Below are 105,582 nucleotides of genomic sequence, written 5' to 3'. Positions count from 1 at the left end.
AGGCTCTGTGGTTTAGACCACAGCGCCACCTGCGTCCCTTTTGCTGTAAGACTTACTGCTGAGTAAATACACACAGGATTTAGGTTTGTAGTTTTGTCCTATATAGCAAATAGGAGGTTCTTCGTCTTCTTTTAAATGAAGGCTAAGACTCTAGGCCCTTCTGCTGGTGTTGCAAAACATGCCCCTTCAAATTCACTGCCCTGGGAAATTGCCCCATTTGCCCTCTCATAAATATATTTCTAGGGGACGCTGGTAGCGCTGTGGTCTAAACCACAGAGCCTAAGGCTTGCGAATCAGAAGGTTGGCGGTTCGAATCCCCACAATGGGGTGAGCTCCCATTGCTTGGTCCCCGCTCCTGCCAACCTAGCAGTTTGTTGTTGTTTTTTTAATCATATTTTTATTTGCTTTTTTCCAGGTATCGAATTCAAATATAACATCATCAATAGCACAACAAAAGCATTTTTACAGAAAGAAAAGAAAGAAGTTAGAAAAGAAAATATTCATCTTTCCAAAACATTTTTTCATCATCTACTGGACTTCCCCGCATCTTCCACCCCCTGCATTCATTACAATAAAATAACAGCAAATTATCCCCTTGTTTCATGCGTTTTTTGTACTTTCAATTATTTATACTTTAGGTTTAGAATATTTATTGTTACATTACTTTTTATATTTCCATCAATCCTAAAAAGATTTTACTCTAAACTTTAGTCTTTTCATAATTGTAACTTGATTTCCTTCATTTTCAAATTTATTTGCTAAAGCTGATTCTTCGAAAAAACTTAGCAAATTCTCAGCATTCATACAACTTATAATGTTTTTGTAAATAGTCCTTAAATTTCTTCCAGTCCTCTTCTATTGTTTCTTCACCCAGATCTCGGATTCTGCCAGTCATTTCAGCCAATTCCATGTAGTCCATCAGTTGCGTATGCCACTCTTCCAGCGTGGGTAACTCCTGTGATTTCCAGTGTTTGGCAATGAGAATCCTCGCTGCTGTAGTTGCATATAGAAAAAAGGTTCTATCCTTCTTTATCACTCTCTGGCCGACTATGCCCAGGAGGAAGGCCTCTGGTTTCTTGTGAAAGGTATATTTAAATACCTTTTTTAATTCGTTATAAATCATTTCCCAGAAGGCCTTCACCCTCGGGCATGTCCACCAGAGGTGAAAGAACGTTCCTTCAGCTTCCTTACATTTCCAACATTTATTATCAGACAAGTGGTATATCTTTGCAAGTTTGACTGGGGTCATGTACCACCTATATATCATTTTCATAATGTTTTCTTTTAAGGCACTACATGCCGTGAACTTTAAGCCGGTGGTCCATAACCTTTCCCAGTCTTCAGACATAATGTTGTGCCCAATGTCTTGAGCCCATTTTATCATGGCTGATTTAACTGTCTCATCCTGTGTGTTCCATTTAAGCAGCAAGTTATACATTCTAGAAAGCACTTTAGCCTTTGGTTCAAGTAATTCTGTCTCTAGTTTCGATTTCTCCACCTGGAAACCAACTTTTTTATCCTTTTTAAAAATCTCTTGAATTTGGGCATAATGTAACCAGTCTCGTACCTTGTCTTTTAGTTTGTCCAAACTCTGCAATCTCCAGTTATCTCCAATTTTTTCTATTATTTCGCAGTATTTTGCCCAGCCACCCTCCATATTAAGTCTTTTTGTGGCCTTTGCCTCTATTGGTGAAAGCCACCTCGGTGTTTTATTTTCGAGCAAATCCTTGTATTTAGTCCAGACAATAAATAAGGCTCTCCTGACAATATGGTTCTTAAACAATTTATGAACCTTTACCTTGTCGTACCACAGATATGCATGCCATCCAAAAGCATTGTTAAACCCTTCCAGATCTAGGACATCAGTGTTTTCTAATAAAAACCAATCTTTCAACCAGCAGAAAGATGCAGCTTCATAATATAACCTTAAGTCCGGCAGGGCAAATCCCCCTCTTTCTTTCGCATCTGTTAATATTTTAAATTTTATCCTAGGTTTTATGCCCTGCCAGACAAACTTCGAGATATCCTTCTGCCACTTTCCAAAACATTCCACTCTGTCCACAATCTGTAGGGTTTGAAACAGAAACAACATCCTTGGCAATACATTTATCTTTACAGCTGCTATTCTTCCCAACAAGGAAAGTTTTAGTCTTGACCAAATTTCTAAATCTTTTTTGACTCCTGTCCAGCATTTCTCATAATTGTCTTTAAATAAGTTCAAGTTTTTACCAGACAAATTGACCCCCAGGTATTTCACCTTTTTAACCACATTTAACTCCGTTTCTTTCTGAAACCCCTCTATTTCTGAAGGTGTCAAGTTTTTCCCCAAAACCTTAGTTTTTTGTTTGTTCAGCTTAAATCCCGCCACCCGACCAAACTCATTAATTAGTTCTAAAGCTCTTTTTGTACTAGATTCTGGCTCCTGTAATGTTAAAACCAAATCATCCGCAAAAGCTTTCAATTTATATTGTTTCGCTCCGACCTGTATTCCTTCCACCAACTGGTCCTTCCTAATCAAGTTGAGCAGGACCTTCAGGACTGAAATAAATAAAAGGGGGGATAAGGGGCACCCCTGTCGTGTCCCTTTTTCAATCTTAAACTCTTCTGTCACCACATTGTTCACCAACCTAGCAGTTTGAAAGCACGTCAAAGTGCAAGTAGATAAATAGGTACCGCTCCGGTGGAAAGGTAAACAGCATTTCCATGCGCTGCTCTGGTTCGCCAGAAGCGGCTTAGTCCTGCTGGCCACATGACCCGGAAGCTGTATGCCGGCTCCCTCGGCCAATAAAGCGAGATGAGCGCCGCAACCCCAGAGTCATCCGCGACTGGATCTAACGGTCAGGGGTCCCTTTACCTTTACCTTAAATATATTTCTGGATGTGCATCTAAGGCATGGGGGGGGAGCACTGAAACACCCCCATTGATCTCAGTGATTGAGCTGCAATATGTGATAGAAATATGTGTCTTCTCAATAGGGCCGGGCAAATCTTTCAACTTTGGTTTCTCATTTTCCCAGTCTTAATTAGGTTCAGTTTTCTTGCAGTTTTCTCTTTAAGTCACCAGTGAATTTCTCCTATTTCTCCATGCCATTTTCTCCATGCCTCTTTATGCACACTTTACGCTAGTATATGGAATATTGCAAAAAATTATTTGGCCGAAGAAACGCATTGCCAAATTCAGAGAAGCGCAAGTTTAGAAGAAGGGTGGCTGTGTTTTGGTTCACATATTGTTTTGGAAAGGCGAAACTGGAGGGGTTTGCCTTTTGGAATTGAATCTCTCCCCCCCCCGTACCTGTTATCTTTGGGGTCATGCCCCTCCTCTTTTTTGCCAAGATGTACTTTCTTGGGCTCCATGATCACTGCAGATGGTGACAGCAGCCACAAAATTAAAAAACTCCTGCTTCTTGGGAGAAAAGCAATGACAAACCTAGACAGCATCTTAAAAAGCAGAGACATTGTCACCTTGCCAACAAAGGTCTGTATAGTTAAAGCTATCGTTTTCCCAGTAGTGATGTATGAAAGTGAGAGCTGGACCATAAAGAAGGCTGATCCCCAAAGAATTGATGCTTTTGAATTATGGTGCTGGAGGAGACTCTTGAGAGTCCCATGGACTGCAAGAAGATCAAACCTATCCATTCTGAAGGAAATCAGCCCTGAGTGCTCACTGGAAGGACAGATCCTGAGGCTGAGACTCCAATACTTTGGCCACCTCATGAGAAGAGAAGACTCCCTGGAAAAGACCCTGATGTTGGGAAAGATGGAGGGCACAAGGAGAAGGGGACGACAGAGGACGAGGTGGTTGGACAGTGTTCTTGAAGCTACCAGCATGAGTTTGACCAAACTGCGGGAGGCAGTGGAAGACAGGAGTGCCTGGCATGCTCTGGTCCATGGGATCACGAAGAGTCGGACACGACTAAACGACTAAACAACAACAACAAGGTGTTACCCTATAAACCGTTGCTCATGCTACTTCTGCAGGGGCCGCTTGAAAAGCTGGCAACCCTTGCTGCGAGATCAAGCCTGAAAGTGTGCTTTACCTTGAGGTGCTGAGAAGGTGACCTTGAGCCTTCTAGACTCCCTAGCAGTAAAAGAAGATCTTTTCCCCATCCCTCTGAATTTCCACTAAAAGCCTTCTTTATTTGATCCAGACAGAGAGTGCACGCTGTCAGCTAACCCCTCTGTCATCACAAACAGCATTTTGAACAGATTCGGAGGGTTTCGTGCTCAGCTGCACAAGGCACGTTAGAAAAGCTCTCCCAAAGACAATTCACGCGGTAGGTTTAACCTTCCTAGAAGTCTCTTCCCTGCCTATCTTTTTAGCTCTGGTGACACCGATAAATGCATGAGGCTCCCTCGGGAGGCTTAGATGCCAAAGTCTCTCCTCCCTGGCTGCTTTTCGTCACTCCATCCATATCACTGAACCACAGCCCAACTGGGGAGCCGATTGTGTTCCACCATGACTCCTGTATTTTATACATTTTTAAAGAGCTGTAGCCTTAAATAAATGGCGGAGAAGGTCAGGGAGGTGCTGTGTCTGGCGAGCGAACATCATGGCTAGACAGCCAGTCTGGGCAAGAGGGCGCCCTGATTTAGAATCATGGAATCGTAGAGTTGGAAGGGACCTTGAGAGTCATCTAGTCCAACCCTCTGCAATAAAGGAATCCTGTCCACAGCCATCCCTGGGTGGGCTCAGCGCCCTTACGTGTGCCAGGACCTACCAAAGATGCTCTTCCATTTTTCATTGTTTTATTAAGCGTGTTTTTCTTCATGGAGAGCATGGGTTGCAGTGGGGTTAACCAGACACCCCCTGTTGCTGGGCAAGTTGGTTTGGTTGGCCCACTGTGTGATTGGACTCCTTGGGTTGCTGGGGAGAGTGTGATGTTGCTAATATAGATTGACAGCCTTGGTTGATATATATTCCCTGCTCGCAGCATTGACCACCCTCCCTTAATTTTAGGGAGTCTGTTGCGTTTGGCCTTGTTATGCCTGTCATGGGGTCGCTTGCTTTCGGGGCAGGGGCCTGGTAGGAATTTTGTCCATTTGGCTGGGGCCATTTGGTTTTTGCCTACTGCGTAGCAAATCATCACAACTTGTAAGGTTGCGGTTAGGCATTGGATTTTTTAGAAAAATGGGTTGGTGGAGGGGTATGGATTGGCTGTGCCTACCCCTACAATGTTGTTGCTGCAAGGGTATTCCATTAAAGGAATCTGGGGACTCACCATGCTTTTGTCCGCACCCCTGTAAAGGGGGATAGGGCCATGCAAGAGCCCCTGGAAGCATTTGGGGAGACGTAAGGGTCTGGCACCCAGTTCCATTTACTCCCCATAAAATGTTTTCCCTTACTGACTTTGCAGGATTGCAGATGTCAGTTCTGTCCCTGGGTGGGGACAGATAGTTGTAACCAATGCCTAAGCAACCACTCACTTTGTTTGTATTTTAATAAAGTTGTGGCCAAAATTATGCCAAAAACCTTAAACAAAAATTATGGTGTGAATTTATTTAGGGGTGGCTTGGGGACCTCGACACACAAATCAATCTATCAGCTGTGAAGCCAACCTCTCCTGAGCCCTTTTCATGCCTCTTTGGGTTCTGGCAGACAAGGGGGATGGGAGCTTGTCACAGCAGGAGGGGGAGACACCCATGGCTTCTGCCTGATCCTGGACTTCTCTGCCACAGACTCTCCCAGCTCACTAAGTCCTATTACGTCTTCAGTGGCCACTCTTGTCTCGCCATCATTCCCCAGGCTCTGAGCCTTCTTCCCTTGGGGGGGGGGGGTCCCCCAACTGCTTCCTCCCTCCCTCTGCATCCAACCAGTCCATGATGGGTAGGATGAGGAGTCCAAACTTTAAATGTGCTTCTTGCAGCCTGGGACCTGTACCAAAAGTCCAATGCACACCCGGGATCAGTGTGAGGATATTTGTTTACCATGAAGCAGCAGGAAAGTATGGGGCAGGTTCGGGGAGGAAATGTGTGTGTTTTTAATCTTTCTCATGGGGTTCACATAGGTATATATTTAGACAGACGCGAAGAGACACACACCTTCCTTCTGCGTCACTGGTGGGTGAGCGATTAGCAAACTCTTTGTTAATTCTAATTGCTTTCTTATCAAGCATTTGTACTGCTTATCTCCCAAACATCTTCATTTGAAGCTTATCTTACGCTGCATAGCAAGCCACTTACTAATTTGGTTCTTTGCTATACCAAGGAAAATGCCCACTGCCCATTGCTTGATGGCTTGGCATGTCCAGGGTATTAAAAGAACTCCCCCCCCCCCGGTGGATTTTATTTTATTCATATAACTTTTTCTATCCCTTGCCTTTCTCTGCTCTCATGGTCTGCTCAGGGTGAGGCTGGTTTGGGATTACCTCCTTCTGCTGTCCCAATTCACTTCCTTTGATGGTGCCAAGGGGAAGGAGAGGGTGGGATCATCTCAAGGGTACCCCCTCAGGTTTGTAGAAGCACAAAATATTGTTACAGTTGGGTGCCACCCATTCTCACTGCTGAGCAGTAGCAAGAGTCCATGGGGCTCCAGATACTCAGAATCTGTGTTCCTTTGGAGAACTGAGACACAACAGAGACTGTCATAGCTTTAAGAAATATGGCTTATTCACCCATTTACACCTTCAATCTGCACGGAGGGAGTCCATCTCTTACAACGTCCCCCACAGCAGTGCAGACAGCCTTCAGACAGCCTGCCCAAGATGGATCCCGGTCTTTTCACTCCCTCCTTCTTCCCAGAACACCTTGCTCAAAAATTCTCATTCAATTCAAACACACACCCCATCACCTTGGCAACATCTGTCTTCCCAGGCCAAAGGATCCCTCTCAGATGGTCCATTGACATACTTTGTCATGTTAACAGATTTGCTCTTCGCGAGGCCAGCCAGGCTGATTTGCATTAAGTCAGCCCAGGGATTCCTTGTCTGACGCAGCTCTGCAGTTTGTACTTTCATACATATCCCAATTAACCAAAATCCTACCATTTACAGTGGTACCTCGGGTTAAGTACTTAATTCGTTCCGGAGGTCTGTTCTTAACCTGAAACTGTTCTTAATCTGAGGTACCACTTTAGCTAATGGGCCCTCCCGCTGCCACTGCACGATTTCTGTTCTCATCCTGAAGCAAAGTTCTTAACCCGAGGTAATATTTCTGAGTTAGCAGAGTCTGTAACCTGAAGCGTCTGTAACCTGAAGCATATGTAACCCGAGGTACCACTGTACTTAATTCGTTCCGGAGGTCCGTTCTTAACCTGAAACTGTTCTTAACCTGAAGCACCACTTTAGCTAATGGGGCCTCCCGCTGCCGTCACACCGCCGGAGTACGATTTTGTTCTCATCCCGAAGCAAAGTTCTTAACCCAAGGTACTATTTCTGGGATAGCAGAGTCTGTAACCTGAAGCGTCTGTAACCTGAAGCATATGTAACCTGAAGTACCACTGTATTAATTTCTAGGGTTTAGGGGGTCCCCCAAAACCTATAACAATATATTTAAGAGGAGAAAAGCCTAAGGTGACTTAGGCCATCGTTTGATTTCCAGCACTGCAAATCATTCTTTCTTACATCCAGTATTGATACAAGCCTCCCTCCCCATTCCTCTTCTGAGTGCCAGCTTCCATTCGGCACTCTTCACTCCTGGCAAAGGTTTGTTCCCCCACCCCTTCGTTTTCTGAAGACTTTTAACTTCCTTGCTCTCGACTGCCTGCTTCACTTTGACTGGCAAGCCAGAAAAGCCCAGAAAGGTGTCAAAGCCTTGCAGAGAGCTGTCGCATGAGCTTCGAGAGCTCTTGAAGAGCAATTCAAAGCAATTGCCTCTGCTGGGCTCCACTGCTGCCCATCACCTGGAACGCAGCCTTGGAGGCAGGCAGGTGGCGGATAAAAATCAGACCGCTGGATTTCAACGGCAAGAATGTTCCTTCCAGAATTGCTTTGCCATCTAGGTTTGTTTTTTTTCCTAACTGCAGTTGCTGCCGATGAGCAGCTGAAACTCTTCATCGGTGGCACCTATCTGCTCCCTGTCTTCCAACATATGCTCCTCTTCTGTTGCACAACTAGAGGCAGGAAAATCTGGGAAATGGGATTGATACCTTGGTGGCTGGAACTGCCAGCGAATTCAGGCAAGAATGCCTTCCTTGAGCCTTGAGAAAGAGAAGAGAGCTGTCATTCTCAGATCTGAGACTGAATTTCTCTCCCCCCCTTCCTCCCCAAGGAACCTGGGGAAGCGAGCAGACATCCTGTTAAGAAACAACAGCAAAGCAAAGGTGTTGTAAAACAATTTGAATTGAAGGCTGTTAAAATTAAAAACATTTATAAAAGCAATTGCAATTAAAAACAGTGTTCCATCAATGATCTCAAGGATCTGTTCCTTTCAGACACTAAATAATAATAATAATAATAATAATAATAATAATAATAATAATAATAATAATAATAATAATAATATCAACATCATTATCTTTTATTCCCCTTCCTTCCCTCCCCCTCCCCTTTTTATGAAGATTACCCACTTTGGGATTCCACAGCTAATTCTCCCCTGGTCTTCTCGCTGGCCCAAATAGGACTAATTTAGCCAGCTAGCCCTGGTGATCATCTAATGTTTATTGGATGGATTTTCCCCCTAAATTGATTTTGAATTCTGAATTTATTGTTATTCACATTTTATACTGTATTTTATGCTGTTTTTGTTGCATCAGTTAAGTGTTTAAAATTTGTTGTTTTCTGAACCGGGAAGGGCAGGGTATAAATAAATTATTATTATTATTATTATTATTATTATTATTATTATTATTATTATTATTTCATTCTTTTTCCCCAGCCACTCTGGGCAGCTTCCAGCACATATAAAAGCATAATAAAAAGTCAAACTTTGAAAACTTCCTGATACAGGGCTGCCTTCAGATGTCTTCTAAAAGTCGTGTAGTTCTTTATCTCCTTGACATCTGATGGGGCGCCACTACCAAGAAGGCCGTCTGCCTGGTTCCCTGTAGCTTCACTTCTCACAGTGAGGGAACCGCCAGAAGGCCCTCGGAGCTGGATCTCAGTGTCGGGACTGAACAACTGGGGTGAAGACTCTGCTTCAGGTATATTGGCCTGGGCAGACAGAGACGTTTTCAAATTCCTCCTGAAAGTTAATAGTGTTGGGGACAGGTGCAACTCACTAGGGAGGGCATTATGGGAGAGAATCTTAGATGGCATTACCTCACTTCAAAATGTGGTCAGTCGGCCAAGCTATGCTTGGGGGCCCTTTTGCTCATTCTGCTGAACCAGGACCCTGGATGTCTGCCCTAAACTCCCAACTTGATGGCACCACTGGACATTCATGTAATGAGAACAAGGATGCAGGCTCCTGTGCCTTTGATAATGGACTGCAAAGCTGAAATTCAACCACAAAAGCTTTCCCCCAGCATAAAACATGCAGAGATTGAGAACGTTTTACCTGTTGAAATTCTGCTTTTCCCTCTGCCAAGGCAGCGGGAGCTCTGGCAGAGGGAAAAGCTTATGACTTTATTGAGAAACAAAAAAGGAGCGTATATATTCTTCCCACTGCTTTTTTGAAGCTCACAAGCTTATCTACGTAACTAGGAAGCTTATCTAACACACACAGGAATGTGTCACTGTCATCCAAAGGGAGGGAACCATCGCTCAATGACCAGCAGAAGGTCACAGGGAGAGACATGCGGAGGCCTAAGGTGGGTCAAAAGGAACGCAGGTGGTGCTGTGGTCTAAACCACAGAGCCTAGGGCTTCTGATTAGAAGGTTGGCAGTTTGAATCCCTGTGACGGGGTGAGTTCCCATTGCTCAGTCCCTGCTCCTGCCAATCTAGCAGTTCGAAAGCACGTCAAAGTGCAAGTAGATAAATAGGTACTGCTCTGGCGGGAAGGTAAACGGCGTTTCCATGCGCTGCTCTGGTTCGCCAGAAGCGGCTTAGTCATGCTGGCCACATGACCTGGAAGCTGTCTGCAGACAAACGCCAGCTCCCTCGGCCAATAAAGCGAGATGAGCGTGCAACCTCAGAGTCGTCCGCAACTGGACCTAACAGCCAGGGGTACCTTTACCTTTAAGGTGGGTCAAGGATAGGCCGCCCCATAGCATCACCCGCAAAATATGATAGAAAGGACAATGCAAGTAGAAATAAGACACTTTTACATTTGCATGCGGGGATGCGGGTGGCGCTGTAGGTTAAACCACAGAGCCTAGGACTTGCCGATCAGAAGGTTGGCGGTTTGAATCCCCGCAACGGGGTGAGCTCCCGTTGCTCAGTCTCTGCTCCTGCCAACCTAGCAGTTCGAAAGCATGTCAAAGTGCAAGTAGATAAATAGGTACCGCTCTGGCAGGAAGGTAAACGGCGTTTCCATGCGCTGCTCTGGTTTGCCAGAAGCGGTTAGTCATCCTGTCCACATGACCCGGCTCCCTCGGCCAATAAAACGAGATGAGCGCTGCAACCCCAGAGTCGTTCGCAACTGGACCTAATGGTCAGGGGTCCCTTTACCTTTACATTTGCATGCATAGGTAAGGCTGCCATGCAACGTTAACAATCTCACATTAAACAAGCAGCTTGCAATGAGCCTGTCTGCATGCAAAATACCTTTACATTTAAAGCACCTTATGCTTTCATGCTCTGCATCTATGTAAACTTTTAATGGACCACAGCCAGTGGCGTAGCGTGGGGGGTGCAGGGGGGTTAATGGACCACAGCCAGTGGCGTAGCATGGGGGTGCAACATCTGGGGGTTAGGATTAGGGGGCGCAAATCCAGGGGTTAGGGGGCGCAAATTACTTCCCTTGCCCTGGGTGCTGACAACCCACGCTACGCCACTGACCACAGCGACACAAAAGCACACACGGTTTCACCCGTACAAAATGGCCACACATTTCACCATGTTTCTCCAAGGCAAGGAGAAACTCTCCAACCATTTCGCAGGGGAAATTCTCACCTGTAGCAGTTTCTCTCCCCTCTGCCTCAGCCACTCCCTCCCTCCCTCCCTTTCTTTTTCAGCAACTGTGTTGGCTGCCTCACAGCCATTTTGCCTCCTCCACAATGACTTGGACACTCTCTGGGGGGTGGGGTGTTGCATGGTTGCTGCCATCCAAACAGAAGCGGATAATATTTGGGGGAAATTCTGTAAAGATGAGAAAAAGAAAATTTCTTTGGGGGAAATTCTGTAAAGTTGAGGAAAAGAAAAATCCAAGGGGTGGGATGGGGTGGGGATCCACTCTCTAGGATACATCGTTTTGCTCAATAGTTCTCTTTTGATTAAAAAGGAAGAGAAATGTAAATATGGGCATGGGCTGCTCTCTAGTGGTAGTCCAAAAGATTGCATACGGTGCAGCAGCTTGCGTTTCAAAGGACGTCATCTGGGGATCACATGACGCCATCCGCGTAAATATGGCATTGCAAGGGTATTAGCACAATATGGGTCGAGTGGGGAGGAGGTAAGAATCTTGCTACAGCGAGGATGACCCTAAAGGAGGCAGAAGATTGCATTTCCCATTTTTGGCTACAGGCTGTGTGCCCTTAGGTACTGGAGCAGGGAAGGGGTGTTAGATAGCTTAGAAATGAGTAAATGGTCTAAGCCAGGCATGGCCAAACTTGGCCCTCCAGATGTTTTGGGACTACAATTCCCATCATCCCTGCCCACCCGTCCTGCTAGCTAGGGATGATGGGAGTTGTAGTCCCAAAACATCTGGAGGGCCAAGTTTGGCTATGCCTGGTCTAAGCAAAGGCAGGGCACTCTTGTGGGGGTATAGCTTAGTCCAGGCTTCCTTAAACTCAGCCCTCCAGAAGTTTTGGGACTACAACTCCCATCATCCCTAGCTAGCAGGACCAGTGGTCAGGGATGATGGGAATTGTAGTCTCAAAACATCTGGAGGGCCAAGTTTGAGGAAGCCTGGCTTAGTATTAGGATTTGCAACTTTTCCAAAGTTAATATGGCTAATGTGGATGCCCCTTGCATTTAGTGTTATAGCCTTTGGCATCTTGCATTGTTACTAAAGGCATTAAATTCTGTATGCAACGGTAAGAGAAGGGGAGTGGATTTGGATTGTTTGTCCCAAATGATGTCAGAGACCCCCAAAGAAATGGCAGTCGCTGATAACAGGGGCACATCCAACCAGCTTTGGTCCGCTTTATCTGGCTAGAGATAGCCTGCCTACACTTTTCCACACTTTGGTAACTTCCAGGATGGGAACACTAGAAATTGTGGGCATCCAAGGAAGCCAATTCAGCACAGTCTCCCCAATGTTCAGCTCCAGTGGTTTTAGTATTATGAGAGATGGAGAGGGGGGGAAATATCACTTGGGGCTACCCTTAGTTTTCAGGCTTGGGTCCTGAAATCTATTAGTATTGTAAGAGGGAACACCACATGGATAGCTCAGTTAGTAGAGCAGGAGGCTCTTAATCTCAAGGTCGGGAGTTCAAGCCCCACGTTGGGCAAAAGATTCCTTCGTTGCAGGGAGTTGGACCCCCTCAGGGCCCTTCCAGCTCTACAATGACATGGTTCACAAGTCATCAGGGATGCACAGTAAAAAGGACAACTGGAGCCCAGTCCTCACCAGTCACCCCTACAATGGATATCACACACATACAGTGGTACCTTGGGTGAAGTACATAATTCGTTCTGGAGATCCGTTCTTAATCTGAAGCTGTTCTTAACCTGAAGCACCACTTTAGCTAATGGGGCCTCCCGCTGCTGCCGCGCCGCCGGAGCACGATTTCTGTTCTCATTCTGAAGCAAAGTTCTTAACCTGAAGCACTATTTCTGGGTTAGCGGAGTCTGTAACCTGAAGCGTATGTAACCCGAGGTACCACTGTGTGTGTGTGTGTGTGTGTGTGTATACACACACACACATACACACACACACACAGAGAGAGAGAGAGAGAGAGAGAGAGAGATAAATAGATATGATATGTACATTTCACTGATTTTACAATCATTTTGACATTTTAAAACTTGACTTCCTTCCCCCTCTTTCTGCGGTTCCTTAAATTTATTTTTAATATCTTCTGCATATCCAAATTAACTAAACTTACTAATTTATTTATCTTATTTAAATATATACTCTTATGTAGCTGCAGGTTATTACAATAATCCTGCCAGTGCTTTTATCTGTATATAATTTATCTGTAAATATTCAATAAACCATTTCCATTCTTTTATAAAAAGTTTGCTATCTTGATTTCTTATTCTTCCAGTAAGTTTCGCCATTTCTGCATATTCCGTAAGTTTTTGTATCCATTCTTCCTTTGCTGGGACTTCTTCTTCTTTCCATTTTTGGGCAAGTAACATTCTTGCCACTGTAGTCGCATACATGAATAAATTTCTATACAATTTAGGTAGTTCTATCCCTAAAATTCCCAAGATAAAGGCTTCTGGGTGTGTGTGTTTTTACAAATGTTATTCTAAACATCCTTTTCATTTCACTGTATATCATTTCCTAGGTCTGTTAGGAGACGCTGCAAACTGGGTGGACATTGAGTCAGATTACCGATTGTTGTTGTTTAGTCGTTTAGTCAGATGATGACAACACTTGTGTATTGGCACATACAATTTAGAGTGGATTTTCAAGCTCTTCCCCATCCTGTTGTTGTTGCTTAGTCATTTAGTCGTGTCTGACTCTTCGTGACCCCATGGACCAGAGCACACCAGGCACTCCTGTCTTCCACTGCCTGCCGCAGTTTGGTCAAACTCATGCTGGTAGCTTCAAGAACACCGTCCAACCATCTCGTCCTCTGTCATCCCCTTCTCCTTCTGCCTTCAATCTTTCCCAACATCAGGGTCTTTTCCAGGGAATCTTCTCTTCTCATGAGTTGGCCAAAGTATTGGAGTCTCAGCTTCAGGATCTGTCCTTCCAGTGAGCACTCAGGGCTGATTTCCTTCTGAATGGATAGGTTTGATCTTCTTGTAGTCCATGGGACTCTCAAGAGTCTCCTCTAGCACCATAATTCAAAAGCATCAATTCTTCGGCGATCAGCCTTCTTTATGGTCCAGCTCTCACTTCCATACATCACTACTGGGAAAACCATAGCTTTAACTATACGGACCTCTGTTTGCAAGATTACCGATACTTGTACCTAAAGGAAATAAAGGGCTGTATAGAATTATAAGCATCCCATGCCATGTATTTCTGGGATTTAAGACATCCCAGTGCCTCCCCCTGCCAAGAAAATGCAAGCTAAGAAGAAAGTGACAATAAAGCTAACTTTCCAGATGTGTGGGTGTTAATAAAAACACAGAGAGACTGCAATTCTCCCGGTGATCAGATGGCGGTTGCAAGAGAGACACTTTGGCTCTCCTTCGCAGGAGCACAGGCCTCATTTGCAAGTAAACGCTCCATGATTATGTATGCAAATAGGGCAATTTAAAACCCCGAGCTGGTGCAAACAAATCTATACAGCACCAAATAGCCGGGATCGGCTTGGCCTGCCATTGCCTGCACTTTTGCTTCTATTAACTTGAGCTTAAATTGAAATGTAGTTTCCCCCATATGTGTCATTTGGATTAGAAGTCTGAATAATTTGCTGAGAACACGGCGGTGCAAGGCTGGAATGCTAAAACTCCGCCGCAGACTGGAAATGTTTGGGCTCCGACGTGGTTAATAATCTAAACTGAAGGTTTGGAGAAAACAATCAGCGAGGCACGGACATGCTCGCTGCCAGCGGAATACAGCTCCAGTTTTTAATAGGACACCCGGTCAGGAGAAATATGTTTGCATCAAGGAGGCTGGATGTCTGGAGAGAGGCTGCCTGGCTGGACGTCTCCTGGGACTGCGCCATGGGTGCAGTTTGCCATGCCAAGGGGGAGTAGCCCCCTCTGCGGCTCTACATGCACACGGTCATGGGTTCAAATCTGTGGCATCTCCAGGTAGGACTGGGAAACACCTGTCTGAAAACCTGGAGAGCTGCTGCCAGCCAGTGTTTACAATAGATGGAGCAATGTTCCTCTGAGCTTTGCCTCCTTAAAAACCCTTCTTCTGAGAGTGGCTTTTGAAAGTAATGGACTACGCAGAAATGGCAAAGCTGACAGCGAAATTAAGAGATCAAAATGACGAACTTCTTATATAAGGAGGGCCTTTCATGGACTGTTTTTTTAAACACACACACACACCGTAGTCAAATGAAATCGCGGGCAGGACTATAGATAAGAGCAGCGGAAGACGATAAAATAACTGTAACTTTTCCTAATGGAAAAAGATATAATGCAGTAGAAAATGTTTGATTAAGAACACTGTGGAGGTGGGAAATTCATTTTATGAAACAACGTAACTGTGCAATATATGAAGATTATTGTGAAAATATTCAATAATAATAATTAAATTATACGGCAAAATCCCTGTTTCTGAAAGTGATCCTTCAAACTGAAATTATATCCTCCTCCTCACCATCCCTAGCCACTGCCCCAATGAAAACGGCACACAAATGCATATTTATTTTGGAAACTTCTGTTTGGCACAATTACATTAAAAAACATGTGTTAAAAAAATATTTTTAAAATTGGCCATTTCTCCCCGCCCTCCAACTGGGAAACGTGTTTCAAACTTTGGCTTTCACCAAAAAAAATAAAAAAATAAAATCATTATTGCACTAATCCAAGGAGAAAATATTTTTTTTAAAAAAGCAGGCACATGTGGACAGATAAAAAAAATACTTGCGATGCCTGCAATAGACCTCAGGTTTCTGGAATTTCTGAAGGGCAGGGAAGTCATATTTGAGAGGAAGGTACAACAGGACAGGATGCAAATTCACCCCAGCGAGCCCAGCCCAGTGCTATGGATGAGTAACATCAAGAGAACTAAAAGCACTCATGTGTGGATGAAAGCACACAAAAGCACACACACACACACACACACACACACACATACACACAAAATGGCTCGATGGATCCCCACATATGCATTAAAAGCACCCTAGTATGTACACAGACTCTGTGATCATGTTTATCTAACTTTGAGGTTCAGGCAGAAAAGATGGCTGAAGTTTACCTTACTAGCCCTGGCAAGTATTCCTTTTGTCACGTAAACTAGAGGTGACATGTCGCCGCAAGAACTAAGGAGTTGGCTGCTCTCGGCTTGTAAAACTATCTGAAAGGGAGAGGCTGGGTTTGCATGGTGCAGCTGAGTCATTTCAGACTCCGGACTACCCAGTCTCACAGCCCTTCCCTTCAGATGGCAGCGTATACTTTTTTGACCCCATCAAAATGTGTCCTGTCAGCTCTGTTTTATTTGCGGGTCCCTCCTACTCATTCTGAGTGGCTCCCTGGTCTGCTGGCCCCAAGTCCTGGCTGGTGGGGACACTGCTGGTCTTTCCCAGTGGCTTGGAATCTGCTACCTGCTCTCTGTTGTGGATGATGCCCATTACAGCAGGAGAGGAGGAACTCTTTCAGGCCAAGGGCCACATAGACCCACAGTTAACTTTCTGGGGGCCACATGTCTGGGGAAGTGTCTTAGGTACCCCAAAAAAGACCCTTCAGAATGATTGCACCACATTTGTTGTTTAGTCGTTTAGTCGTGTCCGACTCTTCGTGACCCCATGGACCAGAGCACACCAGGCACTCCTGTCTTCTACTGCCTCCTGAAGTTTAGTCAAACTCATGCTGGTAGCTTTGAGAACACTGTCCAACCATCTCATCCTCTGTCGTCCCCTTCTCCTTGTGCCCTCCATCTTTCTCAACATCAGGGTCTTTTCCAGGGAGTCTTCTCTTCTCATGAGGTGGCCAAAGTATTGGAGCCTAAGCTTCAGGATCTGTCCTTCCAGTGAGCACTCAGGGCTGATTTCCTTCAGAATGGACTCTCAAGAGACTCCTCCAGAACCATAATTCAAAAGCATCAATTCTTTGGCGATCAGCCTTCGTTATGGTCCAGCTCTCACTTCCAATCAATCTGATTTCGATGCTGCCCATCTGGTGATGTCCATGTGTAGAGTCGTCTCTTGTGTTGTTGGAAAAGAGTGTTTGTGATGACCAGCTTGTTCTCTTGACAGAACTCTATTAGCCTTTGCCCTGCTTCGTTTTGAACTCCAAGGCCAAACTTGCCAGTTGTTCCTTTTGTCTCTTGACCCCCTACTTTAGCATTCCAATCCCCTATCATGAGAAGAACATCCTTATTTGGTGTCATTTCCAGAAGGTGTTGTAAGTCTTCATAGAATTGGTCAATTTCAGTTTCTTCAGCATTGCACCACATAGGAGCAGTTAATTCTTTTTTAAAAATAAATAAATGACAGATTTGGGGTAGTCTCGAGGAACCACAAAGAGCCTCTTATGGGAGCTGAATGCTTCCTGCAGGCCCTGGAGTATCTACCCCTGCACTGAGTGCTAGACCCCCTTCAAACTTTACTTAGCATCTCCTGGCTTTGCAGCCTGGATGAAGCAGGACAGCAGTTAACTAGGCCTCCTCAATGTCAGGTCTGTACACTTATAGCTTTAGACATGTCGTTACCCGCTAAATTTAACCACTGATGCTTCACTGTTATCCACCTGTAACATTGCAATTCTCAAGCCATCCGCCGTGTCTATTCTCATAGAGATTTAAATGCACAAGCAGATGGGCAGGTTGAATCCAATTGATGAGCCGGTTAGTGCTATATTCAAGCATTTGGGCATGAAAAGGTGGCTATCAGAAGCCCTTGAATCTGTTCAGAATGGCTCCATAAAGAGCATCAAATGGTACGTAACGCAATGGAGTCGGACACAAACAGGGCTTTATTGCTGAGAGCGCGGCAAAGAATAGCAGAAGCGCAATCCGTTCTCCAAAATCTCCTCGTAAGTCCATTAGCCGATGAACACTGATGAAACTGGGGACTCAAACTCGAAGTAAACTAATAAAATAGGACCAGAGCCTTTTTCAGATGTGGCTTGACCTCCATGCACAGAGAATGCCCAAATACACCTGAGCATCTGCTCAGGTGGCACAGCATCAAAAGAGCATTGGCCAGTGGGAAGACCCATAGATCAGACCCCCAGAGGGTCCATGTAACCTGCCCAGGGGGTTCATGGGATATACCCATCAATGAGTCTGGGACATCCCATTTTGGGGGGCCTTGCTCTCACATGGAAAAACTACAAAAGTGGCACTGACAACATGAGCTGCCATACGTCCGAATTTTCCCAGAATACTGTGGTCCGCAGCAGTATCTGGGCAAAAATTTGTCAGATATCCGGGAAAATCCATGGTAGTTCATGCCAGCAGTGCCACTTTTGAAGTTTTTCCATCAAAATAGCTCAAAAACAACTTTTCTGTCCTTATTTTCACCGTTTGAAAAATGATAACTCTACCAGGTGCGCATGTTGTGCAAGATCATGGTGCCCCCAAACACACACTTTGGGGTGCTGTGCTGTCGCGCAGGTACATGACTCACATGTGAGTGCAGCCCAGAAACACACTCCCAGTTTTGCACTGGGACACGTTGGAGGGTTTGGTGGCACCATTCACATATCAAAAACTACCACAGATATGTCAACATTTTCAACAACAGGAGGTCCATGGCTTGGCTTTTGAAAAACTGCAGGCCCGCAATACTTAGCTAATTGGGAACCACTGCTGTAAAGATGTGCATGTTGATGTCATCATGCTCCTGCTCTCGCCTACTCATGCAAATGAAGCAAACACATACAGAGGACTAGTGTGGGTGATGTTCTATTGACACCAAGAAAATACAGTAGTACCTCGGGTTAAGTACTTAATTCGTTCCGGAGGTCCGTTCTTAACCTGAAACTGTTCTTAACCTGAAGCACCACTTTAGCTAATGGGACCTCCTGCTGCTGCTGGGCCGCCACGCAATTTCTGTTCTCATCCTGAGGTAAAGTTCTTAACCCAAGGTACTATTTCTGGGTTAGCGGAGTCTGTAACCTGAAGCGTCTGTAACCTGAAGCATATGTAACCCGAAGTACCACTGTAATCCCAGGCTGACATCATCTTGTGAAACATGACAACAACATAGCCCAAGGGTTATCATTCACACCCTTCCTCCCTCCCTCTTGGGAATCCCCACTTTAAACTGGACCTTAAATCTAAGGTCACATCCACACCATACATTCAGAGCACATGGCTTCCAGGAACCATAGTTAACCCTGAGAGAGCTACAGTTCCCAGGACTCATAACAAACTACAGTTCTCAGGATTGTTGGGAGGAAGCCATGGGTGGGTGTGACTTAAGTCTCTGGATCTAGACATAGAGATATTTGGCCAAAGTTGTGGTACCAGGAGGCAAATACAGTGATACCTCAGGTTAAGAACTGAATTTGTTCCGGAGGTCCGTTCTTAACCTGAGGTACCACTTTGGCTAATGGGGCCTCCCACTGCCGCACAATTTCTATTCTCATCCTGAAGCAAAGTTCTTAACCCGAGGTACTATTTCTGGGTTAGCAAAGTCTGTAACCTGAAGCATCTGTAACCCAAGGTACCACTGTATTGCTATTGGCCCAAGGACTAAAATGTAACTGCGGACCTAACTTATACGCATATTGGAGTTCTCGAGTTCAGTATGGGTTTCCAGTCCGCGTAACACAACAGAAGGATAAAACCATAGAAACCTACAGTGTTTGTAAGGAACAGGTCTGGGTATGTTTCAGCCCTGTAGGCTGTTCTCCCGGGGAACCAGTATGGGACAAAAGAATAAATATCCCAGGCTTTCAAACTTTGCTTGTTCTTGGAAAAACAATTTCCTGGAAGCGTTCACAACAAATAAAGAAATGCTGTTTGGTAATGCTGAGCTGCCTTTCAATGGATCCTTTGTGTATTTAGCATTCTCCTGTGGTTGCTACATTGGTGGGTGGAGGAGCTCCATGGGAGTAAGGTAAAGGGGAAGGGGAACAGACAGATGGGCGGGCACCTGCTATTGTCACAAGTAGCCTGCCCATGAGAAGGCACCAGGAGATGGCATCATCAGGTATCTGCCAAGGCCCTCCCACTCCACAGAGCCTCCTGACCCTGCAGCTGTTCCTCCTTGCTGTTCCTCCCTTCAAGGGAAAGTTTGCTGCTTTGCATGCAGAACGTCACAGGATCAATTCCCAGCATCTCCACGTAGGGCTGGGAGACACTCACCGTTCCCCTTTATGAGTTTGGTCAGGGCCAGGCATTCCTTTGTTGCAACAGGTTGACTACAGCAGGTTCACTCTACTAGTCAGCCTTGGCAATAAAGTTTTGTATTTCACCAGCAGAACATTTAATCGACAGGGAAGATCTTTAAAAACACTCATTCCATCCCCATGCCCTCCATGTTATGTACCGAAGTTCTCACCCTGGGCCAGCAGGGGGATACTGCAGATAGTTTTCACTCAGGTCCACATATGCAAATAAGGAATTGAAAGTGACATTCAGTGATTGGATAGTTACAGAAAGTTGTTACTGTTGCATTATAGTGGAGCTCTATATAAGCAGGCTGGCTGAACCCAGTTCTGTTCTGGCCTGAGAATAAACAAGAGCTGTTGAAGAATCGCTGTGTCGTCTGATATGCTCACCCACAACTTAACACTCCAAGTGTCCCTATTTTCCAGGGATAGTCCTGGAATTACGAAAGCTTCTGATTTGATCCTGGAATGTCCCTATTTCCCCCACCAGTGCTCCAGGAAGAGGATGAGCCAGTACTTGTCCAGAGCGGCGGTGGCGAGGGAGAATCCTGTCACCTCTCCATGGCCTCCAGCCTTGGGCAGCTCATAGTGGTTGCTGGAGAGTGGGCAAGGAGGAGGAGAGGCAGGGGCCGCCAAGGCCTCTGGGTGGGAAGAAAGGGGGAGCAGAGAGGAGTGCAAGGTGTCTTGATAGGAAATGCTGGGGGGGGGACACACACACACCAAAAAATGGGAGGTCAAAGAGGGTCAGTTGTGGGGAGAAGTGAGGAATGTCCCTATTTTCATCTGAGGTAAAAAGGTAAAGGTAAAGGACCCCTGGATGGTTAAGTACAGTCAAAGGTGACTATGGGTTTACGGCACTCATATCGCTTTCAGGCCAAGGGAGCCGGCGTTTGTCCACAGGCAGCTTTCCAGGTCATGTGGCCAGCATGACTATACTGCTTTTGGAGCAACGGGACACCGTAACAGAAGCCAGAGTGCACAGAAACGCCATTTACCTTCCCTACCTATTTATCTACTTGCACTGGTGTACTTTCAGAGCAACAGGAGCTCACCCCGTCACAGGGATTTGAACCACTGACCTTCTGATCAGCAAGCCCAAGAGGCTCTTTGGTTTGGACCACAGCGCCACCCGCTCCCATTTTTACCTCATCTGAGGACTGTTGTCCAGAGGAAATCCTTCTTCACACAGTGCCTACTTAAATACGGAAGCAGTGAAGTTCACCAACTCACTGTGCCTTTCAAAAAGATAAGACAAATTGGTGGAGAAGAGTAGCTAATGCTTCTGAATACCCATCTCTGGTAACCACAAAAGGAGAGAGTGCTGTTGTGCTCAGGGGGTTTCTCACTGGCATCTGGTTGCCTTGTGAGGACAATATGCTGGGCTAAAATGGGCCATTGGCCTGATCCAGCCAGCTTTTCTTACGTTTTTACAGGACAGACTTTGACACAGCGCTGCTTTAATTTAGCCTTGGGCTGGGTAGACCTTCAACCAGAAGACTCCAACTCTCCTCTGTAAATTAGGGCACACAAGCAGCCTCATTACTTACAGCAGGCTCACCTTTTAATCACATGAAATTTACTCTGACAGCTCGATGGCCACTCTGCGTACTGTGAAGAGCTGCAATTGTCCCAGTAAGCCCAGTCCACGCAAATCCTCTCTCTCTCTCTCTCTCTCTCTCTCTCTCTCTCTCTCTTGTAACAGAGAAAGGACAAAGCTTAAGACTTGTTCTTCTTTTCAAAAAGTTGGCAGGAGGGAGCGTGATTTCTCACAGGCCCACAACTATAAAGAGAATCACCAAGGGCGTCTTCACCTCTGAGGAAGATGGATGTGCGAGTGCCTGCCGCTCGCTTTCCGAGGGGCCTTAAGGCTAAAAATGACCAATGGGAGCTGCTCTGGTTCTTTTAACTAATCGACTGGAACCTTCTGAGCAATGGCAGTCATTAGGAACAGGAGTGCTGCGGCAGAGCGGCCCGAATGGCGAGGCTGTTGCTTTAACCGAAAGACGCCGTGACAGGAACGTCTCTCTGTTGAGGCTGCTGGGAAGGGCTGACCCCGTCAGATGCGTAAGGGCAGCATCGAACACAGCAGCGTGGATTTTCTGCAATACCCTGGCAGGCAGGAAACTGTTGGCGTTCAGGGCAGGGATGGGATGGGGAGCCCCGTTCACGTTCCCTCAGAGGCCATCTTCCAGGAGCCACATGCCGGCAACTGTTACTCTATCTCTCTCATGCATCTCTCTCTGTTCCCGGTCCTGGCAAGCGAAAGGGATTAGCACATCTTGAGAACACTTATCCAGCCAAAGGCACTTGAGGAGGGTGGAGAACCAGACCGTTGAGGTGTAGCTTGGGGATATGGGTGCGGCCTGGAAAAGGATGTTCCCTAGGAGGACTTCCAAAAGTCGGATAAAGAGGCCTGGAGCCAGAGGTTAAAAAGCATATGCTGGAAGTGTAAAGAAAAAGAAAGGACTTTTTACCATATGTAGTGGGAATGTAGAGAAATTTTTAAAAAATTGGGAAATGATATATAATCAGTTGAAGAAAATGTTTAAATTAACATTTGTAAAAAAAAAAAACATCCAGAAGCATTTTTGTTAGGAAAAGACCTGCCAAGGAAAAGAAAGAACTTATTTATGTATGCTACAACAGCAGCAAGAGTCTTGATTGCACAAGGATGGCAGAATGAGGAAATCCCAACGAAAGAACAGTGGCAAGAGAAATTGATGAACTATACAGAACTGGCGAAATTGACATGCAAACTACAAGACATGGACAACTGTGACTTCAAAGAAGAATGGGAACCTTTTACAAATTATCTAAAAAACCCAACCAAAATGAATTGGACTCCCTGGCAGGTTTTGAATAAACATACACAAATTTATTGAGGGACAACATAGAAGACAGATAATATAAGGATGTATACAGTTTTATAATATGCAGAATTTAACATTGGATGAGAAATCAGAGAAAGGAGCTGAGGGAAGTCGTAAGGGGAAGGGAGGTAGGGCTTGTTGGGGAGTTGGGAGGGGAAATGGGGGGGAATAAGGGAGACGATTTGTTTTGATAATTTGCAATAATAATAATAATAATAATAATAATAATAATAATAATAATAATAATAATAATTTTTATTTATATCCCGCCCTCCCCAGCCGAAGCTGGGCTCAGAGCAGCTAACATCAAATGTATAAGACATTAACATAAAATCAGACAATCATTTAAGATACATCCTCAAATCAGATCAGGATCAGAATAAAATCCAATCAGATGGCAACCCGCAGATTAGGGTTGGGGACCTTAAATGCTCACCTGGCCCAACTGTTTGTGCTGAACTTATATGGGCCTGTGAGAAAAATTGGGAAGCCACTTTCATGCAAGTTCTTATGAAAGGGGAGAGGGAGTCAGACTGAACCCCGACCAAAGGGGTTGTTGTGATTGTTAATTTAAAAAAAATTCAAAGGGGGGCGAAGCATAGAAAACTGTCTCATACCAAGTCGGACTACTGGTCCATTCAGCTCAGGCCATTGTCTATATAGGTTCAGTCCCCGGCAGATCTGGACAGTGCTGGGTCTGCCCCCAGTCTGAAATCCGGCATAGTTAAGGCCAGCTGGTGACACAAATACTGAGCTGGATGGACCAATAATCTGACTCACTGTTTAAAGTAGCTTCCTATCTTTCTGTGTACCTCTGTCCGCTGCCTCAGGTGTGCCCTTACCTGAGGCCCCCATCATAGATGGCCTTGGCTTCCCTTCAAACTTATTCAGACATGGCCCATTCCTGAGGCCCTGCTAGCAAGATGTCTTCCAGAAGGAGGGAACTCGTGTGGAGATTGATCGACAGGGCGGTCCTCAACTAAGTAGCTGTGCACCTGCAAGAATTAGCACTAGAGCAAGGGGACATTCCCCCCTGTATGCACCCCACACCATCCCCAAATCTGCTCTGTGAGCCCCCAGAATGGATTTAGGGGGTGCAGAAGGGGAGGAGAAGGGGAGAATATTCTGTTTTACCAAGGGAAATCCTTGCACTGTTGGAACCAGCAACTTAGCGGCAGGTTGAATACAACCCACAGAGGCCTTAATAATAGCTTGCTTATATAAAAGAGTTTGCTTTAATTTATTTTTTGGAGAATGTGCCTCTGCTTTCCTCATTCCTGCAATGCTACTCCTTTTTTTCTGGGCTGACTATATTGCTCACCTCTGACTTTTTGGCCCTTTGCTTCCTTAGTGTGACTGAGGGATGAGGTTTGCTAGGTATGCTAATGCCCTTGTTTCTTTTAACACAGTTACATGTGATTTAAAAACAACAACTACACACTAATTCTTCAGGCTAGGAATCTGAACATGACTCTGCTTTGAAAACATCCTTCGACTGAGGTGTACCGTACGTTAAATAAGTCTTCAAGACTTCTGGACAAATTATCACCTGAGCTCTTTCCCACAAGCTAACAGCAGAGGGCAGAAATGACCAATCTGCATGGGGGGAAATGAAACTTAGGTGCCTTTGTGCCTTTATACAAAGATAAGGTGTGGAACTGGGGAGAAAATAAGTCATTGGCCGGATTCAGCTGTGTTTAAATAGGATCAGATGTCTCTATTTAAATGATTATTAAAAGAAGATAATATACATTTCTGTCAACTAAAGGTTCATACGCCTTATGGGTGAGGTTTGCCTTTGAAAATACAATACAATAAAAAGAACAAGTTAGTCCATGTTAGAACCTTGGGTAAAGAAGAAAACAATGCCTTTCTTTAATAAATAAGAAACAATACAATAAAAAGAACAAGTTAGTCCTTGTTAGAACCTTGGGTAAAAAAAAAGAACAATTTCTTTCTTTAATAAATAGGAAACTAAGAAGTCTCCCCTCAACAATAAACGGGGACCATTCAGATGGTTTAACATATAACTGCAATTTTTTAAAGAAAGTAAAATAAAACAAACCCTTTTATAGAGGAGTATTTTTAAGAAGTGAAAGTTTGTTTCCTCAATCCTGTGAATAGTCTGAAAGCATTTAATGAAACGTTTAAAACAAAATATAAGCTAATGTAGTATTTTTTTCTTCTTCAGAGGTCCATGTTAATGTTTGATTTAAATAATTAGTTCCAAGAAAAATATAATTGTTACAGGTGAATTATTTAAAGTACAATTAATATCAGCTCAAGCTTCAGTTAAAAGACTTGGGATGAAATCAGATATAAATATTAACTTTGTTTCTTTCATATGATACAGTGGCTGATACATATTTTTTAAAAAGGAGAACTAATGGTGAGTTTCTTTCATCAATGTATACTCCAGCTGGCCTTCAGAACAGCAGGACTGAAATATCAGGTGGCCACAGAGAGCAGTAGAAGATTGGTGTCTTCTGAGAGAACAACTGGAAGAGGTGCAAATTACAGTGACATTTTTAATGAGCTGAGAGAGATGCGATGATACTGTTCCAAATTATCCCATTTGTAAACTGGCACGAGAGCTACAAAGAACTGTGCCTTGTGGGTGTCTTTTCTTAGAATCATAGAATCATAGAGTTGGAAGAGACCACAAGGGCCATCAAGTCCAACCCCCTGCCAAGCAGGAAACACCATCAGAGCACTCCTGACACATGGTTGTCAAGCCTCTGCTTAAAGACCTCCAAAGTAGGAGACTCCACCACACTCCTTGGCAGCAAATTCCACTGTCGAACAGCTCTTACTGTCAGGAAGTTCTTCCTAATGTTTAGGTGGAATCTTCTTTCTTGTAGTTTGGATCCATTGCTCCGTGTCCGCTTCTCTGGAGCAGCAGAAAACAACCTTTCTCCCTCCTCTATGTGACATCCTTTTATATATTTGAACATGGCTATCATATCACCCCTTAACCTCCTCTTCTCCAGGCTAAACATGCCCAGCTCCCTTAGCCGTTCCTCATAAGGCATCGTTTCCAGGCCTTTGACCATTTTGGTTGCCCTCCTCTGGACACGTTCCAGTTTGTCAGTGTCCTTCTTGAACTGTGGTGCCCAGAACTGGACACAGTACTCCAGGTGAGGTCTGACCAGAGCAGAATACAGCGGCACTATTACTTCCCTTGATCTAGATGCTATACTCCTATTGATGCAGTCCAGAATTGCATTGGCTTTTTTAGCTGGCGCGTCACACTGTTGGCTCATGTCAAGTTTGTGGTGGATGAGAGTGTGTGTTACAGGGCATGACCCTGGCAAGAGGCCGTCCAATTCAGAGAGGTGTGTGAGTGATTCATGAGCAACAGGAGTTGGATTCAGAGAAAAAATGCTAAGGGCTACATTGCCCTCTCAGTCACCTTCACTAAATCATTCACAGAGCTCCATTTGAACGCACTGACTCTATAAAATTGCCAGGATGGGAGAGATTCCAGCACTCTGGCATTTTAAAACTGGAGGGTTGCCCTGAACCTGCAGGTTTTAGTTGCTATACTTCACGTTGCTCCTTATATAACAATCTTCGGGAGTAGTGGGCAGATTCTTGTCTTCCTTCCTCTCTAGAACTTGTGGACATCCAGTGCCACCACATTTTGGAGGATTCAAGGCTGCTAAAATAAAGGACTTCTTTGCATAGCCAATAGTTAATCTGCCACGATGATCAAGGGTCTGGAAACTAAGCCGCATGAGGAATAGTTGAGGGAGTTGGGTATGTTTAGCCTGGGAAAGAGGATATATGAGACCCATCTTGAAATATCTCAAGAGCTGTCCCACGGAAGGTGGAGCAAGCTGGTTTTCTCCTGCTCTGGAGGGTAGGACTTGAACCAACGGGTTCAAGTTACAAGAATGGAGATTCCAGCTTAAACATCAGGAAGAACTTTCTGACACGAAGAGAATGGACTCCCTCGGGAAGTTATGGATTCTCCTTCCTTGGAGGTTTTTAAGCAGAGATTGGATGGCCACCTGTCACGGATGTTTTAGCTGAGATTCCTGCATTGCAGGGGGCTGGACTCGATGGCCATGGGGGTCAACTCTATGATTCTATGAAATTTGCTCCCACAAGATGCATCGATGGCCATCTACTTGGATGGCTTTAAAAGAGGATTAGACAGATTCATGGAGGGGAAGACTATCGGCGGCTGCTAGCTGTGTTGGCTATGCTCTGCCTCCATGGTTGGAAATAGCCAAGGGTCAGCAAGGTTTACTGGCCATGGATCACTCCCACGGAGATCATCCATGGGCCGGACTGGTACAGTATGACGTCAGAAATTGCATCTGCGCATGTCTGCGGCACCCGAAATTGCTTCTGCGCATGCCCAGACGCCAGAAACTGCGCCTGCACAGAAGTGTTTTTTGGCATCTGGACATGCGCAGAAGCAATTTCCAGTATCTGCGCATGTGCAGATGCGATTTCCGGCACCGCTCAGTGAGTCCCTGCACCGCACTGTGCCGGTTTAGCGCAGTGCGCGGGGGACTCACTGAGCAAGCGGCCCGATTCAGGGGCGGCTCGTGGGCCGGTAAAATGGTCTTCGTGGGCTGCATCCAGTCCATGGGCCGCACGTTGCCGACCCCTGTTATAAGATCACTAGATTGCTGTAGGCTGGTTTATATCCTGGAGCAACAAGGTCTCAGGATTTGGCGTTTTGCTTTTAAAAGAGTACCGCAAGCAAGAAACCACCAGTTGCATGTGACGCCTTTTAAGATTTCTGAACAGATAAACTTGCGGTGCATTTCATCTGCCAGTAACAACAACTTACATGCATAGAACAGAGAGGAGGAAATACGTCTTGACAGGCTCACATATCTAGCAAGCCATCGACTCATTAAATTTGACTAGAGTACTATTCCATGATGAGGGAAGGAAATGCCTAATGGGAGCAGTGTGTTTTTATTTGCAGCCATCGCAATACATTATACGCTGGCAATGAAGTAATGCCAGTCCACGTGCGCAGTCTTCTGCACATAAAGGACACGGCACATCTCTGTGTAGGGAAGCAACAGCAGAACATAAGCAACGTTGTCATAAAGTTCTCCAGCGTGCAAATTAAATCAAGCAGAAAAAGTTAATGGAAGGCAAAACATTTGGCAACGTTGGCAGAAGCTGCACTGAGAGCATCAGCAAGTGATCCCAGTGGTCAATCCAGAGGCAAGAGAGACACATGGAAGGCATTATGGCTTTAGCAATAGGATTTAACAGTCCACACGGGGTGTACGGGGAGGGGTAGTACCACCATGCTCCTTCTGGGGTAGTTTGTCCACCTTAGGTCCCCAGCCTGCACTCACCTCTCACCTGTGGTTCCTAGAAACTGTCAGCAACCGTCCCCTGGGAACAGCTTCGACTGACTGGCTAAACCAGGTGAGGGTAGCCAATGGGTCTCAAGCCCTCGTTGAGTTAGGGACTTCCCCTGCATGTGAACACAGGCTCCAGTGGATTGCACAGATGAGACCAATAGTGGATCCAACTGTCAAGGAGGCCTAGGACCCACGTACCTACGGGACCGCCTCTCCTGGTATGCCCCGCGGAGGACCTTAAGGTCCACAAATGACAACATTTTGGAGGTCCCAGGTCGCAAGGCGGTTAGACTGGTCTCAACTAGGGCCAGGGCCTTTTAAGTACTGGCCCCGACTTGGTGGAACGCTCTGTCACTAGGGCCCTGCGGGATTTGACATCTTTCCACAGGGCCTGCAAGACAGAGCTGTTCCACCAGGCCTTTGGTTTGGACTCAGTCTGACCCTTATATTTCCCTCCCATTATGGTCTTGATTTATTGGCTTCTTTTAATATGAGGCTACATTTTAAACTGCATTTTAATTTGTATTTTAAATTGGGGGTTTTTCCCCTCTTCCCTTTCCCCCTATTTTTACTGTGATTTTATTGGTGCTAGCCACCCTGAGCCTGGCTCTGGCCAGGGTGGGCGGGGTATAAATAAATTTTATTTATTTATTTATTTATTTATTTATTTACTTATTTTTATTTTATTTTGCACGTGTTGTAGAGGAACGTGAGGGGCAGATGGGACTCATTAAGCTGGGAAAGTTGCCCATCTAGGAGAAGGAAAACTGATCTTAAACCTCCACTGCCTTGTTGGGAATTTTCGGGAGAAGAAAAGGCTAAGGAGTAAGCCCTTCACAAATCCGGAGTAGAGTCCGTAAGATGGTTGGATGGCGCCTTGTACGCCTCCGGGCAACTCCTGCAGCCAAGCTGGTGCCAAAGATATTGCTCTACTTTCCTTTGGACCACGTCAGCCAAGAGAAGAGTCTTGTCATCTGGGCAGCCCAGGAGCTCCATGCACACTGGCCAGGATTGCACCCCGGGAAAGTCATTTCAGGGCTGCTAACACAGCAGACTTCACCCATTGAGGCACACTCCATTGTCTCTTGAGACAGATGCCTACAATGTTCCCGTAGGTGATGAAAGTTACCACTTTCACATCATCTCCTTCTGCTGCTCATTGCAGCCTTGCCAGTAAACTCATAATTGACTTTACTATAATGCGGAAGATTAAAAAACACTCTGGCTTCAATGTGGAAGTAGAAGGTAACTCCTAATCCAGCCCTGAACGGAGACTTATTTCAAAATAGCCCGGCCCTTTGTGCCCGGTGATGAACCTTTTGTTGCCCAGGGAAGAGCGAACTTGGGTGAGATGGAGACATTCCAGTGGTGGGTGAGGCCAGAGGTCAAAGTCTGAGCAGAGAGAGGTTTTCCTGGGGTTTTTGGTTTGTGCATTAGGCTTCCGGCAATATTAAAAAGTCAACTGTTAATATAACACTATCAGAACATAATGTTTTCAGGGAGCCTGCTGATACTTGCAGCACCAGCCCATCCCAGGGCTTTGAGGTCAAATTTATGGCATGGGTAAATAGCTTCCCGGAAAAACACGGAGACACTACATAGTACGGGCTTGGGCAAATTGCTTAATTGATGCTGGGCTTTTAATAAACAAACAAGGAAATGAAACCATCTGGTGATGGGCGGCTGGAGCAAGTTCCTTGGTTTGGGCCAGATGTTTACAGTTTGGTAGAATAAGCTCTAGAATCAGAAACGTAGCTCTGCTGGGTAAGGCTGATCTCATAGAATCAGAATTGTAGAGCTGAAGGGACCCTGAGGGTCATCTAGTCCAACCCCCTGCAATGCAGACATCTCAGCTAAGACATCCATGGCAGATGGCCATCCAACCTCTCCTTAAAAACTCCAATGCTCATAAAGGTGGAGGGTAACAAAAACAGGTTAGGTATAGTTGTCTCCAGTTTCCATTCCCAGCTTCTGATATGTGCAGCCCAATCTTTTTCTCTGAAGTAAAGCATAAGGAGGATTTTTTGCAAAAAATACCTTAGATCTTGTGGAGGTCTTACAATAGGTCATGGCAGGAACAATGTGGGCTAAAGTCTGGCTGCCTTGCCATCAAGTATGCAACCTCCTACAGCAGTCTTAGTCAACCTGGTGCCCACCCAATGTTTTGGACTACAACTCCCATCAGGCCTGTGCTGGCTTGGGCAGATGGGATTTGTAGTCCAAAACACCTGGCAGGCATCAGGTGGGCAAAGGCTGTTCTATAGTGCTCGTGAATGGGCTTCCGGGGTGGCGCCATCGGTAATGGCGGATTCCCTCTGACTAGGAGGGAACCGGCTCTGTGGAAATTGGGTCTTTACCGCTACGGCGCAGCGGGGACCCTTTAAAAATCACAGGCGGGTGAAGCCTGTGACCGTGGGACTCGGCGGGCACCGTTTGCGCCCCCCCAATTTGCAAAGGAGCCCGGCAACGGGCTCTGGAGCGTAGCGGGGAAGTGACGCGGTGCTGTGAGTCGTCTGCTTCTTCCGTGGAGCGAAGCCGCGTAGCTGTTACCGGAGAGCGCTGCCTTTTTCCTGGGACAATTTGGCTGTAAAACAACGATCCGTGAGTAGGCTAACTTCAGAATTAAAGAAACTTTACAAATTTTATGATTTATTTGGCACCGAAGCGGAGAGGTATAAACAGGAAGTCTGCCTCCCGTTCTTGTAAATGGAGTAAAGCAATGAACTTGAAAGCGGAAGCTTTAAAAGACGTTGGAGAAGGATAATAATTTTGAGCATCAAAACAGTGTCCCCCCCCTTTAAAATCAGGGGAGGAGGGGGGAGAAGATTGGAACGTTAGTTCCCTGCAAAATAGAGGAAGAGGAGCTAAAATCCACCGCTCAAAACCCTGGAATGGTTCCCAGTGACAGTAAAAAAGCTGTACTGAGAATTGCACTGCTTTTGAAAGTTCTTTTTGACAGTTAACTCTGCATCTGAGATACAACTAAGATACAATATTGCTGACAGGCTTCTTCTAGTCATAAAGTAACTGGATATAACTGAGATAGAAACTGTTGTCTTTTTGGTGAACTGGGGGGCGAAAGGGAGAAGTTAATTACTTTAAAGACATTTCTGATTGTTACTGTGTCTCCCTAGAGGAAGTTTGAAATTGTTACAATTGCAGCTGGGCTAAGGGGATTTTCCACTTCAAAACAACGTTGACTCTGAGCGTGAGATTGACCTTGGGCTGTATCTAGAGGGATATGGCAGATGGGAAAGAGAAGATAGATTTGTTACAAGCAATGAGGTCTGGCAAAGTACTTCGCACAGACGGCGGGCTGCAAAGAAGGGCTTCGACATCTGGCCCTTCTGGTTTACCAACAGCAACCTCATCGGCACAACCAAAACCCAAGGGTATGGCTGCTGACGATGCCCTGGCTCAGGCACTAGGAAAAATAAATGAATCTTTGGAAAGAATAAGTAAATAAGTAGCCGAGGCATCGGGCAAAATTGATCAAAATACCACAAGTATTAACAATTTGGGACAGAAAGTAAATACTAACACAGAAACTATCCAGAAATTATTGCAGGAATCCACTTCGACATGAAAGACAGCCGAGGAGGCTAAAGAAATTGCAACTGCTACAGCCACTGTCTTAGAAGAGAAGATACCACCGTTGCATAAACAACTTGAAGACCATAAGTCTATGATTGAGTTGAAGGAGAAACAGGGGAATTTAAGGGTTAGGGCCGTACCTGAAGTGGAGAAAGATAATTTGATTGAATTTCTCACACAGGAATTTGCAGACTTTTGGAACCCAGATTTGGGGAAGGATATGGCGCTGTGGGTTAAAGCCTCAGCGCCTAGGACTTGCCGATCGAAAGGTTGGCAGTTCGAATCCCCGCGGCGGGGTGCGCTCCCGTCGTTCGGTCCCAGCGCCTGCCAACCTAGCAGTTCGAAAGCACCCCCGGGGGCAAGTAGATAAATAGGTACCGCTTACCAGCGGGAAGGTAAACGGCGTTCCGTGTGCTGCGCTGGCTCGCCAGATGCAGCTTTGTCACGCTGGCCACGTGACCCGGAAGTGTCTCCGGACAGCGCTGGCCCCCGGCCAATAGATGTGAGATGGGCGCACAAACCCCAGAGTCTGTCAAGACTGGCCCGTTCGGGCAGGGGTACCTTTACCTTTACCTTTAATTTCAAGATAGTGAGAGCTTTTAGGCTTGGAAAAGGAGGGAGGGAGAATCACCCTCCGAACAAAAGAGGAGAGAGATAAAATCTTGAGTCTGCACTTCCAGAAGACTTTGGAAATACATCAGTCGAAAGTGGAAATATTCAAGGATATTCCGAAACATCTTTTGGACCTTAGGTCCAATTACAGAGATTTGGTCGACCTGTTGAGAAGCAACGGAATCATTTTTTGGTGGGAATTCCCCCAAGGCCTATCCTTCAGTTATAAACGGAAGAAGATAAAAATAAGATCAGAAGACGACAAAGATAAATTTTGGAGAGACCACGGAGAAGACCTGCAGAAGAAAGTTACGGGGGAGTTAAGAGCACTTGTAAGTGAAACTTTAGACATACCAGATTTACCTCTGGAAATAAAAGATCGCCTGAAGAAGGTGATACCACCGACAGAACAGGAACAGGCACTGGGTGCAGTTGGAGGAGAAGTAAAGTAACAACATCATGGCTCTGCAACTATTAAGCTGGAATTGTAATGGTTTGAACTCCCCTCAGAAAATGAGATCTGTGTTTCATTTATTTAAAAAGGAACAATTGGATTTGATTTGTTTACAAGAAACACATATAACAAGGTTACGCAGGAAACTACTGATTAATAAAAGACTTGGTCAGGAGTTCATTTCATCGGACAAGGTTAAAAAAAGAGGGGTTGTGATTTATGCAAAGGACAGATTATTACCGAAATTTATCTTTAAAGATGACCAAGGAAGATTTGTGGCAATCGAAATTCAAATACAAGGAGAAAAATTTTTGATAGTAGGAATTTATGCACCAAATGAGGGGAAATCTGATTTTTTAAAAAAGTTGCATGAGACCCTGATGGACTATTTGGATTATAACATGATTTTGATGGGAGACATGAATGGAGTGGTATCTACAAATATGGACAAGGCACAAAGACAGGTAGTCACTAAGGACGATAGACTACCGAAAACTTTCTTTGAGATGACAGACAACTTGGACTTAGTTGATATTTGGAGAACAAAGAACCCCATGGCTAAAGAAGGAACCTTCTTTTCTGAAGCCAATGTGACATGGACAAGAATTGACCAAATATGGGTAACTAGAGCAGTGTTTCCCAACCACTGTTCCGCGGCACACTAGTGTGCCGCGAGATGTTGCCTGGTGTGCCGTGGGAAAAATTAAAAAGATTTTTTTTTTTGGTAAAAGTCGAATTAGGTCCTAATCTATCCCTCGAGCGCCCCTTGTCCGTTATTGTGACGCATGAAGCGTGTTCCCGCCCACTCCCCGCCCTCCCTTGCTTCTCTCTCTCTCTGTGGCGCTCTCCGCTGCTTCCTGCTGGGCATGCGCAGCTCGCCTCGCGCTTCCGTTCCGGCCCCTCCTTCCCCCGACTACCCCGCCACTCCGTTCCTTTCTCTTTCTCGCGTGTCAGAGAGCGGCGGCGCGAGCGCGGCGGTTCCCTCAGGGCTGACGGAGGGCTCGAGGAGGAGGAGGCAGGACGTGGAGGCGGAGAAAGCGGCGGCGGCCACCCCCCACCTCCGGCTCCAGGCCCGTGTAGAAAGCTGAGGGGGAGAGATAGATAGAGGTGGGCGGCGGCGGCGACCACGACCAACCGCCACAGTAGTTGTAGTGGCGGCGACGGCGAGCAGGGACTCCCACTCTCTCTCCGTCGTGTCTCTCTCTCTCTCCTGGGCCCGTCCGTTGAGTCTCCTGCGCGCCTCGGCTACAAGATGAGCATCGAGATCCCGCCGGGTCTGACTGAGCTGCTGCAGGGCTACACGGTGGAGGTGCTGCGGCACCGGCCGCCGGACCTGCTGGCCTTCGCCGCCGAGTACTTCGCCAAGCCGCGCTCTCCTTCCTGCCTCGCTTTGCTGCCTCCTCCCCCCCACCCCCAAAGCTTGGAGGTTCCCCGGCGCCGACCCGCAGGTTTGACCCCCTTCTCACACCTGTTCGCGCTCCTTGCACGGAATGGGGCGGATGGGGAGGAACGGGGCTCGCCGCTGCCTCCGCTCGCCCTCCCCCCCTCCGCCGGCGGTCCCGCGATTCTTGGCTTTTTGGCGGTTGGAACAGAAGGAAGGCAAGGGGGGGATTGAAACTTACACTTTCGTGCGTCCCTCCCGGCGTGACGCTGCACGCTGACGTCACGGGGCTGTAATGGTGGTGTGCCTCGAGATTTTTTTCATGAAACAAGTGTGTCTTTGCCCAAAAAAGGTTGGGAAACACTGAACTAGAGGAATGGCACCAAAGACAAGAAAAGTGGAAATTTGCCCAAAAACCTGCTCCGACCATAATGCTGTTAAGATGGAAATGAAACTAATACCAACTGGATCCTTTAGATGGAGGATGAATGACACCTTATTCAGAGATGAAGATGTGCTTAAGAAGGCCCAAAAAACTTTGAGAGACTATTTTGAGATAAATATGTACACTAATGTGGAAAAAAGAATAATCTGGGACGCAAGTAAAGCAGTTATGAGAGGGTTCTTGAAACAACAGAATGCATTAAAGAAGAGAATTCAAAATGAGAAGAAGGATAAAATTTTGGAGAAAATAATGGAAGGTGAAAAAAAATTGAGAGCAAAACCAAAGTCTCAAGAGATTTTGAGAGAAATAAAGTTACATCAAGTGCAATATATGAAAATGATGGAGATAGAATGGAAAATTAAACAAATGAGACAAAAGACATTCGAGTCGGCTAATACATGTGGGAAATTGCTGGCTTGGCAAATGAAAAAAAGACAAAAATTAAACACAGTTACAAATTTAGAAGTGGAAGGAAGGAATATACAGAACCCAGTTGAGATTAGAAATTGTTTCCAGAGGTATTTTAAACAACTATATACACAAGGGCCACAGAAAGAAACTGATGTAGATCGATTTTTGAAAACGAATGGATTACAAAAAATCTCTCAAGAAAATAAATTAATGTTGAACTACAAAATAACTGAACAGGAGATAGAAGGTGCCATTCAGAATATGCAGTTGGGAAAATCTCCAGGACCGGATGGACTGACTTCTAGATATTACAGATCTTTAAAAGAATGGCTAGTACAACCTTTGAAAGAGGTCTGTAATGAAATAATGGAGGGGAAAAGGGCACCAGAGTCGTGGAAAGAAGCATATATCACACTTGTACCGAAAACAGAGACTGAAAAGACGCAGCTCAAGAACTACCGCCCCATATCACATATAATGAGGATTACAAAAATCTTTGCAGACATTTTGGCTAAAAGACTAAAAAGAGTGCTAGTGGAAGAGATACATAAAGACCAAGCAGGCTTTCTCCCAGGAAGACATCTATCTGACAATGTGAGAAACATAATTAATATTTTAGAAAAATTACAAGTGAACATAAACACTAAGGCAGTTTTGATTTTTGTGGACGCGGAGAAAGCCTTTGACAACATTTCTTGGATTTTTATGAAAAAAATTTTACAGTGTATGGGGGTAGGCCAAGGCTTTGAAAATGGTTTAAGTGCAATATATTCCGAACAAAAGGCAAAATTGATTGTAAATAATGTGGTGATGGAGGAAGTTAAGATTGAAAAAGGGACACGACAAGGTTGCCCAATCTCCCCATTGCTGTTTATATCGGTTCTGGAGGTTCTGCTGAATATGATAAGAAGGGACCAGTTGGTTAAAGGAATACAGGTCGGAGCCAAACAGTACAAATTGAGAGCATTTGCAGACGACTTAGTATTGACGTTACAGGAGCCAGAATCTAGTACTAAAAGAGTTTTAGAACTGATTCAAGAATTTGGTCAGGTTGCAGGGTTTAAATTGAATAAGTCAAAACCCAAAGTTTTAGAGAAAAATTTAACACCAACTGAGAGAGGGAGGTTTCAGAATGAGACAGGTTTAACAGTGGTTAAGAAAGTCAAATACTTGGGGATTAACATGACAGCAAAAAATGGGAATTTATTTAAAGATAATTATGAAAAATGCTGGGTTGAAGTGAAAAAAGATTTAGAAATTTGGTCAAATTTGAAGCTTTCACTGCTAGGCCGTATTGCTGCGATAAAAATGAATGTATTGCCTAGAATGTTGTTTTTGTTTCAAACATTGCAAATTGTGGACAAAATGGACTGTTTTAAGAAGTGGCAGAGAGATATTTCTAGATTTGTCTGGCAGGGCAAGAAGCCTAGAATAAAATTTAAAATACTAACAGATGCAAAGGAAAGAGGTGGATTTGCCCTGCCAGACTTGAAACTTTACTATGAATCAGCAGCTTTTTGCTGGTTGAAAGAATGGCTGCTTCTTGAAAACACAGACATTTTGGATTTAGAAGGTTTTAACAATGTATTTGGATGGCATGCATATTTATGGTATGATAAGGTCAAAGCGCATAAAGCATTTAAAAACCATATTGTCAGGAAAGCATTGTTTAATGTTTGGATAAGATACAAGGACTTACTGGAAAATAAAACCCCAAGGTGGCTGTCACCGATTGAAGCGAAAGCTCTGAAAAAGCTCAATATGGAGGTCAAATGGCCGAAATATTGGGAAATTTTGGAACAAGATGGAGATAGATTGAAATTGCAGAGTTTTGAAAAACTAAAAAACAAAGTGCGTGATTGGCTTCATTATTATCAGATAATGGAGGCATACAATTTGGACAAAAAAATCGGCTTCCAGGTGGAAAACTCAAAATTGGAAACAGAATTGTTAGAACCCAAAACTAAGACTTTGTCAAAAATGTATAACTTGCTGTTGAAATGGAATACTCAGGATGAAACGGTGAAATCTGCAATGATTAAATGGGCACAAGACATTGGACATAACATAATGATGGCTGACTGGGAACAGTTATGGACCACAGGTATGAAGTTTACGGCATGTAATGCCTTAAGAGAGAATATTATGAAAATGATACACAGGTGGTACATAACCCCCGTCAAGCTTGCAAAAATCTATCATTTGCCTGATAATAAATGTTGGAAATGTAAAGAAACTGAAGGTACATTCTTTCACCTTTGGTGGACGTGCCCAAGGATTAAGGCTTTCTGGGAAATGATATATAATGAACTGAAAAAGGTATTTAAATATACCTTCTTGAAGAAACCAGAGGCCTTTCTCCTGGGCATAGTCGGCCAACCGGTGTCAAAGAAGGACAGAATTTTCTTTATGAATGCTACAACAGCAGCAAGAATACTCATCGCAAAGTATTGGAAGACACAAGATTTACCCACTCTGGAAGAATGGCAGATGAAAGTGATGGACTACATGGAATTGGCGGAAATGACTGGTAGAATCCGAGACCAGGGAGAAGAGTCGGTGGAAGAAGATTGGAAGAAATTAAAAGACTATTTACAGAAGTATTGCAAAATTAATGAACTCCAGCAGCCAAGCTGGTGCCAAAGATATTGCTCTACTTTCCTTTGGACCACGTCAGCCAAGAGAAGAGTCTTGTCATCTGGGCAGCCCAGGAGCTCCATGCACACTGCCCAGGATTGCACCCCAGGAAAGTCATTTCAGGGCTGCTAACACAGCAGACCTCACCCCCCGAGGCACACTCCATTGTCTCTTGAGACAGATGCCTACAATGTTCCCATAGGTGATGAAAGTTACCACTCTTTCACATCATCTCCTTCTGCTGCTCATTGCAGCCTTGCCAGTAAACTCATCCTTGACTTTACTATAATGCGCAAGATTAAAAAACAGACTGGCTTCAATGAGGAAGTAGAAGGTAACTCCTAATCCAGCCCTGAACGGAGACTTATTTCAAAATAGCCTGCCTCTTTGTGCCGGGTGATGAACCTTTTCCTGCCCAGGGAAGAGTGAACTTGGGTGAGATGGCAACATTCCAGTGGTGGGTGAGGCCAGAGGTCAAAGTCTGAGCAGAGAGAGGTTTTCCTGGGGTTTTTGGTTTGTGCATTAGGCTTCCGGCAATATTAAAAAGTCAACTGTTAATATAACACTCTCAGAACATAATGTTTTCAGGGAGCCTGCTGATACTTGCAGCACCAGCCCATCCCAGGGCTTTGAGGTCAAATTTATGGCATGGGTAAATAGCTTCCCGGAAAAACACGGAGACACTACATAGTACGGGCTTGGGCAAATTGCTTAATTGATGCTGGGCTTTTAATAAACAAACAAGGAAATGAAACCATCTGGTGATGGGCAGCTGGAGCAAGTTCCTTAGTTTGGGCCAGATGTTTACAGCTATGATAAAATAAGCTCTAGAATCAGAAACGTAGCTCTGCTGGGTAAGGCTGATCTCATAGAATCAGAATTGTAGAGCTGAAGGGACCCTGAGGGTCATCTAGTCCAACCCCCTGCAATGCAGAAATCTCAGCTAAGACATCCATGGCAGATGGCCATCCAACCTCTCCTTAAAAACTCCAATGCTCATAAAGGTGCAGGGTAACAAAAACAGGTTAGGTATAGTTGTCTCCAGTTTCCATTTCCAGCTTCTGATATGTGCAGCCCAATCTTTTTCTCTGAAGTAAAGCATAAGGAGGATTTTTTGCAAAAAAAATACCTTAGATCTTGTGGAGGTCTTACAATAGGTCATGGCAGGGACAGTGTGGGCTAAAGTCTGGCTGCCTTGCCATCAAGCATACAATCTCCTACAGCAGTCTTGGTCAACCTGGTGCCCACCCAATGTTTTGGACTACAACTCCCATCAGGCCTGTGCTGGCTTGGGCAGATGGGATTTGTAGTCCAAAACACCTGGCAGGCATCAGGTGGGCAAAGGCTGTTCTATAGTGCTCGTGAATGGTTTGGGAACACCTGACGCTGTAGTGTCACTGAAGTTAAGGCCTGATCAATAACCTAGACTAAGGCTCCTGCTATATATTGTGCTCTAGGAGGCTTAGTTTTGTCAGAATCAAGTACACACCACCAGAGTTAACACTAAATACATTAATTCCTGTAAATAGGCCACCACAGAAACTAGAGGGCTGTGAAAATTTGTGTACCAGGCTTTTTAGAAACGTCTACCCATGTATTGTCTGATACCAAAGGGCTGCATTGGTTGCCAGGTGTGACACCCCCCCCCCCAGCTCTCCTACCCCATTAAGGTTGCTCATGGCATCAGCCGTGGAAAGGACCATCACTTAGCTTTGGAGACTCCAGCTGTCCTAGGTACCAATTTACACCTGCAAACCATCAATGGATGGACAGTTTAGAAATGCCAGATGACAATAACTGCGCCTTGCTACGGCTCCAAGCCAACAGTGCTGATTAGGAGCCAAATCTTTTGTCATTATGGAGCTCTCCACCACCCTGGTAGGTTCAAGGGGTGGCAGCCTGGGAGGGGGCATATGAGGTGGCAGCTCCTGGCTGTGGAGTTCCCTCCCTAGGGAGGCAGATCTGGCAAGCTGACTCTCTGTTTTTCATCATATGCTGAGGTTTATGACACCTCGGAGGTATACATTTTAGTCCCCACCCTATTATTCAGATTATAGATTGATTTAACTGATGCTGCATTTTTACGTTGCTGTAACCCCGCCCTATGGTGAAGAAAGGAAAGGAATGAATAATGCACATGTTCTCAAGTTGCTGTTGAGTGAGAGCTGGGGATTAAATTCAAGCAAAGTTCTACATCGCAACTGCAGGGAGGGTGAAGTGTGAGTGAAGTAAAGGAGCAGGGGCAGGCCATTTCAATCTCAGAAATAAGAAAACAGCTCAACATCTTCTGAAATACCAGAGACAATGAGGTTTTAATTAGGTGCTTTTCTTCATGCACAGTAACAGTCTTCTGGTACCATTCTTACTCCACACCCCTACCCCATAATATACTAACAGAGCAAATATAAAGATGGACCTGAAATAATAATTTAACTTGCTCACCCCACTGATAGAAGTTCACAGTATTATTCATCATTCATTCCCACCACGAGTCAGTGTATTTGACAAAGTATAGGATAAAGTGCATTACGGGTTGTTGTTTTTTGACACAGTCCTACGAAATCTCTCTAATGTACAATCATAATGGGTACAGCCCATTTTCTCATTATTCCAAAGTAGATGGTGCTTGCTGTTCAAGGATTCGACATAACTCCCAGAGACATTTGGCATTAGAGTTCGTCTTTCGTTTCAAACTGTGGTGCAACCTTTTCTTAGGAAAGGAGTTTCCAGGTGGCACTCTTACAAAGATGTATACTGAGTACACTCTGCACAACTCAAGTACTGTCATAAATCTAATTTTTGGTGTCATTGACGCAAGGGACTCCACCCTGTCACAGTAACTCCTGCTCGTCGTCTTCAGAACCGGAGGGCCCTTGTCGCACTTCTTCGTACCATTTGTTGGTGAGGGTTTTCATCTGTATGCGTCCGTGATGTAAGTCCTAAGGGAAAGGAACATTGCAACCGCTTAAGACAGCATTTCTATCTTTCCCTGTGTTGGAAGAACAGCCTGTGGCTGAGAAGTGCGAGTTTTGAACGTGTGGGTTCTGAACAAAGCAGGCACTGAATCTAAACCAATTATGAAAGATTTCTTTGCATGCTACAAAGTGTTGCTGTAGCTCATCCAACCCCACTGTGAAAAAGGGAGCGTAGTGGCAACATTCACACAGAATAACGAAACTTTGCAGGTGGAAGGAGTTTCCCTGCCAGGGTCTGTCTCAGCCTGGGGAATGCCCTTTCTCTCCTGAATCCCACACCTAGCTTCTCTCTCCAGGGAGGCCTGAACGGCACCAATGCTGTCACTGTTTCAGCACCAAGCAAATATAGGTTTGTTTGTTTTTGTTTGGTGCTGCCCAGATGCCTAAGAAACAATGATTGAATGTTTTTACACTAATAGTGTTTTTAATAAGTTGGGTGTGTGTTTTTACAGTATCACTATATATATTTCTTCTAAACTGCTTCAGGACATTGCTGTGCAAAGTGATTCCTAAGAATGTGCTGGATCAGGCCAATGGCTCATCTAGTTCAGCGTTACAGCTGCCAACCAGATGCCAGTGGAAAGCCTGCAAGGTGGACATGAGCACAACAGCACTCTGCCCACCTGCAATTCCCAGCAAATGGTATTCAGAGGCACAATGGCCGAACCCACCTCTTGTGTGAGCCGCCTAGTGAAGAAAGGATTCAAGTATTTAACATCGAGCCACATAAATCCTTTGAGGTCCTGGCGCTTTAAGTAGTGGGCTTCATACTCTTCCTCGGTGAGTTCGGACAAGTGTTCAGATTCAATGGTGTTACCCTGGAGAGATCAGAGAAGAGAAACGAAACATCAGAATCCCAAACCATTGTTTCCTCGGTCACTTCTTAGCCTTTCCCATTCACATACTTCACTGAAGCCAATCAATACTCCCGACAGAAAGCAGCAATATAAATAATAACGATCGTTTGGGTAATGAAATGCCAATTTCCAGCAGACCATTTCAAGAATGTGGGTTCAGAGGAGGCTAAAATTGCCATGGCATTCGTCAGTCCTGTTCTGATACTGCTGATGGTTATGGCTGTGCCAAACACATGGAGAAGGAAAGCGGCAAGCACATCTGCCTCCACACGATTGAGGGAATCCCCGGCCGTGTCATCCCCTGGACAGCCAATCAGCTGGCTCGGGGGCGTGGCCTGCCCTATTTAACACAGGCGGGCCGGGGGGCGAAACCCCCTGAGCCTGAGGTCCATGCACATGCCACTAAACTGTGGCTTAGCACAACATGTGAACTAGGCTTTTAAAGTGTCTTCGATGGGAGATAATGACGTTGGAGTCACCAGTGTTTTAAGGGCCGTGGGTGCATTCGGATTTTTGAGTGAGTGATGTGGGAGCTACCTGCTCTACCTGGTTCTCTCTCCCTGCCCAGGATCAGCTCCACGCTCCCCCCTGCACACAAGAGAAAGAAAGCATACGTGTGCATGCGTGTGTGAGCGCTCTTTCTCACACACTGCTCACTTTTCAACGGATCTGGGTGAAAGTCAGATCAGGTAGAATGAACCTGGGCCTTGAAAAGTACATGGAGATGAAAGAGAAGTGGGGAAAGGACCGGTCTTCCAAATTCCTGCTTCAGTTCTAGGTGCTTTTCAGGGGAGAACAAGGTAAGCATCCTCACCACTGCATGATCAAGTGGGGCCGTGAGCTGGAGTGGAAAGGTGAGTTCAGAGGCTTTAGGGGCACTAGAGGAAGACTTCAAGGGCATCTCACCCGTGGGAACCACACTGGCATGCCCTGTTTGACACAACACCTGGATATGGTGCAACAGACACGTCAGGCTTTATGGGAAGGTTCACGTGCAGTGTGGATCTGAATGCTCTTCCAGTACAACTCATTTTCTCAGTAAAGCACTGGCCTGTTCTGAACACTTTGCTACCTGCTCTGTACATTGCAGAACAACAGCTTGGGTACAGCCAACTGTTTCACAGTACTTCTGGTTTGGCAAGATAGTGGACGTAAGCAACCTTTACTCTTTGGGGAACTCTCTGCCTTTCTCTGAACAGAGCCGTGCATATCCCCATTTTGAACAGCTTGCCAGTGATTTACAGCTGCCGCTTAATGGCGGAGCGGAACACCACTGTCTCCCTGAGTGATGTGTGACTCACTATCTATGTGTTATTATCATCCACTTATATGTGCCTCAGTCCACCCAGTGCTATCATGACTGAATTTCAGCAGAAATGCTATTTCACTTAAAGGAAATAACTTGCCATTAAACTTCAAGTTGTGAGTGGTATTACAAACTGGAAAAGGGCTCTGTCAAGCCCAGGATTAAAGGGCAGAGATGTTCCATGCAGAACATTCAGGAGGCCATCAACTCCTTGGCCTGAAGGTCTGGCCTTTCCTTTAATTCACATACAGTGACAGAAGCGGTCAGAGAGTTTGGCGAAAGTGAAGGATCCGCCCCGCTTAAGCCTGGAAGGAAAAGGAGCTCACCATTTTTTCTGTCTTGCTGAGGTTAATGTCCTTCTTGTTCTTTCGCCGGGCTTTGGAGTCTTCAATGTCGATCAGTCTGATTAAGGGCATGGTCCCTCCTCCCAGTAACAAGATGGTGAACAGCACAATGATGATTGTCGTGGTGCCAATGAGCTGCCGCTTCTCTATCGGCTCCAAGCCCAAATGGAGGCTCAAGGCATATGGGATGGCCCCACGCAAGCCTAGATGAGCAGAGGGAAAATAAGGAATGCAATTTATTTACCAATAGGCAGGCTTCTTAAGCTACACAAACAATTTGGTTGTTTTACTTGTTGCTTTTAGATTGGGCACATCCCATACCCAGCACCCTGGTTTCATCTACTGCAGCCCACAGACTTTTGACAAGGCTGCATTTGTCATCCCTTGTTACCCTTCACCCTGTCTCTGTTGGGGAAAGGGTTGCAGCTCAGTGGTAACATGTTTTTTGCATGCAGGAGGCTTCGGGTTTAATCCCTGGCATCTCCAGACAGGCCTAGGAGGGACCCCTGGCTGAAGCCCCGAGGAGCTGCTGCGAGTCAGTGCAGACATAACTGATTTACATGGACCATTGGTATAGGACAGCTTGCTATGTTCCTAGTGTCTCCTTCACAAAATGTTGGACATTTGAGTTGCCTTATGCTGAGTAAGGTCACTGGAACATCCAGCCCAGTACTGCCTACTCTGACTGGCAGTAATGCTGCCTGGATGTCTCCACCTGGAGGTTTTTCCCCATCACCTCCTACCTGGCTCCACAGCATTCACACAGCAACCTCCTACCTGGCCATTCCACTGGAGATGCCTCAGCTGGAGAACTTCAGAATGCAAAACTTGTGCTTTGCTGCTGGCTGATGCCCCTCTTTTTACTGCAGGGCGGTTAAATTAGTAGCATACCAATAAAAAAATAAAAAAATGGAAACTGTAAACTGTAAACTCCTCAGGGCAGGGATCTGTCTTTTTGCTTGCATTGCTCCATAAACGTTGATCAGTAGTACAATATGAAGAAGTAACTAGGATTTTTTTTTTTTAAGTATCAAGTAAGCCAAAATACTTACCACTAAACCACATGATGAACATCATTTTTGGGGTGATCTTGTGATCGCGGAAGAAATTGAGCAGGTAGGAGAGGGGGAAAATATTGACAGCTCTGCCAAAAAGCACAAGCACCTGTCAAAAGACAAGCAAATTAGCCACTGGGCAAGGGGAAGCATTATTTCAGGCACATCAGAGCAGTCCAAATTGTAAGCGGCTAGTGAGGACGCTCCTCAGATCAGCTGATAATCAAGAGTCACAAATAAGTCATTGTACACCAGCTCTTCTGCCAGGGGTTAGTATCCAAGGAAGTGATTCCACCGGAAAAAGGATTTCTATTTTGCACAACTCCCCCTCCCTCTCCTGTCCCTGCGTATGCCCCGTGCCCTCCCCAAATCTGCTCAAAAGGGTCAGGGGGAAACACAGAACAGAATTAGGGGCTGTGCGGGAAGAGGAAGAATTGCATCCATGGAAATAAGAAGCTCACTGCCCCAATTAAAGGGATAATGAAAACTATTTCTTTAAAAAGGGGAGTGGGGCGTAGCTCATGATATAGGTTACAATAATGTGTGGGATGTATGTAAAACAATAGATGTATTTTTTTATTTCTCAGTTATACCCCATCAAAAGACAACCTTCCCATATTGTCCTAAAAGTAGGTATATATATTCTTGTGTGTGTGCACGCATACACACACACAAACTTATCTGTGGAACCCTTGGGAGGTGGTGGACTCTCCTTCCTTGGAGGTTTTTCAGCAGAGTTTGGAAGGCCATCTGTCATGGATGCTTTAGCTGAGATTCCTGCATTGCAGGGGGGTGGACTGGATGACCCCGGGGTCCCTTCCAACTCTACAATTTGAAGATCATTCATATGCTCCTCCTCCTGGCAATTCACTGTTCAACAGTGACAGAATAACACTCCCTGCTAGCAGCAGTCCCTGCTGTAGACTATTCTCTTTAGGCTGCCCACTGAAAGCAGGGAGAGGAATCCATCATTCTGTCACTCTTAACTATTTCTGACTATGAGATGGAGCAGGCAGCCAATAATCCCCACGTTTACTTGGAAATAAAGCAGCTCTAAATAAAAAGAGACACTTCCAAGGAAATATGCAAGGGAGCAGAGTGCATATTAAGTAATTGTGACTATATATTGTCAGAGCTTAGGCAAGAACTATGGGTTTCTTGCACAACCACTGCATAACAACATGTCGTGTTCTGAGATGTGTACCTTTTGTTTCGAAAGAGAAGCAAATGCCTAGCTCCCAAGGCCTCCAGAGAGCGAGATGGTCAGAGGCAGTACCTCTCCAGTAGCAAACATGGCGGGGGGGGGGCGTACGTGACAAAACAAGGTAGCCATCACTGCTTTGTCGTGCTTGCGAGCTTATTATGAAGGCACCCAGCAGGCCAATGCTGGAAACAGGATGCGGGACAGGACAAGTCACAATGTCTTGCCCTTGCTGGGTCCCTGGTTGCAGGGGATTTGTGCAAGGCAGGGATGTCTAAGGCCGCTCCAAGGTCCAATTCCAGGCAAGTTATTTGCTCCAATAAGGGCTCAGGGAAAAAGCAAACCAAGGGGCAGTGCAAGGTCCATGCCCCAGGAAGCGGAGGGTCAACGGAGGGCTCAGGAAAAAGGCAAACTGAGGGGCTGTTCAGGTAATGAGTGCATCAAGATCAGGGACAAGATATAGTGCTAGTAGCAATGTGCTGTTCAAGCTGCTCTCCCAGCCTCGTAGTGAGGCTCTTAACCCAGAGCCCCACACTGGTTCCTGCTGCAGCCTCTTAGAAGTTGGTAAAAGAGCAGTGGCGTGTGGTGAATTTTTTCATAGGGGAACAGTTAGGGCCAGAGGCATCAGCTTGTGAGGATAGAGGACAAAGCCCCATCCAAATCCTCCCCCCTCCCCGAAGAGTAAACTGCAGGTTTCTGTTAGTCTGCTAAATTCTATTCTGACAAATAGCAGTTCCATAAACTGAGGGGCCACCACAGAAAAGGCCTTCAGATTATGGGACTCCCCCTCCACAGAAGTGAGGGTGGCCTCGACCAAACAAACCTTTAAGCAGACTTCAAAAACCTGTTTGTTAATCTGATCTATTCACAGAGCTCTGTTAACTTAATAAGCACAGCCACTAAATGTCGATGGGATTTCATTAGGGTGGACATTTCTAAATTATAAGAAAATCCCACAACTCCAGAGTGTGATTGTTAATTTACTTAACTTTCTCATTCACCCTGCTCTTGAGACCTGCATTTCTGAACTTTTCACATATACCTAGATAAATATATTACAAAGAGAATATATGCCAAAATCACAGACCCTTGAGAACTTTGACCAAGATGGAACTTTTGAAAAGCTGTCTCAGGCTTTTGACATGGTGCCCCTAAGTGCAGTCACCAAGAATGCTTTGCCATTATTCCTATTTTGCAAAAGAGAAGCTTTTTAAAAAACAAACAAACACAATGGCTATTCAGTGGGTTCATAACTCATCAGAAAATGGAACCATTAAAATTTGTGGGTTCTTTGAAACAGCACCAAAGGAGCTCAACACAACACCTCTCTTAAAAAAAAGTATGAATGTTTATCCCTTAAGAAAGTACTTACTATGCACCAGATGACAAAGGACATTTCAAACTTGTGAGGGAAGCTAAATATTGATAGGCCTAGAAATGCAAAAACGCAAGTTTCTGAAAGAGAGAGAAAACAGAGACAAACAGTCAACCAGGCTGGATATTGCAAAACCACATGCATAGCCCTTTGATGCTGCAGTTTATTAGCACTGAATTACTGTGGCCTGAACGGTGTGGGGAATTCTTAAAAGGACCGCTTGATACGTATGCAGCTGCATAAATGAACAGGCAGCCGGAATAGTGTTGTAAAGAGAAATGGAAAGAAGCATTCATGACACCCTGATATTTTCTATTTTCTTCTTAAAGGCAGTAGAAGAGGAAACAGGGAGTAGGAGTTTCCTCTTCTGCTTCCTTTGCAGAAAGCTCTAAAATTGGGCTGTATCTCCTTTTATGTTCTAAGTTGGGGGAGCATATATTGAACTGGTGAACAAAAGCAACAGCAACCCACCCCACCTAATAATTAAAGACCTTGTATGTATATGCTACCTGTGTGAAAACCGTGAGAGAGAGCAGAGAAACAGATGAGAGCAAATGGATTATACTTTGGATGTACTGACACAAAGAGCCTTACATTTGGGCTCACGTAACTAGTTGATCAGGAATAGACAACTGCATGTGCTTAAAATTAATTAATGTGTTTAGCAATTAAGAGTGTTGGACTAGGACCAGTGAGAAGAGGGCTCAGCCATGAAGCTCACTAGTTGACCTCAGGCCAATCATTTGTCTCTGACTAACTTACCTCGCAGGTACAGATAGGTAGCCGTGTTGGTCTGCCATAGTCAAAATAAAAAAATTCCTTCCAGTAGCACCTTAAAGACCAACTAAGTTAGTTCTTGGTATTTCGTATTAGTAATACCAAGAACTAACTTAGTTGGTCTTTAAGGTGCTACTGGAAGGAATTTTTTTATTTTGACTACCTCGCAGGATTATTGTGAGGATAAAATAAGGAGCAGGAGGAGAACAGTGTGCACCACCCAGAGCTCCTTGGATGAAAAGTATGACATAAATGTGACAGTGATAATAACAATAATGTAATCCCCACTTAAAATAACAAACAAAAATGGCTAAAATAAGGCAATATCAGAAAGAACAGGATATGCAGAGATACTTTTTTATTTATATTCTTTTGTATTCATTTGTTACCAGGTCCCCCCCCCCAAAAAAAAGTTTCTTTATATCCAAAAGCTTTTAACAGCAATGTAGGCATGTTGCATCTCCTAAATCTAAAAATAGCCTAGAGGGGGGAAGGCGTCAAAGAGATCTATTTTGTTATCAATCTTGTGGCAAGTCTTAGCCAGAGCCTGGAGGATGAGGGAGAGAAAAAGATTTACTACACATTTTATCTTGTTTGGCAGTAAAGGTGACTTTAGACTGCTTGGCAGACTCCGTATTAGTAAGTCGGAAATGTGTGGAAGAGATACTCCCCTGGCTACAGGAACATTTCTCTCTCTCCTTCTCTCTCTGCCTATAATTCATGTCTCTGAATGGCTTTAAACGGTGGTTAGATGAATTCAGATGTGATCGCTCTGGCAGCAGCTGCTACCCAAGGTATCTTAAGTGTCCAGGTTCACAGGCAGGGGAGGCGATTAGCTGAGGGACAACAGCAGAGGCGAGACATCACCTCCATGCTGGCTTTCCCAGAAACATCTGGATACCCAGTGATGTCCAAGACATTGAACTAGATCAGGGATGGAGAATCTGTGACTCTTCAGATGTTGCTGGACTCCAACTCCCACCATTCCTAGTCATGCTGGTGGGGGCTGATGGGAGTTGGAGTCCAACAACATCTGGAGGGCCGCAGGTTCACATCCCTTAGATCCAGTGAGACTCTTATGATAACCTGAAACCACTGCTACTTACTCAAGGTGGGGCGCAGGGTTCTCTTCCTTGCCATTTGATCCTAACAACAACCCTTTGAGGTAGGTTAGGATGAGAGACAGTGAGTTTCATGGCTGAGTGTGGATTTGAACCCTGGCCTCTTGAGTCCTAGCCGAGCACTCCAACCACTAGGTCACACTGCCTCTCACGCATCATGCTGTGCAGAATAACTCCTAACCACACTGCCCTGAGCTCCATGGCAGGATACAAATGTGAGAAACAATTCCCTGGTCAGGGGTTTTTAATGTCTGATGCTCTATTGAGTTTCAGTTTGTTGGAAGCTGCCCAGCGGCTGGGGTAACTCAGTCAGATGGGCAGAATATAAATGATTAATAATAATAATAATAATAATAATAATAATACAGTCATACCTTGGATCCCAAACGCTTTGGTACTCAGACGTTTTGGCTTCCGAAAGCCGCAAACCCGGAAGTGAGTGTTCTGGTTTGTGAACGTTCTTTGGAAGCCGAACGTCTGAAGGGGCTTCCGTGGCTTCCGATTGGCTGCAGGAGCTTCCTGCAGCCAATCAGAAGCCACACTTCGGTTTCCAAACATTTTGAAAGTCAAAGGGACTTCCGAAATGGATTCCATTCGACTTCCAATGCACGACTGTAATAATAATGGCAAGCCAGTCTATAGCTACGTGAGAGCTACATGAGTGTGTGGATAATCAGGAATCATTTTAATAGCAGAAGTTCAGATTAAGGAGACCAAGAAGAAGAAGACAGCATATACCACACATGAAAGCAACGGTCCTCAGTGTCTGCTGCATTAGGATCTGTGTAACCGGCGAGAGGTTATGGTGAGTGTAGTGAGACATCACGATGCCAGAGAACAAGATAGCCATGATACCTGGAGAAACAACAGCACAAATCAGATAAATATTATTTCACGTATCAATGCATAACCTTACAAATCTCCCCCCAGCTCTTGCTCATCCCAGACCAATTAGCAAAACATCAACACTGCTCTGTGATGCAGAAAAGGGAACGGGGAAAATAAATCAGGAAGTGAGCCCTACTCCACCTTTGGGTGTAAGTTGTTGCATCGACATTGTACAATTAGTTTGGCCAGATGCCAAAGGTGCCTCAATCATCTGGTTCAACCGGTGCAAACATAGCCATACTTGTCACTGTCAGGCTCAAAAGACATTTTTATGAGCTCTAAAAGCACAGAAGCTCCTATATATGCAAGGGCTTCCTTATTCCTTTCAAAATTGGAGACAGCTCGGAGGATGGGTGCTGATGTTTAGGCATCTTGGAGATTAATGGGAGGCAGTCCCTGCTTATGACGGAGCCTCAGGTTTGTGCTGGAGCTCCTAAAGCACTTTGGATCAGGCTACCGATGTATGAGAGGCTGAATCCACATGTTTTCTGCCTTAGGGGTAGAAGAGCTATAAATCAAAACATCTACAGGCCAGGAAACGGCACCATCTGTCCTTCCACAGCATGCGCTGCCCAGATTTCAGGGGGGGGGGGAAAGCTTGCAAGAAACCAAGAAGGAAATAAAATATTTTCTGGGACAGCAGATAACGCTGGACTACATAGAGTCTGTGAATATACCGCTTTCATCATCAACAATATTCTCACCTTCAATGCAGTTAGGAAGCCAGCTCAGGGGGTGGGAGGGGCAGAATCTGAAGTGGTCCCTTCAAGATGAGCACATGAGCCTGGGTGAAAGCCCACTGAAACCCAGAAAGTGGTGCCCCGCAAGACGAATGCCTCGCAAGACGGAAAACCCGCTAGACGAAACGGTTTTCCGTTTTTGAGCTGCTTTGCAAGACGATTTTCCCTATGGGCTTGCTTTGCAAGATGAAAACGTCTTGCGAGTGTTCCGATTTTTTTCCACTCCCCCCCCTTTTTCTAAGCTGCTAAGCCGCTAATAGCCTTTTAGCCTCTAATCCACTAAGCCTTTAATAGCTGCTAAGCCTTTAATAGCCGCTAAACCACTAATAGCGCTAATCCGCTAATAGGGTTGCTTCGCAAGACGAAAAAACCGCTAGACGAAGAGACTCGCAGAACGGATTAATTTCGTCTTGCGAGGCACCACTGTATTAACTTGATACTTTCTTTAGCAAAATCAGTTTAAAGGACTGGTGAGGTTTGGCTACAAGTTGGTTGAGCTGGAATGGAAAATAATATGGCTCAGAGCAAGTTACTTTGAGCATTATAGCCTTGCCGGTCAGCAAAATTGGTTAGAGCATGGGGCTGATAATGCCAAGGTCACAGGTTTGATCCCCGCATGGGTGCATTTTGTGGCATTGCAGGGGGTTGGACTAGATGATCCATAGGGTCCCTTCCAGCTCTGATTCTATGTACGTATATGTATGTAGTTTGGGACTTGGAGTCAAGGTTGGAGTCTACTATAATTACAGAAGCCCCCTTTTTTTGAGTTGATGCTTCTTAGTAACTTAGTTTTGAGAGACTATTTTTTTTTAGGATTTCAATTTTTAAAACAAAATTTATATAAGATTTACTACATGACTTGTGATTTATCAAACTAAAGGCATCTTGCCAACTATTCAGCAGGTGAACTCATTCAAGCTTCTACGGAACTGCTTTTTTAAATTTATTTTTTCAAGCAGACAGAAAAGTGGGTTGAAGGTAGCTAAAACCATGATTCTTTGGCATTCCCCCCCCCCAATTGTGACTGTGGTCTCAGAGGCCATCTGAAAGTACACCGAAGATCCTGAACTATGGTTTAAAAGCTAAGCCCATTGATTCAAAGTCCCTGTGTACTTTCTATGTATTCACAGAGCTGGAGGAAGCAGGCTGAGATACAGCAGTGCCCCGCAAGACGAATGCCTCGCAAGACGAAAAACTCGCTAGACGAAAGAGTTTTCCGTTTTTTGAGTCGTTCCGCAAGACGAATTTCCCTATGGGCTTGCTTCGCAAGACGAAACGTCTTGCGAGTTCTTGCGAGTTTGTTTCCTTTTTCTTAAAGCCGCTAAGCCGTTAATAGCCGCTAAGCCGTTAATAGCCGCTAAGCCGTTAATAGCCGTGCTTCGCAAGACGAAAAAACCGCAAGACGAAGAGACTCGCGGAACGGATTAATTTCGTCTTGCGAGGCACCACTGTATTTTCCAGTAGGGAAATCACCGCATGTACCATCCACGAAAGTGAGATCACACATGACACGTCACCAAACTCCACCTAGACAGCATTTGCCAAGCTCTGATGAATTTCACTCAGATGTGCAAGTGCTTGCACAAAGGAAATGAAAAACTTCCTATGCAATCAGGACTGGGCTACAGGCACAAAAAGGGGCCAAGCCCCTGCAGCATTAGAACACAGATAGTGATCTGATAGTAGCTGACAGGCTCAGCAAACCTCAGTGTTTCCATAACCCCTTGGCTGATTTTTTAAAAATGCTCAGTTACGTAATAACTCAATTTGCCCAATGTAATTCCTAACACTTCATTAAGTGTTTATTAAATCACTGAATGGGCTCCAAATTTCTAATTATTAATAGTTCCACGGTTTCCCAGATTTCATCTGGGATGCACTGCTACAGAAGGATAAACATGGGATCATTGGGGTCGCCTCAGGATGGGGAGGTTTTTAAAGAAGGCTGATCGCCGATGAATTGATGCTTTTGAATTATGGTGCTGGAGGAGACTCTTGAGAGTCCCATGGACTGCAAGAAGATCAAAACTATCCATTCGGAAGGAAATCAGCCCTGAGTGCTCACTGGAAGGACAGATCCTGAAGCTGAGTCTCCAATACTTTGGCCAACTCATGAGAAGAGAAGACTCCCTGGAGAAGACCCTGATGTTGGGAAAGATGGAGGGCACAAGGAGAAGGGGACGACAGAGGACGAGATAGTTGGATAGTGTTCTTGAAGCTACCAGCATGAGTTTGACCAAACTGCAGGAGGCAGTGGAAGACAGGAGTGCCTGGTGTGCTCTGGTCCATGGGGTCACGAAGAGTCAGACACGACTGAATGACTAAACAACAACAACAGGATGGGGAAGAGCTTGAAAATCCACTCTAAATTGTATGCGCCAATACACAAGTGTTGCCATCATAAGTGGAATGGAAGTGGTCATCAAAAGAGCTGCTCCATGCCTGCCTTAGATGAATTAGATTCATTGTGTAAGCTGTTATCAGTCATCCATCATGCCTCCTATGGAATCATAAAGGAACAACCAGAAAGGGAAGGAATAGGGCACCTCTTACATGTAAAGCAAGATGGATTTCAAGCTCTGATGCTTAAGATGAATGGCAGGCAGGCTTAGATGGAACAGACACATCAGAGAGCAACTGTGGTGCAGAGGTTAGAGCCTTAGACTAGGATGTGGGCATCCAGGGTTCGAATCCCCATCAGACATGAAGCTCACTGGGTGAGCCTGGGCCAGTCACTGTCTCTCAGCCTAGCCTACCTCACAGGGTTGTTTAGAGGATAAAACAGAGAAAGAACTGTATGTGCCATCTTTGAGCTTCTTGGAGGAAAGGTGGGAAAGAAATATAACAACAACAACAACAACAACAACAACAACAACAACAGCAGCAGCAACAACAACAACAACAACTTGTGGCAAATCAAATGGGAGTTTTCTTAAGTATCTGCAGGAAGAATGAGGGAGAATGTTTCAAATTCTATATGCAGAAACCACCACTATTTGATTGTAATCTTTCATACCCACCCACCTGTGATTATAATAAATGCAAATGGACTTATGTCAAGTCACAACACCCCAGATGCTATAGAGAAATGGTCATAGGAGCACTTAGGCTCCTTACACTACATTCCATGATGATTAAACATGCATTTCCTTCCAAGTCTTAATGCAAGATCCCTTATTTGGTGGCGGGGGTAGCGGTTGGGGAGGAGAGTAGGAATGGTGTTAAAAACAGGAGATTGCATTCCAATGTTTCATTATATCAGACTCTGGAAAGGGACCTGGGTTTCCTGAAGCACCCTCGTTTGTGCTAATGTAGCATTAGCCTTGGGACTAATGTAACCACATGGGTTACATTATGAGCAAAAAGTGTTGGAACCGACTACAAAGCAGGCTTAGATCCATCAATATGGAGAGAGCTTCCTTGTCTTCTCTTCCTATAGACATGACTGAGTTCAACCAAGAACAGACACTTAATTTATACTACCTGAGTATCAACTTCACACGACACATGGCTCTTGTACAGATGTTCTTTCTTCTACCAAGAATGTACAGCCTGAGTGCACACCCCACCTTGTTCCTTCCCCTGGGTAAAAGTAACTCAGAGCAACATCAGGTTTATATGTATTGGGGATTTAAACCCACTATCTATCCCCTCTCTTTCAGTCTCAGACTGGAAGTTGGGTTCCAGGACACAAATAAACCAAGCATTAGTCTTGGTTAGGTAATACCTTCCACCCTGAGCTACTGGGGTAGAACAAAAGCATACACTGATCTGAAACAGTTACAGATAGGTAGCCGTGTTGGTCTGCCATAGTCAAAATAAAAAAATTCCTTCCAGTAGCACCTTAAAGACCAACTAAGTTAGTTCTTGGTATGATATACTGCAGTGTATCTGAAGAAGTGTGCATGCACACGAAAGCTCATACCAAGAACTAACTTAGTTGGTCTTTAAGGTGCTACTGGAAGGAATTTTTTTATTTTGATCTGAAACAGTGCATTTCCCACATTGTGGAGTTTCTCTACAAAATGTACTAGAGCTCAAGCAACCTCCAGAAGTAGCAGAAGAGCTTTTCATTTGGATGCAACATAGCGGACGCAGAGTCTACTGAAGACTCTGTAGCACAAATTTCGCGCATGAGCTCTACAGCCCTTGCAGAAAATTGTGGACAAGAAATATGCCAAAGAAGCAGAAAGTTCTAACTATCCCGACAGACTGTATATCTTTTTGACAATCTCAAGAGGCCTTGGGCTTATTCGTTTTGCAACTTACCTGAGAGAGAAATGCCTTCTGCAAGTCCGTAGGGAAGATAAGCAAAGATGATCATCATTCCAAACTCCAGGGAAGGAGTTTTCCGTAAATCAATATGCTTCAGCACGTTAATATCAAAGAGTTAAGCAAAATAAAAGAAAGATACGGGAGCAGGAAAATCGGACAAATAGAAAAACAGTTCTTTTTTGACCAGAGGAGAACAAGAGGGCTAGGGGTGGAGGTCCCATAGTGAGCCAATATATAGGACCCATGAGAAATACCCTGTGCAAAGCAGAGTTCTTGTATTCTTCTCTCCATGCTGTACAGTGCGGCGGCAGGCAATGTTGTACACTCCAGATATCCAAGTCCCATCAGCCCCAGCAAACATGACCAATGACCATGGATGGTGGGAGTTGCAATCCAACATCATCTGGAGGGCACCACATAGGCTATGCCTGATAAAGTTTCAGGTAGAACAACAGGTGCTGTTTTCCTGCCATGTGGTGATGCTCTGTTGGAAGAATCGAATTTTAAAGGCCCCAAGAAGAAGGGCAGGCCCACTCTGCATACAAATGCCTGGTTTGAACAACACACTAGGCCAAATCATGGTTTATCAACATCGCACAACTGTCCAAGCTCCTGGAGTGGAGCTTGCAGCCACTTTGCTCCTCACTGGTCCTTTTTGATGCCATGTGGCACTAAGCCAAGGTTTGCCCTAGCATGTTGTCCGAACTGGGACAAGTGGCTGGCTAAGCTCTCTCCTCATTCACCACAAGGTGAAAGCAAGGATTTGTCCATTAATTTCAGGGGATCTACTGTGAATATGACTTAGTAGCATATCCCCCTGTGTTTTTCACCTTGCAAACTACACTGGAATCAGTTCGGGGAAGGACAGTATAAGAAATGCTTTACCTAAATAAATAAAATTATTAGAAAGCCTGTGACCCAGAAACATACCTTTCTCATCCAAATCATTCAGCTGTATGGTGATAACAAATAATGCAAGTTGCCTTTTGCCTTAACACATTATTATGCTCCAGAGCTAAGGTACTACTTTTTGAAATGGAAAAATTTAATAGAAGGGAAACTGAACTACTCGCCTCCTCATTTTTGTTCTTCTGTTATCAGCTGTCAATGATCAAAAGATGAAAAGGTCATCTTCCCACCAACCCAGCTCAACCACAAAGGTTAAATTTTACAAAACAACCCCATTCAGTGTTTGCATTAGGAATGACATGAAAAAGACCCTTTGGCTAAAGTTTGCTTTATATATATATATATATATATATATATATATATATATATATATATGCTTTCGTAGATTTTCACGGGTACAGGAATGTAGGTTTTGGTGTCTTCGGGTGTCTTCCCGTGTAAGAGCCCAGACACCCCGACTCTTACACGGGAAGACACCCGAAGACACCAAAACCTACATATATATATATATATATATATATATATATTACCTATTTCTTTATTTACATTAAAAATATACTCTGCCTTTGAAATATACATGCACTGCACTATTTTGAAATCGCCAGCTTGTTTTCCATTTTTTTCCTCCAGAAATCTTTTGAAGCTGCTTAACTGGTGTTGAATTACATACCACCTGCACTTCCCTGACTTTGCAAGATGAAGTCAGTTAGAGATGAAGTCAAGCACCATTAAAAACGCAAGACTATGTCAGCACAAAGGAGACACAATCTCTGCAACTCTAGATGTGGCTCTACTCGAGGGACTCTGGAGTTCAAGCCAGTATGTAAAGCCAATTCAGTTTTACATAAATCCTTAATGAATGAGAATGATGGCCCAACAAGCCGTATATACATTTGGGGCTGTGATGCACAATTAATCTTTCCCTTTCTCTTCCCCTCCCCCTTCACCCCCCCCCCAAGAGTTGAAGGACAACTTAATAAGCATTGAATCATATGAAGCTATAGTGGGAGGGGAGGAATTTCCCCAAATTGGGCAGAAGAATTTCCCCAAATTGGGCAGAAGTGGGGCAGAATCCCTAATCTGCTTATGGGATGTTTTATACATATGAAAACTGGAGCATATGCTAACAAAAATGACCCATTACTGAAAATGGAATTAATGCATTAGGACTAGCACAGCAAACAATCAGCATATTTATACCCCTCTATTAGTATGTGTGATGAGCTATTATACAGTAGCTTATGCCTTAATGAGAGCTGCATAGAAATGCAACGGTTTAATGTGATCCAAAATCACTGCCCACTGGCACTGCTACAATTAAAAACGAAATGGAAGAGAGGGAACAGAATGCCAACAAAAAGGCTTTTGTGGTTTTTGGGTTGTTGTTGTTTTTTAAAAAGATAATCTCCGTATGAAACATGACCGAGAGTCATTATTAAAATGGAAAGGCATTCTGCTTGATGCATCTGCTTTACTTTACCTAAAAGCGAAGGATATTACTGCAGAAATAAGGCCAGTCAGAGTTCCCAGCGCTGCGGAACCAAAGAACATCTTCAGAAAGTAACCCAAGGCCTGCAGAAAAGTTTGCCATCCGCTCACATCTGACGTATGTTCTCTTGTCAAGCCTTCTGCTGTGCTGGGAACAATTAAAAAAAAAAAAGGACAAGGAAAGAGGCTACATATTTGAATCTTATGACTTGCGAGCTCCGCACCATAAAAAAAACCCTCATCAACCTCTATTTCTTTGTTGAAACTGCTCTTAATATGCTTTTACTGTGATATAACAAGTAGAATGTCAAGAGGCATTAAATCAAGTGCTGATGCAACCCCCCCCCCAGGGGGAAACACAACTCTACTGAAAAAAACAACAATAATCTGGAAGTCTAGCTTCGCTTTTTGTGATGCTCTTAAGCAATGGTACAAAATAAGCCAGGAAGATGCCCGCTGCAACTAAATAGATGGGAATATGTCTAAGCAAAGAGGAGATGCACTTTTTAAGAATAAACCCACCAGCAGAAGGCCCGGACACACACACACTCACTCTCTCTCTCTCTCTCTCTCTTTCTGTGTGTGTGTGTGTGCTACAATGCTGCATAGATCCTGCCTCCTTGGAAAATATTATCTACAAAAAAAGAAGGTGCTCTTTCCTTTGATCAACAAGGCAGGTGAGAATGTGGGAGGGAAGCATTCTGTGTGTAAGCAGGGATCAAAGGAAAAAAGGCAGATCAGGACATTGGAGGTGAATAAAACTGGAAGGCTGAGACCCTTGGGATTATAAACAAAGCATCAGGTCATAAAGCTAAGTACACTTGGGGAATAGGGCTATTTCATATGTTATCTGGAGGCAAAGGGGGGGGGGGTGTCTGACAGCAAAATGCTGCAGCCAAAAATCACAACTCCCTGACAAGCAAAGAGGAACATTATGGCATGTACTTACTTTGTTAACACAATTGAGACAGCATCGTTGAGAATACTTTCCCCAAAGACCAACATGTTAAGCACAGGATCCACATTGAGAGCATTAAAGATAGCAATGGTAGCTACTGGGTCGACAGCGGAGATCAGGGAGCCAAAAGCAAAGCTGTACAAAAAGGAATAAACAAAAGTGTTAACATTGTTTTCAAACTATTTAACGCTACTGTACATGTAATAATAAGCATCGCTGAGCAGTCCTGGGAAGTATCAATGGATTAAAAAAAATAAATCAGTTTTAACAGGAGTGACTTTTCACACTGGAAGACAACAGCTACCAAAAACTAAGTGGCAATATCCTTTTCAAAATCCTTTTGATCAATCTGTTAAGTGAAATAAACTATTACCAGATCAAATGTGTGTGTCTGTGTGTCACTTTGAACTGATTCTCACCATGTTACTAATTCAAAATGAAGGTTGTGAGCATCCTGGAGCAACCCAGTCATATGGGTGGGGTACAAATAATAATAATAATAATAATAATAAGAAGAAGAAGAAGAAGAAGAAGAAGAAGAAGAAGAAGAAGAAGTTTTAAAGAACAGGGCACTGTTAACAAAGAAAGAAGCTGTTGGGAAAGTTCTGCTACCCATTAACTGGCCAGATCTGAGTGAAAACCGGCAGGCATTATCTCGCCAGTGATAATCATAAGCTGAGAAATCATTTACACCTGCTTTTCAGATTTCTCAGCAATTGCACTTCTGCTTTTGCAAGTACATATTTTTGATCAAACGTCCCTCATATTTAGCAGTAGTGGCTTGTACCCCCTGGGAGGGTAGGGCAGAAGGCAAGGACACCAGCAGCAGGTGCAGCCTGAGGCAATGGCAGGCATAGCCAACTAATTCTAGTTTTGTCTCCACCCTCCTCTTTGCTGAGATCTACAAGTGTAACACAGAGTTTAAGAAGGAAGAAGTCGATAGGCAGTCCTGCTTCTTGGATTGGTTGTAGGTATGAAGGCATGCAAGTGGGGGCTGGTTGATGTTGGGAATCAAGCCTTTATCAGGAGAAACTGGCCACTCTCCAGGCACCCGGCTTGATCTCCCATTGACCTCCCTGTCTGCATTCCCCGGCAGGATACAGGCTAGGTCGCGATAGGCGATCCTTCTCAGCGTGAGAAGAACACACCCCCTCTTTCCTGCCCCCCCCCCGGGCAGGGGAAAGAGAAAGACAGAAACGTATTTACATGCTTTTATTTCTGTCCTTGCAGCGTTACAGAGAAACACGTCTGCTCTCTTCAAACTCCAACAGCAGAGAGACAAACTCCTCCTGTACTTCCTGTACAGCTCATATTACACTCTGAGCTAATTCCGGTGCTTCGCACTGTGAATAGACTGTCCCTCTGTTTCCCACGGAACAGTCCCAACATTCCCATTATGTTTTGCTCCCAAGCTAGCAGCAGCTCGTGGCCGCATTGCTTCTATATCGTAACAGATCCCACTTTCCCTAAGGGAGCAATATTTGCAATGGTTACCCATGCCATTTTTCTTTAGACACAAAGCATCAGTATTAAGTGATGCTTAATAACAAGCCAACTGAAACGTCGTAATTAATACAGAACAGAGTGGTGCAGATGAAACTAAGGTGACTTCTTATCCACAATTAATAGACTGGAAGGGCTCGGTACAGAATTGTGTCCTCCTTCTCCCGCATCCCCTGCCCTCCCTGGCACAAATTTCCACATTAGCCATACCTGAGAACTGAATCAGCATGGAATGAGCTGTGGTTGCAGGTAGCTGGGTTCCCACCTTTCGAGGATCTGCTAACCACTCTTCAAATAAGTACCAATTTCATCAAGAGGTATCATTTTGGAGAATCTCTTGCCCAAAAAATAGATAATGACACAGATTCTGCCAAAAGCTTACCTGTCAGTCATGTTGAGCTTATAAATAACGTCAGCCTAGAGGGGGGAAAGCAACAAAAACAGAAAAAAGACTTTTAAAAAATCAACTTTTGTGCTTTTAAAAAACTTGTATTTTTGTGCCATGAAAGAAGCATGCGTCCTAGAAAATTCTGACAAATGAGAACACTTACAGTTGCAGCTCATACATCCTAATTAATTTATATACTGCCATAGTGTGAAAAGCAGATTCTGTAAAAGACTGAGAACACTGAAGACCAGATAACTATTTGGCATTACAGGTTATCAGAATCTTAATTTACTGTTCAGAGAAGCATAAGGAAGCAGCACAGCTTGCTACAGCAATTTTGTTTAAAAAATGAACCAAAACATGATCAGGTATAGTATGAGACAGTACAGTAATCCCACAACTTATGTGTCTATAGCTAAAATTGTCAAAACACACTGGGTTCAATAGCAGGTGGGATTGACAAAATCCCTTTTCCTGGACACCTGCCTCCTTTCCGTCCTCTGTTTAATTTTTAATTTTTTCCAATGCATACAAGTTAAAGGCTAATGAATGTGTCATGGGCTGGTTGAATTCAGAGGAATTGTGGGGGAAACCAGCTAGGGAATCCCCAAGGGAAGAAGACTCAGAGCCTGGGTGGTGGTGGTGGTGGGATGAAGACGAGTGGTCAGAGGGAGAAGAGGGAGAAGCCAGGGGGGAGGAGGTGCCGGAAGATGAAGAGGTAACAGGGCTTAGTGGACAGGAAGAGTGTGTGGCAGAGAGAAATCCAGAATCATAAGCTGAAGCAGGAGAAGAGGGAGGCCAAGATGTAGAGATGAGTCAGGCTAGTGTGGAAGCGTGGGGGTCTCTTCCTCTTCCTGTGATCAGCTCTGCTTCCCATTGATCCCCCAGGACCAGTAGAGGCATGAAGTGAGAAGAGCAAAGATAGGCATGCTGGCACAGTCTCAGAGTGCCTGGGGAAAGCCCTGGAGAGGAGGAGACTTAGGCAGCTGTGGGAAGATGGGGACCTTTAGTTTCTGCAACTGCTTCAGAAGAGCAAGGGACTTGCTGGGCTCATTAGACCTGGCACTGCTGTGTCGATCCTGTTTTTCTAATAAAGAGTTAACTTCACCTACTCTGTGTGATTTACAGCTGGTTCGCTTCTGGTAAAGTGTTATTTTGACACTTAGAGATGGGCTGGTGGAACATTTCCAACTCAAGAGTTATATTTCCTCTTGGCTAACCTTCTGAAGGTTGCATGCCTATGGTGGGAGGAGCCAGAGGCAAGAAATGGGTGGAGCAAAGGGCGTGACAGAAGTTAACCATGAAAGGGCCAGAGAGAGGGGGTGAGGAGCAGACAGGCAGACAAACCCTCCATCTAGGCAAACAGGGGAATTATGCCCCATTCAAGTACACATTATTGAGGTGGACACAGAGCAGGGCCAAGGGGGCCTGGCATGAGTCCTAAGGGCCGGATACAGAGGCCTGGAAGGATGCATTTGGTACCTGGGCCTGAGGTTTCCCATCCCTTCCCTAGAGTACATTGCACAAAATAAGAGGGCCACAGAAGGCTATATATTGCCATCATGCTTAACATAAAATAGAATAAAATGTAGTATGACATAGAATTATAGAACTGTAGTATTTGAAGGGACCCAAGGGTCATCTAGTCCAACCCCCTGCATTGCAGGAATGACAGCTAACATAAAATGCACAAGAGTGGGATGCTAACAGAAATTAATGGATCATAGAAGCCTATGGAGAATGAGGTGGTCAAGAGATGCTTTACTGAGGTGAATCAGAAGACCACAGAAGGACTGATCCCCTGCTGACTACAACAAATGATAAATTACAGGGTGCGAAAATGGGTGGTGGTGGTTTTCTTGGCACATTAGGAATCAAACTGGACAAGACATAAGAAATCTATTAATAGATATCCTGGTATTTCCTTAAAAGGGGAGGGGAGAAGCAGCTACTGAGGGTAGGAGGGAGATTAGGGTAATAGCACTGAGGGAAGGGGCTTAAGCCTTTTGTCTACACAATTTTCCTAAAATAAATCCTCTCTCCTGAAACTGCTATTTGCCCCATTGGGAAACATGTCTGGGTAAACGCAAGACTTAAACTTGGTATGGGACAATGAATGCGACAATGCTGTGATTGGTGAAGGGGCTCAAATGAGGAGACTAAGCTATCCACTTAGGTTACACAACACTTTTAATGAGGGATGGGGGAAGATCCGAATTAATTAAAATATATCTGCAAGGCAACATTAAAGAGCACATTAGCTTGCAGAAGCATGAGTCGTAAGCAGAACGAGCAAATTACTTGCTCATACTTTGCAATGTTCATAATATAAGCAAGCTCTTATACAAGAAACAGATCTGAAGGGCAAAAGCAAGGAAGATGTATGACCACTTGAAAAAGGCTGGTTCTCCTGCGACATTAAATCGTGGTTAACACTCCTTCTCCACTCCTACTGGGAAAGAAGCTGTGGTCTGGCTTTTGTTACCTGAAGCTTGTTTCACTCAAACTACGAGCACTAAGTGGCTTCCCTTGTGGTCTGTTTGGGATGAAACAAACCATGATCCTGTGTTCAGAAAAAAGAATAAGCCAGACCATGCAGAGGCAGATTTAGGGGAGCGCAAAACCTGTTCAGCTGCACTGGGTGCAAAGCCTCAGGGGCACCGCAACTATGAGCTAGATTGGAGCATGAGAGGAGAGGCAGAGGGAGCTGAATTTTGTACAGCTGGTTCTTCCTGCATAAGTGCATAACCTTGCATCAGTCCCAACTGAAATTTATTTTGTTAGCTTTGGCTTACAATTGTAAATTTATAGATATTTCATTGCAATGATTGGTTTTATTCAAGATGTAAAATACCACATTTTTATCTTTACGGTTGTAACAGTGTTTTATACATTGCCCTGGGTGCCTCAATGGCAGAAACGATATTATGATTATTATTTATTGGCAAACACAACATGAAAGTGATATGAAAAGTTGACTTACAATGGCTCCATTGCAAAGACTGCTGGACACATTGCAAAGTCTCTCTCTTTCTCCTCTGTGAACAATGGCCCTCTGGGATACCGTAGTCTAGGGCAGGGTTGACTTAACCATGATGCTAGGTAAGAATTCAGTCCCTGCTGCGGTGTAATTAATTACCAGGAGTTCCCCGGTGTGAAAAATTTGCTTTCTTTCCCCTTGCACTGGGATTTATTAAAAGTCTCTGCAGTTCAGAATACAGTAGCTGCTTAAAGTAGCATAAGGCAGAGGAGCAACAACTGGGTGGTATACAACATTAGTCATACTCAGACTCAGTGAAATCAATGGACTTAGGTCCATTGATTTCAGTGAGCCTACTCTGAGTATAACTATCATCAGTTATCACCAGCTGTTTGCTTCCTCATGTAAAATACCAACATGGTCAGCATGAAAAGCTGAATACAGTAGTACCTCGGGTTACAAACTTAATTCGTTCCAGAAGTCCATTCTTAACCCAAAGCGTTCTTAACCTGAGGCACGCATTCCCTACATAGGCCTCCTGTGGCCCTGGAAGTGGATTGCATTCGTATCCCGGGGCAAAGTTCGCAACCCGGGACACCTACTCCCAGGTTTGTTGAGTTCGTAACCCGAAGCGTTCGTAAGCAGGACTGTTCGTAACCCAAGGTACCACTGTACCTGTAATGTGTAAGATGGAGATGATAACTTGTTGAAGGTGCTTCTGATCAGTCAGTAGAGCATGAAACTCTTCATCTCAGGGTTGTGGGTTCGAGTCCCACATTGGGCAAAAGATTCCTGCATTACAGGGGGTTGGACTAGATGACCCTTGTGGTCCCTTCCAATTCTATAATCCTATAATTCTATGAATGCCCAGGTGGGGGGTGGGGTTCGAGAGGAAAAGGAAGGGAATATTCTAATATGCCATCAAGTTACTCTAAAATTTCTGTATACACACACCTATGAAATTTATCTTTTAAAAAAGTATTTTTTAAAAAAAGAATTTCCTCAGCACTTCTGGATATTTCTCCCTTGCTTTTTGCCCCTGGGGGAAGGTAGTTCTCTCGTTTCTGAATCCCTCATGTCATTCAGCTTGGCCCTATTCCTAGATCAACATCGCCAAAGGAATGTGGATTTCTGAAGGTTGCGTCTGACATTACACTGATCTGCCTGACAAATCAGCCAGAGTAACAGCCCAACCCCGCACCCCGAATGTCATCACAGCCAAACACTGTTGGAGGACGGATGGCGGCTAAAAGATTGAGGTTGAATCCTGACAAGACAGAAGTACTGTTTTTGGGGGACAGGGGGCGGGCGGGTGTGGGGGATTCCCTGGTCCTGAATGGGGTAACTGTGCCCCTGAAGGACCAGGTGCGCAGCCTGGGAGTCATTTTGGACTCACAGCTGTCCATGGAGGCACAGGTTAATTCTGTGTCCAGGGCAGCTGTCTACCAGCTCCACCTGGTACGCAGGCTGAGACCCTACCTGCCCGCGGACTGTCTCGCCAGAGTGGTGCATGCTCTAGTTATCTCCCGCTTGGACTACTGCAACGCGCTCTGCGTGGGGCTACCTTTGAAGGTGACCCGGAAACTGCAATTAATCCAGAATGCGGCAGCTAGACTGGTGACTGGGAGTGGCCGCCGGGACCACATAACACCGGTTCTGAGAGATCTGCATTGGCTCCCAGTACGTTTCCGAGCACAATTCAAAGTGTTGGTGCTGACCTTTAAAGCCCTAAATGGCCTCGGTCCAGTATACCTGAAGGAGCGTCTCCATCCCCATCGTTCAGCCCGGACACTGATATCCAGCACCGAGGGCCTTCTGGCGGTTCCCTCATTGCGAGAAGTAAGGTTACAGGGAACCAGGCAGAGGGCCTTCTTGGGAGTGGTGCCTGCCCTGTGGAACGCCCTCCCAGCAGATGTCAAAGCAATAAACAACTATTTTACTTTTAAAAGTCATCTGAAGGCAGCCCTCTTTAGGGAAGTTTTTAATGTTTGAAGCTGTACTGTTTTTAATATTCAGTTGGAAGCCGCCCAGAGTGGCTGGGGAAACTCAGCCAGATGGGCGGGGTATAAATAATAAATTATTATTATTATCATTATTATATGCTGACCCAAGTCTGCTTGCTAGTTGTGTGTCTGAGATGCCAATCTTTCCAGCGCCACAAAGTCTAGTGTCTTCAAGCATTTCTTTCCACAATCCTGTATGTGGGTCAAAGGACCCAGCCCTTAGCAGCGGCCCAATATTTCACACCACTACAAACAGCATGCACTCAGGCAACCTCACCTGACCCAAGAAGTAAATTCCTCCACCGACAATGAAGGCCGAAATTGCTGTCCCAATCACAGAAAACAGTGTGATGGAGCCGATGTTCTGAAAGAAGTTGCCCTAAAAACAGGTGGAGGGGAGGAACAAACAATAGTGAGTTTAGAGAGGACTTAAATCTGGGTGAGCAATCATCTGGGTTAAGATCCGGAACCTGGAAGCTGAGCCTCTGAACGCATGAAGTAATCATAAAGAAGAATGTATTGGAGAAGCACAGAATGTGTTTGCCCATGAGTAAGTAAACAGAGCTCAGCCATGCATGGCAAGATTAGCAGACAGGGCTTTCAGAACCAGGGGCGCTGACTTTTAGGAAGGCCTAGCATCTCATGTTCTTAGAAGCTAATTGCAAAGTGCAGACATTTTTTCATTCTATTAGAGCAAACAAAGAACCAAGTGCATTCACAACTGTTTGGTTTTAAAGCTGCTGGGGCACTTACATGCCCCACCCTGATGAGAGCAATCAGTGTGCAGAAACAAGGCTTTCTCCAAGATGAAATAGATCACTGGCTGGCGGGACAGATTGTTGCCACCCGCCTCGCCCAACAACCTGCCTGTGTAGCTGATGCAAGGAGGTGCAATCTTGGCGCTTCCCTTCCTCAGTTCAGTACTGATATGATTATTAAACGCATTTGAGCCAGATGAACCAAGACTAAGGTACTCTCTTTCCCCTACTTCAGGAAGCACGCTGGAATTCTGCCCTGCTGGAATCTTTCTTTAGTGGATCTAGTGGAATCTTGTGGACTGCAATGCTGGTATTGGGCATGGAGATAGTCAGGCCTTGCAACAAAGGACTGAACTAGAATGCTCTTTGGTTTTGACTTTTTTTGATCAAGGCATAAGTAATGAAGGCATGGTACTGAAAGATACAAGCCTCAAAATTAGGATCACCCAAGTTCTTCTCTTAAGGGCTGGTTCAAATTTGTATGAATGGCCCATCACATCATTGAGGTACCATGATGAGAAATTAACATTTTGTCTTTCCCAAGAGTTTCCAGCACTTTAGTAGCTAAGTGATGTGTGAGCCAACCCTCAGATTCACTTGACATAAAATGATGACATTTTAGTGAATGTCTCCTGTCCACTCCAAGGTAGCTGTAATCACAGCACTGCCCAAGACACAAACATATCTACAAAGGATCTACGATTTCTCACCTTGTGTAATGAATACCCAGATTCAAATATAATTGGTGGAAGTAAAAGAAGGAAAAACATATTTGGGCGAAACATTTCTTCTTCCTGTAAAATACAGTAGACAAAAAGATATATGAGAAGGAAATTTCAAAATTTGTAATTAAAAGGATAGCACATCTGGAACAAACAAACCCAACTCCAGCTTTTTTTAAGCGTCTACCAAAATGGGAATATTTTAAGAAACAAAGACACTAGGAAAGGAATTTTATATTAATCTGCCCCATTCCCCACCATGAAGAGGGCTTTAGGACAGCAAACATCCTCAGGATTACCTTTAAATTGCCTTTCATTCAATTACTGAAAAAAGGAAGCACAAATTGAATTGCTGCATCCAAATAAATAGTGAGGGAACGTGAGTCTACTGTTCCGCAAAAAACTACATTTCACTATAGGAAATACTGAAGCATTCTTATCTTTGGCTTTCAGAATCAGAAATGCAACCAGTAATAAGTGGAACTTTAATATGGATGTGGAACTGTGATGGGTTCTATCACTGATTGTCACAGATGCACGCTATCTACATTGACAAAGGTGGCTTCCATACTGGAAAGTCCTCCTTCCACAGTGTGGAGGCCACAACAGGTGCAGAAATTCCAGGCAGAGATGAGATACAGGAAATAACATTGTTCTTGTAGCTCAGCATCTGCACTGGTTCCTTATAGAAAGTAAGCATGTTTCAAAAGGCTTGCTTTGACCAAGAAGTCTTAAATGCCACGTTTTACAATCCACAGGTACCACCCCTTTCCTAAAGCCCAGTCATGACACCTACCATCAGCTGGGAATACTCTTAATGGCATTTTATTGGTGAACTATAATGGACTATAAAGCAGCATGGTCACTTCTTGGTCCAGAGCTAAGAGATTTCCCTTTCTCTGACAAACACTAAAGAAAGAGTGTACATTCTGACCCGTTAGATTATATCTGATCTTTACTGAGCATCTGTTTGTGGGGATATTATGTAACAATGAACGTTCATCCTGATTTGCTTGCAGGGTGTTCATATGTCTTCCCTTTCATCATCCATTCATCCCACACTGTTCAAAATTTCTCCATCACTTTCCTAACCGCAAAAAGTCGATTTCTTTTCTCAAGTGGATTTGTAGTGCTAGAGTGACAGAGTACTTTAATCCACTTTAATTGTTCCAGCTTTATGTGCCTGAACCACCACCCGCCACACAAAATAGCGGAGGCACCCTAAACAACTCTCTGAGGCTGCATGACCCAAGCAACAGATTCTTCATTCTTCATGGGCCATAGAGGTCAGTTAGTAGCAATAGATACTTCCCAGGCTGCTTCCCCTTTTTCTGCCCAAACCCACAAAGGGAAACAGCTATACATAAAACACACAATCTATAATGGTCCAGCACTGAAACCTCAAGTGTTTTCAGCGTTGGCTCACTAGCCCAAACAGGTAACCTTGGCACAGGTGGAGATCCCACCAGGGAGAAAGGCAATAGCAAAGGAACTAGTCAATAGAGAGGGGTCAAAAAGGAAGTCAAGAACAAGAGTCAGGTAGATACTCCATAGCTAAAATGAAGGACAAGATAGTGGCTCTAGGGCAGAGTGGGGAATCAGGGAGGGTGTAGTAAGATGTTTTGAAACTCAGAATTGTGGCTCCAGGTCAAATCCTCAAATACTAAGTTATTCAGTGATCCACAAAGCTACACAGGAAGGACTAACAGCTGCTTTTTCCTCCAAATATTGCAAATCTCTGATATTAATATAATTGATGGAGCTTAAAAGCTCACATATTGTTGGTGTTGGGGAAAAAGCTTAACTCAGACAAATTGGTTTTAAACAGTCATTTGCCACACTTTCTGTTTTTTAAATGCTGCAAGCTGACATCAGCAAAACCATTTTGTCAATTTCTCATGGCTTTCTCCTGCATTTTATATTTACAAGTACAACATTTGTACTGGCTGCAGATTTTTTAAGTGCTGACTTTTAAAGTCCGTCATTCCAATTGAATATCAGGCTTGTAAAGTGCTGATAACCCTTTTTTAAAAAAGAGCTGAACACATTTCGTGATTTGAAGTAGACCACATTTTTTATTATGATTCTTAAAAAAGAAATCTAAGCAACTAGGCATTTTTATATAACCATTACAGGTGGGATGGGGAATTGAATCAAATGGATGGAAAAGGGGGGTAGATAAAGAGATATAGTGATATAAAAAGTGTAGAGAGAATTATCTCATTGTCTAGACAGATTATTTCCTGTTTCACAGTGAAGAGCTATTTTGCACCAGGGCGGAAGTGAAAGTTGCCCATAAAAATAAACAGAGAAACCCAATACTTTAATATATCTGGGATTAAGGACCAGGGTGTCCATCCCCACCCTAATGTCAAAAGCTCTATTATAGCACCCACCTTTTGCAATGCCCACCCCCAGGTAATTCATGAGGGGGAGACAGTAATCGCCTTTAAACACCTCTTAATCCCTTCTCAAAACCATAAAAACTGGTGGCCATCCCCACATCCTGCGGCAAGCCAATTCCATAAAGTAATGACATCTGCCGCTACGATCCCCAGCACCTCCAGTTTAAAGGTCTTTCAAGGTAATAGGACCACAAAATATTTCTTGGGCGATTCTGGAGAGCTGCAGTTAGGCAAAGCGGACAACACTTCGATTAGCACTGATCTGTTTGTATGCAAACTTCCTTCCCTAGCTGTTTCTGAAACTAGACAAAAGCGGACTGGGTCAAAGCACTGTGTAACTGCAGCAGCCTGTAGTGGGGAAACGGAAGCCCAACAGATGCTCCCGAGATACAAAAAGTAGCAGTTAAAGGTATAAAAGAGCATAGGGCTGGTTGGGAGCAGGCAGTACTTAAAGCAGGGATGGGGAACGTTCAGCCCATGGACAAAACGTGGCCCGCCAAGGCAGTTTTCCCCAAACCATGCCCAGTTGCCCCACAACTTATGACTTATGTGGCACCATACATGATGTCATGCAAAGCCGTGGCTGTTGCACAGAGAGTTCAATCCTGCTTGGTTCAGATGCACCAGCCAGTCCCCGCTGGTGTGGCTGGTGTGCCCAAAACAGGTAGGGTTGAACCTAAGTGCATATGCCTTAAAGGAACATGCTGGACAGTTTTTAGCTACTGGATTTTATTTTTCATTCACTGATTCGGCTCGTTTTTAGCAGCATTTCCAGGTTGGCTAGAGATGAAGAGTGCCCAGTTAAGCTATGTCGGAACCGTAAGTGACAACTTGTGCAGCCTGCCTCCTATCCTCTCCTGCATCTGGGCAGGAGGGAGGGAGGGAGAGAGAGAGAGGAGACTGTTGAATAGCGGGAAGGAAAATGAGCTGCAACTAGAAAATTATTAGGAATGGGGCACACATCTCTCAGAGTGCTAACATCTGTGTGGCAGGGGTGAGGGTAGGTGCGGCAACTGTATTCCCCTTTCCGAGTCCCCTGGACTAGCCCAGTGCTTCTTAAATGGTGATGCCCCAGGCAGCTGCTGCTGCTACTGCTTCTTTTGTTGGGCTGGGATGACCAGTGCAAGATTCGTCCTGCTTCAGGGATACAAAGCAAGGAACCCTAAGTGGCACTTCTTTGGCTTGCTCAAATTAAGCGCAGCATAAAAGATATGGTAAAAAAACCCCAAGAAGTTTAAAATGTTGTCGGAGTACCTTCCAGTTGGCTAGCTTTTGAGCTTCTATAATTTTTATAAATGCTCCCATGAGGATACCTAAAAGGAGAAAGAGAGAAAAGCACAATGTGAAATGTGAAAATCAGAGTGAACTTGTTCAGGTGCTCAGTTTTGTGTGAACACAAAGATTTTTTGTGAACCCAAAGATTTAGAATGATGTCGCCTCACCTAAAGGACAATCCTGTGCACATCGCAACTATGACTCAGCCCACCCCAGCTCCAAAACACAATTCCACAATCCAGGCAATGATAATACATTTCATGCAAATACAGTTGTACCTTCGAAGTCAAACGGAATCCATTCCAGAAGTCTGTTTGACTTCCAAAGCGTTCAGAAACCAAAGAGCTGCTTCTGACTGGCTGCAGGAAGCTCCTGCAGCCAATCAGAAGCTGCAGAAGCCCCATTGGACGTTCGGCTTCCAGAAATAGTTTGCAAACCGAAACAGTCACTTCTGGGTTTGCGGCTTTCAGGAGCCAAAAGGATCAAGAACAAACTGTTTGAAAACATGACTATAATAGCAAAATATAAATGGCAGCATACTGACACCATGGGGTTATTAAGTCTGCACACATAGCTTATCATCGTCCATTTCATTTAGATACCTATTTAAACTGCTTATATTAATGTATAAACATGGTTCATAGACTATTATTGTTAACATCAGCTGCCGATGGATTTTTGTTGCTGTTGTTGTTTTCAATCGATGTCAGTACAGATTCAGTGAGCTTTGCTCATTCTCCTCCCCTTTCCACCCATTTTCCTTCTCCACCTATGTTTTTAGGCAGAGTACAAAATAGCCAGGGCTCCAGGAGATGCATAGCCTTACGGTATTCCCTGCCACCTCATATCCAGGAAATCCTTGCAACCCAGAAGGAAAAAAGGGAGGCTAAAAGGAGATCTCTTGGCCTCAGTTCCCCTATTACAAACTTGAAACAACCACCTGGTAGCCTAACTGCAGAAAACAACCTCCTGCTTCAAAACATTTAGTAGAAGGAGAAGTCATTGCTCCACTGGATTGGTAATGCCTTGGTTTCTCTTCCTTAATAGTTCATTCCTTCTTCCTCTAAACTCTCAAGGAAGGAACCTTCTAACTCCTCCTTCTAACTTAGTTGTTCTTAAACTTTTTTCTCTGGGCCACACTTTCAGAATAAAAATTTGCTCACCCCACACCAATTTTTCATTGATAAAAAATTCATTGGAAAACAAAAAGAAACTACTCCTAGCAATGCTTGATTTATAATATAAAACACAACCACTCCATAATATGAACACCCAGAAAATACAAAACAATGCAACTGCATAAGAACATTCCCAAAATATAATTATAAACAAGCCTTTTACATGTGTACCTTACGTATGCAGACAAACTCAATGAGAGGTGTGAACTTGTTTGAAAGGTGATCTCATTTACCAGGTCTAATTTGAGACAAACTCTCATATCCTCATCAACACAAAGAAATCTCTCTCATTTCTGAACTTTCATATTTCTGAACTGTAAGAGTTGAAAACTCCTGTTCACCCACAATATGTTGGACAGAATTGCAGAATAGCCAATATTCTTGCTCTAATTTGGAAAAAAAATCTATCCATACGCTGTTGTATCTGTCTGTCTGTCTGTCTACACAAAACTACACTACACAACACTATTTAAATGCTTCTTTGATTGTCCTTGAATCTTCCCACTGCACTTGCCATCCTCTCCTGCCTCACCATTTGAGAACCACTGTTCTAACTCAATTGAGATCTCTGCAGGTCTGTCTGGCACCTATAGTTTGTACAAGATTCTGCCCTCCCCCCACATAAGTGAAATCACGTAAAGTGGGGGGCACCCTCTAATCACCGTTTTGGCCACTCTGTCACTTCAATCCACACAGAAAATACTGTATCCCCAAATATCCACAACTAGAATTGAAGTTCTGGGGCTGACAGGAGGATGCAAGGGAAAGCAGCTACTGTTGCTGAGCTACCCCACACATCAGCTGTCAGGCGTGGACGCTGAGCAGTGTAAACAAACCCTGCTGCGCCTCTGGTCTCTCTGGGCTCTGGGGAGGGTCTTCTTGCAAGCCGCGAGGCCTCTCTAGCCCTCTCCCACCATTTCCGGGTTTGAATTCAATCATTTATTTATTTCCCGACGCTGCTCAGGCACGAGGCAATCATACATAAATGTGGGTGGGGGAATGCTTGGATTTACTTTGACACAGAAAAGCATGTGTTAGGATGCAGGAGCGATTCTTTATTCTAACTCTGGGGGGTATGGTTTGAGAACTGGAAGTGAGAGTTTGGAAGGGTATTTTTAGAACAGGCAGATGTCACTCTGACTTACAGAAGTGATCAAAAGAGCATCAAATGAGCCGCTCCTGATAAATGTGTTGTAACGCAATATACTGTGAAAATATGAAGCTTGTTTCTCTTTCAGGGACAACCTTCTAAATGTCAGTATAGGATGACCCCTTAAAAGTGCGGGGGGGGGGGAGAGAGAAGTGCAGCTACAAACCAAAAAGAAAGCAGTGTGTGCTGCAACAGAATTTTTCTCTTAATCTTTTAAACACAGGAATAAGAAGAAGCCTTACATTTACTTGTGAAAGGCATTTCTTTTCCAGCAAGCCTTTGGGTAACTGTCTGTTCCAAGACTGAGTTGTTGCAATATTTTGTGGATTTTCATTTTAAACAGCATTTTTGTTTTACCCGCTTATGCTGTTTGTTGTGACCCATCCTAAGATCACATGTGACGAGGCACAGGTCATATAAATCTTACAAATAAAGAAATAGTTGAGAAGCAGAAGCTATGCGGGGCTGATTCTCACTAATTCCAGCAAAGTCAGCCTTCCTCCAAGGAATATAAAACCAAACCCAGCCAATCAAATGGAACAGCATCAACTGAGCCTTCTCTAATCTGCCACTTTTCAGATATTCATAGAAACTTGGAATCAGAAGGGACCCCTGCAATGCAAGAACCTTTTGTCCAGTGTGGGGCTTGACAACTACCCCTTCAGTTCCGAATTGTAGGCAAGCTTTCCAGATACCCTGCAAACTTAAAACAGGTTATGCTTACTTTGTCCTTAAAAATTGTTAACAAGGCTTTGGTTACATTTGCATTTCATAGGCTGGAAGAGCAGACCTACATTTCCAAACTTGGCAGGCCGTGTTGAACAGCTCAATCTATTTTCCACAACCCACAGTGCTGAGAAGAGTTTGCTTTCTTTCTTTTTTAATTAAGAAGTCTTATGAAATCAGAGAGATTCCAACTGAAGAGTTTCCTAAGCGTAGAACATGATGCCCTGCAGGCATTTCCATAGAAAGCTACAAAGGTATGCATGTAAAATGGGACAGGTGAGCTTATTTTGGAATGGGTGGAATCTCCTAGCCAGCAGGAAGGATGTGATAGAAAGCAAATCCACAGGAGAAACCAAGAATATTGCTTAAACAATATGATTCAGCAACTGATAGGAAGGTATCTGAATTTTGCCATGTAACATTCTGCCTAGTCACTGGCTGGCAAGCTTTTATCGAGAAACAAAACGAGAGACAACTTGTTCCAAACTATGCTTGATGTGTCACTTCTGCACTGAGTGAACTGTGGGAAATGTCATAACATAGCTGATTGCTTGAAATCTCAAGAGTGACACATTTTCTGTAACTGTTCATAATTAATGCTTTCGTTCCCCATACACATTTTACTTTAATCTCTTATGTATTACGCATTCATCTGTCAAAGAATAGAACCTGCTACATTAAGCCTGTTCAACCAATTTTCAAACCTGCTGCTAAACACACACACTTCAACATACCAGCTGTTATGATACCAACTTCTTTTGTAAGCTCTTCAAAATGCTCCAAAACACATTTAGCCTGGGACAGACCAGGATGTGGATAGGAGACCAAGTGCAAATCCAACATAGGTTACCACAAATTCTGCCTCAGGCAAACATAAAAACCAGCCAATTAAAAAACACCAGTACAATCAATTAAAAACTTTCCATCAACCACATAAAAGTGGTTGTTGCTTTTGTAAAAAGAGAGACCAGCAAAATTCACAAGGCAGAGGTTCAGAAACAAGATCTGAGTGCTTAACAATGCTCATCACAAAGGAAAGAATTAGAAGGCCCTCAGTTGCTCTCCAGCTCAGATTGGAAGCCAAATTAGAGAAGAGTTCTCAGTTTACCTCCCCATTCAGTCCCAAAATAGCCGGTGCGGAGCAAATAGTGGTTACCACTGAGTAACTTCTTGCCTCAAGGAGTCTAGAAACATAGGAAGCTGCCTTTTGCCCATCAAACCCAGTGTTTGTACTCCTGGGATCTCAAGCAGGATTCTGATCCATCACTTAATACCTGACCCTTTTAACTGGGTTTTAAGTGGCTGAAACTAGGACGCTCTGCATGCAATGCATGTGCTCTGGGATGGAGTTAAGGTCGCCCAGCTATCCCATCCCCCCAGCTACATTCAAAGCTGCAGCCTCTTTCAAATATCCCCATTGATTTCAACAGGGACTTTGGACTGGCTCGCAAATAAGCTCAGCAATTTACAAATTCTGAGGGAAGTGGCTGGTTTTATTTCTGTGCCAACCCAATGTGGTCCATGAGGAACCATCCCTAGTAATATTCAGTAGTAACTGCACCAGTGCAGAGCACTAGAAAAATTTGCACACACAGAGGCTTAAGAGGGCAGAAGCACAGGAGACTAATGGGATTAGCACTTCCACCACTTTGACTAGAATAGAGATCTTCAATGGTCGCCTTCTGCAATACTGCAATGGGATATCTTGAATGCAGGGGGGAAGTGTATTCAGTTGAACCAGGGCAAGTCCAAGACTATTTGCTGCCTGTAGAAAAGGACAGCGTACCACTACAGCCCCAGTCCACTTACAGAAGGCAACCGGACTAGCAACCATCAGCAGCCCATGTGGTGGGAACTGTTTTTCCAACACTAGCTTCACTGCTTTATACATGGATGGGGCTGGGTGGTGGCAAGGCTGGGGCTGTGTGCATGCCCCAACAGATCCAATCTAACATTCCTGCCAATGTACCTATGCAACTCCAGCTACACCCAGCTCTGGTATGTAGTGGCGACGGTGGTGTTGGGATGGTGGCTCTGCCCCCAGCACGTGCACCACTAGTGCTGCCAGCTGAAACTTAATGCAACCTCCAAAATAGGATAGCAATCCTCCAGCACACCTAAGGCAGCGTGCTAATTATGGTGACCAAGGATAGACCATGTGGATACACCAAGAACCTGCCCCCTGAGGCAGCCACCTCCTTCTGCCTAATGCTAGGCTGACCCTAAACTGGACCTCTTAGGATGATGGCAAAATTATAACCAGATTACCTTGCAATGTTACCAACGGTAAGGAGTTTGGGAGGAAGAAACTACAGTAGTACAAAGAAATAACAACAATAAAAACCTGCTTCTAAAACAAGCTCTTAAATGACAATGAATTTTATCCCTCGAAGGTCATGCAAATAACTTATCTTGAGCGTAGAATGTAAGTGTTCCTGGCATGCAAATTTGGATCTCTTTGGCAGAGGGAGTTCATAACAACCCTTATTGTGAAACAGTGGTTGGACCGGGAAGCCAAATTTCCAGTAAAGAGTTGGGAGGGGAAAGAAAAACTCATACCCTGCTTATTCAACAAGTAAACTGCTTTGAAGTCAGGATCCTGTTGATACAACACTAAAAATGTTACAACATACAGGATTCCTGAGGAAACTGAGAGGAGAACTTGCCCGAAACGTAATCCTTGCATTCCTCCCTCCAAATGAGATTGCATCAGTATGAACATAAGACTCCTACTGAGGGAACTTCCAGGAAAATTCGTGCAAATAAAAGTTAATAAGAAAAAGGAGAACTTGATGCTCTCACACTAAGGGAATTAAACAAAACACTCCTTTGTTTAGAATTAAAAGTTGCTTACATCCCGTCTTCCATATAACTGTCTATCAAGATAGTAAACTCAGCAGAATATGTCATGTCTGTTCTACAACCACTAGATGAAAGATTCAGGTAGGTAGCCGTGTTGGTCTGATGCAGTCAAAATAAAAAAATAAAATTAAAAAATTGTCCAGTAGCACCTTAGAGACCAACTAAGTTTGTTCTGGCTATAAGCTTTCGTGTGCGTGCAAAACTTATACCCAGAACAAACTTAGTTTGTCTCTAAGGTGCTACTGGACAATTTTTAATTTTTATTTATTTATTTCCACTAGATGCAAATTCAGTCTTCTGTTCTTGTTTACGGGATATGCATACTGAATTTGCAGTGCTGAACTCCTAAATTGTGCTTTTATTAACAGATGCTCTTGAGTTGTATCTCATTGTATGTTTTTTTGATATATTGCAATCCACCCTGTGACCACATGGCAGGATAAAAAAACTCCCAAATAAATAAATAAAATTACAATGGCACACGCTCTCACGCTTTGAAGGCATAGTCTCTCAGAAATCAGGACTGCTACACCAGCATGCCAAACCAATGGGTAAGCAGAATCCAGCTGCTGAACTTTTCAAACATATTCGCAAATGCCTCAGAGTTTGATCTGGATTTAAGATGACAATCTCTTACTCTCCAAGTGACAGAAATAGCCCTCATTACGCTACAGTGAAGATGCTTCATAATCTTGCAGTAGCTGTAAGATTTTAAGATACAAAGATTAGGTTCTCAGAGCAAGCTCAGTAGCATACACCCTTAAGGAAGAACTTCTGTATCTCTTTCAAATACCAACTACCACAGAGTAAAATATAGTTGTGGCACCCAAGATTGACCAAGATTAAGGTGCCCCTCCTCCCCAGCTCCTAGGCACATCTCAGTTTTGTAATAAACAATTAGAGAGGTCAGCCTGAACCATTTCAGAGGTAGATTAGTAAAGCTTTAATGGACAGATCTGGTTTCTTTATTTTTGTGCCAAATATGATCCGAAACAAGCTCTTTCATTTTGAGTCCAAAGTTAGCAGGTACATTGCATGTCATAGTGAAAGCACTTCTGCTAACCACTTCTGCTTTTCCATTTAGCAATAAAAACTGGAACAAAAACATTTCTGACCATTCGTCTATCTGGCTCAGTACTATCTACATCAAGGGCAGGCAGGAAGCAGATAAGAGATCTATTGGTAGATCTCTGGGTGATTTCCTATAGGATTTATGACTTCCAGTTTTTTTAAAAAAAACAACAACAAATAAATCTGCCCCACCCCCCAAAAATACTTTTTTTGCTGCAGAAAGAAAGAAAGAAAGAAAGAAAGAAAGAAAGAAGAGGATGACAGCCAGGGGGCAGTAACCATTTTTTTTTTTTTTTTTATGATGAAGGACGACGAGCTCAGCTCAGTTCTGGTACTCACAGCAAATTCATGGGCTCAGAATCCCTTAATTCTAGGTACATGTCTTTTGTATCTGCTCCCAGTTGGTAGATCTCAGGGCTTACATCCTGCAAGTCTAAATGCTGCCCACCTTGGTTCACACTGACTGGCAATGGCTCTCCAAGGTTTCACAAAGGAATCTTTCACGGCCCTATCTGAAGATACCAGGGATTGAATCTTTTTGGATTCAGCCCATGTGCTCTACCAACTGAGCTACATCCCTCCCCCTTGAGGACAGCTCCTGAAGGATAATATGGCTGGTGGTATCATATGCCAATGAGAGGTTCAGCAGAACCAACAGGCATGTGCTTCCCCTGTCCAGTTCCTGCATAGTTCATCCACCTGGTCGGTCCTAAACAAACCAGAATCAGGCCTGAACTCATATAGGAAAGAATTCAGATAGTGAGCTTCATCCAAGAAAGGCAAGAGGTTGTTTGCCACGTTCCAGGACCTTAATCAAGAATAGAACAGTGGACACAGTCTGAGAATTATCTAGGGCAATGGGATCCAATAATGCCTTTTTCAACAGTGGTCTCACCACAGCCTTCACACCTCTAGGCTTTACCATCACAAGTGAACTAACTCTTCTACCCGCTGCAATATTTTATGGTCTCCTTGCTTGTACTTTCTGTCTCTCTCTCTTTCTGTTCGTACTTTAATGGCATTTCCAAAACAGCACTCCCTTATATTATTGCTCTTTCCTAAGTGTCTCATGGCTCGTCCACAGCCACTGCTAAAGTCCTATTTATCCTAAGGCTTTTGTCATTTGTTCCAGGGCCAACTCAGCATCTAATCTCCCTCTTCTTCAGACAATGTCTCGAACGTGTTCCTCAGTTCAACTTGGATGTGCTTCACAGGACATATTGTTCCCCTAGTCAGCTTCTGTGTTTCTTTGCTCCTTTCTTACGGCATTTTTATTCTCAGTTTGGCGTCTTGATGGCAGCTCCTCAATGGCATGCAATGTTTTAGTAGCATCATGATAATTAATACATGGCCTTTATGTAGTACTTAATTCCAAAGGGCTCAAAGCTTATCAAAATTACTTACATATTAATAAGAAGCAGCACTACGACCTTGATTATTTATAAAGAGCTTAAAACTATACTGGGCCCTGTAGAATAGCTCCGTGAAAAAGCATTCCTTGCCAAAGGCTTACAACTTAACAATGCAACATAAGAACAGGGAGAGAAAAGAGCAATCTTAAGAAGAACAGCTAATAATTGCAGTTAAAAGAAGGGCTAGTTGTTTAGTGACTATTTATCTACATTAGCTCAGCAATACTTAACAACAAGCCTTAAGGCAGACTAGTGTTAACATAGCTATTTTACCCATGCTAAGGATGGAAATGAGCTGCTGCTGAAAGGTAGGCGATAGAACCATCCCCAACCCTGTATCCTTCAAATGATTTGGATGCAAACTCCTATCATTTTCAGCCAGCATGGCCAATGGTCAGGGATGATGAGAGCTGCAATACAACATCACCTGATGGTTGGAGACTCCTGCACTAAGGACCACAACCGGTGAGTTCATGACTGGTGTACGATGTAACGGATGTAAGGGACTTGCAGAGCATAGTTCATGCTTTTAGCTACCAGATTTCCCTAAAAATAGCTTTCCACCTTGGATAAATCTTCCAACTTTCAGCTTGGTAAATCATAGAATTGTAGACTTGGAAGGAACCCTGGGGATCCTTTAGTCCAACCCCCTGCAATGCAGGAAACCCAGCTAAAGCATCCATGACAGATGGCCATCCAACCACTGCTTTAAAACCTCCCAAGAAGAAAAGCCCACAACCTCCCAAGGTAGTCTGTTCCACTGTTGAAGAGCTCTTATTGTCAGAAAATTCTTTCTGATGTTTTGTTGGAATCTCCTTTCTTGTAACTTGAAGCCATGGGTATGGGTCTTACCCTCCAGGAGAAAACAAGTTTGCTCCATATTTCATGTGACAGCCCTTTGGATATTTGACAATGGCTACCCTATCGCCTCTCAGTCTCATTTTATCCAGGCTAAACATATCCAACTCCCTCAATTGTTCCTCACAAGACTTGAAGGAAAAGCCATTGCTCTCTTCTCCTTTCAGTTGACAATGTAAACATAACTTGACTTCCTCATGCAACGTAAAATCCACTATAGCCTCATTTGGACAAAATGCAAAACACCTGAACAGACCTCAAGGTGAAGCACTCCCACTTCCTTTTCCACCCCTTCAAGACACTCACGATGGGGAGATAGCTATTATGTGATAACCCGACCAAACTGTGACCTGTGTTAACTATAGTTAAGGGATCAAACTGTGGTTTATGATCCTGTCTTCTTTGGTTAAGCCATAGCTAAGATCAAGCACAATCTGGAGACTGTCATAAAAATAAACCAAAGTTAGTTGAAACTAAGTGGAGGCTTTTGATCTCCTCCTCACAATTGTACCGGAGGAGTGAGGACACGAGTCCAAGGCTCATTCATGTAAAACTAAACCATAGTTTAGTGTTACACATCCATACCAGATCTATGTCTATTATTCCCAATCTCTTTCCCCTGCAGGACTCCTTCTCGTGTTCTGTTACGATAGCCTACTTTCCTATTGCCTATCATTTATCGTCTTTTGCTAACTGTCAGTCACAAGTTTGGAGACAGCTGCAGAATGCTTCTTCGATTCCATATCTCTTCCAAGACCTTCAGCTGAGCAACATTTTGTATACACTAACAAGTCGAGCATAACCTCCATGCATCTGCCTACAGAGAACTGTGAAATCTGGGGAGCTACACACAGTGTATCTGCTTCTGAAAGCGAGAGAGAAGCAATGGCTATATCTAGGCCAACTCCTGCCACAGGACACTATTAAACTGGGGGTGAAAGTTCTCTCTAAAATCAAGGAAACCTAAAAAATAAAAAAGCAAGCAAAAAAGCCCCTTATGAGCTCTTCACACCATAAATTCTTAACTTTATGATACTGGGTCTTGTTTATAAGAACTCTGTGCCCCTGCCTGTAAATTCTGCCTTCTCTGCTTTTGTGTATTTTTTAATAATGATCTAATTCATCAGACCTCACACACCACCCGGTTGGTGCCTCTGAATTTTCTCCAGCTGCTCACATCCTTATGATAAGCATCTCCCTGGCTGTTGACACAGAGTCCATGAGAGAAGCAGATGGCTGCATGCCTGCTGCTATGGCTGCCGTTAGGAACATGGAAACTGATTTATATCAGGTCAGACTATTGGTTCCTTCTAGCTCAGTATTGTCTGGCAGGTGCTCTCCATGGTTTCAGGCAAAACTCTCTCCTAGGCCAACCTGGAGATGCCGGGGATTGAACCCAAGACTTTCTGCATGCAAAGCAGATGCTCTCCCACCAAGCCACATACAGCTTGCTGAGTGACCTTGGGCCAGTCACTGCCTCTCAGCCTAACATCTCTCACAGGGTTGTGTGGAGATTAAAGGAGGGGGGAGAACCATGAGCGCAACCTTGAGCTCCTTAGAGACAAATGGTGAGATATAAATGCAATGAACAATAAATAAACAAATTCCCCCAAGCACAGCAATGGTTGGGTCTGGAGAGAACAGATCCCCCTGCGAACTAGATTAGCTCTCAGACAAGACCTGGTTCGTTCTCTGCAAAACAGCCTGCACCGTCGTCCCTTCTCCCTCTTACAGCACATTTGCTTCACTGAATCAGAATGAGCACTGGAAAGAAAGGGTGTGTTTTATCTGAACAATTAATGAGTACACAAGAATACAGTTCCTTTTCCCCATTGTTATGAGGTACTCACCTAAAGAAACAACAGCAACACTCTCTGGCATGAAATGCAGCCTGAATCTTATCAATAAATGCACCAATATGATGCAGATACCTGGCAGGGAAACAAAACGACATTTAGGTACAGGATGAACAGCAGCTACACAGCACAATTCAAACAAATTGTGTGATTCCCTTTGGAAATTAAAAAAAAATGCAAAGCCAAAAAAAGATGTAGTAGCGATGGAGTTGAGAAATATCAAATATTGCCAGAACAGGGACAAGTGCATTAAAAGATGAAATAGTAGGTTTTACAGTGTTGTGTGGGTTTTTTATTTTTAAGAAAATCTCCTTCAGTATCCCCCAGGTGGATAGAATCATTCTTGATGACTTGATTACAAAGAACCATGCATGACAGTGCACCTGCGTAACAGGGCTTTCGAGACTCAAGTGCCTTAAAAAGTCCTGATCCTAAACACACTGGCACAAATCTTAAGATAAATGAAGAAGCTTACAGAAGGCACATTTCTCTTCTCCTCTTGCAGCCACCTGTGTGCCCCCGAAAGCCTCACTGGAGAGTCAGGAGAGCTCCACTAAACAATTTGGAATAAGGTGAGGGAGCTCTTTGGGGAGATGGGAAAAGGAAATATTCCTTCTATGAACTTCCTGCAGTTAACTTTTCTTAGGAGCCAGCCCGACTTTGGCCAATTATCTTCACCTCACATTGCTTAGGAAGACATCCCAACTCTCCCAAGATTGGTGACTGCAGGGGAATCAGGGGGTAGAAAACTTTCCTTTCCACTGTCTTCTGTAAAATAACTTACCTTAGGATGCCAGCTGTTTACATGGCCATTAATCCAATGGATTTCAGTAGAACTTACCTTACAGGTAAAACATACTCAGATATTAAACTGATAAGAACAGAGGCAACACTTGATCTTAGCCAAAAGGCCAAGAACCTCTTGAAACTATCCCTATCAGTGCCGCAGAAGTGCCACTGCTGTGGTGGAATGTCCAAATCTGGTATCTGGCATTTACAAACTGGACAAGGACAACTGGCCCACTAGTGCATTGGTCTGCAAATGGTAGTTCAGGACCCATAACCAGGTCACAGGTAGATGGATAGAAACAAAGCATTAAAAATGGCTCCCCAAATACAGATTTGGGCTGAAAGGGGTCCCAGGGCTGAAAATATTGAAGACTACTACTCTGATAAGTGGGGTACATGGGAGTGCTCAGATCCGTTCCCCCAAATTTCTCAGTTGTGATTTGGAGCAGTTATTAGGAGGAGCAGTCTTGTCCGAGCAGAACAAGAGGCTCTTGCTGCTTCTTAACGTCGTCATACCTCAGTGCAAATGAAAGTCTCTCTGCTAGTCCCTCTGTCCACTTCAAGGGGATTCTGTGAAGAGCAGAAGGCTGGTGGCAACCATAAAAAAAATGGCTGGCTAATCCACCAAGCCAGCCTTTGCGGACTCCCCAGCCCACGTGTTTATTTTGTGCCAGCTAGTTATAGTTCTGTTGTTACGGTTGTAGTAGCTGGACAGTTAATGGCACAAAACCACTACTTGGGGTAGGGGTGGGTAGTAGCAGGTAGATGGCACTCGCAGTACTGGCTGCTTCCAGGACAGTTTTTAATACAGTCCAGATCTTAGTTTATATTAGTATATTTTGCTAGAAAAGGGAGGGAAAGAATCTTCCATCACTCCAAAGCAACCTTTTAAATTCTTTGTGATGTTTAGACTTTGAGTTGCATTATCTTCTGCCCTTTCCTTTGGCTTGGAACTTTCATTTTTATGACTACTTAAACATCAAGTTAGCCTTGGATGCAAGGCAGATGCCGGTTTCCTCTAAAGACAAAGGGCTGTTTTGCACAAACAAGGAATGTTCGTTTATTTGGAATAAAAACTATCTCAATTTTATTGCCTTCTTTTGCTTTGCTTAAAGTCTCTTGGCACTTTTATCATAGGATCTGCCTCCCTGTGCTTATACAAAATGTCTACAGTATTGCAAACAAGCCTGTACTTTCTCACACAAAGTGAATATTCTTATTACAGCAGACGTCTAAAAGAACACAGAAAACTGTCCAACGTTTGTGTTTTTCTGGAGAGGACATGCACACACACGCACACTTGCAATTAATAAAGAACAACCTGAAGTTGACACAGCTCTGTTTCAGAGTGGCATTCCCGGCTGAATGCACACACCAAGTGGCAACCTTTCCCGGTCTCCAACCAGCACACAAGGTGGAGCGCACAGGACCATCTCCACAGGTACGCTATGTAAGAACACAAGAGTCCTGAAGAATCAGCTCATCTAGTCCAACATCCCGGCCAACAAGGTAACTCCAGGAAGCTCACAAGCAAAGTACGAAGGCAGCAGTCCCTGACACCCCAATATTCCCACCAAGTGACAGGTGTTTAGCAGGAAACTACCTTTGTGCATGGGAGCTGCATAAACCAGGGGTGGGGAACGTCTGTCCCATGGGCTAAATGTGGCCTTGCAACTCCTCTGTCTGTGGCCGGGTGTCCACACACTTATCAGCAAGGGTCTTCAAAGGCAACCCTTGCCCTAAGAGATTACAACTCAGTGGCAGAACACATGGTATGCATGCAGAAAGCCCCACATTCAGCCCTTTCTATCTCTAGTTAAAAAGATCAGGTAGCAGGTGTTGTGCTCAAGTTCATCCAGATACCCTAGAGCAGTGTTCCCCAACCTTGGGCCTCTAGCTGTTTTTGGACTACAACTCCCATAATCCCTAGCTAGCAAGACCAGTGGTCAGGGATGATGGGAACTGTAGTCCAAAAACAGCTGGAGGCCCAAGGTTGGGGAACACTGCCCTAGAGAACCATTGCCAAAGTAGGCAATACTAGGTGTGATGGATGGCCTATGGCAGGTTCCTCTAGCCTAGTACAAATATGTTATCACCATCAACACAGGAAAGTACATGACTTTGGAGAGCGGAAAATGCCAGTTGGGCAATACTATCTCAATCTATTGCAATTAAATTTGCCAAACGCCTTCTGCATGCCCTGCAGATGTTGCAGGACTCCAACTCTCATTAGCCCTACCAGCAGGGCCAATGATCAGCGACACTGGGAGATCTAGTCCAGCAACATCTGGAGGGCCTTGGGTTCTCTTTTCCCTGCTTTAGGGCAGCAGCATCTTGTCCAGCCCTCCCACTCCCTTCTGCTTAGCACAAACCTGAAGAAGAGCTCTCCAGAACTCAAAAGATTTGCTCACTACTTTGTGAGACATTTGTTGGTGCTAACAGAGCTATTCTTCTTCTGCGATGGCATGAATACTAGTGAACAAATGACTGTGGGCCCTGCAGTACCCAGAAAAGCATGACAGCGAGGATGCAATGGAAGCAGCAAAGTGTGTCTTCTTCACTGCCACTGAGCAGGCTCAATAATGAGCATTCACTGTCATTCCATCCCAGTCTTCTGGAGTTTTCCTCACATGAATTCAAGCAGAATCCCAGTTTGTTTCATTGCTGTCAACACTGGTATATACCAACAAGTCTCCCACCAAGTGGGATAGGGGCATCCATATATTCCACAGATCAACCAGGGCTTCAGCAATACAGCCAGTCCTATTATCTGAAAAAAATTCCCAAAGCCATTTGGAAACTAAACGAATCTATCAGCCTCTGAGGGCAGATCATCCTAACAGGTCCCTAATATCTCATGGGCTTGTGTAAATACAACAATCCACATAGAGAATCGCCCAGTTCATATGCACTAAATAAGCATGCAAACAAAAACCATGCAAAAACTCAAAGGAACAAAAAAGTTTACTAATGCTCCACACTGAAATAAAGCTAGTGATTGGGACGGGGAGGAGAAAAGAAAGTACTATGAGATATTTTCTCAACTATTATTTGACTTCAGACCCTCAGAAGCAGACTAGTTTGCTTGTTTTCTAAGGATCAGAAACATAATACCAGGGAACAATTCTTGACTGGAATAGCAAACATGGAAGTGAATTCTAAGTGAGGGTGGCCTGTGAACAGTGAAACAGGGGACTTGGGTAACAGAGATGTTTAGGCTACCCATGTTCCTATGTTTCCACTCGTCCACCTGCATTTGCTCCGGCGAGCAGCCAAGAGTAACTGATCAGAAAGTCTTGGATGCACATTCACCTAATACAAGAAGACTAAAGAATATAGTCATGCCGCTTGACTGCTCCTCTTGTTGAGCTTGCACCCCAGTTTGCACCGGAAGGATAGGCTTGGCAGGTGTAGGAAGCACTAGCTTCGTGGTGAGCGCCAGCGTGGTGTGGAGGGTGGCATTGAGCACTTCGTGGGTAGCGTTTGAGAACCTGTAAGATAAAACACACCCAGGTCAGACTGAGGAGACACTCGGCTGGTTTTGCTCCAGCAGGAATCATTACTGAATGACTCACTGAAAGCTAAAAACTCATTTTCAAGTTATGCTTTTAGTTCAGCCATCCTTGATATAATAAACATGGCAAAATGGTGTTAATCCTGGTCCACATACTGAACTACCTACACTCAGCTGCATGCACTAAAAACAAGGTTAGGAACATGCGATGTTGCCTAAGACCACGGACCAGTATTCTTCAACCATGAGTCCACCATATGTTGCCGGGATTCGACTTCCATCATCCTGGACCACTGGCACAGCTGGATCAGATTTGTAGTCCAGTAACACCCAAGGAGCCAAGGTTGAAGAACACTGATATAGACCAGGCATAGGCAAACTCTGCCCTCCAGATGTTTTGGGACTACAACTCCCATCATCCCTGGCTAACAGGACCAGTGGTCAGGGATGATGGGAGTTGTAGTCCCAAAGCACCTGGCGGGCCAAGTTTGCCTATGCCTGATATAGGCAATTTGTCGATTTAGTCCATTGCTGAAGTTTCAGAGGAGGAGCAGACCTCCGAGTTTTCAGGAAAAGGTCATTCCCCGTCCGCTGCAGACACCTGAACCTTTTAACTAGACATGCCAGAGACTGAACCTGGGATGTTATACATGCAAAGCACTATCTCTGAATTACTCTCACCCCCACCAATGATTTAGTACACAGTAAATGTTCACTGGATAAAGTTTTTTCCCCCCGTTATCCCCCCAAAAAAATTGTGAAAATGTGGGCACCTGTCAGAGACTCTAGTGTCCTGCACTTCTGCTCTGAATGAACATGTGTCAGATGCCACAATAGATTATTCAGTAAGAAGCTACACTGAAATTAAGTGCTCATTAAGTACATGTTCCTATATACATTTATGTTGCCTCGGGTATGTGAGGTGACATGTTTTGCTGCTTTAAATTTTCTGCTGTGCAGCACTGAGCCTGCCTAGACAAAAAACAAATTAAAGATGCCAAAGGAAGATGGGGTGTGTGGGTGTGGGTGTTTGTGGGTGTTTGAAAGGGCTCTCTGCTCATGAAAAGTCAGCAGCTTTCAAGGATTGGCTAGTGTTCCCTGCGGGATCAGGTCCCTTTGGACAAAGAGGAGGAGGAAGCTAGATCTTCACAGGAGTGGGGAGGCGATTTGGGGAAAGCTGCTGATGGAGACAGAATGTATTTCAGCAAGGTATATGGTCAGTTCTAGAAAGGCAGCCACAAAAGGAGGTAAGTGCAGGAAGAAAAGGAGTTAGCAGGGTTTGTGAAAGTGAGATATCAGGAAAGGGCCAGCTGAGGCAAGATGCAAAGCAAAACATAACAAGAACAGGCAAAAGCCAGGAGAGAGGCTACAGTAAATGCTTTGCTGCACAGAGCAAAGGCTGCCAAGAGGAAGTTTATACAGGGACAAAAAAGGGCATTCACAAATCAAAGAGGGGAGTGGTGGAACTGGGCAAAGAGCCAGCAGAAGTAGCTGGGCCCCGGGAGGCCTGTGATTTTCCAGAGATTCAGTGCCTTATGGAGCAAGGCTTAAGCCCAACTGCACAAGGTCCAGCAACTGAGGACCATGACAGCATTTAGGGAGGAAAAGCAGGAAGGACATTAAAAAACACAAAAAACCCCTGTGTCTGAGGTTATATCTGCCAGCCTTGGATGAAAATATTCCCCATGTGATGCAAAAAAGACCCCACCCACAATTTGCAGAAAGCAGGATATAGCAGAAAGCAAGCAGGAGTATTGGTGGTAGGGATGTCCCAGAATGCTTCAATTACATGGCAGTATTGTGATGAATGAGCAGCTATGCACCTTGCTTGGCACCCTTGTTCTACTTCTTTGAGAGGGAAGAGACAACCACGTTGATCCTTGGACTTAAACCTCGTAAGAGAGGGTAGATGCCTTAGGGTACCTTCATGCAACTAGTATCTTAAACAGCTCAGGACCACAATACCTCAAAGACCGCCTCTCCCCGTATAAACTAGCTCAGACTCTGCAATCATCCTCTAAGGCCCTTCTTTGTGTTCCTCCCCCATGGGAGGACAGGAGGCTGGAAACATAAGAACGGGCCTTTGCTGGAATGGCTGCCTGCTTGTGGAATGCCTCCCCAAGGATGGTTATCTGGCATCTTCATTACACATCTTTAGGTGCCAGGCAAAAGCCTTCTTCTTCAACCAGGCCTTTGGCTGATTAACAGTCTTTGTCCTTTTGTGAAAGGGGGGAGGTTATTGGCTTGTTTTGTTTTTCTTATGTACTCTGTGGTTTTCTTCTGTATTTTTATGCGGTGAACTGCCCTGAGATCTTCGGATGAAGGGCAATATAAAAATTTAAGAAATGAAATCAATCAATCAATCTCTAAGCGCGCCGAGCATGTCAGAGGCCTTCTCAAGTGTGAGTTAAAAGCAGCTAGGCCAGGCATGTCCAAAGTCCGTTTTGGGGGCCTAATCCGGCCCCTGTGGCAGTTTATTTCCTGGGGTAAAATCCTAAAAAAACTCCTCAACAACCTCAACCCTAAAAAAAGCTCAGCATCTTCAGCTGGCCCTTTGGCTGGCCCTCACGGCCCGTCACTTCATCAAATCTGGCCCTCTTTGAAAAAAGTTTGGACACCACTGAGCTAGGCCAAGTTGGTGAGAAATTGAGAATGTGACAGTCTTGGATGATGAGGCAGGCAGGGGTGTGGATGTGGATCATGCGCTTTGTGATAATGATGACTGGGAGGGGAGAGTGGTCTTGGGCTACCTAAACAACACAGAAAGATCCCAAGGGATCCTGAAGGAAGCAGAAGATAAAGGGGAGTGAGAAGACTTATACGAGTTCTTGCCAAGATGGAAATAATGGGCAATTATTGCTAGACACAATGCGCTCCTCAAAACATCATTTTTATGCTACATCAATGTTGTTTTGTGTTTATGATGGTATTGGGGAGGTTATATATGATTCCACTTTCAATACTGCTTTAGGCCAGCAAATGTTTTGGGGTGGACATTCTGCTTTGTTTCCAATCAGTGCATGCTCCATACTTTCCTGTTGAAATCCTGTAACTTTTTGTTCCACTTTTATTGCACTATAGTACAATAATGCCCCTCCAAATGGCAATCACATAACCTTGGGGAATTATTGCAGAACAAGCAATAAAGTGGAATGGTTTGTGGACAGTCCAGTGTAAATCTATCACTAAGGCAATATTATTAAATCGGTGGCATGTTGCAGAATATACCTGCAAAAACCCATCAGTCTGAAGGGGGGAAATACATGTTGAATTATTATGGTGCAGTTATATATTCAAGTATTCAACAAGACAGGAGTATTTGGTATATTGTCATGGACATGGCAAAAACAAATAGTAGCACATGATGACAAATGGACTCTAGCATTAGGTACTGGATTAAAAGAAGACATGGACTGCAAGATATCATAAGCTTTTATCTATAAAAGGTAAAAATAACTGGGACCTACAATAAAATGTTGCAGTACATTTCTCATTACCACCTATCCAACAGTTAATCAGCATTCTGTGCCCACTACAGTGGAGTAGGGATGGGCAAAGGGAAAAATGAATTTATTTCACAACAGGAATTATGGTGTCATATCTTGAGCCACTATATGCAAAACCTCAGCATGTCACAAGCTTTTCTCAAGAGAGAAACCCACCAAATAAGCTAAGGAAACAAAGAAGTAGGTTTAGATTGCACAGCATGATTGCCTAAGAGTTAAACTGCCACTTTTAGTATAAAAAATGCCCAAGTCTTTTTTTGGGGGGTGGCTTATAGGTATTTTTAAAATATAGTTTGTGCTTCTGCAAGCTTGGGGAGGCATTCCCCAAAGCCTGCTGATACCTCCTTTCATGTGTTTAGTGCTGTTTGGGTAATATAAGGGCCCATGCTCAAAGGAGGATACCTGGTAAAGGTAAAGGACCCCTGACAGTTAAGTCCAGTCGCGAACGACTGGGGTTGCGGCGCTCATCTCACTTTATTGGCTGAGGGAGCTGATGTTTGATGACAGTCACGTGACCAGCATGTCTAAGCCGCTTCTGGCAAAACCAGAGCAGCACACAGAAACACCGCTTACCTTCCCGCCGGAGCAGTATCTATTTATCTACTTGCACTGGTGTGCTTTCAAACTGCTAGGTTGGCAGGAGCTGGGACAGAGCAACGGGAGCTCACCCTGTTCGAACCGCCGACCTTCCAATCGGCAAGCCCTAGGCTCAGTGGTTTAGACCACAGTGCCACCCGCCTCCCTGAGGATACCTGACTCATGTTTAAATGTTTTTGACTCTTTTGATACTGTTTGTATTGCTTTTGTTTTGTATTGTCTGCTGCCCTGGGCTTCTTTGGGAAGAAAGTCAGGATAAACATAAGAGAAAATAAAATAAACCATAAATAATAAGCAAAGTAAGCTGCTGTTCCCTTTTTTATTATCTCTACAGTTTGAAAGCCTGAAGACTGGGAACTCTGGCCTACTCTTGCTATTTCAGGCTATTTTGCTATACTTACAAAGAATGCTCATGTTTAATAAAATACATGTAGTGCTGTTTTTTGAAGAATACTAATAAAAGATGACCCGCTTCAAAATGCTGCAGTGAGGTGCTGCTGTTCAGATTCCAGCCGCTCTGTTCCATTTCTCCTTCCCCACCACTGCTTTTCCGGGGCATTTTACCCCCAATAGTCAGTCAGAATACCTAAAACTCACTGGGGTATCTTGGAGGTTCCGCTCCTTTATAATTTCTCTTCCTTTAAAAGAAATGTACTTCAGCTCACTTTGGGGTTCCTCCAAACCCTCTTGTAGTGCTGCTTTGGCTACTTAAGCAAGAATATTCACAATCTGAACATCAAAAAAAAAAGAGGAAATGATAATGCAATGTCATTAAGCAATGGCTCAACAGTGACTGTAAAACTAAGGGATCAATCTTAGAGGAAGAGCCACCAGGATGAGTGGCGTTAGGACAGAGTAAAAAATGTACAATAGAGGATCAAATTTATGTTGGAAATGTTCAGATATAGAGGGCTCCTTAATTCACATGTGGTGGCAATGCAAATTTATGGGGGAAATATGGGAAATTATATATAACAAACTAAAAAAGATGCTTAAGTGCCCCCAAAACCCAGAAGCATTCCTGTTAGCAATAGTAGGCGAGGAAATACCAAATGAAGTTTAAAAGTTATTTCTTTATGCAGCCGCAAGAATACTATACGCAAAAATGTGGAACGAGAAGGCTATCCCAACAAAGGATCAATGGCTGCTTAAACTAATAGAATATGTCGAACTAGCAAGTATGACGGCCAAAATAAGAAAGATAGATGGAAAGATAGTGACAAGCGAGTGGGAACAATTTGACGGATATTTAAAATGAAGTGGTGCTAAGATAAATCTACAAGCAGGGATAAATCTGTGATCAGCAGCAGGCAAAATAAAGGATCATGAATGGAAGGAGAAAAGAATAAATAACCCATGGAGATGTAGCAAACTAATGAATCTGTAATAGGATGTCAATGAAAGATAGGTTGGGAAGTCTGTATTAGATCTGATAGGATGGAAAAAGGTATGTATAATGTATGCTGGAAAATGCATAACTAAAAATAAATTTTAAAAACTGATCTCACACAAGACTTCTCTGAGGTTTGCAAGAGGAGCCCTGAGGCATCCCTAGGCCCACATTCAAAGAAAATTGAGAATGATTTATGGTGCCCACATCACATCAGGTGAAGCATTATTCTGGCAGCTTGGTGAAGCTTTGCTGGAGTGGTGGGGAACGGGCACATGCTGAGGGTGGCATGTGGGGCAGGGAGAATCTTCCAAAGCTTGGCATACATTCAAATCCTACATTTGTACCTTTCTGCTAAACTATCAAGCCTCTAATCTGCCGCCTCCTCCTTTTTTCCTGCCCAAACTCATATGCCAACCTGCCATATGCCAACAAACTCTTATGAGATGTCCACACTTTCCCCAAAGATTCTTAGTAATGGCTTTGCTCACCCCTCCAGCCACAACCTGAAGGACACAACTTTGGGGTGATGGTGCTCTGGTCCCTTTCTTTTTCTATACTTATGTAAATCGTATCATTTATATAAAATCCTTACTGCTGTTTAACAGCTATTTACCTAAGTCCTTTGCTGAGAATACCTTCAGAGACTCTTAATAAAAGAATATTACAGACCATATTTTAAAAATAAAAGTTATATTTTCTTTTTCTTTCTTAAACTTGCACATTACATGCAAAGGAACCTCTAATCTAAAAATGAGAGAGAGGGGATAGAGTGGATTTCTGGACTATGTCGCCTTAATTTACTGATCCAGTTTGCTGAGCCATGGCTGAAAAAGAAGTACTATTTGTGAATGTGGCACAGGTAGGACCAAAGAGGGGTGATAGGATGGATCCTATGCCTGTTTAATTTAGTCACATGACATGGCAACCCAGCACCCAGTTAAGCCAGAAACCCAGTTAAGCCAACAAAGAGTGGAGTAAACTCAAACACTATTTTATAGGCTTGTTTTCCATCTGCCAGACTTAGGCCAGCTCAGCCAGCAACAGCCCTGCTCCTGAACGGAGCTTGGATCTGGTGTACAGTGGTACCTCTGGTTACGTACTTAATTCGTTCTGGAGGTCTGTTCTTAAGCCGAAACTGTTCTTATTCTGAGGTACACTTTCGCTAATAGGGACTCCTGCTGTGATTTCCGTTCACATCCTGGGGCAAAGTTCACAACCAGGAGCAGCTACTTCGGGGTTAGCGGAGCTCGTAACCTGAAGTGTTCATAACCAGAGGTACCACTGTACTTTATGCCGGCTCAATTTATACCACCAGCTGTATATAGGATTGTTCCCTTAACCACTTCTTTGTGAAACCGTTGTGAAGTGCATCAGCATGTGAACTAGGTCCACAGGTAGTTGTCCCTCATCCTAACTAACCTCAAAAACCTCTAGCAAAAGGTGTGTCAACATAAAGAAATTCAAGTGGGGAGCAGCAATATTTTGCTGGGGGGGGGGGAGAAGGAAAAACAAGTCAACTTGCTATCCCCCTTCACTTTTCTTACAACTACTTGGCACAAGATGTACTGGTGACCATCAGCTTGGATTACTTTTAAAGATTACACAAATTAACGGAGGACAAGCTATCAAGCCACAATGGCTATGTTCTTTCTCTAATGTTGAAGGCAGTACACCTCTGACTGTTACTTGCTAGGAATCACTGTGAGTAGAGGATGTGGGATTATAATGAGACTTTGGACTGATCCACCAGGGCTTTTCTTATGTTTTGATAGGTTCTCTGGCTCCATATTCCTACAGTCAGGAGCCAGTTCTCCCTGTAAATGTGTTGGGCCATCCTGCAATTTACGTAATGTGCCCATCCCTTTGAGCAGATGATTTGATTAAATAGGAAGGAAGGAAGCAAACATCCTCTCCCTTCCAGTCTACGATAGCCCCAAACCAATTCTAGGGGTTTTGCTGAGGCTGAAAAGAAGTATACAGCAAGGCAGTAATAGCTCTTTTTCAGCCTAGCAACTTGGCAAGTACTGCCTACTGGTAGACATGCCATGTGCTGATCATCTTCAGGGGCTGCAGCTGACTGTATGCAGCACAACCAACTCTGATTTCTAAAATTCTGTAGGTGGTTTGATTTGTTGGGAAGGGAGAAGTGGCAGGCATCCACGCTTAATTATCTCGCTTAATCACCCCAATTCTCACTTACTTGCAAATCTTAGCTGAAAGCAAAGTGCTGACTGGCAGTGGTTAGCCAGGTATATGATTTGCACCCACCCTGAGATACTAAGCTATTATAGAAAAGAACTCCAGATAAATCAATGCACAGGAGGAAGTGAAGAAACATGTTCTTGATTGTGGATCAGCTTACCTAGCATAAATGATTTGATTTCTCAAATGACATGTACCAGCATCTGAAACTTGAGCAGGTAATACCCCCAGGGCCCCTATATGCTGACACAGGTGTGTATTCACATGCAACACTTTTATGAGCTATTTGTGTGCAAGCATTCAGGTTGTCAACAGAAGAATAAAAATAAAAAAAATCCTTCCAGTAGCACCTTAAAGACCAACTAAGTTAGTTCTTGGTATGAGCTTTCGTGTGCATGCACACTTCTTCTGAAGAAGTGTGCATGCACACGAAAGCTCATACCAAGAACTAACTTAGTTGGTCTTTTAAGGTGCTACTGGAAGGAATTTTTTTATTTTGACTATGGCAGACCAACACGGCTACCTATCTGTAAGAAGAATAAAAGGCATCTCTTAAATGCATGGGAGCATACTGCCCAAGGTAGATTTTACATTTGGACAACAGATAAAGGGAGAGGAGGACTTTGTATGCTGCCATAAATTCCAAATGATGGGCTAGCAATCTAACGTTGATTTATTTTACATTTACATTTTTATCTCCAAGGTGCTCAATGTGGCATGTACAATTCTGTAAAGTAGACTATGCTGATACTATAAACGGCTGATACTATAAACTGGTTCAGACATAACCCCAGGCCAAGCCATATTTTCACACAAATAAGCAGGTTCCTGGAGTCAAAATCCAGGCCCTGCTCCTCCTCTGGTTCTACTGCTGCTGATCTACTCAGAACTACTCAGGACTAAACCATGATGTGGCTTAGGTATGTCTGAACCTTGCCTTGTTGTTTGTCTCACTCCAGACAAATCACAAGCTGTAACCAAAGGCAGTTCTCAGCATACTATGCATGGTTTGTCTGAGAGATGGAAATCATAAGCCTGAGTTCAGGATGCAACACTATGCCAAACCATGGTTTAGTCTTGCATAGCGTGGCAGCAGAATGTCCAGCAGCCACAATCTTCACCGTGGTAACCCACATGAGTTCATACCAAACCACAGCATCCACACTTCTGTTTCTGCCATAATTTCTAGGCATAGGTCAGCACTTTGTAGGCACGGGTGCAAATGGTGGTTCTGTTTTTGTCCTATTGCTTTCCTCATAAAAAACTGAGGATGACAGTTTCCTCCCATTCTGTGGTATGGAGCAGGTTTTCTCACGCACAGAGTCAAAAAACAAAACAAAAAAGCACTCAAATTACGGCACTTTAAAGCTGGCCCGTGTCTGGAAACACAGCACAAAAGGATGAGCCCTGAGTTTTCCTAGAGAAAGTGGAGAGTCAAGAAAAGAAACCCACTCTGACCCCGTGCCTACAAGCTGTGCCTAGAAACTGCGGCACGAACCTCAGTCCGGATGATCCCCCAGTTAGGGCAAATGGCCTATGTGTGAACTGGGCCAGGGATTGGCCCCAGGCCACCCAATGTATTTTTCAGACCAAGGATTTGAACCCTGGCTTCCTGGCTTGTAGTCCAACATCCTCATTCTAACTGGCAACGAGGCTGGTTCAGGAAAGGGCTGAGGCGGACGAAAACAAGGGTGCGAACCGCACGTCCCCCGGGGTGTGGATTTTGGGCCCAAGGCGCTCTGCACATGCTCAGAGGCGCGTGCCCCTGGGGCGAGCAGGTCCATGAGGGCACCCGCTGAGGGGCGGGTCAGCGCCTGCCGTGGATCTTTTCCCCTCTGCCCCGTTCAGCGCCTGCCTGGCCCGGCCCGGCCTTGCCTTCCCACGTTCCCTCTCGCCCGCATCGCCCTGGCAACCGGGGCCTCCGTTCCTCCCGCCTCAGGCCTGCCGGGGATTTCCCCGCGGACGCGCCTGCCAGCCCCTCTCACGGGGCGCGCTTTCCCCTTCCCCCTCCGCAAGGAGAACCCACTCACTCCATTTCCGCCATTTTTCCTCGCTTTCTTCTCCCTCCCGGATCTTAACTGGGGAGGGAAAACTATTACCTCACCGAACACCCCCACCCTCACCCCGCCACCATAGAGAGCCGAGGCTAAACCGGCCGCGGCACACTTCCGGGTTCTCGCTTACGCCTCTCCGGGCTTCGGACGAGGCGTTTCCATGGCAAAAGGGCGGGGTGAGTATCGAGCGAGTGAGGCGCGCGGGTTTCCTGGCAGTGGCGTCACCGCCGCGTGATCGGCGCTCGACGTCACAGCCGCCCCTCCGAAACGCGTCGCCCTGTTCCGCTGCGCTGGGAAGGGATGTCGAGAGAAGGAGTTGCATGTGGATTCCCAGGAATGGGTGACGCGGACATTCCTCGTCCCGCCCTAGTCCCTTCTCCTTTCGTATCGCTTCTGTTCAGCTTATCAGCTGGGATTGCGATCCCCTAAAAATATATATTAAAAAATTCCTGGCTACGCCCACGACTGCGTTGCATACATGCAGTACATACAATACATTTTTCATGATAGGAAAAAGTAGCCCTTTCCATCTTCGTCAGAATGACTTATGACACATGACTGCCCTCTTGAGAAGTAGAGCACAGCCACCCTAAAGGAGTCAAAAAATGGCACCCTCTCCCCATCAACCCATACATCTTTTCCAAAGGCATTCAAATTATTTTGGGGCATAAGGCGATAAAATATCTCAAAGGCCTCATCTAAGGACCTCATGCTTCCCTGACAGTGAAAAAAATTCATTAATAATAAGTACAATCGCTAAACAGCATTGACCATGATATCCTGAAGCAGCTGTCTGAGGGAGGCATGTCACTAGCCGGATCATTGTCTTAGGTTGCATTTAGCCATGTATCTGTACTTCCTAGGTACCTGTTGTACCTTGTAACCTGTGCCTTGCCTGCTGTGCACCAATCAGATTTATGCCTTTGGCTGAAACAGAGCTGGGAATTTGAGTTCTTTGCCCAGCAGTGAGAGCCAGGAAGACCCTCGCAAACCTAGTAAGATGCCCAGGCTCCACAGCCCTGCTCTCTCTCTATATATATGATGACTGAACAAGTAATAGTTGGATATGGTGGTTATTCTGTATTTTGAAAAGTGGTTTGCAATGGAGCCTGTGGCTTGTCAGGGCCCCCTTCTTCATGCTAAAGAAGACATTGCTTCACTCTGTGTGGTTTTGTGGTGATGTGCTTGAGACGTGACTTTCTCACAGGTTTCGCTAGCAGCAAAAATTTGGTAGGTTGGTAGAGCTGATTCTGGGACATAGGTCTCGCTGGTAACTTCCGCTCTCCTTGTATGTAGAAGCATATTGGATATTTCCTCATTTTTCAAAACCCACGCTGCAGGTATTTGTTCAGCCGGGCATAAATTTTTATTTGATGGTAGCAAACTACAGAAAAAGCAGGAGATTCTTTTGGGTGTTTCTGTAAGTTTCTAATGAGCCTGGTTATAGGACATTTGATTTGAACCTTGTTGGATCGAAAGACTTAACAGGATGCATTTTCAAAAGCGGTGAGCATCCATATTTTTAGGCGCAGGCTAAGGAAGTTACATGTGCTGTCTGTGTCCCAGAGCTCTGTTAACCCCCTTTACAAGGGAAAGTCTTTGCATGCAAGATGCTGGTTTTCAAGCATGTCACCACAAAGTGTGAAGGAACAGCTTTCTGGAATGAACAGGAAGCCTGACAAGCCACAAACAAAACCCAACATGGCCTTCTTTAAAAGCTATAGAATAAGAGACTCATCGGTTTTTTGTAAATGATATACAAGGCTTCTATCCTGCATTTAGTTGCAGTAAGCCCCGTTTTTATATAACAGGGGTTACTTCTGGGTAGACAGGTATAGGATTGTGCCTTTACAGGTTGCTCTGAGGAGCTCGCTACATGCTAGTGCAGAGAGATGTAACTGAGCCCTGGTACTACCTTGGGAGGGGGGAATTTAAAGCAGGGAAGTAGAAAGAGAGGAAAGTGTAAGGCAGCCCCTCCCACCCCCTTCACTCTAAATTTCCACCTCCTGAAACGGCATTTCATTTTAAAGAACTGAGGTTGGGTGACATACATTTGCTTGTGGTGTACATTATATAGCTGGTCTCCTGTAGGACAGAGGCGGTCAATTTCGTGCCCTCCAGATATCGTTAGACTACAACTCCCAACATCCCCAATGTTCTCACTCCAACTTCTGCCCTTCTTGCACAGACAAAACCAGCATCATGGGAACTGTTCTCGTGTAGTACAATCCCCTGCCTTGAGATGGTGTGAATTTTCCAGCTACGTGGGTGGGAACAACTGCATATCTCTTTTCCATCCATTCAGCAACCTCCCTTCAGGTATCTGACCCAATCAGGTCAGAGAAAGTCACATAAGTTCCCAAAGGACTTGAATATTCTACTGAACAAGATAATCCTCTAGACTAGTTTAAGGAGCCATAGCTCAGTGGTAGAACATTGGTTTTGCATACATGATGTCTCAGGTTCAGTTTCCATCATCTCCAGGTAGGGCTGCCGGTCAGTGTAGACAACCTGGTTTTGGACTACAATTCCCATCATCACTGACTCTTGGACCTGCTAGCTAGGGATGCTAGGGATGATGGGAGTTGTAGTCCAGAAACTGCTGGAGACCCTGTTTGGGCAACCCTGGTGTAGACAATACTGAGCAAGGTGGTCTGACTTGTTATGAGGCAGGTTACTATGTTCCTGTGAGATTGTAACCAGCCAGTTCTGAGCGGAGGCACACTTAGGTTTGCAGATTTGTGGTGGTTGTGGACCCTCCTTTGTTTTTTTGGGCCCAAGAGACTTTGAGAGTAGAGAATGCTTTTCATTAACTTTGGCTGCTATACCAGCTGCAACCTCATCTGAACCAAGAGTCTGGCTGTGTAACAGCCTCTCAAGATAAGTGCAGTGAGGTCTATATGTGGTTGCCCCTGGGGAGGGAAACAGATGCCGCAATCTGTTCAGGATGCATGAGACAGAGTTGACTGGCACTGCTGATTCAAATGCCATCTCACCGATCTTAAAAGACCTCCACCATAGGCGCCGACTCCATGGGGCTTGAGGGGGCCCAAGCCCCCTCAAAAATTCATTTGGGGGGGCTCCGCCCCCCCAATAATCTCCGGCGCCCCTCCAGCAGAGCACCATCGCCGCCCCTCCCCCAGCCCAAAATGCACAGGGTCGGGCTGCCTGCATGCCTCCTGCCCTCCCTCCCGAGCAAAAGCTCCACCCAATTTCCTTTGGAGCTCCCCTATTCGCTCACGAGGAGGCGGCGCCATTTTATTTGCATATTCATGAGCTTATTTATTATTCATGAGCTTTCCCGGGGCCCCCCAATATTTTTTATAAGTCCGCGTCCCTGACCTCCACTGGATGCCTGTTTCTTTTCCTGATCCAATTTGAAGTGTTGGTGCTTACCTTGAACGCAGGGTTGCCATGTGCCGTACTTTACACAGACCTCTCTTTTGAAGTCCTCCGTTTGGAGGTGTTCTCTGTTTAAAGGGGCTGCCCAGTCCAAATCTGGTTTAAAGGTAAGGAACCCTACGAAGGGAGAGGCCTTGACGTTGCCTATCAACAGCTAAGTCAGTGAGAAAGGAAGCAAATCCCCAATGCCAGTGAAGTTAACTCTTTATTCAAGGAAACAGAATACGACTCAGCCTAGTGGTCTCAGTAACCCTTCCCAGTAGGTCTCACCCATATGGAACAGTTGCCAGGATGGAAGGTCCCTGCCTTCTGCCAGCTTTAAGGCCCCTTCCAGGACCTTTCCCAAGCAGTCTCAAACTGTGCCTGCGCACCTCTGCCCTGTGTTCTGCCCTCCTCATTATCCTGTGCAGTCTTGGCGACCGGCGGGGGGGGGGGTGAGCTTTTTGCAGCAGGAGGGGGGAGACTCCCTGGATTCTTCAGCAGTCTTTTCACACACACACACACACACACACACACACACACACACACCACTTCAGCCTTAGAATCTGAACTCTTCCCTGTCACAGGCTCTTCCTGCTCACTAAACTCTGCTGCCCCTTCAGCTTCCAACACCTCCTCCTGCCAATCTCTCCCCTCTGACCACTCCTCTGTCTCCCACCACCAGTCCCCTGGTTCTGAGCCTTCTTCCTCTGGGGTTTCCCTTGGGGTTTCCCTAGCTGGTGCCTCTAACCACTCCTCTTCATCCTGCCAGTCCTTGACAGGTGATGTGTTGTTGTTTAGTTGTGTCTGACTCTTCGTGACTCCATGGACCAGAGCGCGCCAGGCACTCCTGTCTTCCACTGCCTCCCGCAGTTTGGTCAAACTCATGTTGGTAGCTTCAAGAACACTGTCCAAACATCTCGTCCTCTGTCGTCCCCTTCTCCTTGTGCCCTCCATCTTTCCCAACATCAGGGTCTTTTCCAGGGAGTCTTCTCTTCTCATGAGGTGGCCAAAGTATTGGAGCCTCAGCTTCAGGATCTGCCCTTCCAGTGAGCACTCAGGGCTGATTTCCTTCAGAATGGATAGGTTTCATCTTGCAGTCCAGTCCATGGGACTCTCAAGAGTCTCCTCCAACACCATAATGCAAAAGCATCAATTCTTCAGCGATTAGCCTTCTTTATGGTCCAGCTCTCACTTCCATACATCATTACTGGGAAAACCATAGCTTTAACTATATGGACCTTTGCTGGCAAGGTGATGTATCTGCTTTTTAAGATGCTGTCTTGGAGCTATATGTGTATTGGAGCTATATTTAAATTATAGTAACTATTTCTAAATTTGCGGCTATACATATTTGTGTCATTTTTTTGGGGGGGGGGGATGCAAAGCCTCTTTATTGGCAATGCATAAGTGGCCACCCTACCTTAAAGCCCTAAATGGCACAGGACCCAAATATTTGAAAGCGATCTCCTCCCCTTCCAGCCTTCTTGCTAAAATCATCAACCAGTGTCCGTCTCCAAATACCACCTTCGTCTGCAAGGGGGGGGGCTTTGTCAGGAATGGTGTCCAAGCTATGGAATCCCCCCCACCCCCGGAGATACATGTGGCACAAACTTTGCCATGTTTCAAGCACCAGGCAAACGAGGGAAAAAAATCATGCTGGCATTTAAAAACATTTCTACTCCATTGTATTTTGAAACCTTCTGTCTATTAATGACTCTTTTCACCTACTCTTTGTGGTTTTACCCATGGGGCAGTATTCCAGAAACTCGTACCATCAGCATTAAGGACTTATGACTGTACAATGGAAATTCCTTCCCAACAACCGTGCAGAGCAGGGGTTCACACTTGTTGGCGGGTGGGAATAAAGAATTGCTTATTATAGGTGGGGGGAGGAGATGAGGGGAAAAGTTCTATTGTGCAAGTGGAAATCTTAGCACCAACAGAACAAGAATGTTGGATGCCACTCTGTATCACTTTTGCAAGTGCACCTTTGACATCATTGATAAAAGACTATAACTGAGATAACAGGATGAATAAAATATCCAAGCACACTGCTGAAGAGGGTGGGCTCGCATCACAGAGGAATGGCATGGTTTGGGGGGGGAGTGGGGGAAGAGAAAGAAAGAGAGGCAGGGATGCACAGGAAATCTGACATTTTTAAATGGTTTTTGCTGGTTAAGTCGTGCAAAGGAAGAGAACCCAAAACTTATGTTTGCTTGCACTAGAGAAGAATGCAAATAGAGCCAACCTGGTAATAGTGTATCAGCCAAACTCTTCACAGCCCACACGCTGCTGTGGCACAAAAGGTTTTTTTTTTCTTTTTCAAAAAGAGCCATCTGCAAAGCTTTCATTTGTGGTTGTCTGCTTTCATGGTTAATAAGCATCTGTTAGTAAATGTTGGCTTGACTCCTTCCTTGAATGTGCACAGGAATTTTATTATTGTTTGAGACTCTTCCCCCCCCCCCATCTCACCCAAACTGATACAGCACTAAATTATCCTGTGTTTAGCCTTAATTGCTGGATGTTACAGGGCAGTCTAAACATTATCTGTCATGATATAGTTGGAATCAATACAACAGATGTCCAGAAAAATGTGTAATGTTGTAAGTCTGCGTATAGATATGTGTATGTGTTATTAATCTACATGTATCTATTTAAAGACATAAGCTTTAGAGATGGAATATAGCTCCAAACAACACAGATGCATATGTCTGGACACTACGAGGTCACTGTATTTCTTCAAAGAAAGTTCTTCCCCTGCAAAAACAAAGTAATAGCTGTTATATTCTTTGTCTTAAATGAGTTGGGAATAGGCACTTATTTTCTTAACCCATAGTCCAAGAGTGGAAATTAAAATTAAAATAACCCACAGCCTTTTTTTAAAAAAAAGTTGCGGACAGATGCTTGGTTTTGCAATTCGAGTTGCAAAACCAATGAGTATTCAACGAGTTGCCTTGCTAGTGGGAAGTAACCAAATGAAATCTAGATTTTTGCTACAATTTGTTTTGGGTACAGTAGGTCTCAAACTGTAAACCGCTTGCACTTCCTATTGGGATAGTATTTCAGCAGTATTTTCTGTGACGCTGATGACTGATGTTACGGAACAGGAAACAAAGAGTAGAAAAAATGGACAATTTTATATAAACAGTTTAGAGATTTATTTTAATTATTAAACCGTATATGAAGCTTGCTAAATAAATGGATATTCTCTCCCAATGGAGGAAGTGGAATCCCCCAAAGATCAGTAAAGGTAAAGGAACCCCTGACCGTTAGGTCCAGTCATGGATGACTCTGGGGCTGCAGCGCTCATCTCGCTTTATTGGCCGAGGGAGCCAGCGTACAACTTCCGGGTCATGTGGCCAGCATGACTAGGCCGCTTCTGGTGAACCAGAGCAGCGCATGGAAATGCCGTTTACCTTCCTGCCGAAGCAGTACCTATTTATCTGCTTGCACTTTGGCACGCTTTCAAACTGCTAGGCTGGCAGGAGCAAGGACTGAGCAATGGGAGCTCACCCCGTCACGGGGATTCGAACCGCCGACCTTCTGATCGGCAAGTCCTACGCTCTGTGGTTTAACCGACAGCGCCACCTGCGTCCCCCAAAGATCAGTACAGGGGCTTTAAAAAAACCCCACTTGTTCATAAATGACTGTTGGGATGATCAGTGTGGTAGCCACATTGACTGATGGCACCAAATTGTTCAGGGCTGTTAAAAATAAAAAGGGATTGTGAGTAGAATCTCTCCAAACTGGGCGAACAGGCATTAAAGTGGCAAATGAGATCCAGTGCAAACTAGTGCAAAATGATGCACATTGCGCCAAAACATCCTAACTTACATAGCAATATTTAAGTGCCTTAATGACCAGTTACCAAAATTTTAGTTTGCATATGTTTTTGTTCATAATTTGCTTTCCATATTTTTGACCATATTTTGTTTTCCATGCTTATTCAGAAGTAAGTTGCGCCAAGTTCAGTGGGACTTGCTCCCAAATAAGTATGCATAAGATTGCCTATTTGCCAACATTTTGGTGACCAAGGCAGGACTGCTGCTTTTATGCACCATTCCGCACTGAAAAGGGCTTTTCCCTGAATTCCATACATTGCATTCTGTAATTACTGTACCTTCCTTGCACTGGCTGCTGAAACAGGATGTGTTAACTAAGCATAACCATTTACTTTAGCTTAGGAATGTTTAATCTCATAATAGTTATATGGCTGTACTTATTACAGAATAGCTGCACCTTAAACTTCTTAGCTGATTCCATTATCTGGATAAGCAAATATGGAAGGGGGAGCAAGGCCTGGACATTTTGTGCTCCATGCATATGCCTTTATATTTGCACATGTACAAGAGCAAAGATTAATCTGCCACAACCTTTGACACATGAAGATTTAATGTCTATCGATGGAGGGGAGCCTGAATGGGAGAAAGGGAGACAGCATTATCTGCTGTTCAAAGGAACAGCCTTGCACTGAAATCTGAGCAAACATCTGAGAGGAGATTAAACACCGGAGAGTTAATCTACCTTGGTAACATATTAGCAAACACAATGACTGTTATTTTACTCAGCAAACCACCGTGTCATACTGCTTCCGGAAAACATAAATTGCATAGTAAATTGGGGGATCTGTACAATGGTTCTCATATGCATAGCTTCCTGAGAGTAAGTTCCATTGACCTCTGTGGCGCTTGCTGCTGACTGCATAGGTTCAGCCTGTAAAACACATTGAAATTTAACAGAAGGTCTTCTGTCAGCTGAGACGCAACGTTTAGCTTTGAATTAGAAATGCAAGCAATCTTGCAAAGAAGCAGTGCCTCTTAAACGTTTAGTATGAAGTAAGGGCCTCTGTCAAAAAGAACAGGTGCATGGTGCAAACTCATTGGCTGTCATGGACTGGCTGGACACAGAGGAGTGGTGGGAGGCACCAGCTGGGGAACCCCCAAGGGACAAAGGCTCAGAACCCGGGGATTGGGGGTGGGAGGACGAAGAGTGGACAGGGGAGAAGGGGAGCCTGGGAGGAGGAGATGTTGGGAGCTGAAGAGATAAGAGGGTTTAGTGAGCAGGGAGAGGCTGTGGCAGAGGAAAGTCCAGAATCAGAAGCTGAAGCAAGAGAAGAAGGAGACCAAGAGGCAGAGATGAGTCAGGCTGGTGAAAAGCCAGGGTGTCTCCCCCTCGTGCTGCAAGAAGCTTCTCTTCCCGCTGGTCTCCCAGGTCCAGAAGAACTATGAAGAGGGAGAAGCAGAGACAGGCACGTTGGCATAGTCTGAGATTGCTTGGGAAGGACTTGGGGAAGGAGGAGCCTCTGCAACTGCCTCATAGGGACAAGACCGACCAAGAAGAGTTGCTGTGCTCCTTAGGCCTGTCTCCCTTGAGCAGCCCTTGTTTCTGCTAATAAAGTATTAACACCACGTACTCCGTGTGATTTATTGCTGGGTGGCTGCCTGACATTGGCAGAGCTTATCCAGTGCTCCTGTTGGTGCACTTGCACTGGATCAACCATCTCACCCCTCACCCTCTCCTCAGAAAGCAGCAGCATCCCACCTGCAGAAGAAGCTAATGTTAACAGTTTTGCCCTACCCAGCAAGCTGCTTCTGCTGATTATTGTTTCCTGTTGACGCAATATGCCGCAGCGGCTTATCTATGTCGCTCAAGGTTGATAAAACAGCCTGCTTCCAATTTATCATGGATCTAATGGAACCTTTGCTGATAAAGCCACCTCTTGTCAATGCAAGGAACTCAAATCACCTCCTGTATAATATATGGAGCCTATATCTTGGGGTGACGTTGCTCTGAGAACAGTGGGGTGGGGAGAGAAATGAGTAAGAGCAGGTTAATATGACAGTTTTGGTCCTCTTGTGGTCGGGGGAAGGGAAGGGGGAAAGGAAGAATTCAGCAGGTGGAACTGGCTTGGAGCAAAAGGGGAATCTAGAAGAATGAGAGGGAGGTGTTCAGTGAGATTTGCTGTCATGTAAGTGGGTGCATGATTTGAATCTTCATTTACTCTATGTTAAATAATAGGTCATAATGCAGCCACCATTTAAGCATCATGATGCTTTTGAATTATGGTGCTGGAGGAGACTCTTGAGAGTCCCATGGACTGCAAGAAGAACAAACCTATCCATTCTTAAGGAAATCAGCCCTGAGTGCTCACTGGAAGGACAGATCCTGAAGCTGAGGCTCCAATACTTTGACCACCTCATGAGAAGAGAAGACTCCCTGGAAAAGACCCTGATGTTGGGAAAGATGGAGGGCACAATGAGAAGGGGACGACAGAGGATGAGATAGTTGGACAGTGTTCGTGAAGCTACCGGCATGAGTTTGACCAAACTGCAGGAGGCAGTGGAAGACAGAAGTGCTTGGCGTGCTCTGGTCCATGGGGTCACGAAGAGTCGGACACGACTAAACGACTAAACAACAACAACAATGCAGCCACCATTTAAGCACTTTGAAAATCCACAGTCTTCAGTGATAAAAGCTGTTATGTACTTAATTCCACTGAAAACAAGGAAACTTCAAAATAAAGGTGGACCTTCAGATGTTGCTGAACTACAGCTCCCATAATTCCTGATTGTAGCTGGTGGGGCTCAAGGAAGTGAAGCATATAAGACAGAAATAAAGTTGGGAAGGTGAAAGTGAGACCTAGCGGTTGCATGGGGTGGAAAGGAAGAAGGTCTAAGGTCTTATCTCTGGGGCAGGTGGAGACAGTGGCAAGCAGGCAGAGCCCTCTAGTTTTAAGCATCTTGCACAATCTGCATGGCTTTCTTCGCCCTACATAAAAAGAAACCAGGATGTAGCCAGAACAGTTGATTTAAGGGACATTCCAACAAAAGCCAATTAATGAACCGCAGGTCTAGCTTTCAATAATGAGAGAAACATTTGATGAAATGAAGTGTGGGTGCTGGGCCCAAACCACACATGATTTTTGTT

The 105,582-nt window shown here is 44.6% G+C and overlaps 1 protein-coding gene across 4 annotated transcripts; it reads right to left on the bottom strand.

Moving 5' to 3' along the window:
- Positions 1-40,093: 40,093 nt before the first annotated feature.
- On the bottom strand, positions 40,094-95,630 carry SLC9A8 (solute carrier family 9 member A8). 4 transcript variants are annotated; one of them, XM_082226113.1, is made up of 16 exons: positions 95,402-95,630; positions 85,318-85,496; positions 81,211-81,291; positions 70,083-70,141; positions 66,412-66,495; positions 65,221-65,322; positions 59,955-59,989; positions 58,061-58,204; positions 57,121-57,259; positions 54,709-54,814; positions 49,550-49,666; positions 46,911-46,993; positions 44,335-44,446; positions 43,265-43,485; positions 41,447-41,593; positions 40,094-40,739 (listed from the first exon to the last, which is right to left on the bottom strand). In XM_082226113.1, exons 1-16 carry the CDS (start codon positions 95,431-95,433, stop codon positions 40,632-40,634), a joined length of 1,749 nt encoding a protein of 582 aa, XP_082082239.1. In that variant the 5' UTR covers positions 95,434-95,630; the 3' UTR covers positions 40,094-40,631. The 4 variants fall into 4 exon arrangements, with proteins under 4 accessions (XP_082082239.1, XP_082082236.1, XP_082082238.1 ...); XM_082226110.1 differs by lacking the exon at positions 95,402-95,630 and adding an exon at positions 95,248-95,376; XM_082226112.1 differs by lacking the exon at positions 95,402-95,630 and adding an exon at positions 94,716-94,881.
- Positions 95,631-105,582: the final 9,952 nt, after the last annotated feature.

Source organism: Podarcis vaucheri (genome assembly GCF_965113315.1).
Source record: "Podarcis vaucheri genome assembly, chromosome: 6".
Classification (NCBI taxonomy): domain Eukaryota; kingdom Metazoa; phylum Chordata; class Lepidosauria; order Squamata; family Lacertidae; genus Podarcis; species Podarcis vaucheri.
Note: the sequence above shows the minus strand (reverse complement) of the source record. Positions and strands in the feature narration are given on the sequence as shown.

Bases quoted from the DNA above. Each gene is read 5' to 3' on its own strand.
- SLC9A8 (XM_082226113.1), bottom strand. From the start codon at position 95,433: ATGGAAACGCCTCGTCCGAAGCCCGGAGAGGC. The intron at 49,667-54,708 runs GTAAGTTGCAAA...TTGTTTCTCCAG, and splicing joins AGAAGGCATTTCTCTCTCAG to GTATCATGGCTATCTTGTTC. The intron at 40,740-41,446 runs GTGGGTTCGGCC...CCTTTCCCTTAG, and splicing joins CTAGGCGGCTCACACAAGAG to GACTTACATCACGGACGCAT.